At 40.0% G+C, this 144,179-nt stretch overlaps 2 protein-coding genes and 1 non-coding gene across 6 annotated transcripts; all 3 read right to left on the minus strand.

The window, feature by feature from the left end:
• Positions 1-16,176: 16,176 nt before the first annotated feature.
• MRPL17 (mitochondrial ribosomal protein L17) lies at positions 16,177-17,615 on the minus strand. The gene is made up of 3 exons (XM_017664624.3): positions 17,393-17,615; positions 17,016-17,084; positions 16,177-16,695 (listed from the first exon to the last, which is right to left on the minus strand). Exons 1-3 carry the CDS (start codon positions 17,564-17,566, stop codon positions 16,420-16,422), a joined length of 519 nt encoding a protein of 172 aa, XP_017520113.1. The 5' UTR covers positions 17,567-17,615; the 3' UTR covers positions 16,177-16,419.
• A 14,766-nt stretch (positions 17,616-32,381) lies between these two features.
• Positions 32,382-98,500, minus strand: LOC108399710 (interferon-induced very large GTPase 1-like). Of its 4 annotated transcripts, XR_012122593.1 has the most exons (6): positions 94,743-98,481; positions 89,868-90,012; positions 68,923-68,997; positions 65,170-65,344; positions 35,336-35,398; positions 32,382-34,939 (listed from the first exon to the last, which is right to left on the minus strand). XR_012122593.1 is itself a non-coding variant. In XM_017664628.3 (3 exons), the coding sequence occupies exon 3, from the start codon at positions 81,166-81,168 to the stop codon at positions 73,876-73,878; it is 7,293 nt and encodes a 2,430-aa protein (XP_017520117.3). In that variant the 5' UTR covers positions 81,169-81,170; positions 89,868-90,008; positions 94,743-98,500; the 3' UTR covers positions 73,726-73,875. The 4 variants fall into 4 exon arrangements, 2 of the variants coding, with proteins under 2 accessions (XP_017520117.3, XP_017520116.3); XR_012122592.1 differs by lacking the exon at positions 35,336-35,398 and having other exon boundaries at positions 32,388-34,939; positions 94,743-98,412; XM_017664628.3 differs by lacking the exons at positions 32,382-34,939; positions 35,336-35,398; positions 65,170-65,344; positions 68,923-68,997 and adding an exon at positions 73,726-81,170 and having other exon boundaries at positions 89,868-90,008; positions 94,743-98,500.
• Positions 98,501-109,052: 10,552 nt separating this feature from the next.
• LOC118968022 (U6 spliceosomal RNA) lies at positions 109,053-109,158 on the minus strand. Its single transcript, XR_005055391.1, has one exon. It is a non-coding gene; the product is annotated as a U6 spliceosomal RNA (small nuclear RNA).
• Between the last annotated feature and the right edge of the window lie 35,021 nt (positions 109,159-144,179).

Consider the following 144,179-nt stretch of genomic DNA (forward strand, 5'->3'; position numbering starts at 1 on the left):
CTCCAGGACAACCATTCACAAGACAGCTCCTAAACATATGTCTGCAACAAATTTCATCATAGCAATCTCAGATCTGTTTCTCTTCTGCTGTCCTCGTTATCTGTGATTGTAATTACCTAACTCCCCAAGTCAAAACTTGGTGGTATCCTTGACTCTTAACTTCTTCCTCTATCTCATGTAATCACACACAATGTCTAGTCTCTCTCTTCTATAGCTGTCCAATCTGTTAGCTTCTCTCCATCCCTCACCTCTGGCCTTAGTCTAGTTTTCTGTTAACTCATCTTGGATTCCTTACCTAGCCTCTTATTTGGTTTCCTTGCATCTAGTCTTGCCCTTCTAATGGATCTTCCTGTCTGATGCCAGAATGATCTTTCTAAAGTATAAATCTGATCCCTTTTTCTCCATTTAAAAATCCTATTTCTGGGAGAGGTTGAAACTTCAATTAGGTTAGGTGTTAAGATCCGGTTTGGTGACTTGGCCTTGCAGCAGTGACACCACACTGGGCCTATAGTGGCTTCCCCTGGTCTTCAGTATAAAAAACAAGCATTTTATCATGTCTTACAGGACCTTTTGTAACCTGACCTTGCCTGACTTTTCTGCTTCATTTCCTCCACTTCTTCCTCAAATACTAAATCCCAGCTGTACCAGATTACTTGAAATTTCTCAACCACTCTGTACTGTTTTGTAATTTAGTGCATTTATTCCTACAGGTCTTGCTGCCTGGACTGCCCACCTATCTCCCTCATGCTTGATGCATTTCTACTCATTCTTCAACATTCAGCCCTAGCATTGTTTCCTCTGAAAAGTTAGTTACACAGTGACCTCCTCCTTTCTTGCTGCTCCAGTATGCCTTGTGCAAACCACTTCCATAGTACTTGTCAACTGAAATCAACACAACTGTTATATTTAAGACAGAGTTCATTCAGTCTTACTGAGGACAATGGCCTGAGAGCAGTCCATCAGTCTGTTGATAAACTGCTGTAAATCCTCTTCATTTGCAGACACATTCAATACTTTCTCTGCAGGAGGTGATGGAATTTACCAGTACATCAAATAGTGTGACATGGAACATCTAGTTAGTGTTCTAAAGGATGCTGTATACAGCTGGATGCTATCTATGTGTGGAAGAGGAGGCAAGGATAAGGGTCTCATTAGGTATCTCATATTCGATTGGGGATGGAAAGGACATATGTGACATTATCTTATCAGTGTTGATCAGATATTTCCTGGACTGACTACATTTCTGGGAGAGGTTGAAACTTCAATTAGGTTAGGTGTTAAGATCCGGTTTGGTGACTTGGCCTTGCAGCAGTGACACCACACTGGGCCTGTATCTCTTTTTAACACTGTCTTGCTAAATTATACTTGTTTGGTATCTCTGTTCTCTCTTTTAGCACTGGAGAAGGAATATGTTTACTAGATTCACTTGATATGTATTTTTTGAGCACCTCTTGCTCAGGAGACACTGTACTAGGTACTGTGATGAATTTTGCAGGTTTTCTTTCTTTTCTTAAAGGCAATTTCTCAGCCTTCTTCATAGGTTCTGTATCCTGTCTGTCCCCTAATGTCTGACCTCACCTCCTTTTCCTCTACATAAATGCTCTTGAGTCACCCCATCCATTTCCTTATCTTTAATTGTCCACAACTCCCAAATCTTTTCTCCCAAGGAAGAACTCCTTTCCAAGCTCCAAATGCTCCCAGGCATTTCAAACTCAGCATATACAAAATTGAACTATTTTTCCTCCTGGGATAAAAGGAAAAGATAAATATAGGAAAGATTTGGATACTGTTTTAAGGAAAAGTAGTTTGAAATTAAATCAGGACAATGGCATTAAGTTTTCAGTGACATCCCTAGGAAAAGCTTTTGTATTTTCATCTTCTTGAAGTGAATAGCACCAAAACTCCTTTAATGCTTGGCTATACAGTGGTGTGTCAAGGTGTATGTGAAGCTACAATGTAAACAAGGCTCATCTTAAAGCATCAATTTTGATAGAAGTTTGTGTGTATAATGCACAATATTTAACTTGTAAGAACTAAAAACATTTTTATATTAAATAGATATATTGTGCAAATTTACATTCCCACCAGCAGTGTAGGAGGGTTCCCCTTTTTCCACAACCTTGCCAACATTTGTTGTTGTTTGTCTTTTGGATGGTAGCAATCCTTACTGGAGTGAGGTGATATCTCATTGTGTTTTTAATTTGCATTTCTCTGATGACAAGCAATGTGGAGCATCTTCTCGTGTCTGTTGGCCATCTGAATTTCTTTTTTGGAGAAGTGTCTGTTCAGCTCCTCTGCCTATTTTTTCATTAGATTATTTGCTTTTTGTTTGTTGAGGTGTGTGAGCTCTTTATATATTTTGGATGTCAACCCTTTATCAGATCTGTTATTTATGAATATATTCTCCCATGCTGTAGGGTACCTTTTTGTTCTATTGATGGTGTCCTTTGCTGTACAGAAGCTTTTCAGCTTGATATAGTCCTACTTGTTCATTTTTGCTTTTTTTTTTTTTTTTTTTGAGAGGGCATCTCTCGTATTTATTGATCAAATGGTTGTTAACAACAATAAAATTCAGTATAGGGGGGTCAACGCTCAATGTACAATCATTAATCCATCTCAAGCCTAATTCTCGTCAGTCTCCAATCTTCTGAAGCATAACGAACAAGTTCTTACATGGTGAACGAATTCTTACATAGTGAATAAATTCTTACATGGTGAACAGTACAAGGGCATTCATCACAGAAATTTTCGGTTTTGATCATGCAATATGACCTATAAACAATCAGGTCAAAGATGAATATTCGTTTGATTTTTGTACTTGATTTATATGTTGATCCCACATTTCTCCTATTGTTATTATTATTTTTATTTTTAATAAAATGCTGAAGTGGTAGGTAGATGCAAGATAAAGGTAGAAAACATAGTTTAGTGCTGTAAGAAGGCAAATGTAGATGATCAGATGATCAGGTGTGTGCCTATGGACTAAGTATTAATCCAGGCTAGACAAGGGCAGCAAGGCATCCACGGATGCAGAAGATTTCTCTCAAAGCAGGGGGGGTGAGGTTCTGAGCCTCACCTCTGTTGATCCCCAAATTCTCACCTGATGGCCCCCCTGCGACTGTGCCTGTCTTAGGTTGTTCCTCCCTTGAGGAATCTTACCCGTCTCTGGCTAACCAGTCATCTTCCGGGGCCATACAGGGAAATGTAAAGTTGGTAAGTGAGAGAGAAGCCATATTGTTTGCAAAGGTTAGCTTTTTTACTTCTTTGCAGATTTATGCCTTGTGGCTTCTATGCCCAGCACTTGTCTCGAGGTATCTTTACCACCTGGAGGAATTATGATACTCGGTAAATTCGATATGAGGCACGAATTCTATTTAAGGGTTGTAATTAGGAAGGAAGAAGAAAAGCTATAGATGTAGCATATGAAGGAAACATGGGAGGATTGATTATTTCTTTGACATATCTTCTTGTAGAGTACCTTAAGTATGTATAGGTTTTAAACTACTAACTAATTTGCACACACATATTAACATAATAGGAATACGGTGACATAAACAAAGCAAATCTATAATTACCAGCCATCTCCAGTGAAGCCAAGAAAACCATTTAGGCACCCTAGGCATTTGTGAAAATTTATCTATGATATGATGGATATTGTCCAACTGTACTTGAACCATCAGACAAATTAAAGCAGCCCATTTCTGGGATCTGTTCACATCCCATATGTTCTTTTAACCATAGATAGTCTATAGTCATGAGATTTTGGAGTGCTACAACTTGCACCCCTCCCAACTCCTGGTTGAGTTCCAACAGTACAGATCCGGTCAAATTCGTTGTCTCACTGTATGCACATGCCAGCCTAGACATCTCCCTCCTCATTCCTATGGCAAGTCCAGGAGACGGTGGGCTGGATGCAGCCACAACCGCAGCATCGTCCGGATCCCTGGGGAGGCTTTTTGATGATCATCCCCCGGCACAAGTCCTCCAGAGAGTGCTGATGCAGGAAGCTCCTCCTCATATCGTATCTTAGTTCATTTTCTGGGTATCTAAGCTAGGCCTTGATCTTCTGCATAGAAACAAACAGACCCTTTGCCCACACTTTGACATGCCCTCTATACCACTGTGCAGAACTCATTGGAGGTTAGCACACAGTAACTGCTTTTTTTTTTTTTTTTTTTTTAATTGAGAGAAAGGAATATTATCAGAAAAGAGTACCTCCATAGCTGATAATCTGACACCCTTTAAGTGATCAACATTAAGGATATTTAAAGCATGTGTTGATCTTTGATTTACCAATAGTTTTATCCTGTTAAGGAGTAATCCCCCTTTTCTTTCTTTCTTTCTTTCTTTTTTTTTTTTTTTAATTTTTAATCTACACTTACATGAAGAATACTATGTTTACCATGCTCTCCCCTATATCAGGTCCCCCCTAACAACCACATTACGGTTACTGTCCATCAGCTTAGCAAAATGTTGTAGAGTCACTACTTGTCCTCTCTGTGTTGTGCAGCCCACCCTCCCGTTTCTCCCTCCCCCCATGCATGCTAATATGAATACCCCCCTTCTTCTTCCCCCCCCTTATCCCTCCCTGCCCACCCATCCTCCCCAGTTCCTTTCCCTTTGGTACCTGTTAGTACATTTTTGGGTTCTGTAATTCTGCTGCTGTTTTGTTCCTTCAGTTTTTCCTTTGTTCCTATACTCCTCAGATGAGTGAAATCATTTGGTATTTCTCTTTCTCTGCTTGGCTTATTTCACTGAGCATAATACTCTCCAGCTCCATCCATGTTGCTGCAAATGGTTGGATTTTTCCACTTCTTATGGCTGAGTAGTATTCCATTGTGTATATGTACCACATTTTCTTTATCCATTCATCTACCAATGGACATTTAGGTTGCTTCCAGTTCTTGGCTATTGTAAATAGTGCTGCAATAAACATAGGAGTGCATCTGTCTTTCTCAAACTTGATTGCTGCGTTCTTAGGGTAAATTCCTAGGAGTGGAATTCCTGGGTCAAATGGTAGGTCTGTTTTGAGCATTTTGATGCACCTCCATACTGCTTTCCACAATGGTTGAACTAATTCACATTCCCACCAGCAGTGTAGGAGGGTTCCCCTTTCTCCACAGCCTCGCCAACATTTGTTGTTGTTTGTCTTTTGGATGGCAGCTATCCTTACTGGTGTGAGGTGATACCTCATTGTAGTTTTAATTTGCATTTCTCTGATAATTAGCGATGTGGAGCATCTTTTCATGTGTCTCTTGGCCATCTGTATTTCTTTTTTGGAGAACTGTCTGTTCAGTTCCTCTGCCCATTTTTTAATTGGGTTATTTGTTTTTTGTTTGTTGAGGCGTGTGAGCTCTTTATATATTCTTGACGTCAAGCCTTTATCGGATCTGTCATTTTCAAATATATTCTCCCATACTGTAGGGTTCCTTTTTGTTCTATTGATGGTGTCTTTTGCTGTACAGAAGCTTTTCAGCTTAATGTAGTCCCACTTGCTCATTTTTGCTGTTGTTTTCCTTGCCCGGGGAGATATGTTCAAGAAGAGATCACTCATGTTTATGTCTAAGAGGTTTTTGCCTATGTTTTTTTCCAAGAGTTTAATGGTTTCATGACTTACATTCAGGTCTTTGATCCATTTTGAGTTTACCTTTGTATATGGGGTTAGACAATGGTCCAGTTTCATTCTCCTACATGTAGCTGTCCAGTTTTGCCAGCACCATCTGTTGAAGAGACTGTCATTTTGCCATTGTATGTCCATGGCTCCTTTATCAAATATTAATTGACCATATATGTTTGGGTTAATTTCTGGGGTCTCTAATCTGTTCCACTGGTCTGTGGCTCTGTTCTTGTGCCAGTACCAAATTGTCTTGATTACTATGGCTTTGTAGTAGAGCTTGAAGTTGGGGAGTGAGATCCCCCCTACTTTCTTCTTCTTTTTCAGGATTGCTTTGGCTATTCGGGGTCTTTGGTGTTTCCATATGAATTTTTGAATTGTTTGTTCCAATTCATTGAAGAATGTTGCTGGTAATTTGAGAGGGATTGCATCAAATCTGTATATTGCTTTGGGCAGGATGGCCATTTTGACGATATTAATTCTTCCTAGCCATGAGCATGGGATGAGTTTCCATTTATTAGTGTCCCCTTTAATTTCTCTTAAGAGTGACTTGTAGTTTTCAGAGTATAAGTCTTTCACTTCTTTGGTTAGGTTTATTCCTAGGTATTTTATTCTTTTTGATGCAATGGTGAATGGAATTGTTTTCCTGATTTCTCTTTCTATTGATTCGTTGTTAGTGTATAGGAAAGCTACAGATTTCTGTGTGTTAATTTTGTATCCTGCAACTTTGCTGTATTCCGATATCAGTTCTAGTAGTTTTGGAGTGGAGTCTTTAGGGTTTTTTATGTACAGTATCATATCATCTGCAAATAGTGACAGTTTAACTTCTTCTTTACCAATCTGGATTCCTTGTATTTCTTTGTTTTGTCTGATTGCCGTGGCTAGGACCTCCAGTACTATGTTAAATAACAGTGGCGAGAGCGGGCATCCCTGTCTGGTTCCCGATCTCAGAGGAAATGCTTTCAGCTTCTCGCTGTTCAGTATAATGCTGGCTGTGCGTTTATCATATATGGCCTTTATTATGTTGAGGTACTTGCCCTCTATTCCCATTTTGCTGAGAGTTTTTATCATGAATGGATGTTGAATTTTGTCAAATGCTTTTTCAGCATCTATGGAGATGATCATGTGGTTTTTGTCTTTCTTTTTGTTGATGTGGTGGATGATGTTGATGGATTTTCGAATGTTGTACCATCCTTGCATCCCTGGGATGAACCCCACTTGGTCATGGTGTATGATCCTTTTGATATACTGTTGAATTCTGTTTGCTAATATTTTGTTGAGTATCTTTGCATCTACATTCATCAGGGATATTGGTCTGTAATTTTCTTTTTTGGTGGGGTCTTTGCCTGGTTTTGGTATTAGGGTGATGTTGGCCTCATAGAATGAGTTTGGGAGTATTCCCTCTTCTTCTATTTTGTGGAACACTTTAAGGAGAATGGGTATTATGTCTTCTCTGTGTGTCTGATAAAATTCCGAGGTAAATCCGTCCGGCCCCGGGGTTTTGTTCTTGGGTAGTTTTTTGATTACTGTTTCAATTTCTTTGCTTGTAATTGGTTTGTTTAACTTTTGTGTTTCTTCCTTGGTCAGTCTTGGGAGGTTGTATTTTTCTAGGAAGTTGTCCATTTCTTCTAGGTTTTCCAGCTTGTTGGCATATAGGTTTTCATAGTAGTCTTTAATAATTCTTTGTATTTCTGTGGAGTCTGTTGTGATTTTTCCATTCTCATTTCTGATTATGTTGATCGATTTGTGTTGATTCTCTTTTTCTCTTAATAAGTTTGGCTAGAGGCTTATCTATTTTGTTTATTTTCTCAAAGAACTAGCTCTTGGTTTCGTTGATTTTTGCTATTGTTTTATTCTCCTCAATTTTGTTTATTTCTTCTCTGATCTTTATTATGTCCCTCCTTCTGCTGACTTTAGGCCTCCTTTGTTCTTCTTTTTCCAGTTTTAATAATTGTGATGTTAGACTATTCATTTGGGATTGTTCTTCCTTCTTCAAGTGTGCCTGGATTGCTATATACTTTCCTCTTAAGACTGCTTTCGCTGCATCCCACAGAAGTTGGGGCTTAGTGTTGTTGTTGTCATTTGTTTCTATATATTCCTTGATCTCTATTTTGATTTGTTCATTGATCCATTGATTATTTAGTAGCATGTTGTTAAGCCTCCATGTGTTTGTGAGCCTTTTTGTTTTCTTTGTAGAATTTATTTCTACTTTCATACCTTTGTGGTCTGAAAAATTGGTTGGTAGAATTTCAATATTTTGGAATTTACTGAGGCTCTTTTTGTGAGCTAGTATGTGGTCTATTCTGGAGAATGTTCCATGTGCACTTGAGAAGAATGTATATCCTGTTGCTTTTGGATGTAGAGTTCTATAGATGTCTATTAGGTCCATCTGTTCTAGTGTGTTGTTCAGTGCCTGTGTGTCTTTACTTATTTTCTGCCCGGTGGATCTATCCTTTGGGGTGAGTGGTGTGTTGAAGTCTCCTACAATGAATGCATTGCAGTCTATTTCCCTCTTTAGTTCTGTTAGTATTTGCTTCACATATGCTGGTGCTCCTGTATTGGGTGCATATATATTTAGAATGGTTATATCCTCTTGTTGGACTGAGCCCTTTATCATTATGTAGTGTCCTTCTTTATCTCTTGTTACTTTCTTTGTTTTGAAGTCTATTTTGTCTGATATTAGTACTGCAACCCCTGCTTTCTTCTCACTGTTGTTTGCCTGAAATATGTTTTTCCATCCCTTGACTTTTAGTCTATGCTTATCTTTGGGTTTAAGGTGAGTTTCTTGTAAGCAGCATATAGATGGGTCTTGCTTTTTTATCCATTCTATTACTCTGTGTCTTTTGATTGGTGCATTAAGTCCATTTACATTTAGGGTGACTATTGAGAGATATGTACTTATTGCCATTGCAGGCTGTAGATTCGTGGTTACCAGAGGTTCAAGGTTAGCCTCTTTAGTATCTTACTGCCTAACTTAGCTCGCTTATTGAGCTGTTCTATACACTGTCTAGAGATTCTTTTCTTCTCTCCCTTCTTATTCCTTCTCCTCCACTCTTCATATGTTGGGTGTTTTGTTCTGTGCTCTTTTTAGGGGTGCTCCCATCTAGAGCAGTCCCTGTAGGATGCCCTGTAGAGGTGGTTTGTGGGAGGCAAATTCCCTCAGCTTTTGCTTGTCTGGGAATTGTTTAATCCCGCCATCATATTTAAATGATAGTCGTGCTGGATACAGTATCCTTGGTTCAAGGCCCTTCTGTTTCATTGCATTAAGTATATCATGCCATTCTCTTCTGGCCTGTAGGGTTTCTGTTGAGAAGTCTGATGTTAGCCTGATTGGTTTTCCTTTATAGGTGACCTTTTTCTCTCTAGCTGCCTTTAAAACTCTTTCCTTGTCCTTGATCCTTGCCATTTTAATTACTATGTGTCTTGGTGTTGTCCTCCTTGGATCCTTTCTGTTGGGGGTTCTGTATAATTCCATGGTCTGTTCCATTATTTCCTCCACCAGTTTGGGGAAGTTTTCAGCAATTATTTCTTCAAAGACACTTTCTATCCCTTTTCCTCTTTCTTCCTCTTCTGGTATCCCTATAATACGAATGTTATTCCTTTTGTATTGGTCACATGTTTCTCTTAGTGTTGTTTCATTACTGGAGATCCTTTTATCTCTCTCTATGTCAGCTTCTATACGTTCCTGTTCTCTGGCTTCTATTCCTTCAATGGCCTCTTGCATCTTATCCATTCGGCTTATAAATCCTTCCAGGGATTGTTTTACTTCTGTGATCTCTTTCCTGACATCTGTGATCTCCTTCCGGACTTCATCCCACTGCTCTTGCATTTTTTTCTGCATCTCATCCCACTGCTCTTGCATTTTTCTCTGCATCTCTGTCAGCATGTTCATGATTTTTATTTTGAATTCTTTTTCAGGAGGACTAGTTAGGTCTGTCTCCTTCTCAGGTGTTGTCTCTGTGATCTTTGTCTGCCTGTAGTTTTGCCTTTTCATGGTGATAGAGATAGTTTGCAGAGCTGGTACAAGTGACCGCTGGAAGAGCTTCCCTTCTTGTTGGTTTGTAGCCTTTTCCTGGGAGAATAGCGACCTCTAGTTGCTTGTGCTGGGCAGCTGTGCGCAGACAGGGCTTCTGCTTCCTGCCCAGTTGCTTTGGGGTTTATCTCCGCTGTTGCTGTGGGCTTGGCCTGGCTGGGGCTGTTCCTCCAAAATGGTGGAGCCCCGTTGGAGGGGGAGCGGCCAGGAGGCTATTTATCTCCGTAAGGGGTCTCTGTGCTCCCTGCTGCCCAGGGGGTTAGAGTGCCCAGAGATCCCCAGATTCCCTGCCTCTGGTCTAAGTGACCTGTCCTGCCCCTTTAAGACTTCCAAAAAGCACTCTCCAAACCAAAACAACAACAGCAACAATGAGAGAGGGAACAGAAAGAAAGAAAAAAAAAAAAAAGGAAAAAACAAGCGATTTTTTTTTCTTTTTTTTTGTCCTCAGGTGCCGGTCCCAGGCACCCGCTCACTGGTCCTGCTGCCCTGTCTCCCTAGCACCAGGGTCCCTGTCCTTTCAAGGCTTCCAAAGAGCACCCACCCACCGGTCCCGCAGGGAAGGAACGCTCGATATTCTTTGTCCTCAGGCACTAGTCCCAGGCACCCGCTCACCATTCCCGCCGCCCTGCCTCCCTAGCACCGGGGTCCCTGTCCCTTTTAGGCTTCCAAAAAGCACTCGCAGAAAAGAGAAAAAAAAAAGGGGAAAAACGCTCGATTTCCTCTGTCCTCAAGTGCCGGTCTCAGGCACCCGCCCACCGGTCACGCAGGGAAAAACGTGGGATATTCTTTGTCCTCAGGCACCGGTCCCAGGCACCCACTCACCAGTCCCGCCACCCTGCCTCCCTAGCACTGGGGTCCCTGTCCCTTTAAGGCTTCCAAAAAGCGCTCGCCAAAAAGAGAAAAAAAAAGGGGAAAAACGCGCTATTTCCTCTGTCCTCAGGCACCGGTCTCAGGCACCCGCCCGCCGGTCCCGCAGGGAGAAACGCGGGATATTCTTTGTCCTCAGGCGCCGGTCCCAGGCACCTGCTCACCGGTCCCGCCACCCTGCCTCCCTAGCAACGGGGGCCCGTCCCTTTAAGGCTTCCAAAAAGCGCTCGCCAAAAAAAAAAACCGCTCCGGTTTCTTTCCACCCGCCGGGAGCCGGGGGGAGGGGCGCTCGGGTCCCGCCGGGCCGGGGCTTGTATCTTACCCCCTTCGCAAGGCGCTGGGTTCTTGCAGGTGTGGATGTGGTCTGGATGTTGTCCTGTGTCCTGTGGTCTCTATTTTAGGAAGATTTTTCTTTGTTATATTTTCATAGCTCTATGTGTTTTTGGGAGGAGATTTCCACTGCTCTACTCATGCCGCCATCCTGGCTCCCCATTTTTGCTTTTGTTTCCCTTGCCTGGGGAGATATGTGCATGAAGAAGTCGCTCATGTTTATGTCCAAGAGATCTTTGCCTATGTTTTTTCTAAGAGTTTTATGGTTTCATGAATTACATTCAGGTCTTTAATCCATTTTGAATTTACTTTTGTTTATGGGGTTAGACAGTTCAACCATTGTGGAAAGCAGTATGGAGGTTCCTCAAAAAGCTCAAAATAGAAATACCATTTGACCCAGGAAATCCACTTTTAGGAATTTACCCTAAGAATGCAGCCGCTCAGTTTGAAAAAGACAGATGCACCCCTATGTTTATCGTAGCACTATTTACAATAGCCAAGAAATGGAAGCAACCTAAGTGTCCATCAGTAGATGAATGGATAAAGAAGATGTGGTACATATACACAATGGAATATTACTCAGCCATAAGAAGAAAACAAATCCTACCATTTGCAACAACATGGATGGAGCTAGAGGGTATTATGCTCAGTGAAGTAAGCCAGGTGGAGAAAAACAAGTACCAAATGATTTGAGTCATCTGTGGCGTTTAAGAACAAAGAAAAACTGAAGGAACAAAACAACAGCAGAATCACAGAACCCAAGAATGGACTAACAGTTACCAAAGGGAGAGGGACTGGGGAGGATGGGTGGGAAGGAAGGGATAAGGGTGGGGAAAAAGGGGGCATTATGATTAGCATGTACAATGTGTGTGGGGGCACAGGGAGGGCTGTGAAATACAGAGAAGAGAAGCAGTGATTCTATAGCATCTTACTATGCTGATGGACAGTGGCTGTAAAGGAGTTTGGGGGGTGACTTGGTGAAGGGGGGAGCCTAGAAAAATAATGTTCTTCATGTAATTGTAGATTAATGATAACAACAACAAAATAGATGTGTTGTGGAACAGATTGCAAAACTGTCAGAAAACTTTAAATTTCTTTCCTCAGAATACAAGCACACAGACCAGTTCTGTTTTTGGGAATCTCCACTTTACCAAATTCATGTCCTAGAATCAGAGAGCTAGAATATGCTCATTCATTTCAGGGCACAGAGAGGAAAGCCTTAAAGGTACAGACATTACCCAATAGTGAACAATGGGCAGTTAGCTATGCAGGAAGGTCTTTTTCTGATGAAGTAGGAGGAAACCCAGGAAGGGAGGAGTTAGTGAGCCCAAAATGCAGAACTAGGCAGAACTTAGTAGACCACATTGATTCAACCAATAGACACTTACAGATGCCCATTTTGTCCCATGTTCTCTACTGGGTGGCCCAAGATTGAATTAGGTATGTCCCCTACTCTAAAGAACTTCACTGTCTAGTAATGGGTGCTGAACAGTGTAACTGTGCCACAATGGATATACAGTGTGAAAATGACCACCAGAAAAGTGCCTAGCTTTGCTTGGGGAATTCAGTGAATACTTTGCAAAAGAGGCATCATTTCAGCTTTTGGCTGTCTTGAGAAATACATAGGTGTTTTGTGTCTGTAGACTGGTTAGAAATATTTCAGGAAATTGGAATATGAAATGTGTGGGACATGCATTAAACACACATTCTTGACAGTCACTTTGAGTATGTAAATCCCTGGAGAGGAAGGAGCCCATTTCTTTAGCCTTAGTATACTCAGCAGTGTAGCTCATCACTAAACCTGAACACAGTACCTTGTTTTGTAAAGCCCAGCTGGAGAGTTGAATTTCATGGAGAACATGTAGCTTACTCATTCTTTAATAAACATATGTTGAGCATCTGTCAGGTCCTATGGTAGGAAGTTATCCAGGAGAATGAGTTCTAGTGCTTGGCTTTGGGAGCTCTACTGAGTGAAGGAGTCAGTCAAGTAGACAAGTTATTGTATTAATAGTGTGATGAATGCTTTGATAGGTGTATGCCCAGAGGACTGTACTGCCCACCAGGAAGGGACATAGCTGTGTTTGGAGGGGGATGTGGAGTTTGCAGAGGGCCTAAAAAATGTGACCTCTGAGCAGATTTAAATGACAGGTAGGAGGTAACTTGAAACAGGGCAAAGCATTATAGTAGAGGCAACATCATACACAAAGGAATGATGTATTAGAGAAAAATAAGTAGTTTCCTATGAAGGGTGGCAGCAAATAATGGCAGGAAAAGAGGCTGAGAGGTGGCTGAGCCAGGCCATAAGCCTTTGTGTCATGATATAAGTCTGGATTTTATCCAGCAAAGGCAATGGTGAGTCACTGTAATGCTGGTTAAGATCAGTATGTTTCAAATAATAGGTTATCCCCATTAGTGAGTTTTAAAACCAGTATATTGAATTGGGACCAGCTTTTTAAAAAAAAGTGAACTAGAAGAGTAGACAATATTAGTGTGCATATTTCTAAAAGGTAAATAATCTTTTGTGATGTTTTTGTTTCAATTATATATAAATACTGTTTTCTGATGTAGATTTTTTTGAGCTGAGCCATAGTAAAAAAAATTTTGAGAAACTTATTCATTACAAATTAATATATCTGATTACTTTTAGTAGCAATTAACAAAAAACCAAACACCCAGCTCAAATAGGAATAATCACTTAAGAAAATTATTACTATACAGTTTTGGTTGTCTGGCCTGCCCCCTGTGCACCAAGACTAACATGCTACCTTACTTTTATCCAGCAGAGCAGACTAGATTCTTAATGCAAATTACAGTAGGCCTGTCCATCCCTGAACCCACTGGTAGCAAGGGGATGGAAATAGTATAACTGCCTTAGACAAATCTGGGGTGGATGTTTAGGAACCAGCCCAGTGCAGGGAATGGTAAAGCAAGGTGGTCATTCACTGCGTAATGGAAATACTGTTTTTCCTACCTAGGTTCACAAAGTAATGAACTTAGGTGTGGGGATGGTCAGAGGAGCCGCCCAGATGCCAAAAGTTTGTGTTCAAGTTAGGTACATAAAAGGGGGAGGGTTCTCTGGGTGGTAGAGACTGCATAAACAAAAGGTGGTGAAGGGAGTTGTGCATAGGGAATCATTCAAAATAAGGACTCTCATGCTTCTGGAGTGTGAAATGAGGGAAGGTAAGTAGCTAGAGTACTAAGCAGATGGCTAGTCACCAAGCAGTTGTAGTAAGGAACCTAGAATCTTTCCCCATAGGAAAGGAGGAACCACTGATTGTATCAGAGAATTAAAGTACAAGATTTCTATCACTGTCTGCAGTATGGAGGGAGGCAAACAAGGAGCCTGTTGCAGTAATCCAGGATACAGATGTCTTGGATCTCAGACTGAGGAGAGGTGACTGCAGATTTGAGAAACATGGAAATAAAATCATGACTTATTGACTACACGTAAAGACGTATGTAAGGGAACAGTTCCTGGCTTTTGTAGTTGTCTCTTCTGGATATCAGGCTTCTATGTCATTCATCTGCTGAGGCTAGAGTAGGTTCATTTTTGAAGCGAGTGGGCATAACTATCAACCTTGCAGTTAAGAACTGGAGCCTGAGACAGAGAACCTTTGAAAGACAGGGAATTCCAGTGTATCTGGGCCCATCCCTTGGGGGTTTGGAATTTATTAATCCTAATGCCTAGATGGACTTGAAGGCATATTCCACTGAGGAGAAAAGTTATCACTTATAGCCAGATTACAAAAACTAATACATTATTATTTCCCTTGTGTTATCCCTGAGCCTTTAGTTAAGTGTTCTAGGAGTCTTGTACTCTGTGGGCTAAAATATTAAACCAGATGCAGCATCCCTTGAGACCACTGTGGCAGGGGGAGTGGCCCATTAGATTGTGGGTTCCTTGATGGCGTAAGCTGTTTCTTCTCATCTCTATACCCCGAGTACCTAGCCTAGGGCCTGACATGGCAGACACTTGATAAGGATTGTATCCCTAGTACCCAGAATTATGCTGGGTACTAGCAGACGCTTAAGAGGCACTTACCAACTGCTGAAAGCCCCAAAGGAAGGTATATTTCTGGAGGCTAGGAGGAAAAGCTGTAGAGGTTCAGCCATAACCCACCTATTACCAATACTTAAAGACGTATTTTAAGGAAAGTGCTTTCTCTTGGGATGATTCCAAAATATCTAAAGTGAATGTTCATGCCAAGAGGATAGAAAAGGGTTGAATCTGGGGGGAGAAGCATGCATAATTGTACATTTACTCATAAATGCTTTGAATGTCTACTATGTTACTCAGAATGTATCAGAAAGAGCTTTCTGACAATAATGTTAAGGACAAGTTGGAATAAAGGTAAAGAGATGGAGAACCCTCTCAGGAGCAGGTTTCAGACTAGAGCAGCTGTAGTCAAATAGCATCAAAGTAGCTGTCACAGAGGCTAGTGTCTATCTGCTAGACCAGCGACCCCTCCACTTTCCCCATTACTCTCTCAGATAATGGATGGGTTAATTCAGTGGACCAAATACCCTCTGAAAGCCAGCCTAAGATAAAATCGCCTTTCCTCACTGTACTAGGGATATGGAAACTGTCAGGACCTGCTATCAAGTGTTCAGGCAGGACGACAGCTCCAAATCCTCCCTAGTCAAGCCTCTGAGGCTGAGGGATGGGCAGCCTGGCTAGGCCAAGTCTGGCTTCACAGTAAAGAGTGCATATAAAGGATCTCCTCCTTCTCATACGCCCTGGCCATTCTGAAGCCGGATTTCCCTTTTCTTAGTTCCCACAATGACCCAGATTTGACAATAAAAATTTCCAGGAAATTCCCAGCAGATTTAACTTCCTAATCCTCCTCCCACTTCAACCCTCTCCTTCACAACCACTCACCCCCACCCCAAGAGGAAGGAGCTTATCCTGGAGGCCAACATCCTCTGCTGAATTTCAGCCCCTTGGCCAGGATGGCGGCACATCTGTGTGTTCAGGTCCTCTCCTTGGAGGCCCCTTCAGGGCTTGAGGGGAGCACAGGAGAGTAATGTATGATCCTGTCTAGAAGCAGAGGAATGGCTGTAGTGTTCCTTGAAGGTTATTAGGGTACCAGATTATTACCAAAGGTTCATTTCTAGATGTTCACTCTCCCACCGTTCCAGGAAGTACTCCTTCTCTAAGAAATCCCAGTTCAGTCTCTATGCTAGATATCAAAACTCTGGGGTCAGTCTGGAATTATAGGATGCATTCCCCATATAAACTGGCATTAAAAGAAACAAAACAGTGCTAACCAAACAGCCCACATCTATAAACAGAAACATACACCATGAATTTACTATCCCAAGGAGACTGAGCACTTGGATAATTCTCATTGTTCAGAAATATCAGGCAGAGGGAAAAAAAACAATTTACATGTATTCATACAAGGAATTTTATCTATAGTGCAAAGAAATGGTTATCTGGCTCCCCAGAAAGTTCTGTACTCCAGGAAGATTGTCCATTTTACAACTCTAGCTCCAGTTCTTCCTAGAGATTAGAAGAGCTCCAAAGGCCTGGGATCATGGGCACTGATGAGGGCCATACACCCTTTGGCTCCAGTTAAATCCTTGGTGTCTGAGCTGTGTGGGAGCTGTGGATATTTGCTTCTTGGTCCTGCTGCAGCCCCTGAAGCAGCTGGTTTAGGAGTGTAAGGTTGCTGTCTCTGCGAGGCAGGGGCAGGGGTGGTAGGCAGTTCCCTTTATACTCGATCACTGCCATCTTGGCCCGATCCTGCTTATTCCGATTTGGTATCTGCAGCATTCTCGTGTAGCCCCCATTCTGACCTTGGTACCGAGGGGCCAGAACTTGAAACAGCTTTGGGATCAAGTCTTTCTCCTAGAAGGAGAGAGTTATCCAGGAGAGAGCAGAGTCAGGCACCACTGCAGAGACATTTAACTTTCTTTCAGCACTCCCAAAGGTAAAGTCCAAATACACACAGCCACTGATGTGGTAGAGCCAGAGTTACACAGGAGTCAGTTACAAGTGGTTGTGCAAATTCAAGTTCACACTGAATTCATCTAACTTAAGACACACGTTTCTTAGTTCATAACTTTTGTCCATAAGTGAGTATCTTGGCTTAATTCTGCCCAGGCCCCTTTCCTTTAAGGTCCTATTCCCCAGGTATGAGATTTGGGAGGCAGAAAGGATGCACTCACCGTGAGCCAGAAGTCAGCCATGCGCATGGCTCGTTCATTGGTGTCTCCCAGCTTCCCATAGTCGATGAGCTGTGAGAGCATAATATCACTGATAAATCCGAGCAAGAAAGGAGGCTTCAATCATATTTCTCCAATGCCGTACTGCAATCCATTCATTCCACTAGCAAAGCATCTTCCTCCTGGAAGGCCACCCCTAACCCCGCAGCCCTAACCAGTCTTAATTTGAGGAGACGGAATAATGAGCTCAGCTCAGGGTACTGGGAAGTTCAACTTTGGGCATTCCGAGTGACCAGGGAGGGCCCACTTCTTCCCCACGTCCGGCACCATCCCTCCCCCTCAGGCCAGGCCTGCGTGGTGGACCAGAGTCCCGCCCTCACCTTCTCGGCGTAGCCCCTCATCTCATCCACGCGTGCCCATGAGGCCTCGATGCGTTCGTGTCGCACTAGTCCCGTAAGCAAGTTCCGCAACAGGTGGATGCGAGACTCTGGACCGAGGCCCAGGCGGCGGAATATGCGGCCATGGGAGATGGCGACAGCGACGGAAACCCGCATTTTCACGCTTCTCCCCACCACTGTGGGGCCGGAAACGGAAGCTCTAGAGGAGACCCGGCGGAGAGGCGGGTTCTAGAGGACGCATGCGCCGTACCGAGGTGCGTGGTGGACGTGTTTGCGCATGAGCGTGGGAGCCTGCCTCGTTGGCACCCCGGGGGAGGGCGGAGAGGGGATGTTGACCTCCATCAGAGGAGTGCGAGCGCTTGCCCATCGGCCCAGGGAACTAGGCGCCCCCTAGTGTGCGACGAGCCGCCCTTCGGGTTTCTCTGGTGCTGCGTCAGTTGTCTTGTGTCCTGTAGGACGATGGGAATCTCCGCCGCGGAGACTGCTGGGCAAGTGAGTATCTGAGGGGAAAGGCGCCCGGAGGGGTCGCGTAATGCAGGCCCTGGGGTGCCCTGAGCGGTGGCGAGCCGGGGTATCTGCCAGCCTGGGCGCCTCACTTTTTACCAGTATCATTTATCGTAGTAACGGTGAAATGAACGAGTAACAGTGATGCTCAGAAAAGACCCTCAGATAAAGTGTTCTTTTGTTGAAGTATATATAATCATCCCAGTTGAAGAAAAATTACAGCACTCAATGGGTTAATACTTTGTAATTACGTAATGTATTTTTTAAGAAGGGAAAAAACATACCAGCGCATTTAAGTTAAAGTAATGTACAATAGCATTATAGTTTCTGTTTTGAGCCTTAATATCTGCAAATCTGCAATGACTTTTGTCAAAACTCTCCTTGTTCTGGGTTGAATTCCATCCTCCTGCCAAAATATATGTAGTCCTAACCCCTCCCAACCTCCTCCACTGTACCTTAAAATACGACCTTATTTGGAAATAGAGTCATTGTAGATGCAATTAATTAGGATGAGGTCATACTGGAATAGGGTGGGCATCCAATCCAAATGCCTGGTGTCCTTATAAAAATAACACAATGGAGAGAAAGACACTTGGAGTGGATAACCATGTGAAGACGAAAGATACGCAGAAGAACCCTGGTGACCAAGAAGAGGGACTGGAGTTATACATTTGCAAGCCAAGATTGCCAAGGATTTGTGAAATACCAGAAACTAAGAGAAAGGTGTGGACCAGATTCTTCTCTAGATCCTTCAAAGAATTAATGGCCCAGTAGACACATTGATTTTGGAACTGTGAGACAATAAACTTCTTTTTGTAAGTTGCTCAGTTTGTGACACTTTCTTGTGGAAGCCCCAGGAAACTAATACACTTGTCTTCACATACTGATATTTAATCAATAGCATACTTAGATTTGTCATTCTGTCTTCATTCTAAGTGGCCAGAGAACACTTCTTGTTAATTTTAATTTTGAAAAGTTGTATTAGGAGCAATAGATGTATAAATAGTTAGGAAAAGTCTTAAATATAAGGATATGTAAGGATACGTTGGCAGATTTATACAAATCACATTTCACATTAAATTCCTGAAATTATGATACTGTCTGTGTCTTGTTTCTTTGGGATCAATTTTTACAGCTTTTGTTATGGGTTGAGTTTGTTCTCCTGTTCTCATCCCCACCGAAACAAAGAATTGAAAGGCAGGGACACAACAGCAAAGGGACACACGGGCAAAGCAGAGAAAATGTTTTATTTGAATGCGCTCCAAGGGAGGACTGGGCCAGCTTCAAGGTAGACAAAGGTCCTGTTCTTTTAGGGAAGGGTGTATTTATCCTGTCCTAGCTGGGAGGGACTTCCTTTGATTGACAGGATTCCTTTGATTGAGATCATTGGATTGACAGCTCTAGTTATACACCCATTCCTCTTGGAGCGCTTGTCTTTCCAAAATGCTCACGGAAAAGCTGGGTGGAGGATGAAGGGGGTAGGGCAAAACCACAATTTTATTTTAATGAGATTAGGATGAAGTGTGGTTTGAGTGGCTCTTAGTTTGTTCCATTGTGCCTGTGTTGTGATAGGCAACGAAGTTATCTCCTTGCAAAGCCTGTGGTGTCTTCAAGTCGGATCCTCTAACTGGCTGTTTTTATCCCTTGAACTTGTCTTCCTCTTTCCTGGCTGCTCACATTTATCTTTCTACCAAAACTTTAAATGATCTCTACAATTGAAAATTCATTATAAATTTCTATTGGTAAAAACTTATGAGGATTTTCTTCTGCAAAGTCAGAGAAAATGAACGCTGATACTGACATTATTTGGTCCATTGCTTTAGAAGGAATGTGCACTTGGTGAAGATGTGCAGCGTCAAACATTGCCCTTCCCCTCCTTTTTTGGCCATGTAAGATCATCATATATTTTCTCTTCTGGCAGTATTCAAAATGTGATTTTTTTTTCTATGTCAGTTTCTTTACATTTTTTTTTTGTTGCATAATGACTTTCTCCATGATTTCTGTGTGCTGTTACCAGGGTAAAGAATACTTTCAACCTTGGTGTTTCACTGTTATGTTGTTAAAGGCATATTATGGCTGTTTGCAGATATTTTTGTGTCAGAGGAACTTTTTTTTTTTTTTACTGTCAGGTTAGGATCTTAACTCCTCTCCAGATCCAATCTTGTGGGGAGTTGTCTTGCCAATGGGTTTCAGCCCCGGGCAAATTCGCTATGGATTCAGTGAGACTGAGGAATGACAATGGAATATTCTTGGGGTGAAAGGGTTTTTATCCAACTTTATTCCCTAGGTGGCATGTCAGTCACTAGAATCCTGCCCACTCAGAGCAAGTCTGCATGCAGTTAGCCAGTCTCTCCACCCCTGCAGCCATCTCAGTCTCTGTGCTCACCACTGCCACCAGTCCAGTCTTGTCTCTGCTCTCCTACAGCCTTGCAGCCATGATACAGTGTCACCTAGAGCACTGGGCAGAGCTCTTTATATAGAGTCAATAATGATGTATTGCCCACACCTGTGTAGTGAGGCCGCCAACCAGGGCCAGGTGAGAATCCTGGCCATAGGAAACTTCACTTTATCCACACACAGGAGGATGGGCCAAAGAGCCTGTCTCTGGTATTATATGGAATTGTGATCATGTAAGGCTCAGTTAAAATGGGTTTGCCACAATTAAAATCATTAGAATACTGAAGGTAACAAGAAAGGCATCCCAAATGGAAACAAGAAACCTTATGTGGGGAAAATTGAAGTTCATTTGGTCAGGATCCTCACCTGAACCTAAACTACTTGATGTAACTGGCCTGCTGCGAGGCTACTGCTTCCACACCCTAGGCAATAAGCTATTATTGGCTGAGTCACTGTACAAAGAGCTCTGCCCAGTGCTCTGGGTGGAGGCAGAGATGGAGGAGGATTACAGTACTGCAGACTGCCGGCTGCAGACGTAATTCTAGTGCTCCACCGATTGCCAGGAGAACAAGTTGGGTAATAAACCCTTTTACCCCAAGAATGTTCCATTGTCATTCCCCCAGCTCACTGAATCCATAATGAACTTGCCCAGGGCTGAAACCCATTGTCAAGACACCTTATAAGCAGTTGAATTTAGGAAATAAGTTCCTGATACATTTACAATTAAAGTTAAAATGGTCCAGAGCTATAGAAGGACATGGAGTTTGCATAGAAATCAGCTAACCCTCTATGGTGATGTTTCCCTTTGGAAATGACTAGCTGTTTCCAATTTGGCTTACTCTTTTCATGTGGCATTCCTTCCCCTCCCTGCTTCATTTCCTTGTATTATTAGTGAGATAAACTGCCTGCTGTTGAGATTATTAGGTCCTTCAAGGTCAGAGAAGAACTCTGACTCATGCATCCCACCTCCTTTCTTTCTCTTCCACCTCCAACTTACTGCTGTTTTTTTCCCCCTAAAAGCTTGCAATTAAATCTGTAGAAAAGAGAACTTATTTTTTGTGTTCCTTGATGATTTCACTCTTTCTTAGAACAATTGTTTATCCTTCCTCTCCTCTTTCGTTTGATAGATACTTGAGAATTTACTATTCAGTAATTCATGAATTGGGCAGCATCTCACCTAGAAAAGATAGTTGCACCCAAGGAGTTGTACAAAATGGAAGGTTTGTATAGGCAGAAGAAGGTTGGACAAGAAAGTCAAAAAGAGTGGATTATTTCAGGTTTACCCTCCCTTAAGTGAAGGCAGGGGGTCTTTCAGGTAGATTACTTTACTAGTGCTGACCAGGAAATTTCCAGATTAATTCATTTAAAATGCTACTCCTGGGAGGGCTGACACTACAATTAGGTTAGGTATTATTAACTCTTGTTGGGGCTTGTGATATAATGAAATATATATGAGGGTAAAATTGTAATATTTCCAGAATATCTTGCCTGGCTTTAGGGCATCTGCATATCAACAGGCATTCCTCAGGGGTGGAGACAAGTTCATCTCCATATCAATGGGTAATTACCTGGGTGAGCTAGGGCTTATCTGAACCAGAGAGGTTAGGGGAGGTCTTGTTTGCTTCTGCTGGAGCAGGAAAGAGCTGGCCCCAAACTGCAGTTTGTAAGCAATAAATGGGTTTTAAACTTTATTTCTCCCTTTGACTGATTTTGGTTTTAGAGGTATTTTGCCCTGAAATTTCCTCTCCCTGGAGTTTTTATTTGTATGACCAAATATTTATTTCCCAGGTATATTTGGTCTTCATCCACAGTTCATGAAAACACTATAGAGTCTTAAAGGTGAAATGGGGATTTTGCCATGTTAATGAGAGACTTTTGGACCCCCCCACCCAAGGGCAGGGGCTGGAGGCTCTATCAGCCAATGACCAATAATTTAGTCAATCATGACTATCAGTGAAGCCTTCACAAAACCCCCTGAAAAGAGCTTAGTTCTCTCTCTTCTCTGTTTGGTTGGATTCTGTTTTTCTGTGGGAGAGAGTTTCTATTTTTGGCGAGCCAGAATGCCTCCACGTTCCACCAAGACAGGCTCCAAGCTCCACGAGGATAGAAGCTCCTTTATTTTGGACCTTGCCCTATCTCTTCCTCTGGCTGTTAACTTGTATCCTTTATTAAACTGATAACTGTAAGTGTTTTCCTGAGTTCTGCGAGCTGCTTTAGCAAATCAATTGAACCTAAGGGGAAAGTTGTGGGAACCTCCAATCTGTAGCCAGTAGGTCTGAAGCACAGGGAACTGCCTGGGGCTCACAACCAGCATCTAGAGTGGGGGGTGGAAGCCAGTCTTCTAGGATGGAGCCCTTAGTCTGGGGAATCTGATGCTATCCCTGGGCAGATCACATCAGAACTGAACTGAGTTCTTAGATACCCTGCTATTTGAGAATTGCTTGGTGGTAGTATGTGTGGGAAGACCCCCTCCCACATACTTACACACATTGAAATCGGGTCTGGGAACCTGAAAGGAGTTATATGACTATTACTGCTGTGTATAACATTATTATTATTATACGTAGGGAAAAAAAATAAACCATTGCATTTGGTGTTGGAGGAGAGGCAGTCACAGGGCTTTATTGCAAATGACTCCATTTTGGCCCTCTTGTTTCTTTTTAACACTTGTTAGCTATCTTTCATCACACCTCAACACCAAATATATCACTCATTGTACCTCTGCACAATATGTTCCTTTCTCTGTGATTTTTCACCACCAAGTCTAAATGACTAAAAAGATTTCTCCAGCTCACTTCTTGTGAACCCTAAGCTCAGATATGCCACTGACTACTATTTGCAGAGCATCTGACTTGCTTTTGTTTTGAGCCTTTTCTCCCACCCTAGTTGACATCTTTCTTTACTACTAGGAATTGGTTCTTCCTTTTATTTTCTACCTACCTATACTAGAAACCCTTGAACCAGATAAAAGTTGGACAATAGACACATCAGAGACAATAGCTGTAAACATGATCCATTTGAAAGGAACCTTGCTGATTATCAAGTACAAGGATTCTTAACCTTCTATGTGCTTTTTTGATCAAGACTGACAGATCCTATCCTTCTGAAATAATGTTTTTAAATGTGCAAAATAAATTATAAAGGATTACAAAAGAAACCAACTATACTGAAACACACAAAAATATTTTTTAAATGCTCCAAATTGGTGATATGGTAATCTGTGCTTTTTAACTAATATATTAAAGAACAAGATCTGGTGATAAGTTTAATAAGTACTGTAATTTTTCAAAGGAGCAATGAATATAAATGATATTTTGAGGTATGTACAATTGTAATGTGATACAAAAATATCTGTGATGTCTATTAATACTATGATGGTTTGCTGCCTACATACAAATTGAAGAAAATGGTACATTTAAGTAATAGGTCAGTGAAAATAAAAGCCTATTTTTTTCCAATCCAAGTTCATGGAACTCCTACATTTTATTCATTGACCTCCTTGGACGTCTGTGACTTCTATCTTAAGAACAGCTGATTATTGTACAAGTGAGAAAATGAGGAAGGCCCCTGTGAAAAAAGTGAAAGGAGCTCTATTTTTAATTTCAAGTGTTGCTTAGTAGTAAGTATCAAGTCAGCAGGGCTGTTAGGGGAGTTGAGTTTGTTCTCCTCAGTTCCTGTTGCTGCCACAACAAAGAATTGAAGGGCAAACACACAGTAGTGAAGTGGAGTAAGTTTTATTTGAATACACTCTATGGGAGGAATGAGCCGGAGTCAAGGCAGACAAAGGCAGGTTTACTTGAATAAAGCAGAGAGGAAGGGGAAACTCATTGACAGGGACCTGTAAGCTCAAATCAGAGCTCTCAGTAACCCTTACTTACTTATCAGGAGTAGAACAGAGAGAGTGAAGACTTGTGCTTAAAGTCTGGAAAATAGAATGGAAAGGCAAAGTGACAAAGACACCCCTGGAAGAGCACAGAGACAGAATGTAGTAAGTTGAGCAGTAAGAAGTCTTTTAAAAATACACACTCCAAAAAAGGGTAGTGCAGGCAACCTTAGAGGGGGCATGCTTAAGGGCTTTTAAGATTTTCAAGAATGGGGCAAAGGGCAGGGGTGAAGGTTGTTGGGTGTAGGCTTGACTTCTGCTCTCATGATGTCTCTCTTTGGTGAGAGACAATATGTCATCCATAGTCAGTCCTCCAGATAATTCCATAGGACAAACTTCTTGTTAGCCAAGATAGTGGCTACCCCCAAGCACTGGGAACATATCAGTTAAGACTGCTTGCCTTGCCTTAAGATAGATTGTTGGCTGATTACCAAAGAATAAGTTAGGAATCTAACTTCTCAACTCTGCTTTTAAAATGGAATCTTAGTCTTAAGATGGAACTCTTCTTACTATGCTATTCATATCTCAGTATTTTTCATCATAGGAAGGAAAAGTTAATCATGATGCTTGTCCCATGTCTCTACCCTATCTCATCTGTATTAGAGTAAATCTCAAAGTCAGCTCAGATAAAGAGCATGTGGAATGAACTCACATTGCAAAGGGCATTGACTCTGAGTGCTTTCTGGCTCTCTTGCTTTATCTGATTAACTCCAAGTTCTTGGTGGGCCCCTTCCTTTCACCCTGCTCATATTTGTCTTCCTAACAGGTCTGGAGGAGAGAAAGAGTACAGGTTTTGTAGTCATCAGATACAACAAAATTGGGGATGAGAACATGGATCAAGATAGCATGATTAGGGCTTATACTTAGTCCATCAGAGGCATTCATTTGTCAGGAAGGAGATTAGATTTTTTTTTTTTTTACAAAATAAATGTAGAAACAACAGTGAAATAATATTAGTTTTTGATATCCAAAATGGATTTTACCATGTATGAACTTTAGAACTCAGTGTAACTCCTGAGAGAAGAAATCCCGGGGCAAAATACCTCTAGAACTGAAATCAGTCAAAGGGAGAAATAAAATTTTAAACCCATTTATTACTTACAAACTGCAGTCCGGGGCTATCTCTTTCCTGCTTGGTTAGAAGCAAGCAAGACCTCCCTCTAACCTCTCAGGTTCAGATAAGCCTTGGTTGCTCAGGTAATTACCTATTGGTATGGAAATGAACTTGTCTCCACCCCTGAGGAATGCCTGTTGATATGCAGATGCACTAAAGCCAGGAGAGATATTCTGAAAATATTACAGTTTTACCCACAGACCACCCCTCCATAAATCTTGCCTTAAAATCTACTCATTCCCCCTCTTCTGCAATGGTCCCTGGGTGAGAAAACTGAAGCATTATGACCAGACTAATGACATACAATAGCAAGAGCAATAAAATGATGGTAATCCTCAAGTCAGAGGATTCAGCTAGGTTCAAAGTTCTATGCAGGTTAAGTCTGTAGCTTGCCCATTCCATAGGCAGGCAATAGCTTAAGAGCAATCATCATGTGGCATCTGCACCCAGGGGGTGCATCTAGACCACAAGGACCATAGAAGAAAATAACCTTAAGGGTGATAACATACATGTTTTAATGACACCAGCATAGGGAAATCTTGTCCATCAGGTAGGATACATGCAAGAGAGTGGTCCTGTGATAGGACAATGGCAGGAATGGGATCTCATCCTGGTCTAGTATATCAGACTTTCACCTCCCTCCTTGTGGGAGTTACAGATGGATCAATATATAGGGCTATGGGAGGTACATGCACTGGCCATAAAGATAAAGCAAAACTTCCCCGCAAGATGCTCTTACCTCCTTTTAGGTACACTACCATGATCTTTGGGGGCCACTCTGCTGTTACTCCAGGAATACACATGAGGCAAGCTTCCAGGCCTTTTCCCCAAGGTGCCAGAAGGGACAGCCATCGCTGGTCCATGTGTTGAAATGTCCAGAGCCACATCCATCGAACAGTGTCTCCAGGGTTTAATGTAGTAGGGGCTGGCAGCAGGATGTTGTACTGGCCATATCCTGGCTTCAATAACTCCTCTTTAGTTTGCACATACAATTGTATAAGACATGCAGCAAGGTATATGAGCATACCGACATGGCTCAAAGCTCCTTTATGTGGCTTCTAATTCAAACGCCATAGCACTGTCCATAAGTGAACTGACCAGCCCCATAGACTCTTGGTGTCCAACTTCAGGCCACATTTCAAAAACCATTGGACCTCTCTATCATGCCTGATCTGGTAGGATTATATGGTACGTGAAACTTCCACTTTATTCCTGATTGCAGCACCCATCCTTGTAACGCATGTCTAGTAAAGTGGGTTCCTTGATTGCTCTCAATCACCTGCGGCTGGCTATAGGCTGCAAAAAGATGCTCTAGGGCCCTCTTGGTGGTTTGCTGATCCACATGATGTGCAGGAAAAGCAACCAATAGTCCAGTAGCCATGTCCACACAGGTCATGGCATACCAACATTCTTCTGATATGGTCAGAGGCCCAAAATAGTCCATCTCCTACCTGACAAGGGGTATTGGCCCCTTTACTATTGTGCCATGTTGCTGCTGGACTTGGTTTAAGTCCCTCTTAGAGCACACGAGGGACTCCTTCCAGGCTTGGCTGACTTCTTCAAAAATCAATGGCAAGCCCCACTGATGGACTACAGCCCACACTGTCTTTTGCCCCATGTGCAATAAGTGCTGATGTAGCCATTGGGCCACATCAGAGGCAGGCTTTCCTTCTAGCCAGCACACCTGGGCCAATGTGTCTGTTTCATCATATTCTGGGGACACTAAAGGCAAATGACCAGTCACATGATATATGGTAACAGTCTTAATCTGACCAGAGGCCCATACATAGGTCTTGCTACAATTCTTGACCCCAAAGGGGTTGGTGACCAACCATCCAGTTGGCATGGTACCATGTCAGTAGCCACAGGGTCAAGCCCTGACAGCCCAGCTGTCAGTGCAGACAACTATAGGGGAAGGCTCCTGGGTGATCAAGAGCCATACTGCCTGCAACTCAGCCCATTGGCTGCTCTTCCCCTCTCCATCCACCATCCATATTGTTTCAGTCTGAGGATGGAAAGCTACAGCCCTCCACTTTGGGGGCTGCCCACAGCTGGAGCTATCTGTATACCAAGCATCTTCAGGTATAGGGGCTTTTCCCTCTTGATAAGGACTCTCGGCTACCAATGGCTCAAAAGCAAGTTCTTCCTGCTTTCCGCTGGTATAGGTCACTGGCTCCAATAAGCATTGGAGTTCTTCACTTAGGGGGCTTGTAGAGAGGGCACTGCGCTGCTGTAAACATGTACTCCATTTGGCTAGTGTAGGTGTTCGTGCCATGCCACTCCATGGCCTTTGGGTCCAGTCTCGCACCCACCTCACAATGGGATAGGTGGTTATTACCTTGGTCGGAGCTGTTTTGGCAATGGGCTCTGTAACCAGCAAGGCGTGGTACACAGCAGCCAGTTGCTTCTCTATCAAGGTGTACTGGACCTCTGCTCCTTTCCATAGTTTTGACCAGAATCCAATAGGTTGGCATGTCCGTTAAAGCTGCTGCCAAAGACAAAATATGTAACCATCTTCAGTTACATGAACATCAAGTTCACAGGGCCTTGATGAGTCCATTATATTCAAATAATGGATTCTTGGCAGCAGTAAAAGCAGCTGCACATGTCTCATCCCAGTCTCACCTGATGCCCTTTCATATCAACCAGTATAAGGGCTTCAGAATTTGTGCCAAGTGCAGGATAAACACTCTCTAGTAGCCCAAAAGACCCCAAAACTCTTGTAATACTGCCGCAGTGGTAGGGGTGGGGAAAGCCTGGACCTTGTCTATGACTGCGTCAGGAACAACTTTAGTTTTACTCAACCAGACAACCCCCAAGAGTTTCACAGACAAACCAGGTCCCTGAACCTTGATGCTGTTCACAGCCCATCCTTTTTCCCGTAGATGTTGCGACAGTCTAGGAACGGCTCCTTCTAAATCTGAAAGAGAATCAGATGTGAACATAATATCATCAATGTAGTGATACAACCACACCATTTGTGGTTTCTTCCATATGGCCAAGTCCTAGGCTACAAGCCCATGACAGATGGTGGGACGGTGGAGGTTTCCCTGTGGAAGGACAGCGAATGTCCACTGCCAGCCTTCCCACTGAAAGCAAACTGTTCCTGGCTTTCCTGTGCTATGTCAATAGAGAAGAAAGCATTAGCAAGGTCTACTACATAATGATAGGTTCCCAGCTCATAGCTGAGGGTGTCCAGAATGTCTGCTACAGAGGGGAAAACAGCATGCAAAGAGGGTGTGACTTTATTCAATTCCCTGTAGTTCATGGTCATATGCCAGGAACTGTTGGCTTTTTCACTGACTATATTGGGGAATTAAAAGGACTATGAGTGGGCTTTATGATGCCCACCTTCTCCAACTCCTGTAGTTTCTCCAATTTCCTTGTGCCCCCCGGGCAATTTATACTGGTTAGTATTTGTCACCTGCCAAGGTACAGGCAGAGCTACAGGTGGGTGCTTAGCATGTCCCCTCAGAACTGCCTTTACCACACGTACCCTCAGTCTGAATTCAACTGCAGTGGTCTGTAACCACAAGTCCTGCAGGATATCCACCCCCAAAATATATTCAGGGATGGGAGAAATGTACACGGTATTCTCCTTTTGGGGTAAATGCCCAATCCCCAGTGAGACTTGGGCCCTCTTCCCTCTAATTGCCTTACCCCATAGCCATCTATTACAGCAGGGGTCCTGGGAAACCACTCAGGGTTGCCATGAATCATAGAACACTCAGCTCCTGTGTCCATCAGTGCCAGGACACATTGTACATTCACAGGGGACCAATGAATTGCTAATTCTACATGTGGCCTCTGGTCCCCACCATGTCCTCCAAGGTGGGGACCTTGATCCTCCCTTCAGCCAACCACAATACTCAATTGTCCTCCTGTGGGGGTGAGGGCCCAGGTGAATCCTGAGTACTGTCTCCTAAGAAGTTCTGCAGGGACACAGGCCAGGCATGAGGCCTTGATTCTGGTTTCTGTGTCCTGGACCTCAGTGGCTGGAACTGCTGCTCTGGCTTTCATTGGTGCCACAGTTCTAACAAGATTCTATTGGGCTGCCCATCAAGTTTTCCTTTCACTACCCGGGCCTTTATCAAATCAACCCACATTTGGGTCCTCAGGACCTTCATGGGGCCTTTTGCACCTCTCCTGTCAGTCGTAGCCTGTGCTTCCTTCTGTGCCCTTATTGTTTCATCCTTCCCCAGATCTGCTAAAATATGAGTAGTCTTACTTATGGGTTGCCTTATGTGGGGGTCAAAAGTAGCCACTATGGACCCTATGAGAGATGTGGGAGCTGTATGCAGCATCAGTTTTCTCATTCCTACAGTGAACACCTCCTCTTCTGGGTCCTGGGGGTCCATATTATAGATGGCATTTTTCATACCTAATTCCTGCAGTACCTGTTGGAGCTCTGCATATATTTTCCAACTACTGGGTAAATATGGTTAATTACCCTGATTAGGCCAAACTACCCTAATGGCATCTGTCAGCCATTCTAGGAGTATCTGATTCCCTGAGGCGTGATGGGTATTTTGCAACCGCTGCCGGAGGGAAGGGTGAGTTGTCAGGGAAGCCATTCTACTCATCTCAGTACCTGACATAACAATGTTTTCCACCCCCATATCCCAGAGACATAAAAGCCATGTAGGCAGAGATTCCGATGGCTTCTGCCTATAACCAGATGCTCATGTCCACCAACTCATCCTGGGTATAGAGATGGAGCATGGAGTGCTCCACAACCTGGGGAGGGGGCGGCTTCTCCCCCTGAGGAGCCCACAGTTGTTTCATTTTTATTTTCTTAATTACAGCTGGGCAGGCCTTTAAAACAGGAAAGGATGGTACCTCCGGCGGTGGCCTGAATAGCAGATCTTCCCATGGCCCCATATCTTCCTCTTCTCTCCCGGGCTTCTCCACCATGTCCGGGGCTGAAGGCACCACTCTTCCCTTCCCCTTCCCTATAGCCTCCTGCAACGCGGCTTTTCCTGCTGCCTCCCTCCTTGCTGCTGCTAAGGAATCTTCCAGAAGCGTGACCTGTCTTTTCAATAACTGTCTTTCTTCTTTACCAGCATCCCATAGGTTATCGCCCAGCTCCTCCAGGCAATGCTGAACTGTATCTCTCTCCTGCCTAAGTCCCTCTCTCTCCTCACTAACCCTCTCGATAATCATCTCTTTCTCCTCAATAACATTTTCTACTATCTCGGTGAAAAGTGACCCTACAAGCCAGCCACTACATGGCCACCTAGGGTCTCCAAGCAGTCTTCCAACTCATGGAGGACTAAATCTGCAGGTTCTGGTGTTTCCACCCTTCCCCAGTTCTGCAGAATGCCCCAGCCCTCCAGGAGGTACTTTACCCTAGACCAGTTCCCCACTAGGGGTTCCCAAATTGGAAGCCCCACAGCTGGGAGGATAATAACAAGTGAAGCTGCACTCTCTGCTGCTGCATCCACTGGGGCTTCCCCACCATCCACAGAGGAGATTCCAGGCATCTCCCCATCATCTCTAGAGGCAGCCCTCCCAAAGGTCACATCTATTTTGACAGATTTTGGGGTCAGAGGTCCTGCCGGCTACCACCAGATGTAACTCCAGGGAGAGGAAAGCCCGGGGCAAAATACCTCTAGAAACAAAATCAGTCAGAGGGGGAAATAAAACCTATTTATTGCTGACAAACTGCAGTCTGGGGCTGTCTCTTTCCTATTTGGGCAGAAGCAAGCAAGACCTTCCCCTAACCTCCCAGATTCAAATAAACCCTTGGTTACCCCGTAATTACCCATTGATATGGAGATGAACCTGTCTCCACCCCTGAGAAATGCCTTTTGATATGCAGATGCACTAAAGCCAGGTGAGATATTCTGGAAATATTACAATTTTAGCCACACTCAGTCACAGAAATGTAGTATGGAGTTAATGCCAGGGTTCTTGTTTGAGGAGTCGAAGATTGAACTTAGCAAACACTCAAGGTAGGAAAGCCAAGGAGAGGCTTTTATTTAAAGGTAAACTGAAAAGACAGAGCTCCTGGCTCATGCCAGGAGGGGACAAGGAATCCTGGGGTGGTGCGTTGTCTAGGGGATGGTGGGTGTCTAGGGAAGGGCGCATTGTCTAGGGGATTTATAGGCAGTTGAAAATTTTTGGGGACATGATAAAGGGCTTAGGGGTGTAGATTTTTTTAAAAGTGGTCTTAGAGTTTGTTCTTGATGATACATTAAGTCCCTTTTAGCATGCTAAAGTGAATCTTACACATGATTATAAGTCATTAGCATAATGAAAACATTGGCTGTGCTGAGATACTTTCCTTTATCTGGGGAATATTAACTGATCCCACTGAAGAATGACTCTAGAGCTTAATGTTTAATATGGAGTTTTTTAATAGGGGGTTTCCTTGTGTGCACTGCTGACTGTAATTATCTTGCCTTGCTTTTTCCGGAGGCTCTCACCCCACTCTGACTACACTCACGGTCCCTGTCTTATGGTCACATGGTTGAATAGAGTGATGCCCTGGGGTTTAATTTTACAAAGATGCCCTGCGTTTTTATATGCTGTGGATGCTCATTTGAAACCCACTGGGCTGCCACAGTGTGTGGACTGCTGGGCCGACCTTCTCTGTGGAGGATGTAGAAATATACTGAAGGTTCTGCAGTTAGCAGAATCCTTGGTACTTCAGGAGCAGCTCAGGAACATGGTCCCTGCTGAAATTGTAGACTCCACATTAGCCAGCTCAGCAGCAGTACCCTGCGGTGTTTGGCAGGTAGATGCACAAAGGACAATGCTCCAGGGTCCAGCAGGTGGCAGCCACGACAACAGAAAAAACAGCTTGAAAGATCTCTTAAGGCCAGAGATTGTAGGAGCAAGCACACTCTTTCCATACTTTTTGGGGAGAGGTGCAGGAGGAGAGGCTCTGTAGCTCCAGAAGGAAAATCCCGGAGTAAAGTACCAATGAAAGTGAAATCAGTCAAAGGGAGAAATAAAGTGGGAGAAACCCATTTATTTCTTACAAGCAGTCATCCCACATCTCTCAACAGGGCTGCTGATAGAACCCCACCCAACCTCTCCTGTTTAGATTAGCCCTGCTCGCCCTATTGATATGGAGGTGGCTACTTATCTCCATCCCTTGGAAACACCTATTGATATGGAGATACACTAAGGTCTGGCGAGAGATTCTGGAAATATTACAGTTTTACCCACAGGCTCTCTGAGTTATCAAGCATTATTTTGTCTACAGGGACCAAACAGTTCCGAAAGTGTATTTAAATTGTCAGAGTGGATTAACTTTAAACTAGATTGAAATTTTACTTTTTTTGTCTCTTAACCACAGAATGGGGATTTGGGAGAGATTAGATTATAAACTAAAATAGGGAATAAAATATTTCTCTACCTCATTTGAGTTGTAATATAAGCCATAGGATTCATCCTAAATTGCCCTTCTGCAAGGTCATTCAGATTTCTTCTTGGATAAGCTTTTCAGAACAGGAAAGAGGACGATGGTGTACACATCAGCTTTATTATTCTCCCCTCTCTTTCCTATCCTGTTTTCTGATATGTCCCCTATTTGGGAAGTTGGGAGGGAATTTACACTTGTATCCACAGCCCACTTGCTCCTATGTAATGGCTTTTCTCTCTTGAGAATGCTCTCGAAGGCAGGAAAGTTTCCAAAAAATAACCCCATTCAGCAAACCTTTACTGAAGATTCAGTGAGTATAAGGTCCTGAGATGAATACAGGTTTTGTAAAGAAAAAAACCTAGCCCTGGCTTACACACAGGGAGCAGAGGAAATAGGGAAATAAGTATTTAAACAAATCTGAACAATCATTCGAAGAAAAAAGCTGACACTAACTTATACTGACTCTTTCTTGGCTCATGTCTGTGAATCTCCCTGACTCCCAATCACTTATATTCTCTTCATCGTTTTGAGACAGGGACCATAGGCTTAGACAGAATAGGGTGAGGGCCTCTGGAAAAAGCAAGGCAGGATATTTGCAGTCAGAGCAATGTAACTACATGCAAGGAAACCCCCTACCAAAACTCTGTGTTAAGCATTAAACTCTAGAGTCATTGTTCAGTGAGATCAGTTAATATTCCCCAGATAAAGAAGAGTAGCACATGTTTTTATTATGCTAATCATTTGTAATCATGTGTAAGATTCACTTCAGCATGCTAAAAGGCCCAGGCCTATATGCTGTCTTTCCTCCTTCAGATCTGATGAGGTGATTTTGCAAACTGGGCAACTAATTTAGCAGTGCAGACCCAGCTGTAAACAACATAGTGAAAGGCAGGAAGGATTCCACCTTAAAGATAAGATTGCATTTTAACACCCAGGAAGTTTAAGAAGTAAGATTCTTAACTTTTTAGCAAACAGACAATACCTCAGCCCACCTTGGGGGTGGGGCAGGTGACCTCTTGATATGCTCCTAGACCAAGACGCCAGTATCCCAGGGGGAAATCAGAGCAGTAAATTTCTTGTGTTAAGTTAATTTTTAATATTCAGGGACCACTTAACAAGTCCACACCCCTAAGCCTTTTATCTGGTTCCCAAAAATCCTCAACCGCCTATAAAACCCCTAGACAACGCATCACTATGGGCTCACTTGTGCCCTCCTGGCTCACACCAGGAGCTGTCTGTCCTCTACTGTATCTCTCAATAAAAGTCTCCCTGGTGTTCCTACCTTGACTGTTTGCTAAGTTCATTCTTTGACTCCGCAAACAAGAACCATGGCATCATTTTGCCAACATTTCACGTTTGCATTTCCATGTCACTTATCACATTTTATTTTATCCTGTGGTCATTTTTCCCTACCAATCTGTGTACTTCTTTGGAACAAGATCAACATCTAATTCACTTTGTAAAGCTCTGGAGCCTGGCAAAACTTTCGATACACAGAAAATTGAGTGTGAAACAGTGTTAGTCTCAGGCTGTGCTAAGATGTATGTTTGAAGATGTTAGTTGCAATGCTATTTATTATAGTGAAAATTTAGGGACAGGTTTCCTACCAAGGAGACCCCTGGTTATTGCATATGAAGGGATACTGTAAGATAAATTCTAGCTGAAATAAGCAGGCGATGAGAGGCAACAAAGGGCCAGGCAGTTTATTTGAGTGCAATTCCCGGGTGATGTTCCCCGGTCTGGGTATTACAGGCCTGGGAAGTCACACCCAGTCAGGGAAGTGGGGGCTTATAAAGGGTTAGGAGGGGGAGGAGTGGGCAAGCTATCCTAGGGGGTGTGGAGAGGTATGATTGGCTAGAGGTGACATAATAGACAACTAGAAACTTTTTTTTCCTTCTAAGAGGGAGGAGGCTGACATCCAGGTCTTAGGTGGCACATCAGGAGGATGGAATTCAGGAAGAGCTGTCCCCTTTCCTTATAAGGCACGGACCTTGCGGTCTGATCTGTTCTCCCCCTATGGCATCTCTCTGTTCTGTTTGCATGTCCTGGTTTTTCCTTCCTCCAGCCTAACATTCCAGCCTTTTGGTCATAATGGGTGATGACTCGATCTGGCTACTTCCGGCTGACAAGGGGTGTCGTGGGGGTTTGAGGCTGGTATTAGGCTGAAGGAGGGGGTTCAGTGGAAGAGGTGCGTAATGGTGAAGTAACATCTGGTTGGTGGTGACTTGGTTCATCTGGGTTAGCTGCTGTTGGAGGAACCTGAGGACACAAGAGGCAACTAAGAGTAAATTACAAACTGTTATTAAGGGGCCCAGTAGGGGCATAAGCCAGGCCATTATGGGGGACTGGAATTCTGGATCAAGTTTACATCTCAATGACTAGTATTGGGATTTAGTATAGATAAGACTGCATTATTGAAACAATACTTTTCTCTAAAATCACCCTAATTTTTATTAGAAGTAGCCAGATTAAGAAAATAATTAATACTTGGCTCTATTATTTGCAAAAGTGCAGCAAGAAGAGCAATTGATTACATAGGCTCTTTTAAATATGCTTTGCTGGAACTTTTTATAAGGAATTTCAGATTGGACTTTTAAAGGCTTCTTGAGGCCAGAAAGCTAAGCCAGACTTGCCATCAGGTTGTACCTGCAGTACCTGTACATTTGGGAGAATTCTTCTCTTCTTGAGGTTCCCAAGACATTCCTCAGGTTCCTGCACCTGCCAGAAAGTGACCTTCCTTACTCACCTGGTAAGGCTGCTGGGAACTGTAAGCAAGGTACCAGGCTAGTTCTTCTAAAGGGCTTTGTTGGCTTTATAAACTCAGTCTTAGTTCCTTAAAGCTGTCTGTTCATATCTGAGTTTACACACATGTCTCTCAGGTATGATGTTCCAGTCAAAGCCTTGGTAATATAACCAGTGTTTTTAATTGGTCCTCTTACAAGGAAAGCAGATTCTTATTTAACTTGTGCAAATAAACATACTGTCATGAAATATAAAAATAGTCACTGAGAGTTTTTAAATTCTGGAGGGATCAGGTAGAGAGAAAGATAAAGTTTCAATTCTGCTTATAAAGGCAGTTATTTACTAAACTGTCGTCAGCTTAAGAAAAAAAGCTTAAAACACTTTATCAACAACATTTGAAACAAAAAGCCACAAAATCTTCTTCCTTAGTTTACTTAATCCTATGTAACTAATACCTATTCTGCTGAAATCTAATTTCTTACTAGTTTATGAGTAATAAACAGTAAGTATAGATGACAAAAGATTTACAAGTGATAATGGTTAAAGATCTGATGAGAGCTTACTGTAAGACAGTTGTCATAAGGAAATTTGGATATTTCTGTAACACAAAACATTCAGTGACAAGGTTTAGCATCATTCTCTTTGACAGTGCTTTTTACGTAAATATATATCAGATAAATAAGCCAAATTAGCTAAATATTTTCTCCAATGAGAAAAAGTTCCTCTGACATGTTCTGTGGGTCCTTTGGAAAATATCAGAGTTAACTAGAGGTGAAAGTACCTTTTTGAATTTGATTTTGGGAAGTTGTCAGAAGAAAGTTTCTTTGGCACTTGCTTAAATAGGATTAAGCAATACTTATCTATTTAACTAGAATGACAACAAAGTACTTTAAAGGTAAATAAAGAAGGTCACACAGTTGTTAGCAAAGTTTAGCTTTTAGTCCTTTTAATATTAAGATCTCATTTTCTTAAATACTCCGACAACTCACTGAGACTTTAAGCATGAGAAACTGCTTTGATTAAACAATTAGAGAACCCATTGCAATCTTTCAATATTACGAGCAGACTAACAGTTAAGAAAACTTTGTCTTTTTTAACTGAAAATAAAATTCTAATTTTGCTGTGTGCTTGATACTGAGACTCATTTGCTTTAATTTTATATAGCATGACCATATTAAATTCTTCTACAAACTTTCTATACCTTTCTTTTTTCATTTAGAGTTCTCTCTGTAAAACCAGCTGTACTTTAGAACAAAGTTATTTTCTTTTATCAAAAGACATATTCTTTAGGATGCAGAAATGTTTTCCTTATTACTTTAAGTAGTTTTAATTAGAACTTAAAACCATTAGGTACCTTAATTTTTAGTGAACACTGAGAAGCAGGCTATTGTAAGCTGTTACATTAGCATTCTTTAGATTGACAAATCTATGAACATTTTATAATTTCTGTAACTATGAGCTTTACAGCACAATCTCTCACTAAACACAAAGTATATCTTCTTAACTTAGCAAAACTTTAAGGTTTTAGGTTACTACAAAGATTCTCAGGCTGTAGGTAGGTATACACACTGTAACACACAATTAAAAAGGTGTTCACTTTGCCATACTTATTTAGTTCACTCATTCATAACAACTATGCTAGATTACTTACAAGACCTTTACTGAATATTAGACAAAGCTAAGCTTTTAAGCATTTTATTCTTAAAAGATTTAGCAGATAACATCAACTTAAATGACCTTAGGTAAACTTAGGCAGCGGATAACCACAAGGACATGCCCGCCTTAGCTAAACCCAAATTAGCATTAATGCCTAACATTTTTTATCAGATTTTCTGAAAGTTTTAGAATGCCCAATTCTCACAAGTGCTTGTTTTTAAATCAATTTTTATTACTACCATCCAGAGGTAGGAAAATATTTTTCATCCACACACCTAGACACACAAACATACAAACTGAGACACAATGACTACACTCAGCAACACCTCCTACATAAAAACATATACACAGACAGACAAACTGATATAAAGACTTGAGACACTGATATCCAATTGCTTTCCCTCTCCTCAGCTTCCTGTCTGTGGCTTCTGGAACCAGAGGGTGGGAGGAGCGTGTTCTGGCCGGGGGAAGAGGGCGGTGAAGGTGGAAGGAGAGGGGGTGGTGGTGGTGCAGCCACTGGAAGAGGAGAGCAGGACGACGGCATGGTTGAGAATGTAGGACTTTAAGATGGCAGCGACATGTTTGAAGACAAAGGACTTAAAGATGGTGGCGGAGAGAGGGGGAGGGGATCATGAGCTGAGGGAGGTGGGCGACTGAGGTCTTCTGGAGGATATGAAAAGGAAGAAGGACTGGGCAGACTAAGAGGCTGACAATCTTTAACTGGAGATCGGGTCAGGAGAACCTGAGTCATTGAACACTTAACATAAAGGTCTGGGCAGGAGCGCAAAGTCCAAAAAGCCTGCACATATGGGATTTCACCCTACTCTCCACTCCAGTGGCAATAATTAATCAAGTTGGTGAGGAGGCCAAAATCAAAAGTTCCCTCAGGGGACCAGTGAGATTGATTGTCCGAGGGATACTGAGGCCTGGCCTCAGAGCAAATAAAGACTAGCTTCCATTTGCAAACTTCCTGGGACAAATATAGAGTAGCCAAATTAGAAATGAGATCATGCAACGAGGTCTGAACCTCCACTTTTGAGGGCTGGTTCCCCATGTCTGTGCTAGTCCCCAACTAATCCCGCTGAGAGGAGTGCCCAGCGTCCCAAGTGCACCAAGTCAGGGGAGATGTCCTGGGAGCCTGGCTGAGGGATGTCTCCCACACTGCAGGGCCAGGGGTGGGCTGGATGCCCACAGACATCCTGGGGCCTGGGTTAAGGACATCTCCTGCATGCACCACAGGGCCAGGGGTGGGCCAGATGCCCGCAGAGGGTGGGCCTGATACCCAGGGGGCCGGATGCCCCAACCTGGACATAGCTACAATTTCTAATGGACCAGGTGAAGTGGAGTTAGGAAGGGAAACAGACTGGGGGAAACTAAGGGACTCACTGGAAAATAGTTCATGTGGCAGAGAGCAGGCTGAGGTCCTGGGTTGGGGAAGGAGGGGCAGGGCTGCCAATGGCTGGTCAGGGCCCCGCGCTCACACTCCTTCCCTGGTACCAAGTGTAAGATAAATTCTAGCTGAAATAAGCAGGCGACGAGAGGCAACAAAGGGCCAAGCAGTTTATTTGAGCACAATTCCCAGGTGATGTTCCCTGGTCTGGCTATCACAGGCCGGGGAAGTCACACCCGGTCAGGGAGGTGGGGGTTTATAAGGGATTAGGAGGGGGAGGAGTGGGCAAGCTATCCTAGGGGGCATGGAGAGGTATGATTGGCTAAAGGTGACATAATGGACAACTAGAAACTTTTTTTCCTTCCAAGAGGGAGGAGGCTGACATCTGGGTTTAGTTTGGCACATCAAAAGGATGCAATTCAGGAAGAGCTGTCCCCTTTCCATATAAGGCATGGACCTTGGGGTCTGGTCTGTTCTCCTTTTATGGTATCTCTCTGTTCTGTTTGCATGTCCTTGTTTTTCCTTCCTCCAGCCTAACAGATACTATGCAGGCATTAAAATTATTTATTAAAATACACCATATTGTTGATCTTGAAAGATGTCCATAGCAGATTTTGAGTGGAAAAGGAGATTATAGGGCAGTATGTATGCTATACATACTCATGTTTGCAAAATTGTACATATTTAACTATGTTCATACAACTGGAAGGATTGTATTAAGATGTTCACAGAAGTTCATCTGAGTGGTGGGATTTAGTGGGTTTTTAATTTCCTTTTTTATGTTTCTCCATATTTTTGAAAAATTTACATTGAATAAATGTTATTTTTTAAAACAACCAACAGTGATATGTATACAAAATAGAATATTATTCAGCCATAAAAAGAAAATAAATCCTACCATTTGCAATAATGTGGATGGGCTAGAGGGTATTATGCTCAGTGAAATAAGCCAGTGGAGAAAGACAAATACCAAATGACTTCACTCATTTATGAGGTATAAAAACAAAGCAAAACTGAAGGAACAAAATAGCAGCAGACTCACAGACACCAAGAAGGGACTAGTGGTTACCAAAGAGGAGGGGTTGGTGAGGGTGGGGTGGGGGGAGAGAGAAGGGGATTAACTGGCACTGTAATTTGCAATCACAATATAGGTAGGTCATGGGGAAGGCAGTACAGCACGGAGAGGACAAGTAATGACTCTATAGCATGTCACTACGCTGATAGACAGTGACTGCAATGGAGGAGGGGATGAGGACTTGATCACATGGGTGAATGTTGAAACCACAATGTTGTTCATGTTCAACACTTACGGGCTTGAATGAATTGTGCCCACTTCTTTAAGTGACAACCATGTGCAACTTCTTGGTGCCTAGGTGTTTGAAAAAGGGGACACACAGACTCTGGATGAGGATAGTTTTGTGACAATAGTGACTTTCACCCTACCTCTGTCCTTCCTCTGAAAGGGCTTTTGGTGTTAACCTGGGCTCAAGGCACTGCCCAGTATTCTGGTTATCTTCTCTCAGTACGCTTGAGAGCTCTCTTGTTTGATGATCACTATCCTATCACTTAGGGATTTTCACATCCCTTCCAGAGTCACCTTTGCCTACCTTTTGTCTCCTTTCAGCCTCCTATGTCTCTATACTCACTTATCTGTGTCAATTCCATAATACAGTCCCTACTGAAATGGAGCCTACAATGCAGGAGGCAGGGCTCCTCAACTGTGCGGGTACATTAGAGTCACCTGGGAAGATTTAAGAAGTCCAGGTTCCCAGGTCCAGTCTCAGAGATTCTGATTCAGTGGGCCTATGGTAGGGCCCAGGAAACTGTTTTGTAAAGCTGGGTGGTTCTTGAAAGGGATAGAGGGAATAGATAAAACAAAAGAGGGAATAGATGAAAGAAAAAGAGGGGATGTGAACTCAACAGTCCAAGCAGGTTTATTGCTGAACCTGAGAGGGACCCCCTCTGTCCTGACAGCAGAACAAAGGAAAAAGGGTCTCGAACAGGTCAAGAGGCTTTTTATGGCCAAGGTTTTTGGCGGGCTCTTTGAAGGGAGGGCTGAGGGGAAAGGTGGGCTTGTGGCTTGCTGATGTGACCTCTGAAGAATGCTTGTAGCCTAGGGAAGATGACACCTAGGTCTCTCTGAGATGGTGGGTGGGGCTTATTCGAAAGTTGGTACCCAGGTCTGGATTCTATCAGTTCTAGTGTATATCTAGGGTTGAAACCCAACGCAAGTGGGCAAAGCCAAACAATGAAAAAGAAAACAAAAAATTACAAAATGTAATAAATAAAAAAAAAGAAAACCAACAAAACTTAAAAAAATCCCACCAGAATCTGATTCTCTTTCTCTCTCCTATTTAAAACCTACAGTGTCTCATTGCATAGTGAGTGACTCTCAATCTAAGTGTCTCAGGAATATTTGGCAATGTCTGAATGAATATTTGGTTATAATGATTTCAAGGAGTGCTACTAGCATCTATTGGGTAAAGGCTAGCAACTCTGTGGTAAACATCCTGTAATGCACAAGATTATAGCCACAGCAAATTGTCTTTCCACAGGAGTCAACAGTGCTCAAGTTGATAATCTATCAGAATTATTCTGGTAAGGCTCTTTACCACCATCTGGTGGTAAGAGAAGGGCCTGCAATTTCCATCTAGTTTAAGCAGGAATTTAGATGATTGAGCTAGGGCCTCAGAAACTAGGGCCGCCTTACGGATAGCTGCAGGTAGAATGGGAGGCAGGGCAAGAGCAGGGAACATTTGTGGTTGAGATGGTCTGTGATGCTCTTAATAAGACCAGTAGTTGCTTGTGAGACTACCATTCTGCATTTGTAAATCATACATTAAGACTCCCAGTTTCCAGTTTCACTGTGGCTCCAGAGGTCCAGAAAAACTAGGTACTGAGGCAAGAAAAGCTTTGAGTAAACTATAGGTTTAACTTGGCAAATAGGGGTGGGGGAATCTGTAGTTTCACCCATCCGAGCCTCCCCACTGCATAGGATTATAAAGCTGCGTGGCTAGGAATAATTATGGCCTAGAGCACATGGGCCAAGGCAGTGCTCCTAGTTTGGGCTCTCATTGATACCTCCATCTCACTCCTCCTAAGCAATCTACCTGCAAGGCCTAGGCTTCTTTATTTGACAACACCCTTCTCACCTTACCTGCAAGGCCATGTAGAAAAAAACATTTATTCTTGCTCTGCTTATCTGTTCTACCTCTCTTTTTTTCACCTTTCGGTTGTTAAATTACCACTCAGTAATGAACTGCCCATCTGGCAGCTATGTCTCATGTTCCTCTCTACTGCTTGCAGCAGAGCTATGGGCCATTACTCATTTTTTGGCCTACTGGTCATCTCTGGAAGGCTTGCATTCTTTCACCCCTTGATAGGCTGCTGCTTTCTTCTGACCAGTGCAGGAATGTTAGGCAGCTCTTATTTCCTTTTTGCACTCTTGTTTTATTCTCCGAGACCCCATTGTTCAAATTCATTTAGATGTAGCACTCTTTAGCAAGGCCTTGAAGGGTGTTGCAGATTGGTTTCTTCAGAAGCAGATGCTGAAACAGTGTGAGGTGCAAGATGTTTGTTAGGGATCAACCTCTGTGACAGGAAGAGGTTGGAAGCAGATTTGGCACAGGAAGAAGTTGAACTGTGATTCAGGTCCCACCAACTTTTGTCTGCCAGGTGGTATGTGATAGGCAAAGAAGTTCTAGACTCTTCTTTTATATTTTCTGCCCCAGACTTGGAATCAGATATTTTTTTAAAAAGCCCTGGTTTCTTTCAGTGGAAGCTGGTATTTTAAGACACCAAGACCACAATCTGGGAACTATGCAGTATGAACCCATACTATGATGCTGGCACTAGGAGAGTGAAAGAGAAATAAGATTTGAAATATTTGGAGCCAGAAGCTGCTGGAAAGTTCTTCCAATGTGTAAGAGTTATAAGCACAGGATTTGGTTCTCATTGATACTTAGTCAAAATGGAAGTTCTCTTATGTCAAGAATACACCTGATAAAGTAACATACATTATTTAAAATGCATCAGACTTGTTTTATACCTTTTTTTTGTTGAGAATCATGTGCAAGAGAATTCTTTGGAATTTCTCTGTATACAGGGCACACACATGTTGGTGCTACAAATAATACAGCTGTATGAAGCCACATGCTTGTATACATTCCAACTATCACTAATAACAAATTTAAATACCATGTTAGAAGAAATACTGTTTTTCTATCCTCACTATAGAAATAAATACAAAATCATTGATGTGTGAAAAGTATACAGCCAAAAATGAAGGCAAAAATTTCAGAGATCTACCAATCAGCTAATTAATAAAAATACACTATTTTTGGATTTTATGGCTTATAGTTGTCAACTTTTTAACATATGTTGTTATAATTCCTTTTCTTCTAAAAGTATTTTTTTCTAAAAAAATCCCCTTTGGAAGCTACTTTTGGATTTATAATTATGTTTTCTGTTTTGCAAAGAGAGTCTTCCAAATTGTATACCCTTCAGACCCCTAAAATCTGGATCTGCTGTTGTGTGTGCAGAGGCCTAAGTCTTGGTATGTCCATTGTTTTCCCAGTGACCTTTGCCTGTATCTGCAGCTTTATCTTTTCCTGTTGTTCCTTACTTTTCAAGTTCTGATGACACTGATTTCTTTGTCATTTCCAACCTGTAACTATCTGGCAGCTTCATTACCTTCCTTAGCTTCCCCTCTTGGCCTAGATATCATTTCACATCTACTTATCTTTCTGACTCCCTCATCTTTCAGGTCCTATCAGTCTCTTTTCCCTTTGGATCTCCAATGTCCCTGCTCATTTTTCAATCACAGCACTTATACATTAGACTTATCTATGGGTTGGTTATCACACTAGACTGTAAGAACCTTGAAGAAGGTGACAGCAACTGCTACTTTTCCTTCTAAAATATCTAATTTTACTCTCTTCTGTGTCACAGCCAGGAAGTATTCTATTTGATTTTACAGGAATTACCTAATTTAATTTTCCTAACAACTCCCTATTGTAATACCCATTTTATAGTTGAAGAAATTTAGAGTTAGAGATATACCTTGCCCATACCCCAAAAGTAGTAAGTGGAAAGGGCCAACATTCAACCCCAGACCACCTAACACTAGAATCTATGCCTTTAACCACTACCATGATGCTGCTTTTTCTTAATAAATGTTCACCTTTATTTCATTCTCTTGAAATCACCTTTAAATCGCAACATCTATATCATAAAATCTATAAATACTAACATCATGAGGAGACTTACCCATAATTTTATTTTGATAAGAAGGGACTAAGATGATTACTAGTTACTGTTACTAAGATCTGTTTCTGCCCACAGGACACTTATGACAAATGTATGGATTTTCCATACCAAGCAATTCTCTAATTCTCTGTGGATAACAAGTGGTGTCCTATAATTTAATTTAACTCTGACAATAAGTATCTGGATTTAAAGCAGACCCCACAGGTTAAGGGTTTAGTCCCACAAGACTGCCTTCCATTTTAGATGCCAATTGCAAGTACAGTTGACCCTTCAACAACAAGGGTTTGAACTATGCAGGTCCACTCATGTCGGGAAGAATTTGGTTTGGAGATGCAGGGAAGTTAGAGAGCAAGGTGAAGAAGGAATTCATTAAAGTGAGCATAGCAGGGAATGGCATCTGCCTTGCAGGCAACAGAGAACAAGGGAGAACAGAGTGAGGAAAGGGAAGCTCATCAAACTCTTTCTCGGCATAGGGCAATTCTCTTGCCAACTCCTAAAGCTAGGGTCACTTGGCATCCAGTGTCTACTTGAATCTACACAGTGTAGGAACTAAGTCTCTATGACCTCAGAATTTGGGGGTGCTGCAGAGCACTGGATGGAGTGAGATTATGTTCTGAGAACTTCTCAAAGGCAAAGAAAGGAGATTTTTAGGCAGGCTACTTAAGAGCATGATCATACAGCTGCAGTCCTGTCCAGGTCACCCAGGAGATGGGAATTTGTAAGCCCCAGTCAGAGTTCTCAGCACCTCTTCCCTACTTAATTGGTGTAGAACAGAGAGAGTGACACACTCAAAAGAAGGAGAATGCAGGGAACTTCAGAGAGGAGTTAGACTACTAAATTATATATGGATACTAGTCTATTTTATCATTTACTACCATTAAATCAACAGTAGGCTATTTGTAATTAAGTTTTGGGGGAGTCAAAAGTTAAACCCAGATTTTTGACTGCACAGAGGTCAGTACCCCTAATGCCTGCATTGTTTAAAGTCAACTATAGTAGGTCACTAGTTACCCACACTTCTGTCTGACTTGGCTTCAAATTGGGTTTTCCTAGGACCCCCTCCTCAGGTTCAAATATTTGCTATAATGGGTGACAGAACTCAGGGACTCTCCCTACCAGCTCATTATAAAGGATATTAGGCTACAAATGAACAACCAGATGAAGAGTTACATAGGGGGAGGTCTGGATGGGTCCCAAGCACAGGAGCTTCTGTCTCCATGGAGTTTGGGGTGTACCACTCTCCTGGTATGTGGATGTATTCACCAACCTGGAAGCTCTCCAGATCCCTTTAGTTAGGCTTTTTTTGTGGAGGTTCCATGACCTAGCAATGATCAATTAAATCATTGGCCATTAAATTATTGGCTGCTAATAGCCTCCTGTTGATTTTATGGTGGTAATAAATGATAAAATAGACTAGTGTAACTCCAGGGGAATACACCTTCCCAGCCCTGGGCAAAATATCTTTAAAACTGAAATCAGTCAAAGGGAGAAACCGTTTATTGCCTTCAAGCAGTTGTCCACTTCTGCTTGCCCGTGTGTCTCGTGACCCAGCTGCAAAAAAAAAAAAAAAAAAAAAGGGCCCCGTGCAACCTCTCTGGTCTAGATATGCCCTTGCTTTTCCTTGTAATTACCTACTGATATGGAAATGGACTACTCTCCACCCCTTGGAAACACCTATTGATATGAGGGAGATACACTAAGGCCAGGTGATTGATTCTGGAAATGTTGCAATTTTACCCACACTAATTTATACATGTAGTTTATGTATTCATAACATAGCTAACCTTTTCTTAAATTTTTTTTTTTTGGTATTTCTAGGCTATGTAGATCATCTGTGAGAGTTTTCAAATTGTTGCAAATCAGCATCCTGGAGGTTCTATGAATCCCTTTAAGTTAGGGTTATTTCAGAGGTTCCATGACCTAGGCATGATCAATTAAATCTTTGGCCATTGGTGATTACCTCAATCTCCAGTTCTTCTTCCCAGAGGTGGCGAGGAGGGAGCTGAAAGTTCTAACCCTCTAATCACAGGTTAGTTTCTCTGGCAGCGAGCCCTAGTCCTGAAGCTATCTAAAGGCCCATTCAGAGCCACTCATTAGCATCAACTCAGATATAGTTAAAAAGGGCTTATTATGAATAATAAAAGAATCTCTTCTCACCCAATCATTCATGAAATTCCAAGGGTTTTGGGAGCACTGTGCCAGAACCTGGGCAAAGACCAAAGATATATTTCTTTTTATATCACAACATCTCACTAGTTAATAGCCAGAAATAATTGGAAATTTCTCCTGGAAGCAGCCTATGATGCACCTCAAATACCCACTCCTATTTCCAGCGGTGATTTATCTGTGTTGTCTCCTCCACTTGACCCTCTTCCTCCTTCTCTTTCTTTATCTGTGTAGAACCTGTTCATGGAATGAGCTGGACCTTGTGTACATCATGCCTTATGCTGACCCTTACTCTGAAAAGCCCTATAAACCCCAAACCTTGCACCCTTAAGTGCACTTCCTCTCTGAGGTTGCCCACACTCGCCTTTCTTCGAGTGTGTCACTCTTTCTGTCCTACTTCAGATAAGTAGGGAGGGGCTACTGAGAGCTCTGATTTGGGCTTGCAAGTTCCTGTCACCTGGGTGACCTGGATAGGACTGCAGCTATAGATCTTATATAATCAGGATATTCTTTTGTTTATCTCCAGCCTCTGCCTGCCACCATGTTATCTCAGATCTCCCTTCCCCATTCCTGAAAATATTCTTGGAAAGTACCAATAACTTGTCTAGTCACTTTGTTAGGCAGAAAAACAGGTAAGTGGGAGTAGAAGGAGAATAAAGCCAGTAAGCCCACTAAAAGACACTGAAAGAGTTAACCAGATAAAACTAGAGAGCCAGAAAAGACTTACAGAGTTAATGAGTTAATCAGTTGAAGTTCTAAAGGCCAGGAGTAACTTAGATGTCCAGATACTCCCCAGATAAAAAGCATCTGAGCACAACCCATGTCTTCATTGTATCAATTAGATCATGCCATTGTAAAATTTACTTTAGCCTGTGAAAAGGCCCACCTTATTCTTTCACTTAACCTCTATGCTGTTTTTACCTCTTCTTCCAGCCCCTTAATCAAATAACTTTGTAACCAGGGCAGGAGACAGCCCTGCTAAGTGTAAATAAACCTATGTGGACAAAGAATGTTGAAGTCTCAAATGAACATAGTCACCTAAATAACCCTATTTTAAGGCAAAACTCCAAAAGAATTATAAATCACCTGTGCACATCATGCCTTATGCTGACCCTTACTCTAAAAAGCCCTATAAACCCCAAACCTTGCACCCTTAAGTGCACCTCCTCTCTGAGGTTGCCCACACTTGCCTTTCTTCCAGTGTGTCACTCTTTCTGTCCTACTTCAGATAAGTAGGGAGGGGCTACTGAGAGCTCTGATTTAGGCTTGCAAGTTCCTGTCAGCTGGGTAACCTGGACAGGACTGCAGCAATAGATCTTATAGATAAACGTAGTAGCCTGCCTGAAAATCTCTTTTCTTGGCTTTTGGGAAGTTCTCAGAACAGAATCTCACTCCATCCAGTGGTCTGCGGCTCCCCCAAATCCGGGGGTTGTAGGGACTTAGTTCCCATGCTGTGCAGATGCAAATGGACACTGGACATCAGGTTACATTGGCTTTAAGAGTTGTCAAGGGACTTGCCCTTATTCTGAGCAGCAATTCAATGAGCTTCCCTTTCCTCCCTCTATTTTCCTTTCTCTCTACTTTATTCAAATAAGCCTGCCTTTATCTACGTTGACTCTAGCCCACTCCTCCCTTGGAATGTATTCAAATAAAACTTTAACTCTTCTCCACTACTGTGTCTCTGCCCTTCAATTCTTTGTTGTGGTGGGGATGAGAACTGAGTAAAATAAACTCACCCACTGCCCCCAACAACTTGAGTGTTAGAATATCTAAAGTCTTAGGCATTAAAAAAAAAAGTACAGTCCAATCTAGTATCAAAACTTCTGTCCCTCCTCAAATCCTAAGCTGCGCTCTTTGGTCACCCCTAACCACCTCCATCAAGTTCAGGCTTGATTCACAATTTCGTAGGATGGCAGTGGGGAAGGATGTCATGGCTTGTTTTCTTGTTTCACTGCTGTATTTCCTTTCCTCTTCCCAGTTTCATTATTTGGTTTGGGAGGGGTGAGAGGTAAAGGGCAGCTGTAGTTTTTCTCTTAGCTGTTGAATAGTCCATGCCAAGGATACTCAAATCCTGCCTCTTGTGGTGTGCTTTTGTGCAGTCTGCAGAATGTCCCCATAGTCTTAATGACTGGACAGTACAGTTTGCTTGTGAGTTTCCCTTAACCCCTTCTGACAGTACATTTCCAGTTGTCTAATTCCACCTAAAAGAGGTGACTCTTTTAGGCAGGATTCTTCAAAAGGATCCCATCTGTATCCCACATACCTTGGAGAAACTCAATATCTTTGCTGAGCAAATTTCTGAAAGTGTGCTAACTTGTTCACCCTCCATGCTGGTGGCAACACTAAATGGACATGTGAATTTCTATAGCTCAATAAACCTGGGAGAAGGGAGAATGTCAATCGTTCCTCTGGCAAGAAAGCCCAGTCTGTGTATGTGGTTCTTTTGATCGTCCTTTCAATTAAATAGAATATGGAAGTAAGAGGAGGAACCCTGTAGCAAAACTTAAGAGTCCCATTTTAAAATTATGCAACATACAATCTTATATAAATATAAAATTGAGAGTTATATTCTCACTTTTGTTGTCTGCTAGTAAGTTTTATGGATGTGCCTAGCAGCTCTTGGGAATATTGGTATTTGTCCCATCTTCTCAGTAGATAGTGATGTTCTTCAGGACAGGAGTTAAATTTGTCTTTCTAATTTCACCATGCCTTGAATGGGGGAGTTTGTTTAAGAACAGCTAATTTCACTATACCTTGAGTGGAGAAGGTTTGTTTTCTTACCTATGTACCCTCTCTTCCAAAAAAAAAAAAGTTGCCAATGGGTAGCAACAGTTCAGTGCTGGCTCAGTACACTGAGCTCTGTCTCCCTTTCATTAACAAAATATATAGATATAGATGATTCCACTTACTTATGAGTAGAGAGTATACGTGGCATGATTTACATGAGTTAAGAATAGGGCTTTTCTTAAAAACAAATAAACAAATCTACAATTTCATGTTATAATAGTAAACTCTCATGTCTGTCAGTGTTCATAGTTTCAAACAATTGAAACTGAATGATTAAAGCAGATAAACCTATTGACTGGATCTTAAGAAACTCATAGAATCTTTAGGGTGTCTGGGAAAAGAGAATGGGCAGAAGAATGGGTGGCTGTGCAGCCAGAATCACAGCAAATATCTGCAAAAACAAAGCAAAACAAAAAACTGGTCTACTGGTGACAGTGCTTATGTTTACTACTAAATATGAGAGGCTGTACTTGCTCTGCGGATATTGACTGTGCCACTGCTGCAACTGGCCCCCAGAAAATCGAAAGTGGCACCACTGTTGATACTTTTTCAAGAAAAACATTTTCTACTACATCTGCCTCTTTGAGTCACTGGATTCTGATACAAAAATCCCAGGTGGGGGCATCTGATTGGCTAGTCCTACCTTATGTGCCAAGCCCTAGCTGGCAGGGGAGGTAGGAAAGTTAGTTTTTGACACTTTCTCTTCTAGGGGAAGGCAGGTTGGTCTTGCACCAAATATCTGAAGTAGAGAATTCCTGGAGCCTAGAAAAGAGACTCAGATTCAGATTCAGATGCTGATTAGGTAAAACAAAACAAAACAAATATTCGTTTTAAACTACTTTAATCTGAAGGAAATTTGACGCCAAAATAAGCATTTGGAATATATATTAAAGGATCATTTAAAATAAGTCTGAGTCTTTACTCAGAACAGGATTTGAAGAAATTATTAATAATAAAAGTTACCATTTACTGGAAAAGTTATTAAATAATTCTTAGATTGTCTTGTAGCACTACCATTACCATTACCAAGATAATTGTATAGGTTTTCTCTTTGAGTCTTTTAACATAGGAATTTATATGAAGGTACCCACTATTCTTGTTTTAAAATTCTGCTCTATTTTTCTTTCCAATTTTTTTAAAGCAAATTTTTCTGTATGTGGGAGAGGTGTGTGTGTGTTATTGTATGCTAGACATCCTTGTTCAATTGGGGTATCAGTTGAGGCTTATGGAATGAATTTGGAGGCTTCCATTCTTTTCTATTCTCCTATATAAAAAAACCAATAGAAAGAAATTGCTTTAAATTTTTGTGGGCCTGATAGAAATTGCTTCAAAAACTACCTAGGCCTACTACCTTTTTTGTGAAGTGATCTTTAACTTTCCATTGTTTTCTCTGTTATTGGTCTCATTAATCTTTTTAAACCAAATTTTAACACCTATTTTATAATTTATATTTTCCTTGAAATGTATATATTTCAGATTCTAACCTATAGTATTATATCCTATCTCTCATTCCTAATATTTATATGTATTTCCCTTTTATTTTGTTCAGATTTTCCAAAAGATTTAGTAAGTGTATATTTAGTTTTTTTAGTGATGCAGCTTTTATTTCTGACACAGCTTTTAATTATATTCATTTTATTACATTAAAAATTTTTTTTAAATAATAAATATATTTTATTATTTGAAAATCTTATCTTTATTTATTTATATAAATAAATCTTCTTTATATATCTAAAGGAACAAAATTTCCTGAGGTATCCTTCTATAACCCCTATATTTTGTGATATACTAAATGTGTAATACTCTAGTTGTCAATCATTTATAAATAGTCTGTGGTTTCAGTTTTGATTTCTACTTTATATAAAGAGATATTTTAAAGTTTCCAAGTTGTTAATTGTTTTGGGGGATTTATTCTTGATGTTAGATACTGTAGCATCTACAATTTCTACATTTTGGGGCATATTGATATTTTGATGGCTTATTAATCACTTTTTCTTTAAATAGTTTTATTATTATATATGAAATATAATTTATATACCATGAAGTTTACTTTTTTAAAGTGCACACTTCGTTCCTAAAATAGAGACCAGAGGATACAGGACAACATCCAGAACACATCCACACCTGTGAGAACCCAGCGCCTTGCGAAGGGGGAGAGGAAGGCCACAAACCAACAGGAAGGAAAGCTCTCCCAGCTGTCACTCGTACCAGCTCTGCAAACTATCCCTATCACCATGAAAAGGCAAAACTACAGGCAGACGAAGATCACAGAGACAACACCTGAGAAGGAGACAGACCTAACCAGTCTTCCTGAAAAAGAATTCAAAATAAAAATCATAAACATGCTGACAGAGATGCAGAGAAAAATGCAAGAGCAATGGGATGAACTCTGGGGGGAGATCACAGATGTCAGGAAGGAGATCACAGAAGTGAAACAATCCCTGGAAGGATTTATAAGCAGAATGGATAAGATGCAAGAGGCCATTGAAGGAATAGAAACCAGAGAACAGGAACGTATAGAAGCTGACATAGAGCGAGATAAAAGGATCTCCAGGAACGAAACAACACTAAGAGAACTATGTGACCAATCCAAAAGGAATAATATTTGTATTATAGGGGTACCAGAAGAAGAAGAAAGAGGAAAAGGGATAGAAAGTCTCTTTGAAGAAATAATTGCTGAAAACTTCCCCAAACTGGGGGAGGAAATAATCAAACAGACCACGGAAATACACAGAACCCCCAACAGAAAGGATACAAGGAGGACAACACCAAGACACATAATAATTAAAATGGCAAAGATCAAGGACAAGGAAAGAGTTTTAAAGGCAGCTAGAGAGAAAAAGGTCACTTATAAAGGAAAACCCATCAGGCTAACAGACTTCTCAACAGAAACCCTACAGGCCAGAAGAGAATGGCATGATATACTTAATGCAATGAAACAGAAGGGCCTTGAACCAAGGATACTGTATCCAGCACGACTATCATTTAAATATGATGGCGGGATTAAACAATTCCCAGACAAGCAAAAGCTGAGGGAATTTGCTTCCCACAAACCACCTCTACAGGGCATCTTACAGGGACTGCTCTAGATGGGAGCACTCCTAAAAAGAGCACAAAACAAAACACACAACATATGAAGAATGGAGGAGGAGGAATAAGAAGGGAGAGAAGAAAAGGATCTCCAGACAGTGTATATAACAGCTCAATAAGTGAGCTAAGTTAGGCAGTAAGATACTAAAGAAACTAACCTTGAACCTTTGGTAACCACGAATCTAAAGCCTGCAATGGCAATAAGTACATATCTCTCAATAGTCACCCTAAATGTAAATGGACTTAATGCACCAATCAAAAGACACAGAGTAACAGAATGGATAAAAAAGCAAGACCCATCTATATGCTGCTTACAAGAAACTCACCTCAAGCCCAAAGACAGGCACAGACTAAAAGTCACGGGATGGAAAAACATATTTCAGGCAAACAACAGTGAGAAGAAAGCAGGGGTGGCAGTACTAATATCAGACAAAATAGACTTCAAAACAAAGAAAGTAACAAGAGATAAAGAAGGCCACTACATAATGATAAAGGGCTCAGTCCAACAAGAGGATATAACCATTCTAAACATATATGCACCCAACACAGGAGCACCAGCATTTGTGAAACAAATACTAACAGAACTAAAGAGGGAAATAGACTGCAATGCATTCATTGTAGGAGACTTCAACACACCACTCACCCCAAAGGATAGATCCACTGGGCAGAAAATAAGTAAGGACACACAGGCACTGAACAACACATTAGAACAGATGGACCTAATAGACATCTATAAAACTCTATATCCAAAAGCAACAGGATATACATTCTTCTCAAGTGCACATGGAACATTCTCCAGAATAGACCACATACTAGCTCACAAAAAGAGCCTCAGTAAATTCCACAATATTGAAATTCTACCAACCAATTTTTCAGACCACAAAGGTATAAAACTAGAAATAAATTCTACAAAGAAAACTAAAAGTCTCACAAACACATGGAGGCTTAACAACATGCTTCTAAATAATCAATGGATCAATGAACAAATCAAAATAGAGATCAAGGAATATATAGAAACAAATGACAACAACAACACAAAGCCCCAACTTCTGTGGGATGCAGCGAAAGCAGTCTTAAGAGGAAAGTATGTTGCGATCCAGGCACATTTGAAGAAGGAAGAACAATCCCAAATGAATAGTCTAACATCACAATTATCGAAATTGGAAAAAGAAGAACAAATGAGGCCTAAAGTCAGCAGAAGGAGGGACATAATAAAGATCAGAGAAGAAATAAACAAAATTGAGGAGAATAAAACAATAGCAAAAATCAACGAAACCAAGAGCTGGTTCTTTGAGAAAATAAACAAAATAGATAAGCCTCTAGCCAAACTTATTAAGAGAAAAAGAGAATCAACACAAATCAACATAATCAGAAATGAGAATGGAAAAATCACAACAGACTCCACAGAAATACAAAGAATTATTAAAGACTACTATGAAAACCTATATGCCAACAAGCTGGAAAACCTAGAAGAAATGGACAACTTCCTAGAAAAATACAACCTCCCAAGAATGACCAAGGAAGAAACACAAAAGTTAAACAAACCAATTAGGAGCAAAGAAATTGAGACGGTAATCAAAAAACTACCCAAGAACAAATCCCCGGGGCCGGACAGATTTACCTCGGAATTTTATCAGACACACAGAGAAGACATAATACCCATTCTCCTTAAAGTGTTCCAAAAAATAGAAGAGGAGGGAATACTCCCAAACTCATTCTATGAAGCCAACATCACCCTAATACCAAAACCAGGCAAAGACCCCACCAAAAAAGAAAATTACAGACCAATATCCCTGATGAATGTAGATGCAAAAATACTCAATAAAATATTAGCAAACAGAATTCAACAATATATCAAAAGGATCATACACCATGACCAAGTGGGATTCATCCCAGGGATGCAAGGATGGTACAACATTTGAAAATCCATCAACATCATCCACCACATCAACAAAAAGAAAGACAAAAACCACATGATCATCTCCATAGATGCTGAAAAAAAGCATTTAACAAAATTCAACATCCATTCATGATAAAAACTCTCAGCAAAATGGGAATATAGGGCAAGTACCTCAACATAATAAAGGCCATATATGATAAACCCACAGCCAGCATTATACTGAACAGCGAGAAGCTGAAAGCATTTCCTCTGAGATCGGGAACCAGACAGGGATGCCCACTCTCTCCACTGTTATTTAACATAGTACTGGAGGTCCTAGCCACGGCAATCAGACAAAACAAAGAAATACAAGGAATCCAGATTGGTAAAGAAGAAGTTAAACTGTCATTATTTGCAGATGATATGATACTGTACATAAAAAACCCTAAAGACTCTACCCCAAAACTACTAGAACTGATATCAGAATACAGCAAAGTTGCAGGATACAAAATTAACACACAGAAATCTGTAGCTTTCCTATACACTAACAATGAACCAATAGAAAGAGAAATCAGGAAAACAATTCCATTCACAATTGCATCAAAAAGAATAAAATACCTAGGAATAAACCTAACCAAAGAAGTGAAAAGACCTATACTCTGAAAACTACAAGTCACTCTTAAGAGAAATTAAAGGGGACACTAACAAATGGAAACTCATCCCATGCTCGTGGCTAGGAACAATCAAAATCGTCAAAATGGCCATCCTGCCCAAAGCAGTATACAGATTTGATGCAATCCCTATCAAATTACCAACAACATTCTTCAATGAACTGGAACAAATAACTCAAAAATTCATATGGAAACACCAAAGACCCCGAATAGCCAAAACAATCCTGAAAAAGAAGAATAAAGTAGGGGGGATCTCACTCCCCAACTTCAAGCTCTACTACAAAGCCATAGTAATCAAGACAATTTGGTACTGGCACAAGAACAGAGCCACAGACCAGTGGAACAGATTAGAGACTCCAGAAATTAACCCAAACATATATGGTCAATTAATATTTGATAAAGGAGCCATGGACATACAATGGCAAAATGACAGTCTCTTCAACAGATGGTGCTGGCAAAACTAGACAGCTACATGTAGGAAAATGAAACTGGACCATTGTCTAACCCCATATACGAAGGTAAACTCAAAATGGATCAAAGACCTGAATGTAAGTCATGAAACCATTAAACTCTTGGAAAAAAACATAGGCAAAAACCTCCTAGACATAAACATGAGTGACCTCTTCTTGAACATATCTCCCCGGGCAAGGAAAACAACAGCAAAAATGAGCAAGTGGGACTACATTAAGCTGAAAAGCTTCTGTACAGTGAAAGACACCATCAATAGAACAAAAAGGAACCCTACAGTATGGGAGAATATATTTGAAAATGACAGATCCGACAAAGGCTTGACATCAAGAATATATAAAGAGCTCACATGCCTCAACAAACAAAAAACAAATAACCCAATTAAAAAATGGGCAGAGGAACTGAACAGACAGTTCTCTAAAAAAGAAATACAGATGGCCAACAGACATATGAAAAGATGCTCCACATCACTAATTATCAGAGAAATGCAAATTAAAACTACAATGAGGTATCACCTCACACCAGTAAGGATAGCTGCCATCCAAAAGACAAACAACAACAAATGTTGGCGAGGCTGTGGAGAAAGGGGAGTCCTCCTACACTGCTGGTGGGAATGTGAATTAGTTCAACCATTGTGGAAAGCAGTATGGAGGTTCATCAAAATACTCAAAACAGACCTACCATTTGACCCAGGAATACCACTCGTAAGAATTTACCCTAATAATGCAGCAATCAAGTTTGAGAAAGACAGATGCACCCCTATGTTTATTGCAGCACTATTTACAATAGCCAAGAATTGGAAGCAACCTAAATGTCCATCGGTAGATGAATGGATAAAGAAGATGTGGTACATATACACAATGGAATACTACTCAGCCATAAGAAGAGGGAAAATCCTACCATTTGCAGCAACATGGATGGAGCTGGAGAGTATTATGCTCAGTGAAATAAGCCAAGTGGAGAAAGAGAAATAGCAAATAATTTCACTCATCTGAGGAGTATAAGAACAAAGGAAAAACTGAAGGAACAAAACATCAGCGGAATTATAGAATCCAAAAATGGATGAACAGAAGATCAGGGCCTAGCTTGGCTACCCAGAAAATGAACTAAGATACGATATGAGGAGGAGCTTCCGGCATCAGCACTCTCTGGAGGACTCATGCCGGGGGATGATCATCAAAAAGCCTCCACAGGGATCCGGTCGATGCTGCGGTTGTGGCTGCGTCCATCCCACCGTTTCCTGGACTTGCCATTGGAATGAGGAGGGAGATGTCTAGGCTGGCATGTGCATACAGTGAGACAACGAATTTGACCGGATCTGTACTGTTGGAACTCAACCAGGAGTTGGGAGGGGTGCAAGTTGTAGCGCTCAAAAATCTTACGACTATAGACTATCTAGGGTTAAAAGAACATATGGGATGTGAACAGATCCCAGAAATGGGTTGCTTTAATTTGTCTGATTTCTCTCAGAGTGTTCAAGTACAGTTGGACAATATCCATCATATCATAGACAAATTTTCACAAATGCCTAGGGTGCCTAAATGGTTTTCTTGGCTTCACTGGAGATGGATGGTAATTATAGATTTGCTTTGTTTATGTCACCGTATTCCTATTATGTTAATATGTGAGCGCAAGTTAGTTGGTAGTTTAAAACCTATACATGTTTAAGGTACTCTACAAGAAGATATGTCAAAGAAATAATCAATCCTCCCATGTTTTCTTCCATATGCTACCTCTATAGCTTTTCTTCTTCCTTCCTAATTACAACCCTTAAATAGAATTCGTGCCTCATATCGAATTTACTGAGCATCATAATTCCTCCAGGTGGTAAAGATACCTCAAGACAAGTGCTGGGCATAGAAGCCACAGGGCATAAATCTGCAAAGAAGTGAAAAGCTAACCTTTTCAAACAATATGGCTTCTCTCTCACTTACCAACTTTACATTTCCCTGTATGGCCCCAGAAGATGACTGGTTAGCCAGAGACGGGTAAGATTCCTCAAGGGAGGAACAACCTAAGACAGGCACAGTCGCAGGGGGGCCATCAGGTGAGAAATCAGGGAAGAACAGTGGTGAAGCTTAGAACCTCACCCCCCCCCCTGTTTTGAGAGAAAGCTTCTGCACCCGTGGATGTTTTATTGCCCTTGTCTAGCTCTGATTAACACATAGTCTACAGGCACACACCTGATCATCTACAATTGCTCTCTTACAACACTAAACTATGTTTTCTAACTTTATCTTGCATCTACCTACCCCTTCAGCATTTTATTAAAAATAAAAATAATAACAGTAATAAAGGGAGAAATGTGGGATCCACATATAAATCAAGTATAAAAATCAAACGAATATTCATATTTGACCTGATTGTTTATAGTTCATAATGCGTGATCAAAACCAAAAGTTTCTGTGATGTACAGTATAAGGGCTGTTCACCATGTAAGAACTTATTCACTATGTAAGAATTCATTCACCATGTAAGAACTTGTTCGTTATGCTTCAGAAGATTGGAGACTGACGAGAATTAGGCTTGAGATGGATCAATGATTGTGCATTGAGCATTGACCCCCCTATACAGAATTTTATTGTTGTTAACAACCATTTGATCAATAAATATGAGAGATGCATTCTCAAAAAAAAAAGTGCACACTTTAGTGTTTGTTAGTATATTTAGTGTTATGTAACCATCGTCATAATTTAATTTTAGATAATTTTCATCACCTCCAAAACAAACATCTATGAATAAGTTTTTGTGCAGCCATGTTTCATTTCTCCTGGGTATCAATGGAGGAATGAAATTGCTGGATCATATGGTAGCTCTTTAACATTTGGAGAAACTGACAAACTGTTTTCCAAGTTACCAAAAATTCCCATTTCTCTGGGAAAACGACATTAATTTTACTTACTTTACAATCTTCTGCTTTAGTATTAACTGTGTACTTGGGTTAGGTCTGTGTTCAGCTTAGTTTCTTTCTTTCTGTTTGTTTTCTGCACCTATTTTGGTTACTTTCAGTTGGACTGACCTGTGTTGATAGATGGAATGATTATCCCCAGGGTATTCTCCCAATAGCAAATGCAGAGGCTAATTATGAGAAGGCAAGTGTACTCAGGTTGGCTGCTCTACTGTTGCCCAGGTACTTAGATTCTCTGTCATTGTGAAGGCTGGAGGTTAACCCTGATTCTGCCTCTGGAAGTTTTTCTTATAACTCTCTTTCTCTAATGAGAGAATTTTTCTTGTGGCTTTATCCCAGAATCAAATGCCACAGCTCTGATCACTGAGACTGGCTCAGAGCTTTTCTGCAGTTCTTTGATTTCCACCCTGAGCATACCAGAAGCACTCTTAACTCCGTGATCCAGCTATCTTTGATCTCAGGGTTTTTCAAGGTATTGTTGGGAAAGTTTACTTTAGACAAAATATCCTCTTCCATATATGTTAGTTCACATGTCTGTATCTGTCAACATATCTATATTGCATATATATGTGTATATGCTGTTGTCAATACTTTACATTGCATAGCTATTTCCTAGACTTTTTAGGCCACTGGAAATCTTGTTCTAAATGCAGTTTGTTTGAGCCATATATATTAAAGAGATAGAAAATCTAAATAAAATAGTTGCCATGAAATAAATAGAGAAAGTTGTCAAACATTGCCTTTGTCTTTCTCCTCCTCTTAAAAATGGAGTGGAATGATAAATTAATCAGGCGCAAGATTCAAGGAAAAATAGTGCCAATGATAGAAGGACAATTTCCAAGTTAAAAAGAGGAGGAAAACCTAATTATTTTTACAAATACTATAGGTTAAAGTTTAGGGGCATTGGAATTAGGCTGCCTGGATTCAAATCGTGGCCTCTTCATCTAGTAGCAGTATGATATTAAACAAGTTATTTAACCTCCCTGTGCTTCAGTTTCTTACTAGTAAAGAGGGGATAAAGCTGTTGTCAGGCATAAGTGAGTTAATACATCTAAAATCCTTTGGCACAGATTAAGTGCTTAAGAGATGTTTGATATTGTTACTGTGGTTGCTATTATTATTATTATTATAAGCTGACAAAGTCATTAAAAATATACATATTAATTTCACAAAAAATTAGGTCAACATTCTAATTACACTTAGCAAATAGAATCTGAAACATTAAAAAATAAAGTACACCAGAGCCAAATATGGCTTGTTCATTATTAGGAAATACTAATATTATTTTCTCCATGGGTACAGAAGATGAACTTCATAAAATTTATATACATTTATGATTAAAATTCTTAATAAAGTAGGACTACATAGATACTTTTGTAGTATGGTAAAAATACATTTTTCACATAAGAAACTCATGTTATCTTTAAGTGAAAAATCAAAAGCATTTCCGCTAAAGCTAAGAAGACAAAGATACTCCCTACTTTACTATGATACTATGATCATGTATTTAACATTGTTATATTTACAAATTAATAAGATTTTCTAAGAAAAAAATGAGTTACACAAATGGAAAGAGAATGGGTGCCATGTTTACAAATGCTAAACTTGTAAATCTGTGAAGCAATAAAATCGATTGAGAATTACTAGAATAAATAAAGCTATTCTGTTATTGCTTTCTAAAGTTAATATAAAAAACAATGAGTTTGTTATGTACAAACAATACCTGGTCAAAAAGCATAATAGAAAAGAAAATCTCATATGCAATGGCAACCACAGAGACAAGAAGCTGGAATAGACTTAATGATAAATGTAGAACTGATCTGAAGGAATCTCTAAAGCTTTTGTGTGGTATATAAATGAAGACTTGAATAAATGACATGTTTTTCTTAAGAGGCTTCATTGCTGTAAAGAAATATATTTTTCTTAAATTTAATGTACATTTAAGTCAATCTCAATAAATATATCAAGATTGTTTTTGGAATTAGGTAAGTCTATATATTCAGAAAAAAGCATGAGTAGTCAGAAAATTATGAAAAAGAAGATATGCAGGTGTATTAGCCTTGCCAGATAGTCACAAAGAAAAGAAAACTTCATATTTAAAAAGAATTTGGTGCAGGTTCATTAATAGGCAGAGTTGGAAGTTCATACAAGGATTCATATTTACTCAGTAATTAAACTGTTATTTAAAATCAGTGGCAAATAGATGGATTATTAAGAAAACACATGGCCACAATAAAATAAAATAATTTGCAGAAGGGTCAAATTTTAAACTCAAAAAGTTACTAAATGTTCTAGAAGAAAATAAGATCATTTATTATTATTCTTGTTGTTACTGTTATTATAACTGAGTGGAGAATTCCATTCTAAGCAATAAACAAAACCATATGCCACAAAGAAAAAGACCTATATATGTGATGATGTAAAATTTCTTTCTTTTTTCTTCCAGTTTTATTGAGAAATAATTGATATGCATCACTGTATAAGTTTAAGGCATACAGCATGATGGTTTGATTTACATATATTATGAAATGATTACCAAAATACGTTTGGTATTTTATCTCCATAAAATAAAGTAGGACTATTTTATCCATTATCTCATATACATATAATAAAAAGAAAAGAAAGAAGAAAAAGAAAAAAAATTCTCCTCGTGATGAGAACTTTTAGGATTTACTCTCTCAAGAACTTTCCTATATATCATAGAATTAATTTTGACTGATTATAGTTATCATGTACATTACATTTCTAGTTCTGATTTGTCTTATAACAAGAATTTTGTACCTTTTAATCACCTTCCTCCAACCCCCCTGCCCCCACTGTCTGCACATAACCACAAGTCTGATCTCTTTTGATATGAATTTTGTTTTGTTTTAGATTCCATCTGGAGCACTGTAACCGACTAATAACATACAATTACAACAGCAAAAAAATTATGATAATCCTCAATCTGGAGAATTCAGCTAAATTCAAAGTCCTATGCAGATTTAGTCCATAGCTCACCCATTCCACAGGCAGTCAGTAGCTGAATGGGTAGGGAGTTCAGAGCAGTCATCATGCAGCAGCTGCAGCCAGGGGCCACATTGGCAGGGGTTGGGAAAGCCTGGACCTTGTCTATGACTGCTTCTGAAATAACTTTAGTTTTACCCAACAAGACAACCCCAAGAACTTTACTGACAAACGAGGTCCCTGAACCTTGGTGCTATTCACAGCCCATCCTTTCTCTTATTGATGTTGCAGCAGTCTAGGAACTGCCCCTTCTAAATCTTCAAGAGAATAAGATGTGAGCATGACATCATCAGTGTAGTGATACAGCCACATCATTGTGGTTTCTTCCATGTGGCCAAGTTCTGGGCTACAAGTCTGTGACAAATGGTGGGACTGTGGAGGTATTCCTGTGGAAGGACAGTGAATATCTACTGCCAGCCTTCCCACATGAAGGCAAAATGTTCCTGACTTTCCTGTGCTATGTCAGTAGAGAGGAAAACATTAGAAAGGTCCACAACATAATAATATGTCCCTAGTTCATGACTGAGGGTGTCCATAAGGGCTGCTATAGAGGGGACAGCAGCATGCAAAGAGGGGACAGCAGCAAAGCATGCACTTATTCAGTTCCCTGTAGTGCATGGTCATACACCAGGAGCCAATTGAAAGGACTATGAGTGGGCCTTATGATGCCCACTTTCTTCAACTCCTGTAGAGTTTCTCCAATTTCCTTGTGTCCCCCAGGCAATTTATATTGCCTACTATCTGTCCCCTGCCCAGGTACAGGCAGAGATAGAGACAGGTGCTGAGCATGTCCCCTTAGAACTGCCTTTACCACACGTACCCACAGCCTGAACTCAACTGCAGTGGTCTGTAACCATAGACCCTGCAGGGTATCCACCCCCAAAATATATTCAGGGATGGGAGAAATATACACGGCATACTCCTTTGGGGTAAATGCCCTATCCCCAATGGGATTTGGGCTTTCTTCACTCTCATTGCCTTACCCCATAGCCATCTATCACAGCACAGGTCCTGGGAAAATGCTCAGGGTTGTCATAAATCAGAGAACACTCAGCTCCTGTGTCCACCAGTGCCAGGACACGTTGTACATTCACAGGAGACCAATGAATTGCTTATTCTACATGTGGCCTCCGGTCCCCACCACATCCCCCAAGGTGGGGCCTTGACCCTTCCTTAGTCAAACTGCAACATCCAATATCCTCCTGTGGGGGTGAGGGCACAGGTGGATCCTGAGCACTGTCCCCCGGGAAGTTCTTGCAGGGACACAGTCAGGACGTGGGACTTTGCCTCCGGCTTCTGTGTCCTGGACCTCAGTGGCTGGAACCGCTGCTCTGGCTTTAATTGGTGCCACAATTCTAACAAGATCCTACTGGGCTGCCCACCAAGTTTTTCTTTCACTACCCAGCCTTTATCAAATCAACCCACATCTGGGTCCTCAAGACCTTCACAGGGCCCTTTGCAACTCTCCTTTCAGTCATAGCCTGTACTTCCGTGTTCTTATTGTTTCAACCTCCCCTAGATCTGCCAAAGTACGAGTAGCCTCACTTATGGTTTGCCCTATGAGGGGGACAAGAGTAGTCACTAGGGACCCAGAGAGAGATGGGGGAGCTGTACGGAGCACCAGATTTCTTGTTCCTACTTTGAACGACTCCTCATTGGGGCCCTGGGGATCTATATTATAGGTATTTTTCACACCCAGCTCCCGTAACACCTGCTAGAGCTCTGCATAAATTTTTCAGCTAGTGAGTAAATATGGCAAATCACCCTGATTAGGCCCAACTGCCCTGATGGCTGCTGTTAGTCAAGCCAGAAGCACTTGATTCCTTGAGGTGTGATGGGCACTTTGCAACTGCTTGAAAGAAGGAAGGATGAGTCATCAGGGAAGCCAGTCTATGCATTTCAGAACCCAACATAACAATGTTTTCCACCCCCATATCCCATAGATGCAAAAGCCATGTAGGCAGAGGTTCCGACAGCTTCTGCTGAAACTGGACCCTCATGTCTACCAGCTCATCCTGGGTATAGGGGCAGAGCATGGAGTGCTCCACAGCCTGGGGAGGTGGTGGCTTCTCCCACTGAGGAGCCCATGGTTTTTGCATTTTTATTTTCTTAATTACAACCTGGCAGGCTGGTGTACCTGGCTGTGGCCTTGGCAACAGACAGCCCTCTGCCCCACCCCCTCATCCTCTTCCAACACCTCCTCTATCGTCTCTGGGGCTAAAGACACCGCTCTTTCCTCCCCCCCCAACCTCCTGCAACACGGATTCTCTGGCTGCCTCCTCCATCACTGCTAACTTATCTTCCAAGAGCACAACCGGTCATCTCAATAACTGTTTCTCTTTCTTAAGAGCATCCCATAGGTCATCACCCAGCTCCTCCAAGATGCTGAAGTGTGTCTCTGTCCTGCCGAAGTCTCTCTCTCTCGCCTCAGTAACCCTTTCCAATATCTCGAGAAACATATCCCACAATCCCAGCTGCTACATGGCCACTCAGGGCCACTAAGCAGTCTTCTGTCTCACAGAGGGCTAATTTCACAGCTTCCGGTGTCTCTATTCTTCCCCAGTTCTGGGGAAGGCCCCACCCCTCTAGGAGGTGCTTTACCCTAGACCAGTTCCCTACTAGAGGCTCCCCAATTGGAAGCTCCATAGATAGGGGGGTTCCTGGGTAAAACTGCACCCTCCACCGCAGCAGCCACTGGGGCCTCCCCACCATCCACGGGGGAGTTCTAGGTATCTCCTCCCCATCTCTAGAGGTAGCCCGCCCAAGGATTGCACCCATAAAGACAGATTTTGGGTTCAGAGGTCCTGCTGACTACTGCCAGATGTAACTCCTGGGGAAATATATTTTCCCAGCCCAGGGCAAAATGCCTTTGAAACCAAAATCAGTCAAAGGGAGAAATAAACTGGGGGAAGCTGTTTATTTCTTACAAGCAGTTGTCCACTTCTGCTCCCCCATGTCTCTCGTGACCTGGCTGCAAAAAGGGACCCCAGCCAACCTTTCCAGTACAGCTATGCCCTCTCTCTCCCTTGTAATCAGCTATCGATAGGGAGATGCACAAGGCCAAGTGAGAGATTCTGGAAATACTGCAATTTTACCCACACTCTCTTAACAACTTTCCTATATATCATAGAATTAATTTAAACTGATTATAGTTATCGTGTTGTACATTACATTTGTCATATAACAGTAATTTTGTACCTTTTGATCACCTTCCTCCAATCCCCCTGCCCCCACTGTCTACTACATAACCACAACTATGATCTCTTTTTATATGAGTTTTGTTTTGTTTTAGACTCCACATATAGATGAGATCATACAGTATTTGCCGTTCTCTAACTTACTTCCCTTATCATGCCTTCAAGGTCTATCTGTACTGTTTAAAATGGTAGAATTTCCTCATTTTTTATGGCTGAATAATATTACATTGCATATTATCTATATATGTCTCACAACTGAATAGATGGTTGGGACTGGGTACATATGCAGTAGTAGGGGCAGCGAGATGGGACCCAGGGATATATGGAGTGTTCACAGACTTGAATCAGGCAAGATTGCATACTGAATTCCCTGGTCAGGTGAGGTCACCAGTTCTGCTTTGCAGTTGGGGAAGCAAAACTCTGTATTCTCTGTTCAAGTGTATGTAAAGCTGTTGAATGGGTTATGCAGCTTCCCATGTGCTCTGGTTAGGTTCATGGTCAAACAGGCAGAAGGCTGTATTCAGCCATGAATGGGACTATGAATTAGAGTCCCTGCCTTTGCTCAGTGGGAGAAGCAGCTCTAAAGCCAGTACAGCTGTTTGTTGTCTTAGCTTAAGCTGATTGAATAGGACCATGCCCTCTGACCGAACAGGAGCACTAGCATTGCTCTGCAAACTATCAGCTCTGCCCAGCTGCCTCTCAACTTGAGTTCTGCTGGGCTACACAGCTTCCAGGAGTTGTTACCAGCCCTTCTAGTCAGATGGGACTAGACAACACTCTCCACAGGGGATGGGGCTGTGAGTCAGCTTCTTGCTGGACATGGGCAAACTAGGCTTTACAGCTGGCAAGACTCCTAGTTTGAGGATCAGAATCAGGTAGTTCTCCAGCCCCCTAGTTTCCTGCTCAGTGTGCCACTTGTTGGTTCTGCAGATGAGCAAAATCACTGGTTGGGATTACCACTTGGGCACTGCAGTTATGAGTCAGTCAGCCAACATCTATGTCTTGGTTGTCACAAGCCCCTTGCCTCTTTTCTGTCACAGATTCCTAGTGTTGAAGATTCTCCTGAAATCCCCATGGGGCAAGGTCAGAGTGGGGCTTTCCACAAAGTGACCCACAGTGCTAGGGGCCTAGGTTGTTGGCTGTCCCCCCTGGATTTTCTTTCCCCACTGGAGGAAGCAGAGGCTCAGGGGAGACCTCATCACATGGTGTGGCACTGGCCTGGGGGAGGGGCAATGTGGTCAACGTGTAGTATTTCTCTTACCTGTGTGATGCGGTCTGTCATGGTCTCTGTGCTGCGGTGGGGCGTGGGTGTGTCAGCTTCACCACTGTGTTCTAGGATTCTGTCAGGAGTGTCTTGTTCTTCTTGTGATGGGGAGTGAAGTCAGGAACACCCTGTGTCACCATCTTGATGATGTTACTTCCCACAAACTATATTTCTGAAAGTTAAGAAGTAGAATATGAAAGTCAAGGGAAAGTTATTAAATGGAAATTAATATTTGTAACCTCTATGTGAGATAAAGTACTAATTTCTTAACATAAAAAAGGTCTTATAAATAAATAAACAAAACCCACCACAATGCAATAGAAAAAGAAGCAAATTACAAGAATGGTCAGTAGAAAGGAAAAGAGAGTATAAATAGATTGTCAGTAAGTGAATGGATCCTAATACCACCAACAGATAACACATTTTAAAATGTGAGATTTTATTTTAATAAATTTGATAATGTAGTGGGGTTGGCAAGGGTGTGAAGAAACAGACAAAGGCAGAGTGTGGTAGATACTGCAATATCTAAGAAAAAAAATTACTTACCCTATGATTCAGCAGTTCCACTTAAATGAAAACTGTTCTTCAGATATATTAATCATTGCAGTACTCTTATTTTTGTAATAGTCAAATTAGGAAATAGCCCTAAATCTCCATCAGTATCTGGTTAAATAAAAGTTTGTATATCACTGAAGCAATGAATAGAATAAAACAGTTATGTGTGTGTTGATAATGAGAGATCTCCAACATATTTTAACTGAATAAAAATATAAGGGGTAATATCTGAATTCAGCAAAGTTTCAGGATACAAAATTAATATACAGAAATCTGTTGCATTCCTATACACTAATGATGAACTAGCAGAAAGAGAAATCAGGAAAACAATTCCATTCACAATTGCATCAAAAAGAATAAAATACCTAGGAATAAATCTAACCAAGGAAGTGAAAGACCTATACCCTGAAAACTACAAGACACTCTTTTAAGAGAAATTAAAGAGGACACTAATAAATGGAAATTCATCCCATGCTCTTCGCTAGGAAGAATTAATATTGTCAAAATGGCCATCCTACCTAAAGCAATCTACAGATTCAATGCAATCCCTATCAAAATATCAGCAGCATTCTTCAAGGAACTGGAACAAATAGTTCTAAAATTCATATGGAACCACAAAAGACCCTGAATAACTAAAACAATCCTGAGAAGGAAGAATTAAGTGGGGGGGGGATCTTGTTTCCCAATTTCAAGCTCGACTACAAAGCCACAGTAACCAAGACAATTTGGTACTGGTACAAGAACAGACCCATAGACCAGTGGAACAGAATAGAGAGTCCAGATATTAACCAAAGCATATATGGTCAATTAATATATGATAAAGGAGCCATGGATATACAATGGGGAAATGACAGTCTCTTCAACAGCTGGTGTTGACAAAACTGGACAGCTACTTGTAAGAGAGTGAAACTGGATCATTGTCTGACCCCATACACAAAAGTAAATTCAAAATGGATCAAAGACCCGAATGTAAGTCATGAAGCCATAAAACTCTTAGAAAAAAACATAGGCAAAAATCTCTTGGACATAAACATGAGTGACTTCTTCATGAACATATCTCCCCAGGCAAGGGAAACAAAAGCAAAAATGAACAAGTGGGACTATATCAAACTCAAAAGCTTCTGTACAGCAAAGGACACCATCAGTAGAACAAAAATGCATCCTACAATATGGGAGAATATATTCATAAATGACGTATCTGATAAGGGGTTGACATCCAAAATATATAAAGAGCTCATACACCTCAACAAACAAAAAGCAAATAATGCAATTAAAAAATGGGCAGAGGATCTGAAGAGACACTTCTCTAAAGAAGAAATTCAGATGGCCAACAGGCACATGAAAAGATGCTCCACATTGCTTGTCATCAGAGAAAAGCAAATTAAAACCACAATGAGATATCACCTCACACCAGTTAGGATGGTCACCATCCAAAAGACAAACAACAACAAATGTTGGCAAGGATATGGAGAAAGGGGAACCTTCCTTCACTGCTGGTGGGAATGTAAATTAGTTCAACCATTGTGGAAAGCAGTATGGAGGTTCCTCAAAAAACTAAAAATAGAAATACCATTTGACCCAGGAATTCCACTCCTAGGAATTTACCCTAAGAATGCAGGAATCCAGTTTGAAAAAGACATATACACCCCTATGTTTATTGCAGCACTATTTACAATATCCAATAAATGGAAGCAACCTAAGTGTCCATCAATAGATGAATGGATAAAGAAGATGAGGTACATATACACAATGGAATATTATGTAGCCATAAGAAGAAAACAAATCCTACCATTTGCGACAACATGGATGAAGCTAGAGGGTATTATGCTCAGTGAAATAAGCCAGGCAGAGAAAGACATGTACCAAATGATTTCACTCATCTGTGGAGTATAAGAACAAAGCAAAAACTGAAGGAACAAAACAGCAGCAGAATCACAGAACCCAAGAATGGACTAATAGTTACCAAAGGGAAAGGGACTGGGGAGGATGGGTGGGAAGGGAGGGATAAGGGGGAAAAAGGGACATTACTATTAGCACACAAAATGTAGGGTGGGGGGCATGGGGAAGGCAGTATAACACAGAGAAGACAAGTAGTAATTCCACAGCATCTTACTACACTGATGGACAGTGACTGTAATAGGGTATGTGGTGGGGACTTAATAATGGGGGGAGTCTAGTAACCATAATGTTGCTCATGTAATTGTACATTAATGATACCAAAAAAAAATGTAAGGGGTATGCATGAGTTTGTTTCTTCAAGAAGCAGGTATAAAGATGGGACTAGACATATGTAACTCCAGGGAGAAAATCCCAGGGCAAAATAACCTTTGAAACCAAAATCAGTCAAAGGGAGAAATAAAGTGGGTGAAACCTGTTTATTCCTTACTAGGAGTTGTCCACTTCTGCTCACCCGTGTCTCTCATGACCTGGCTGCAGAAAAAAGGGACCCCACCCAACCTCTCCAGTCCAGGTATACTCTTGCTCCCCCTTGTAATTACCTACTGATATGGAAATGTATACTTGTCTCCACCCCTTGGAAACACCTATTGATATGGAGATTCATTAAGTCCAGGCAAGGGAATCTGGAACTGTTGCAATTTTATCCACAACATGTTAAGAGATTTATTTGAGGAAATGCCTATGAAGGATACAGGGGGAGAGAGCAATAATAGGCAAAGAAGGCCTTCAAACAACATTGTAAGTCTGAGAAAGGAGAAAGGGAAGGAAGTACTGGGTAAAAAGAGTGTCAGGTCACAGTGAGTTTAGAGAAGGTCCTGGCCAGGACTTTAAAGAATCCTAAGCAAAGATTGCTTTGCAGGCTTGGGCCTTGTCATGCTCAGTCATTGAGTAGGAGCATCCTGGGAGAGGTGTGGCCTCAGTGGGAACACCATGGTAGATCCAAAAAGGTGGCAACTGGAGGCTGTGAGTCAGCTATGTTCCTCACAACTGGTTCTTTTGAATGAGGTCTAAGTGGTGTATCTCCATGCCACTTCTTATGCCACATAGATTTACTTTTACAAACATATTTGGCCAACAACCTCTCCTTGAAGTCTGTAGACCCCTTTTCTTGAGGAAAAACTTGAAAGGGGAGAGTTAGTGGTGAACTATAGCTTGCATCACTTCAGTTGGTCTTGGGAGTGTAAACAAAGATAACTTCTCTCATTTCCACTATCAATTCTAGATTTCTGAACTCACCTTCAGCTGTCGTGATCCAGACCTGTAGATCAGGTATTCTGTAAGCCTCTAGAGATGGTAGTTCTGATCAAGGCCCTGCAGGCAGGAAAAGCAAACCCACACTTGAAATAGGTATCTATCCCCATGAAGATGAAGTGTTGGCCCTTCCAGGATGGAAGGAGTACTATGAATTTGCCACCATGTGTCCATTTGACTTCTTTGAGGACTAATGGCATATTTGTGACTCAGCATAGGTCTCTGTTCCTGGAGGTTGGATATTCAAGGCAGTAGCTGGATTAACCTTGGTAAGTGGAAGTTCCTGTTATTGGGTTCATGCATAGCCTACCTACTGTCATAACAATTTCATTTGTGTTTCTGTCATGCCGATTCTTGGGAGTCTGATGAGGAAGAATAGGTAACATCAACTGATGAAGTCATTTTGCCAACCTGGTGCCTTTTTATTAGTGGTTGCTTTCTGGTGGGCATGTGTGATATAAAAATCTTCATACTTCGTGCTCACTGCCACATGTCCATCCACGTGCTGTACCCAAGACCCTCTTATTTCTGATCTCTCTGTACATTTCCTTTAGGACTTGGACTGGCCAGTCATCCTTTTGGCCACTGCATAGGAATATGAATATATTCTCACCTCATTCTGCTTCTATTTGCATAAGTCAATGACCAAAAGCAACATTTAAAATTTTTCCAGATGGGAAGATTTTTCTTCTGTACTGCTTTTCAAGGCTGTTTATGAATGTGGCTTTAAGGCAGCCACCATCCATTCACAGGATATACCCAATATCAAGTCGACCTGTTCATAAATCAAGCTTGAGCTTTTTCCTTTTCCTTCAGCTTTTTTAGGTGACCCCCATAAAATCATAGATTTGAGCTTGGGGAGGGGTCTTGGTGCAACCCATGGTAGGTGATATAGGGATCTGGGCTGGCTGTTCATATTAACTCATGCCTTATTCCTGCTCAAACTTGGTCTTGGATATACCATTTGCACCTTATGATAGACTGCTGCAGGGCCTTTCTGATTGTATACCTTGGTTAGTCCAACATAACCTAGCTCAAAATGAGCAATTTCAGTCACATGATCATGCTTCATGATCAAGCATTCCATAAACCACCAGGAATCAATAGCAGATCAGGAGCTGTTTCTCAAAAGGCATATAATTCTCTGTTACTGATGGCATGACCTTACTTCAGAATTCTGCATTATGATTTTCTCACTGGGGCTTACCATAAACCAAGCATAAGCAAACTTTTTTTTTTTTGTAATGGGCCAGATAGTAAAAGTTTAAGCCTTTTTTGGACATATGTTTTTTGTTACAGTTACTCAACTCTGCTTGTGTAGTATAAAAACATTTTATAGATAATATGCAAATGAATGAACATGTCTTTATTTGTATAAAACAATTTTTACTGACAAAAGTGGCATGCCATGGGTCAGAGTTTGCTGATCCCTGCCACAAACTCCATAGTGAATCTCTTACCAAAACTGACACCCCCAGCACCAAAGACTGGCTCATATGACCCAGCAGTTGGTCAGTTTGTACTATAGCCTGAATATACTTACATAGTCCTTTCCTCCTCTGTACCCCATTCACAGCTGGCATTCTTCCTTGTCATCTGGTTTATGGGCCAGATGAGTATTCCTTGGTGTGGAATATGTTGCTTCCAGAACTTAGAGATGCCTACTAGGTGCTTGCTTTGTTCTTTATGGTAGGAAATGCATGATGCAGTTATTCGTCTTTTACTATTTTGATCATTGGGCCCCTAACATCTTTCATTATGTGTCAGGCCCCTGATTCTTTGTAGGGTTTATCTCTCACCCTCTGAAGTGCATATCTTAATAAGACCACCAACTCACTAGCCACCTCTTGTTTCTCTTGCTTAATCAGCATGATGTCATCCATATACTGGATCAATGTAATGTTCTGTGGAATGTTCCCTATCTTTTTGGATTATGTTATGATAGAAAATAGGAGAATTAATAGAGCCCTGGGGCAAAACTATAAGTAAATATTTTAAATATTTTTGTCCATTCCACATGAATGTGAACTGTTTCTTTTGTTTTTTTTGTCACTGAAATAGAAAAGAATTCATTTGCCAAATTAATGGCACATACATGTACCTGAGCCTTTATTAATCTGCTCTAGCCATGTTACCATGTCCAGTGCAGAACCTGAAATGGGGGCTACCCCTTGATTGAGGCTGGCAGTTTACAAAAATTTTTCAGGATCCATCTGATATTGCAGGTACCAGACTGGCAAACTAAATGGAGATAGGATAAAAACCATCACCCCTTTAGATTTTTAGAGGGAGTGCTAATCTTGGCCATCTCTTTGGTTTTGATTTTTTAAAAGACTTACTATCTTGGCTAGGGTGGAGGGGAATTTTGAAGGTTTATGCTTAGCCTTTTTTATTATTATAGCTCTTACCTCATAGGACAAGGACCCAATGTGGGGATTAGTCCAAATGCCAAATTTGTCATTCCTCATTATATACTTGGGGGCTGGGGACAGATCCTGTGTGGGTCTGTGGACCCAGTGGACTGGCTGTAAGCTTGACTTTAGCTAGGACCTCACTTATTACCTGGCCCCTATTTATTAATAATGATGATTTGTTTCTCTAGATGTCAGTGTCAACTCAGACCTTGTGTTCAATAATCCTCTTTCCCCAGTTATCGTTATCTGAGTAAATTACTGTAGGTCCTTTTAGGAACCATTACAGTATATACCTGCCAGTGCTGCAGGGTCCTTAATCCTGGGGACTTAGTCATCCTTTTAGTCAGTGAGTTTTGAGCAAGGGTATGTCTGTTTGTCTGGGTGACCACCCTTACCTTCTGATCCTTTGTTCTTGCCTTTTTCTGCTTGTGTATGGTAAGCAGCCTTCTCACTGACTGTTATTTTGCCCTTGGTGGACACCATGTTCTATTAACCACCTTTACAGCTCCCTGTGGGTAATGGACTCTTGGCAGCTCCTCTAATCCTGTTGTTAGGGTGACTGCAACCTCCTGAGTTCTAGCAGGTAAGTGCTTGCATGTGATTTCTAGTACTTTAGAGCTCCATCAACCCCATAGATCTAATGAACCCTGTTCTAGATCATACTCCTACCATCACCCTTGACCTTTTGAGCATAGCCACCACTGAACTTTCTAGGAATTTTGCTGCCTCTTTCATTGGCAAATTCCTAATGTCTTGGTGTATGATGTGTTCTTTGGGCTTTCCCATGAAATGTTATCTCTGATAGGTGTCCTGCCTTTTATAATACAACCATTCTAACATGCTCATCTCCCTCTCACCTTCTAAGTTTTTCCTTTATCTTCCAAGAAACTCAGGCACTTCTACTTTGCTCAATTTGGGCTTTAGATTTCTCTAAGCTTCTAAGAGCCTCCCTACCAGTGAGTTTGTCTTATCCTGAGGTCCTTGCCTAAACATTAAATCTCATATCCTGGGAAAGTGCACCCTAGTCAATGAAATCTTGGCATATCCAGTCTTATGTTCTAGCTCCCTTGATGAAGTACCCTGAAAATCCAATCCTAGGAGTATTCCCTTGGCACCTGCTGATACATACAGCTAGGTCTTGTTGCTCTTTTGGGGTATAATCTCTTTTCATCTTTTTCCAGTCTAGCAGGTAATGAGTTGGGTTCTTCCAGGATTTAACTATAATTATAGGCCTGCAGCCTGGAGAGGCAGTAAGGTAGCTCTTGAGAGAGGCACTTACTATGCTGAGGAGGAGAGTCTTCTGCAGTGTCCTCCCAGGCATGAGGACTGCCAGCTCTTACTATGGAGGAATGGGCTTTCTTTGTAAGCTCTGAGGTTTCAGGGGGGCCTGCAGAGCTAAAATCCTTGGGGGTATCCACTGAGATGTCCCATCCCATTGTCTAGGTTCCAGGTTTTCCCAGTCAAGGCCCTGACCTTAGCAGAACAGACCTGCCTTGGCTGAGTGTCTCTGGATCTTTGACTCTAACTACTAAGTGTTCAGTCTGCTTCTTAAATGTGTTCATTCTTCCCTGCAGGAGATAAGGGCCTCTTTGTAAGCTACAAGAGTCATGTTAGGCCCTTACACACAGCCTTTAGTTATTTGTTAACTACTCTGTTTCTTGTTATTCTGTAGAGTGGCAATACAACTTTACAATAAACAGTAAACCTCACTGCCCTTGTAGGGAGTGTTTTCCTTGTGTTTTTCAGATGTCCACTGGTAAAAGCTTTAGTGGTTTGATTATCATCTTGTGTGGGGGACTGTCTGTGCCTCACATGCCATTCAGAATGGGTCTTCCTTGCCCACTGGGTGGTAAGTGAGCCAGTCCCCAAACTCCATTTTAACTCCTGCCTCTTGGACCAGTTTAGTACTGTCTATATAAGTTTGAGTTATTCAAGACACATACACTAAGATGGGATTTAGACATGTAGGAGATTTAATAGGAGACATGCCTGTGAGGGATAAAATGGTTGGACCAAAAGTAGGCAGGGAGTACCTTCAGATCACAATGCCAGTCTAACTTCAGTGAAGGAGAGAGGGAAGAAAGGATTAGGTAGGAAGTTTCAGATTGTAGAACAGTTCTGAAAAAGTTGCAGGTCCTGAGCAAAGATCACTTGCTGGAGGACCTCTGCAGTGGGTTGGAATAGGACAGCTTTAATCAGCCCACCATACTCAGTTTGGCTAGGGAAGCCCAGGGATGAGCAACATTTGTAGGTATTTTAAATGGATTTTGTTTGATTTTATTGTATAGCCATTCATTTTAGTAATTTGTTTCTAACCCAGAAGGAATTGAGACAAAGAAAAATAAAATAAGTTCTTACATAGGAAATTTTCAACTCTTGAAATATTAATTGATTTATTTTTAGGTGTTTCATTTGAAAGAAGGAAATGATGATGATTCTCACTGCAGGGAGGAGGTATTTTAGAATTATTCAGGTGTTGTGACTCTTCTGTCCAGATATTGGGGCTCTTTTGTGTCATTGAGTTTTATTGTTTTTTCAAGTCATCAAGCACATCCTGCTTTGTGATTTTGGTCCATGCATCAGGGATTTTACCTTTATTTATAAATTTTTTCTGATATTTCTCTTCTAGCTTTGATCTGAAGTGACAGACAAACCATTTCCAGTATGGCTGGGTGGATGAATCTGGGGTGATGCTCCATGTGGCATACTCCCCTCCTGCCTGTCGATAGTTCTTATATGGGATTTTACAGTTATCTCTCAAAACCAATACACAATCACTTGCTACCAGATTAGTACAGTAATCAATGACAAAGTTGTCTGTTTTATATAAATACCCTCCACTGACAGCCTGAGGACGGTGGAAGGGAACACTGTGGTCTCCTTCGTGTTTATGGATTGTGTTGGTACAAATTGCTTTACAACAGGGACACTGTTTCCAGCAGCCACAGAGATGTTCAGAGAGCATTTTCTCTATTTCAGGAACCATTTCATTGACAGACATACTCAAACAGTTCTGTTCTACTCTCTTCATTGCAGGATCCAAAGCTTCACTCATGGCTTCTTTGAGAAACTCAATATCTTTTATCTCCTGGTGTTCAATGCTTATCAAATCTTTCCGTGGAAAGATCAAGTTAGCCCCCAGGTGATCACAGAACAAATCCAACCATCCAGACACAGTGCTGCTCTTATCTTTAGCTACTGCTGTGGATTCATGAATAGCTGAAAGGATGGCATTCTTGATGTCATCTAAACTTATTTTTAAAAAAGTCTTTATTTTTTCACTTCCTTTGTCTGAACAGTATCTTTTAATATGTTTTTCAATGTAATTCCTAAAAAATGATTCTGAATTATGAAGGTACTGCCAGTAATTATCAAAACTTTCTTTTTCTGCCAGAGAGATAAGAATGTGCTTCTCCAGGTTAGCCCTGTTTCCATTGAATGCAGGGCAGGTAGCTCGCATGTCCCCAGCAATTTTAGGGGCCATTTTTTTCCATATGGTGGTAGAGACAGCAGGAGTGAGTTTGTGCCACAGAAAATCAACAAATGTTTTAATTGAGGTTGCTCCTTGACAAGAGATCTTAAAACTCATGAAGAAATCATCTTTTTTGCTTTCCAGGTAGTTTACAGGATCATTTGCTTTCTTGAATGCCTTGTGCATCTCCTTAAAATTCTCTGATGCTTTTTGGAACAAACACAATGATAAGTCAATTTCATATTTACTTGTAAATGTGTACCTTTCCTCATTGGGTGCAGATTTTGCCTCCTCATCTATTATTTTCAGGATTTCATGGAAATTACTTGGATTATAGTCACACTGTTGCATCCAAATGTTGTTAATAGTTTCATTAACTCTTGAAACAATGCGGCCAGTAGTCATATCTATGGATGCTTTGTCATGGTCCGTTAATTGCCTTGTAATTATGTAATATTTCATGTTCATTTTGACATGTTTGTCATATTTGATTTGAAACTTTTCTCCAGATTTTTTCTTCAATATGTTCACCATGTTTGTCTCCTTTTTGAAATATTCCAAAAGGATGTTTTCAGAATCTACATCAATGTCAGGCTCTGTGACTGGAGGGAGAGTTGAAGATACAGCATAGACCCATTTTTCCCAAAGTTGATTGAATTTCTCATATAGTTCTTCCTCACTCAATTTTGTGCCCTTTACAGTTAAAGCCAACGTTCGGCTTTTTTCCAGTAGCTCCTTTTCATAACCTGACTTTTTGTTATCCAGTTTTTCTTGACTTTTTTTAAAACTAATGAGTTCATTGGCTTTTCTTTGGCTATCTAAAACAAGTACTTCTTTAAGGATTATTAGCTTATTTTCAAAATTTGCTCTCCACTGAACTAGTATTTCGCTATCTGGATCTTCATTAAAATATCTTTCAAGTTCTTGCTTGATAGCTTCATATTTTTCTGTAACTGGAGCTTCAAGTGTGCTTTTTCTGAATGTTTGGATTTTTCCATTCTGAATCTGGTTGATCAACTGGTTCTGCAAGCCCAGCACATGACTCCTCAGCTCCCAGGTCCAGTAGTTATACATGGTTTCCAATTTGCTCATGGCCATAACCTCTCGAGTATTCCTGAAACTGAAAATGAAGTTCTCATTAACCAGGGCTCTCCACAAATCTTGAACTCGGAATTTTACTTCTGATATCTTCATGATACCTCCTCTAGATTCCTTTCTGGCAGTCAGAAGAATTCTACTTTTCAGTTCCTGGACATTGTGGCTGTAGCGAGGGTTGGGGGGTGCCATTGGGGGATTGCCATCCCAGAGGTGAGCAAAGTAGTAGATGTGAGTATTGACATCAAACTTAATGACATCACTAAAGCGGGTTACATCTGAGCACTGCTCTTGTTTAGCTGCTATTGCTGCCATTTCATCTAGTCTCTGCTCTAGTCGCCTTCGTCCTTCCATAGTTTGGTCTTTAGCTGTAACTTCCCCCACATTCTGATGGACAAAGAGGCAACTCGGAGAGATTTTTACTTGTTTCATCCTCAAAAAGGCTTGGACAACTATTTGTAGAATATCTTGCATTTCTGATGGATTTTCCCCAAAAATATTGATTAGAGTCAAGTTTCCAAGTCCAATGACAAAGGTTGCCAGCTCATTGTCATGATTCTGAGATTTGTTGCTCAGTTCTGGGGCCCGAAGTCCTTCTGTGTCCACAACAAGCACAAAGTCAAAGCCGAGTTCCTCTGTGAAAGTCTCCTCCACCTTCAGGAGCTGCATGTAGGCCCCCCGGGTACACCTCCCAGCACTGACAGTGAATTGCAGCCCAAAAAGGGCATTCAGCAGGGTGGACTTCCCTGAGCTCTGTAGGCCAAGGATAGAGAGAACAAACAGCCGTTTGTCTCCAAGTTTCTCAGAGACCTTGTCAAAAATAGCTGCCACCCACCTGAGAGGCACATATGAAGCATCCCCATCCATCAGCTCAATGGGAACACCAGATATCATTAGATCTGCAGCAATCTGGGGAAGGGAGAGAAAGAGGTTATCTTTTGTGGAGGAAACTTCTTCCAGAGCTTCATAGATCTGTCCAACTTCTCTGAGAAGTTGCTCAATTCCCAAGGTACAATCACTAATCTCTGTGGAAATAGCTTCTATCTCATTTTGCCATCTTTTAAGGTAATTGCTCTTTTGCGCCTTTTGCTTTTCTGTTTGTATCAGTGACCACAAAGACTTTTTCTTTTCATTCAGTTTTTCCAAGTGTCTTGCAGTCAGGTTATCCAAAAACATACTCAGCCATTGTAAGAAGTAGAGTTTGGTGTGAGTTTCTGAATGTTTTTGGATAATTTCAAGGACAGATTGCATTAATTCATTGAAAGGAAAGGCTCTGGCCAATTGTTGATGCCGTATTTTTTGTTTATCTGTCTCAATACTGCTCTTGTGTTGTTCAATGCTCCGATTTCCCTTTTCTCTCAGATGATAGAGTTCTTTGTCCTTTTTACACCAAAGGCGCCACAGTTGTCCCTGAAGGGGTAGTAATTTTTCCTTCATCTGAGATATCTTCATTTCTCCCAGTAGGATCATTAGAATTTCTGCCTTTTCTTTGGCTTCCTTGCAATCTCTGTGGTCTTCATCAATAAGGAATCCTTGCTTACGAGCAATCTGAGCACAATCCTCTAAACTGAGAGCAGTGTCAGAGAGCTTGAGCAAATGTCTGATTGTAGTTGTGAGCTCCTCTGTTAATTCTGCCTGATTTCTGTTCCTGATCCCAATTTTTACTTTTTGACCAGAATTATTAGCCATGGTGTTTTCTTTGTCATCAAGCAAACAGATCAAAGGTTTTGATGACTGACACAGGTCATGGACCATTTTTCGGTTTTCTTTATTGTCATCAGAAGTTGATATGAGGACCACAATGAGAGAAGAGACCTCCTGCAGGAAGTTGAGTTGCTTCTTATATTCCTGTGCATTTCCATGAAGATTGGTGAAGGCCAAGCAGTTGCCAAATCTGTCCTCATCCTCTCCGCCAGGGCAGAACCAGCAGATTTCCACCACGCCCCCCATCAAGAGATAGTCTTGGCTGCTCCCTCTGCAATGTCTATGAAAAAAGATATCATGTTTACGTTTACTGAGAAGACAGTTCATGATCTGAGATTTGGAAGCAGAGAAGCCATTTCCAACTCTAATAAAGGACACAATGGGGGTAGAGACACAACACATCTGCTGATTCTTATAATTGTTCTTCTCCTTTTTTGTTAATTTCCTTGCTTGCTGCCAGCTTCTCCTGATTTGCCTGAGAGACCAGAGAGAGAATTCGATTTGAGATTTGCAGGGATTAGGTACAAGAAGGGGGAGGGCAAACTGACAAATGGAAAGTTTGGTCAAAATATATTGTCTGGCAAAATCATCTGCACAGTGAAGAATTGCCATCTGAATATCCATAGGGTGAATTGGGGATCTGGCAGTAGTGGCTGAAGGATTAGTGGGACTAACTCTGTCTTCAAAAATGTCTTCATATGGATCAAAAGTCTCATTTTTCTGATTTGAGGCACTTAGATAAACTTGATTCTCTGTGTTTCCATCATCTTTGAGGATCAGGTATCTCAGTCCATAATCTAGCATCAGAAGCTTTTGCAGGAAGTAGAAGGGAAGTTCCCTTTCAGAGCTGGGCTGGGTGTTATACACAGAAATCTTGTAGATCAGATGGAAGTTGGCTCTGCTCATTTTTTTTGGGTAGTAATGTTCTAGGCCTAGACGCTGGAGTAATTCCAGGAAGGCTTCATTTTCTATGACTTCCCATTTGTTATTTTCATTATCATGTGGGCTGTGGCTCTGTTTCTTTTCATGGAAGATACTTTGCAAATGTTTTCTCACCTCATCCATTTGCAATGAAGAGATTGTGACTTCATAATTTCCACCAATGAGCAATCTCAAGTCTTCTTCTAGGTTTTCCCAGTCATGATCTGCTCCAAGTTTGGTGAGTACATATACAACTTCTTTGGACAAAGACTGTCCCATGTGATGTTTTATGAATGCCAAGCGTTGTGTTTTCTCCTCTGGAGAAACAGCTGTGACTCCAGCAGTCACTGTCAGACCTGTGAGCACCAGGAATGCCTGAGCCCTGCAGCTGCAAATATTTTTGAGTTCCTGGTACTTATCTTGGGCAGTTTGCATTTCATCCAGAAGAAAGTCTAACTCATCACATCCCAGGATATACTGAAAAGTATTGTTTGTCACATGATATCCTGCACCAGCTGCAATAGAAAGTATCAAGAGCTGTGTGTCTGGCTGCTCTGTTTCTTGAAGGTAATTCAAGAAGCAGCCAAGAGACAAGCTGACCTTATAAGTGGCCTTTCTTTGAGCTTCCTCCACTGTTTCTGGGGACTCAGATCTGGCCTTCACTTCCATGAGGTCATTCTGGGTTTCTTTTAAGATTTTAATTAATTCAGAAAATTGGGAGATATTGACATGCTCTTGCTCTGACTCTGACTGAAAGATCCACTGCATGATGGAATGAGCCTGAGAAAAATTTGTCACTTTGTAGACATGAGGATCCAAAAGGCTACACAACTGAGATTTAATAAATTTAGTTTTATAAATGGAAGACTTTTTGCAAAAGTTGACAGTGTTTACCAAAAAATTCTGCAGATCCCAATTTGTAAGGCATATGTTAATCCAAGTGTCATAACTCTTTACTTTTTGACTCAACATTTGCATGAAACTTAACAGTTTTTTAAGCTGCTGTTCAGGATCAGATACCTCCCAGGATTTCACATCCTCTAGGAAAACCCGAGCCTCCCTCCCAGCACTCAGTAATTCCTCCCCATTCTTGATCTGGGCAGGGAGGCCAGTCAGAGCAGTGTAGTTGTCTTTCAGGAAGTTAGCTATCTGAAAAGGATGCTTAAAATCAGTTTTGTGGCTGGAAAGGATGATGTCCCAAATGGGAACCAGCTGAAACCCCTGGTCAATGACACACCAGGTTTGATTACTGGCAACTAGGCCAGCTTTCCACTGGAAAAGGCCATTTGCTTCTGGTGGGCCACCTGTCTGGGCCACAGATAATTGGACTTTGGTGTGGAGATTTGAGAAGGTTGTGCTCTGAGAGACTGGTTTTGAATGAGAGTTAGACACATCCAAACCTGCAGCAACTTTCATTCCAAATCCACTGTAACAGCCTCTTACGTAAATACTGAGGGCCTCTGCCGACTGTTGTTTCACTTCTGCCAGCTGCTCACTTTGGAAACCCTGTGAAATGGCTTTCCACCAATAGATTCCTCCCAGGTGCAGAGGGCCCTGGTTAGCATGGGAGCCAAACCTGTGGAAGAAAGCTTCCGTCCTGTTCCTTAGCAAGGGGAGTCTGTCTGGGCTTGCTGGCTGGCCCATCAGGTCTTCAATGCATTTCAATTCTTGGAGAGCACCCTTGGAAAACTGGAGCTGATCAATGGGAAAATGGAAGGAGGCCAGAGGAATGTAGCTGAACTTGGTTGAGCAGAAATAAGAGTGCTCAGAATGTGATTGTTGGGTTTCCTTGGATTTTGAATGTTTGCTGTGATCCATACCAGCTTCTAAGCTAAATCCACAACCTCCACCCTTTGCTGAAGCAGTTGCACTGAAGCCCAGCTTCTCTATGGTCTGGATGAATATGGATTCTGCTTGAGAAGATGTAAACTCCTTTGTTTCCATCCGTGTGCCCTGCTCAGGGCCAGAGACTGAGAACTCTTTGGGGACACCAAGCAACTCCTCTCTCTTCTCCATAAGGTCCTTTTGGTAACTGGTTTTGTAAATTCCCTGCAGGGCTAGCCCTCCAGATGCCCATCTTACCAGATCACTATCTGAGAGGTTTTGTCTGTGAGACAGTGTCCTATCCATGAGGTTGAGTTGTGTCTGCATGTTTTCCATGACTTCTCTTAGGCACCTTTCGGGGGGTGGCCAGTACTCTTTGGGGATTTCCATTGCCTGCCTTAGTTGTGCCTCTTTTTCTCTTACTGTTTCTTCCTGTCGATGTCTCCCTTCTGACAACAAGTCTCTTAGCTCCTGTAATGCCTGCTGAGCATGCTTTTTCTTTTTCTTTATTATTTCCACCTGAGACTCCTGTAACTCTGAAAGTCTATTTGAATGTGATAGGTTAAGGAGCTTCCCCAGGGCTCTCTTCTCCCAGGGATATCGTGCCTGGGATTTCAGCTTCTGAAGGTCTTTTTCTTCTAGGTGTTGTAAGGCCTGGGCACAGGTCACACCCAGGTGTTCCTGCAGCTTGGGCAGCCAGTACTCAATTGCCAGCCCTGCTTCTCTCAGCATCTCTTGAAGATCTTGCATCCTTTCGTCTCTGGGCAGGGGCTCATCAGGGGTGGGCTCTGCTGTGGCCATGGCTGTGGGAAGAAGAGACACTCAGCCTGTGTCATGACCTTAAGAAGTGTCAGCCACGTGCCCAAAAGGGTGAATATACTTAAAATGCAAGGCTTTAAGGGTTTCTCATCCCCTCCTTTCATTGTTACAACAAATATATTTGGTTAACACTTTATAAATTTCTTTTTTTGTGTGTATCTTTGTGAGTTTTTGCAACATGGATTGCCTTTTTAGTTGCTAGGGTGAGTTGCAACTTAATAGCCTGTCTATGGTATTTCTGATTACACAGAATTGGTTTCATGTAACACATTAAACTGAGGGTGGAAGTTTGAAAATATGCGTGAATTTGATAGCTTAATGTTTATTTATTTTAATTAATTTATTAATTTTTTAAATTTGGTATCATTAATCTACAATTACACGAAGATCATTATGTTTACTAGGCTCCCCCCCTTACCTAATCCCCCCCACATACCCCTTCACAGTCACTGTCCATCAGCATAGTAAGATGCTGTAAAATCACTACTTGTCTTTTCTCTGTGTTGCAGAGCCCTCCCTGTGCCCCCCCACACTATACATGTTAATCGTAATGCCCCCTTTCTTTTTTCCCGCCCTTACTCCTCCCTTCCCACCAATCATCCCCAGTCCCTTTCCCTTTGGTAACTGTTAGTCCATTCTTGGGTTCTGTGATTCTGCTGCTGTTTTGTTCCTTCAGTTTTTCTTTGTTCTTATACTCCACATATGAGTGAAATCATTTGGTACTTGTGTTTCTCCGCCTGGCTTATTTCACTGAGCATAATACCCTCTAGCTCCATCCATGTTGTTGCAAATGGTAGGATCTGTTTTTTGGTTTTGGCTGAGTAATATTCCATTGTGTATATGTACCACTTCTTCTTTATCCATTCATCTCCTGATGAACACTTAGGTTGCTTCCATATCTTGGCTATTGTAAATAGTGCAGCGATAAACATAGAGGAGCATCTGTCTTTTTCAAACTGGAGTGCTGGATTCTTAGGGTAAATTCCTAGAAGTGGAATTCCTGGGTCAAATGGTATGTCTATTTTGAGCATTTTGAGGAACCTCCATACTGCTTTCCACAATGGTTGAACTAATTTACATTCCCACCAGTAGTGTAGGAGGGTTCCCCTTTCTCCACAACCTAGCCAACATTTGTTGTTGTTTGTCTTTTGGATGGTGGCCATCCTTACTGGTGTGAGATGATATCTCATTGTGGTTTTAATTTGCATTTCTCTGATGACAAGCGATGTGGAGCATCTTTTCATGTGTCTGTTGGCCATCTGACTTTCTTCTTTAGAGAACTGTCTATTCAGCTCCTCTGCCCATTTTTTAATTGGATTATTTGCTTTTTGTTTGTTGAGGTGTATGAGCTCTTTATATATTTTGGATGTCAACCCTTTATCGGATCTGTCATTTATGAATATATTCTCCCATACTGTAGGATACCTTTTTGTTCTATTGATGGTGTCCTTTGCTGTACAGAAGCTTTTCAGCTTGATATAGTCCCATTTGTTCATTTTTGCTTTTGTTTCCCTTGCCCGGGGAGATATGTTCAAGAAGCGGTCAGTCATGTTTATGTCCATGAGATTTTTGTCTATGTTTTTTTCTAAGAGTTTTATGGTTTCAAGACTTACATTCAAGTCTTTGATCCATTTTGAATTTACTTTTGTGTATGGGGTTAAACAGTGATCCAGTTTCATTCTCTTACATGTAGCTGTCCAGTTTTGCCAGCACCATCTGTTGAAGAGACTGTCATTTCCCCATTGTATGTCCATGGCCCCTTTATCGAATATTAGTTGACCATATAGGTTTCGGTTAATGTTTGGAGTCTCTATTCTGTTCCATTAGTCTGTGGCTCTGTTCTTGTGCCCGTACCAAATTGTCTTGATTACTGTGGCTTTGTAGTAGAGCTTGAAGTTGGGGAGTGAGATCCCCCCCACTTTATTCTTCCTTCTCAGGATTGCTTTAGCTATTCGGGGTTTTTGGTGGTTCCATATGAATTTTTGAACTATTTGTTACAGTTCATTGAAGAATGCTGTTGGTAGTTTGATAGGGATTGCATTGAATCTGTATATTGCTTTGGGCAGGATGGCCGTTTTGATTATATTAATTCTTCCTAGCCAGGAGCATGGGATGAGTTTCCATTTGTTAGTGACCTCTTTAATTTCTCTTAAGAGTGTCTTGTAGTTTTCAGGGTATAGGTTTTTCACTTCCTTGGTTAGGTTTATTCCTGGGTATTTTATTCTTTTTGATGCAATTGTGAATGGAACTGTCTTCCTGATTTCTCTTTCTATTTGTTTATTGTTAGTGTATAGGAAAGCCACAAATTTCTGTGTGTTAATTTTGTATCCTGCAACTTTGCTGAATTCCGATATTAGCTCTAGTAGTTTTGATATGGAGTCTTTAGGGTGTTTTATGTACAATATCATGTCATCTGCAAATAGTGACAGTGTAACTTCTTCTTTACCAATCTGGATTTCTTGTGTTTCTTTGTTTTGTCTAATTGCCGTGGCTAGGACCTCCACTACTATGTTGAATAACAGTGGGGAGAGTGGGCATCCCAGTCTTGTTCCTGATCTCAGAGGAAAAGCTTTCTGCCTCTTGCTGTTCAGTATGATGTTAGCTGTGGATTTATCATATATGGCCTTTATTATGTGGAGTTACTTGCCCTCTATGCCCATTTTATTGAGAGTTTTTATCATGAATGGATGTTGAATTTTGTTGAATGCTTTTTCAGCATCTATGGAGATGGTCATGTGGCTTTTGTCCTTCTTTTTATTGTTGTGGTGGATGATGTTGATGGATTTTTGGATGTTGTACCATCCTTGCATCCCTGGGATGAATCCCACTTGATCATGGTGTATGATCCTTTTGATGTATTTTTGAATTCGGTTTGCTAATATTTTGTTGAGTATTTTTGCATCTACATTCATCAGGCATATTGGTCTGTAGTTTTCTTTTTTGGTGGGGTCTTTGCCTGGTTTTGGTATTAGGGTGATGTTGGCTTCATAGAATGAGTTTGGGAGTATTCCCTCCTCTTCTATTTTTTGGAAAACTTTAAGGAGAATGGGTATTATGTCTTCTCTGTATGTCTGATAGAATTCTGAGGTAAATCCATCTGGCCGGGGGTTTTGGTCTTGGGTAGTTTTTTGATTACCAATTCAATTTCATTGCTGGTAATTGGTCTGTTTAGATTTTCTGTTCCTTTCTGGGTCAGTCTTGAAAGGTTGTATTTTTCTAGGAAGTTGTCCATTTCTCCTAGGTTTTCCAGCTTGTTGGCATATAGGTTTTCATAGCAGTCTCTAATAATTGTTTGTATTTCTATGGGGTCCATCTTGATTTTTCCTTTCTCGTTTTTGATTCTGTTGATGTGTGTTGTCTCTATTTTTCTCTGAATAAGTCTGGCCAGAGGCTTATCTATTTTGTTTATTTTCTCGAAGAACCAGCTCTTGGTTTCATTGATTTTTTTCTACTGTTTTATTCTTCTCAATTTTATTTATTTCTTCTCCGATATTTATTATGTTTCTCTGTCTGCTGCCGTTAGGCCTCATTTGTTCTTCTTTTTCCAATTTTGATAATTGAGACATTAGACTATTCACTTGGGATTGTTCTTCCTTCCTTAAATATGCCTGAATTGCTATATACTTTCCTCTTAAGACTGCTTTCACTGTGTTCCACAGAAGTTGGGGCTTTGTGTTGTTGTGATTTGTTTCCATATACTGCTGGATGTCCATTTTAATTTGGTCATTGATCCATTGATTATTTAGGAGAGTGTTGTGAAGCCTCCATGTGTTTGTGAGCCTTTTTGCTTTCTTTGTACAGTTTATTTCTAGTTTTATGCCTTTGTGGTCTGAAATGTTGGTTGGTAGGATTTCAATCTTTTGGAATTTACTGAGGCTCTTTTTGTTGCCTAGTATGTGGTCTATTCTGGAGAATGTTCCATGTGCACTTGAGAAGAATGTGTACCCTGTTGCTTTTGGATGTAGAGTTCTGTAGATGTCTATTAGGTCCATCTGTTCTAGTGTGTTGTTCAGTGCCTCTGTGTCCTTACTTATTTTCTGCCTCTTGGATCTGTCCTTTGGAGTGAGTGGTGTGTTAAAGTCTCCCAAAATGAATGCATTGCATTCTATTTCCTCCTTTAATTCTGTTAGTATTTGTTTCACATATATTGGTGCTCCTGTATTGGGTACATATATGTTTATAATGCTTATATCCTCTTGTTGGACTGAGCCCTTTATCATTATGTAATGTCCTTCTTTATCTCTTGTTACTTCCTTTATTTTGAAGTCTATTTTGTGTGATACTAGTATTGCAACACCTGCTTTTTTCTCCCTGTTGTTTGCATGAAATATCTTTTTCTATCCCTTGACTTTTAATCTGTGAATGTCTTTGGGTTTGAGGTGAGTCTCTTGTAAGCAACATATAGATGGGTCTTGATTTTTTATCCATTGTATTACTCTGCGTCTTTTGATTGGTGTATTCAGTCCATTTATATTTAGGGTGATTATTGAAATATATGTACTGATTGCCATTTCAGGCTTTAGATTCGTGGTTACGAAAGGTTCAAGGTTAGCTTCTTTGCTACCTTACTGTCTAACTTAACTCGCTTATTGAGCTATTATAAGCACAGTGTGATAATTATTTCTCTCCCTTCTTATTCCTCGTCCTCCATTCTTCATATGTTGGGTGTGTTTTTCTGTGTTCTTTTTAGGAGTGCTCCCATCTAGAGCAGTCCCTCTAAAATACCCTGTAGAGGTGGTTTGTGCGAGGCAAATTCCCTCAACTTTTGCTCGTCTGGGAATTGTTTAATCCCTCCTTCATATTTAAATGATAATCATGCTGGATACAGTATCCTTGGTTCAAGGCCCTTCTGTTTCATTGCATTAAATATATGATGCTGTTCTCTTCTGGCCTGTAAGGTTTCTGTTGAGAAGTCTGATGATAGCCTGATGGGTTTTCCTTTATAGGTGACCTTTTTCCTCTCTCTGGCTGCCTTTAATACTCTGTCCTTGTTCTTGATCTTTGCCATTTTAATTATTATGTGTCTTGGTGTTGTCCTCTTTGGGTCCCTTCTGTTGGGAGTTCTGTGGGCTTCTATAGTCTGAGCAACTATTTCCTCCCCCAGTTTGGGGAAGTTCTCAGCAATTATTTCTTTAAAGACACTTTCTTTCCCTTTTTCTCTCTCTTCTTCTTCTGGTACCCCTATAATGCGCATCTTGTTCCTTTTGGATTGGTCTCACAGTTCTCTTAATATTGTTTCATTCCTAGAGATCCTTTTATCTCTCTCTGCGTCAGCTTCTATGCGTTCCTGTTCTTTGGTTTCTCGTCCATCAATAGCCCCTTGCATCTTATCCATTCTGCTTATAAATCCTTCCAGAGATTGTTTCACTTCTGTAATCTCCCTCCGGACATCATCCCTTAGCTCTTGTATATTTCTCCATCAGCATGTTTATGACTTTTTTTTGAATTCTTTTTCAGGAAGACTGGTTAGGTCTATTTCCTTCTCAGGGGTTGTGATTTTGGTCTGTATCAAATTCTGCCTTTTCATGGCGATAGAGATAGTTTGCAGAGTTGGCGGTAGTGATGGCTGGGAGAACGTCCCTTCTTGTTGGTTTGTGGCCTTCCTCTCCTGGGAGGGCAGCAACCTCTAGCGGCTTGTACTAGGCAGCTGTGTGCAGTCAGGGCTTCTGATTCTTGCCCAGCCACTATGGAGTATAGCTCCATAGTTGCTGTGGGTGCAGCCTGCCTCAGGCTGCTTCTCCGATATGGCGGAGCCGTGTCAGAGGGGAAATGGCCGGGAGGCTGTTTATCTCCGTGAGCGGCCTCCGCATTGCACTGCTGCCCAAGGTGTTAGGGTGTCCAGAGTTCCCCAGGACTCCCTGCTGCTGGGCTAAGTGTCCTGGAACGCTTCCGTCCAGCAGTGGGGTCCCTGTCCCTTTCAGTCTTTCAAAAAGCACTTGCTTTTCTTTGTCTCAGGGGCACTGGCTGCAGGGACCCGCTCACAGGTCTTACTGTCCTGTTTCCCTAGTTTCCTGCACCCCACACATGCACTGTGTCTGTGCTCTGGTGCGGATGGCTAGGGCTGGGTATTCAGCATCCTGGGCTCCCTCTCCCTCCCCGCTCCAACTCCTCTCCTCCCGCGGGGAGCTGGGGTGAGGGGCTCTCGGGTCCTGCTGGGCCGTGGCTTGTATCTTACCCCCTTCGCGAGGCGCTGGGTTCTTGCAGGTGTGGATGTAGTCTGGCTGTTGTCCTGTGTCTTCTGGTCTCTCTTTTAGGAAGAGTTGTATTTATTGTATTTTCAAAAATATATGTGGTTTTGTGAGGAGATTTCCACTGCTCTACTCACACCGGCATCTTGGCTGGGACCTGGGACTTCTGATAGGAGCCCTCAGAAGGCTAAGAATTCTTACCAAGACAGTATCCCAGTTCTCTGCCTGCAGGGCCCAGTGGAAGCAGAGTTCTGAGTGTCCTTTTCTATATTCTAAATTTACCATGAAAAAATATTTGTATAAACTAGTGCTTTGGGTATAGCAACTCTAGCAAAGATTTACTTTAAGTACACTTGTTTTCTATTGATCCCTTTTCTCCCAGAGATGGCCATTGTTTTCTTTGGTCTCTCTTTTGTGTCCTTTGTTATAGGAGAAAAACCATAGGGTAGAGTACAGGCAAAGGTCCTATAAGCCTATTGTTCAAGCCAGCCTCACAGTCTGGTAAGTTCACGGTTCTCACCAGACTCATGTCTGTTTAGACAAACTTTGCTGTGGGTCCCATAAAATAAAAAAAACTGGATGAGGTTTCCCTTCATCTTGTGCTATGTCTTAAAAGCCTGGCTTTCTGGCCAGTGAGAATATTCTCTATGGTCTTCACTGTTAGAAGATGCATTTATAGGTATGTATCTGGTGACCAACCAGAGAGATCATGAATCTGAGAACAGAGTGACAAGAAGTATTTGCTTTGTCTCACTGTGCCAGCTCTCAGGGAAATCTGTTGTAAGAGGTCTCAGTCTGTAAGGGACCTCTGTTGTTGCAACATTCATTGTCTGGTTAGTGTCAGACAAGTCCCATTCCAGTAGCCCCTGCCCAGTGTCTCAGATTAGGGGGTCTTGGTGACTAGAGGCATCTCATATTCCTGTGGGAAATTGGAGACACCATTTTTGCTATACCATTCTTACTGCCTATGACAGTAAGAATGCCTATGACAAAGAAGGTCTTTGCTTTCTTAGGCTAACTCTGGGAGTGACCTTTCTCTTGGAGGTCTGCATATTTTCTACTTTCTTTTGGGATGCCTCTTGTGTCTATGGTTAAGCCATAAAAAGGCTAATTGGTTTAAGTCACTATTGAGATGACTATAAGGTCTTCCTTATCAGCGGCCAGACAGTGGATTCTTTGAATTGGAAAAACTTCTATATTTGAAAAACCAAATTTTACAGAATTTTCATCCAAAACAATTATCCTATTGGTACCTATGTAAAGACCAAATTAAAATAGAACACAAAAGAGTATAATGACTCTTCTTAGGGATTCCCTTAGCAAAATGAAAGAACAGAAATTAGAACAAAAATTAAAGTCCATATCCAATATAAATTCTCCTTCTTAAAATCTGGCTCTTTCTCCTCAGCAAATTCCCTTAGCTTCCAAAACTACTCCACCATCTCCAGAAAGATCTTCTAAATACCCACCTCACTATTTTAAGTTTTTTTTTCCCTACAAGATTTACAGAGAGCATTTCAATGTGACCACCACCCAGTTTGCACAGGTTACTCATATAAATGCTGAAAGACAGCAAATGAATTTAGCAGAAGCCCCAGAATAGGTGGTAGGGCTTGGCTCACTTTGGTATCCCTTACAACCCCTACTTTCAAGGGCTGCCAGCTTTGGGCCTTCTTATGCAATGTCCTTCATGGATGTATACTGGACCACCACTGCAAAGAATTCATGTTCCATGGACAGCAGCAGATCTTTTATAAACCCCTTTACTTCCATTTTCAGAAAATCCTATAGAGGATTTAGTGACAATTCACAACCCCACTCATGGGGAACTTGATTAACTGCTAAGGGATGTTCTTTCCACCCATGATTATATTGTAGTTAACAGATAATCCAGAGTGCTCCTGAGAACCCCCTACAGTCTGCTGCCCTCCCACTAGGGGAAATAGATGACCAGAATTTCTCCCAGCCCTCCTACAAATATTCAGGAAATGGATCAGCTGGAGGCCAATGTTCAGGGGCTTTTCTCCCTAAGGTGAATTGACCCAAGGTTAAATTGTACACTAAAAAATGTATGTATGGGGGCATTTGAAGGCCTTTTTAACACTTTATACAGACTTTGTAAAGGCATACTGCATGAAACTCTGCAGCTCCAGAACATAGAAATCTTTTGATTTCCATCTTTGTTGGAAATCTTCTCCCTGATATGAAGCAGCAGATTGAAGATAATGTAGTTGGATGAGCAGGTCAGCTCTTTGATATCACTTAAGCTGCTACCCAGTTCTTTGAGAGTTAAAACAACTGTCCTTATCTCACAAATACTTGTGAACCCATAAATGTAGCTCTATAAACAGTTCAAAGTCCACCTATTCTTACCATCCCCCAAACCTTCCCTATACATCTCAAAATGCCCACAGTTACTGTGAAAGATACGGAATTTGGAAACAAAATGCCCTGCTCTTAAAAGAATGAAGGAAAAATCTAAATAATAATTACCTGGATTTCTGATAGTAGACGTATATACCCTCAAACTCTTAGGAATAAACTTGCATTCTTTCTCTGTCTTGTGAAGATGTAAATATTGCCAGGTCTTTGAAGTATAAACACCCTGGGAGTGTTTATAATACACTGCTCACACTTGCTTGAGACCGAAAGGATAAAAAAAAAGGAGGGGAAAGAGGCTTTTAAAACACAAACTGCTATAGAAGCTCCCTAGCCTAAATCTAGTCTACAGCCTTCATAAGATTACTGATCAAGGACAAATACAAATCTTAAAAAAGTCTTCTCCATAGATATTAATAAAAAACTTTAGCCTTATTAATGGGTAACCTTAATTTGTTCTATCTGACAGACATAATTTGAATTCAATTGTTATTTATAAACTAGTAAGTTTTGTACTGGTGTACCTGATGCATGGCTAAAATTTTGGAATTGAAGCTATAGAGTCTCTTGTCTGTCTGTGTGTTTATGTATAACTATAGATGTATGTTATGTATATATGATATTTTTCTACCTCCAGATGGCATTGCCAAACTTAATTTGTAAAAAAAACTCTTTAATTACCTTACAGAAAAATAAGTTCTTATCAAATTAAATATTTCAAAACTCTCAGAAATATAATAGAAACTAACACAAATGCCTTTTAAGTTTATGTGACCTGGGATATTTTAAGTAAATAAAATCTAGTTTAAGTTTGTTGGTTTAGTTAAAACAGACATGTCTTCAGACTTATCAAGATTAAATATAATGCAGACAAACAACTTTTATTTTACCTGGTTTTATTAGTCAAGGAAGCTCATGTTATCCCAGTCACAAAATTTGTTGCCAATAAAATAACTTAAAATAATAGCTAGCTGCTGAATGTCTCATGAAATTTTCATGAGTTATCTAAATATAACTATTAAAACAATTGAATTAGATAGATATAAGTGGAATATAAGTTTGTAAATGAGCTTTTCAATAATAAACATGTTTTATGCTATGTTTACTTCGGTTTCCCCAAAACTTTTTTGTAACTTACACCCTTTAATTTTGCTAAGTTAAGTTAAATTATGGAAATTCATTGATTATCTAGATTATTTCTAAATAAGATAAAATACTGAAACATTAATTACTGAACATAGGTGTATCCACTTTTGGCTTCTTATTACAGAGAAACTAAAGATATTTGGACCTGTCAATGAACATGTCTTGTGCCATACTGAGGAAAAATTATGCTATTAGAAACTATATGTTTTTAGAAATTATGAAATGTATTAATAAATTTGCCAATATACAGAATGTTGGTGTAACAATTCACAATTTCTTACTTAGTTTTCACTAGAAAATATGGTTTCCAAGAGTTAGGAATCTAAGTAACATATACAATTAAAACTACTAGAATAAGGGAAACAACTCTGACAAGCTAAGTAGGATGTGGTTTTGGCTAAGAAAAGGTATAAGGTAGGGAAAAATGTTTTTGTTAAGGGAAAAAGTTGTACAATGGTTGGTTGTTTCAGAAAAAGAAAGAGGAAAATAAAGAATAAACTATATGGATATAGAAAGTGGTTTGTATAAAGTTACTAAAAATATGATATGTAATGTTATTAGTCCTAATTCCAGTTATCATCAATTTCCTTGTTAACTGCGTTATAATGAACTCTCATCAGATCTTTAACCACGGCCATTTTTAAGTCTTCTGCTATATGTAGACACATTATTTTACTCAAATGCTTTTGCAGAAGTGTTCCTGCAAAAGTGCTTCATCTTCAAGAATTCTTATGGAAAAGACTCTAACAAGTACAGGTCTCCGATAACTTTCATTTCATACCATTGAACTAGAATTAGAAACTAATGGTTTCATAAAACAATGATCAAGATCAACAAAATTAATTACTTGAGACTGAATGAACTGATGAGGATGCTTACAATTTTTATGATTCTTTTTGTTTTAACTGTTGGTTCTTTTATATTATGTTTTTCCAAATTTAAAGAAACTTTTTTCTTTTTTCTCCTAAGCTATTAGCAATTTAGTAAAGTATACCTTTGTCAATATAGATGAAATATTTATCTTTTTCTCTCTGCCTAATCCCTCAAGAATTCAGAAACTCTTAGTGAGTATTCCTATTTTCTTGGCAATAGAGTTATTTGCATAAGTTTAATAGGAATTTGTTCTTATAGGAGGGTACAATTGGACAGATTCATTTTATTACCAAGGCTTTGACTGGAATGTCAATTTCGAGAGAGATTTACATTGACTCAGATATGAACAGACAGTTTTAAGGAACTAAGGTTGACTTTATGGAGCCAATAAAGACTTTATGGAGCCAAAAAAAAATTGGCCTGATACTATGCTTACAGGATTCCTGGCAGCCTTATGAGGTAATTAAGGAAGGTCACTTCCTGGGAGGCCCAGGAACCTCTGAATATTTGGGGGACCTCAAAAATAGAGGAATTTGCCCAATCTAAAGGTATTGTAGGTGAAATATGATGGTGAGTCCTTAGCTTGCTTCCTTGAGAGTTTTTAAAATTCCAATCTGAGATTCCTTATGAAAAGTTCCAGAAAAGCAGACTTACAAGAACCTTTATGGTCATTAGCTATTCTTGCTGAATTTAGGTAAATAAACATGCAAATTTAATGAGTCTAGACTTATTAGCAAAACAAATTACTCTTTGATTATCTCCAGTAGACATGGGGTTGACTATAGAGAGAAAATTATGTTTCAATAGAAAACTATAGCACACCCTTGTAGATATCAGATTCTAGTCCTGTTTATTGTCTTTGAAGTTCTCTTTTCTACCTGTAAATTGAACTGGATCCTGAATTCTTCTAGGTTCCTTTAATACTTGGCTACAACTCTCCAAATGAACATTTCCAATTTTCTTCCACTTTAATGACTTAGAATTACTGAGAATTAAAACTTCTCTTTTCTGGAAGCCACACAGGCTAAAAATGGACAATGTGATATAAACTTCAGAGAAATCACTTTAATAGCTCATATTGAACAATCTTTGTACCTGTTGCTGTGTGGGCCACTCAGAAAGATCACCAGACATATTCAAACTGAAAACCAGGAAAACCTGCCATATCACCACTGCCTACTCTCACTTCTACTGAAGATGTTTAGAGTTCAACATCTCGAATCTTCTTCACTGGCCGCTTTCAAAACTCAGAAACTGGGATTATACTCTGCTCCAGTCATTAATCATTGTTTTTGTTTTCTTTCCATAGGAATGACTCATTAAATACCTGATTGCTTGTGCAATACAGGCCTAACTTTGGGAGCCTATTTGCATCATCACCTCTTAAAATACGTTTAATAGAACTAATCAATTGTCAGGAAAGAGACTGGTTCAGTGAGATGCAGCCATCTACCAACTCAACTTCTGGACTGAAATTTCTTAGGGAAGTTTCAAAGGCAGGACTTGGGGGAGTAGAATATGCCAACCCAAAATGTATCATTTTGGCATGTGAATTATTTTGAGCTGAAGGCAATTAAGACCAATTTCATCTCTTACTTAACTGCCCAAAATAATTTCGATAAGGGCCCTGTGCCAGGAAAAGAGCTATTACCAGAGATAATTTTTTGTATCAAAAAGACTTATCTGTATGGCATGGCAAGCATTTGTTTACCAAACATTTACTCTTCTCATCTTCCTGTTAATTGTTTTCATTTGCTTTAAAGCCCCCACCCCCTTCTCCTTAGCTCAGGAAGATAAATATAAGCCCCAATTGTTTGACTGCCTTTGAATCTTCATTTCTTTGTAGGGCTCCTATACACATATAAGTAAATTTGGTGTTCTGCTGTTAATCTGTCTTATGTCAATTTAATTACTAGACCAGCCAAAGAATTTAGAAGGGAAGAATATTGTAGTGCAATCCCCTACAATATTGTAGCACATGAGCCTCTCCCCATCTTCTTTGCTCCGGGCTCTGTACTATTAGCCCAGCTCAAATTTCTCCTTATTTATGAAGACTTCCACTAATCTTTCAGGTCGAGTTGGGTTAGTACCTTTCTTCTCTGTGCTTGCAATAACATCCATTACTTACATGAATCATAATAACTATGTTAAATTTTTCCTGAGCCCTTTGCCTCTGGAAACCAGTGACAGTTGAAGAAATCCTCTCTCCTTTTGTCTTCTGAAAAACAGCTTAGTGAAAATAACTACCCTTCCCCGTTTGACTTAAAATATAATTCACCAATCTCTCTCTTTTTATTTAAAAGGAGGCCAGATACAGACCCTTTAAATTCCCATTCTTTGCCTCATAAAAATTAGCTGCGTTGTTTGTCGACACTAATCAATTAAAACAAAGTGTAACTTGACTAAGTATTAGTCAAGCTTCTCTTCTTTCTCCAGGCCCCTGAACTTTGACCTACCTTCCTCCTGACCTAGCACACAACCCCTCCTTAATGAGCCCTCCTAAGGACTGGCAGACCTTAGGATAAAATATTTCCTGATTATCCCTCTCCTTCATATATTACTCTTTCTAGCTTAGTTGACTCTTCTCCATAAAAGAAAATCCCTTTCTGCCTGGCCTCTGAGGCTCTTGCAGTTCTGTGGTTGTTTCCCCTATTGCTATGGTCTCCTTCCCCTTATTGCAATAATATTTTCAAATAAGGTCTCTTTTTACCTAGGTCTGGAGTTATTTTTATTTAGTAACACAGATCACCAAATTGTTTAATTGTCTGTTTAGATAATGTATTCACTTTCCTTCAGATTTGTAGCTGTTTTTTTGGAACAATGACAATGCCAGATTCATATTTGTGTTCTTAGCATGTCTTAATCTGCCTCTGTCCTGAAGCTATTTCCATCAAGTTCTGTTTCCATTTTAGTCTCTGAGTCTGTAGTTCTCTCTCTCTGCCTGCCCCATTTCTCTCCTTCTTCACCTACCTGAGTCCTTGAGGCCAAGCTCCTGTCTTCAGTTTTCTTGAAAGAGACTGTAGAAGGTAGAGTATGTTCCTTCCCTGAGTCTGGTAGGATGGTGACTCATCTCCAGTACAGACTCTGGCTCTCTCCATGGGAGGGGGACCTGAATTTATACTTTAGACAGGAAGTGAAAAACTGGTTTCACTTCTGTTTTTATTGGTTGTTTTTCTTTAAAAAAATTCAGTAGGGTGAAGCAAAAGCAGTTCTGAGAGGGAAGTTTATAGTAATAAATGCATGTATTGTGAAACTAGAAAGATCTCAAATAAAGAATCTAACTTTATACTAGAAAAAGAGGAATGAATTAAGCCCAAAGTTAGCAAATTAAGCTCAAAGTTAGAAGGAAGGAAATAAAAAAAGAGAATAGAAATAAATGAAATGGAAACCAGAAAAACAATAGGAAGGATCAACAAGACTAAAAGCTGATTCTTTGAAAAGATAAACTGCAAAAAAGAGAGAAGATGCAAATAAATAAAATTAGAAATGAAAGCAGAGACATTACAACTGATACTACAGAAAAACAAGAGGGTTATGAGAGTACTATGAATAATTATGTGCCAACAGATACATAACCTGGAAGAAATGGATACATTTCTAGAAATACACAACCTACCAAGACTGAATCAGGAAGAAATGGAAACTCTGAACAGATTAATATTGAGTCAAGAGATTGAGTCAGTAATCAAAAAATTCTCAACACAGAAAACTCCATGACCAGACAGCTTCACTGATGAATTCTATCAAACATTTAAAGAAGAATTAATACCAATCCTCCTCAGACTCTTAGAAACCATCAAGGAAGAGGAATATGGCTGAACTCATTCTATGAAGCCAGAATAACCTTGCTGGCAAAATCAGATAAGGATACCACAAGAAAAGTAAACTACAGACCAATATCCCTAATGAATATAGATGCAAAAATTCTCAACATATGAGCAAACTGAATTTAAGAACACATTAAAAGGATTATACACCATGACCAAGTGGGATTTATCCCTGGGATGCAAGGATGGTTCAACATATGCAAGTCAATAAATGCAATTCATCATATCAATAAAATGAAAAATTAAAGATAAACTTGATCATATAAATAGATGCAGAAAAAGCCTTTGACAAAATATAATATCCTTTCATGATGACAACACTTAATACTGGGTGTAGAAGGAACATACCTCAGTGTAATAAAGGCCATATTCAACCAACCCACTGCTAACATTATATTAATGGAGGAAAATTGAAAGGGTTTCCTCTGAGATCAGAAACAAGACAAGGTTGTCCACTCTCATCACTACTATTCAATATAGTACTGGAAGTCCTAGCTAACACAATTGACAAGACAAATAAATAAAGGATATCCAAATTGGGAGGGAAGAAGTAAAATTGTCATTATTTGCTGATAGCATGATCTTATATATAGAAAATCTCAAAAATCATTAAAAAAACTGTTGGAATTAATCAAGTTTCAGTAAAGTGGCAGGTTACAAAATCAACTTACAGAAACCAGTGGCATTCCTTTACACTAATGAAGAAGCATTGGAAAAAGAAACAAAGAAAAGTATCCCAATCACAATAGCATCAAAAGTGATAAAATATTTAGGAATAAATCTGACCAAGGAAGTGAAAGAGTGTACAATGAAAACTCTAAGACTTTTCTGAATGGAACCAAAGAAGACACAAATGGAAAAATATTCAAAGATCAGAAAAATAAGTCTTCTTGTTTAAATGGCCACACTAGTCAAAGCTATCTACATACTACACACAATCCCTATCAAAATACCAAAGGCACTCTTCATGAAGTTAGAAGAAACAGTCCTAAAATTTGTGCGGAACCACAAAGACCTCAAATAGTCAAAGTAATCTTGAGAAAGAAGAATAAAGCCAGAGACATCTGGTTTCAAACTATACTACAAAGCCATAGTAAGAAAAACAGTCTGGCACTAGCACAAAAATAGACCCACAAAGCAATGAAACAGAATAGAAAGCTTAGAATTCTATCTTGGCATATATGGTCAACTAATATTTGACAAGGGAGAGACAGCACCCAATGGGGGAAGGATAGTCTCCTCAATATGTGTTGCTGAGAGAAACTGAAGAAACACATGTAGAACAATGAAATTGGACTCCGATTTCACACCTTCACAAAAATTGACTTGAAATAGATCACACTTAACCACAACATCTGATACCATAAAACGTCTAGAAGAAAATGGAGAAGAAGATCATTGATACTGGTTTTAGCAATGATTTTTGGACATGATGCCAAAAGCAAAATAAATGCGAATAAAAAGCAAAAATCAATAAATGGGACTACTTCAACCTCAGAAGCTTTTGTATAGCAAAAGAAACAATTAACAAAATGAAACAGAAGCCTACGGAATGGCAGAAAATTTTTGCAAACCTTATATAGGATAAGGGGTTAATATCCTAAATATATAAAGAACTAATACAACTTAAAAACAACAACAATAACAAAAATGGGTAGAAAGACTAAAAAGACATTTTTCCAAAGAGGGCATCAAAATGGCCAACAGGTGCATGAAAAGATGCTCAACATCACTAATCATCAGGGAGATGCAAGTAAAAAACCACAATGAGCTATCACCTCATACATGTTAAAATGGGTATTGTCAAGAAGACGAGAGAACAAGTTCTGGCAAGAACGGGGTGAAAAGGGAACCCGTGGTGAATGTAAAATTAGTCCAACCACTATGGAAAACAATGTGGACTTTCCTCAGAAAATTTAAAATATATCTACCATACAATTCAGCAATTCAATTTTGTGGGTCTGCTCAAGGGAAATGAAAACAGCATTTCAACAAGATATATGCACATCCGTGTTTATAGCATTAATCACAGTAACCAAGATATGTAAAAAACCTAAAGGCCCACCAACACATGAATGGGTAAAAAAGATGTAGTATATTTACACAATGGGAATATTATTCAGCCTTGAGAAAGGAGGATATCCTGCTATTTGCAACAACATGGATGGAACATGAGCACATTATGCTAAGCAAGATAAGTCAAAGGCATCACTATGATATCACTAATATGTGTAATCTAAAAAAGTCAAGCCTGTTTAAAAAAGAAATCAAAGAGTGAAATGGTGGGGATTAAGGGATGAAAATGGGAGATAAGATTGATGGTGTATAAGGATACAAATGTGTAACTAGTAGTAAATAAGCCATGGAGAGCTAATGAGTATAGACAATAATATTGTGCTATAATGATATAATGTGATAAATATTGATTCAATGGCAATTATATTACAATATATAGACGTACCAAAGTAATGTGCCATACACCTTAAATTTAGTGCTATACACCTTAATTTTACAAAATGTAATGTATCAAATTTATCAATGAAAAAATTCAGCTGATTAAAAAATATCCTGTTCGTTTATTTATTTGTTTATTTATATTACTTATTTTAAACCTGGGTTTAAAAATAACCTCAAAAAGAAGACTAAAGTTGATCTGTGTGCCTGTGTTGTGTGTGTTTATGCCAATGGTGGTGGTTGAGTGAGCACAAGACAATGAACAGAGCAGAAAAAGCATGGGGAAAGAATTTGGGAGAAGAGACATGGGCACAATGGAGGTTATTCCTCAGGGAAAGTGCTTTGATTGCTTTGCTGTTGTAGTTCTTAAGTCACCAAAGAACAAAGAGAGAAGCATGCTCCCAGTGCTAAAGTAACATAGTTTTATTTCCTATAAAGGACATACTTTTGCTAGAATTACCTGTTTTTCTAAAGTGACTGATATGAAAATTAATGAAGTTTACAACATCAGATTAGCTGGTTTGGATGATGCAACACTAATGTGAGCTAAACTCTTAAAAGTATATTGTGTGCTTATGGTGAGAAAAAGAATTTCACTGTATCTTTTACAGTAATGCTTTTCAGTAATGCTGAATATTCAGTAATGTTGTAGTACAGCTTTTCAGTAATGGTATTGCTGAGTTTTCCTTCAAACCTAAATCCCACGTAAAGGATTTTGTCTGTTCATTGTTATTTTTCTCCGTGATCTAATTAATTATAATATTGCTTGTAGATCAGTATCTTCTGCCCAGTGTTCTTCTATTTCAAACTTTATGTCTGATACACATGTTCTTCCAGGTGAACCTCAGACTCACTTTTTTTTCAGTTCCTCCAGAAATCCCACTCACACCATCCCTTATTTCCCCTCCCATTCCCAGTACACATACCTACTTCCACCTTCCTGGATCTATACTGAGTGATCTGTGCTGTGCTTTCTTAGCACCTATTCCATACTCTTATAATGCTCCTATCACATTGTGCTGCATTGTAACTGTTTGCTTGTTTATATATCTTCCATCCCTCCAAACCTCAAATTTCCACCTTCCTATGCTCCTCCCACTTGTGGGGGATTCTGTCTTATTCATCTTTATATTCCTAGTCTCAGACACAGTACATGAAATATATAGGTGAGAAATATATGATGCTTATATAAGGAAATCAGCATATCTGTCTGAGCTTGTTTCATCAGATATATGTGAGAATATTAATAGTTATTTCAGTGAGTTACAGGAGGAACAAAGAGGATGTAAGTGGGCCTGGTAGAGTGTCTTACCAATAAGACTTATCTTTTCTTGTTACAGATATGTTGTTATATGTGAGCCTCATGGTTACCACAAGCTAAAACCTATACTAAATACACAAAAAGAAAGAAAGGAATCTAAGTATACCATTAAAGGAAGTATTAAAGGAAGTCATCAAACCACAAAGGAAGAGAGTAAGAGTAGAGAAAAGGAACCTAGAGGAACTAGAAAAATAGCCAGTAAACAATTAACAAAAATGACAACAAGTACATATCTATCAATAACTACTTAAATACAAGTGGACTAAATTCTCCAATCAAAAAACATAGAAAGGCCAGATGGATAAAAAAACATGATCCATCTATATTGCCTACCAGGGATTCACTTTAGATCTAAGGACACACAGAGAATGAAAGTGAAGAGATGGAAAAAAGAATATCCAAAGTATTTCTGCAAAAGAAAACTGGAGTAGCTATACTTATATAAGACAAAATAGACTTTAAAACAAATACTACCATATAAACTCAGACCCAAATCGATTTTTATTAGTTATTCTAACAATGTCCTTTATAGTGAAAGAATCCAGTTCAGAATCACCTGTTGCATTTAGTTGTCACATCTTTATCACTATAGAATATGCCCTCAATCTTTCTTTGGCTTCCATGACATTATAGTCCAGTTATTTTCTACAGCGTCCCTCAATTTGGGCTCACTTGATATTTTCTCTTGAATGGATTCAGGTCGTGCTTCTGGCAGGAATACCATGAACATCACTGCTGTAGTATTCTCTTTCTATCCTATTAGGTGGCACACAATTTTGGTTCATCCCACTTTGACCACTTGTTTGGGTAAAGTGGTGACTTTCAGGCCATTCCAGTGCTCTTTTCACCTTTGTAATTATTAAAAATTTTATGATAAAGTAAAAAAACAACAAACGCTGTAATAACAGACAAAGATGGGCACTACATAATGAAAAAGGGGTCAATCCACCTAGAGGATATAACATTTGTAAGGACTTATGCATCCAGACATAGGAGGACCTAAGTATATAAACAAATATTAACAGACCTAAAGGGAAAAATAGACAGCAATGTAATAATAGTAGGGGATTTTAATACCACAGTTACATGAATGGATAGATCATCCAGACAAAATCAGTAAGGAAAGATCAGCTTTAAAAGACACATTAGATGGGGTGAACATATATATGCAGAACATTCCATCCAAGAGCAACAGAATACACATTTTTCTCAAGTGTACATGGAATACATTCCATGATAGATCATATGATAGGCCATAAAACAAGTCTTAGTTTTTTTTTCTGGCAGCCTTTTACAAGTTTTAAATGTGCACCTGGAGATGGTCACAAAGAGCCACAACCCACACATGAAAAGTGTTTGGAGGCCAGGCTACTGTTGTCCCTTCCTTAAGGCTTTGGGCTTATTAGGGAGGAAAACCTTTCTAAAGGGGAAGAAAATTCTAAAAATTGAGGCTGAAATGTGAAATTATAGACCCAATGGCTTCCTTTTCCATGCCTGGTGTTTTCTCAATTTTCTCTTACTTGCTAAACAGAGGAAGGCTACCTTTCCTTTGACAAGAAAAAAAAAAGTAAATAATTTCCTCAAGAAATATATGAATTTTATTATTGTTACTTTATAGTTCAATGTAAAACCCATTGATCAACTGAAATATTGAACCAAAACTATTACACGTTCGAATTTTTAGGTCCAGCAACATGTATGAGTTTTATTTTTATATTACATTTTAAAATAATTTACTGTTTATATCCAAGGTTTCCGTAAACATCTTGCTTCTATCTTCTGCCTACAAGCATATCTTCTGATAGTGAAGTCTAACAGTATGGAAATTATACCATTTTGATAAAATGCATATTGGCTACAGTTTTGTTTTGCCATAGCAATCAGAATAAATAAAATTTAAATTTTATCCTGAAACTCTTTAGTCACCTACAAAATAGAGTCTGGAGCAATTTATTTTGCATTTATTGTAGAATTTAAGAAACACAAAAAATGTGAAATAATGTTGAATAGCCAAACACAGATTTCACTTTGTTCATCTGTTTCAGCATTTAACTGTTCCTTTACATTTTTCAGTTTCAAATCTTTTGTATCTACGACAGTTTCTTATGAGTAATGAATTACTTAAAACTTGAATTGTTGGAATAATATGTAATGTAAAATTGTGTCCTACTACCAGCCACATGCAAATCCACTATCCCAGTAGTCTTATGGGATAGTAATGCTTTAGGTTAAATAATTTTCCTATCCTTCTGTGGTAAAAATAATAGGTAAATGGGAAAAGAATTTTAAACTTGCACCCCTGGGTGTTTGAGTGCTAATTAGCTTATAAGGTGATTTACAGTATAGCTAACACTTCTTACATTGTAGAATTGGTGATTCTACTATGGGAAGGAAACCAAGGCCAACAGAAAAATAACTTGGCCAGAGAATTGGCTATAAAGGGGTCTGGAGGTATATTTTCTTATTTTTTTGTCTAGGTATTTTTAAGACAACCTGCTTAAGCATTAAGACAATGCTGCTTCTAGGATTCAAATATATCATAGAACTCAAACATAACTTTATATGTAAAGGATATATTCACCTTTTCCCCAAAATATGTTAATTATGTTTGTTTAGTTTTTAAAATATTTTTTACTGAGGTATAGTTTTGTACAATATAATCTTGGTTTCAAGTATATAATATAGCAATGCAACAGTTACCTATGTTAGTAAATGTTCACCCCAATTACTGTAGTTATACTGTCAACATAGTAAGATATTATAGAACTATTTACTGTATTCTCTATGCTGTATTTTCATCCCCATGACTAATTTATATTATGATTAATATTTTGTGCTTCTTATCTCCTTCACCTATTTCACCCACCCACCGCAACTCCTTCCCCATGGTAACTTCCAGTAACTTCTCAGTGTCTATGAGTTTATTGCTGTTTTGTTTTGTTTTTAGATTCCACATACACAGGGCGAGGTCTGTCTGGGTGGGTCCTGAGTACAGGACCTGCTTTCCCCTTGGAGTTGGGGTGTGTCACACTTCCAGCATGTGTTCACCAACCTGGACACTCTCCAAATCCCTTCTCTACCTATCTTATTTCATTAAGCATAATATCGTCTAGGTCCATCCATGTTGTCACAAATGGCAGGATTTCTTCTTTTTTTTAATGGCTGAATAATATTCCATTGTGTATTTGTACCACATCTTCTTTTTCCATCTACTGATGGACACTTAGGTTGCTTCTGTAACTTGGCTATTGTAAATAGTGCTGTGATAAAATAGGGATGCATGTATCCTTTTGAATCAGAGATTTTGTTTTCTTCAGGTAAATTCCTAGAAGTGGAATTACTGGGTAAAGTCTTAATAAATTTAAGAGGATTAAAATCATATCAAGCATCTTTTCCAACAATGATGGTATGAAAGTAGAAATTAATTAATGAAGAAAACTGGAAAATTCACAAATATGTGGAGAGTAAACAATGTGCTACTGCACAATCAATGGGTGAAAGAAGAAATAATACTATGAGACAAACAAAAATGGAAATAAACTATATTTATGGGATGCAGCACAAGTAGTTCTGAGAGGGAAGTTCATAGTGATAAATGCTTACCTCAAGAAACAAGAAAAATCTCAAATAAACAATCTAAGTTTACAACTAAAGAAACTAGTAGATAAAGGAGAACAAATGATGCCCAAAGTTGGTAGAAGGAAGGAAATAACCAAGATTAGAGCTGAAATAAATGAAATAGAAACTAAAGAGAAAATAGAGAAGATCAGTGAAAATAAGAGCTGGTTCTTTGAAAAGATAAACAAAATTGCCAGAAATGTTTATTTTTAACATGAATGTTTGTTCAGAGATTAATGAATGTTCTTTGTAAACTGTTTTCTCTAGGCTCCCATGTTTCTTTTAAGTTCTATTTGAAAAATTCTAGCCTTATTCTGAATAAACTGAGGGAAAAGGAATTTACAGAGACCTCTCCAGGGCAATAGAGAGAGCCAGGGACAAAGGGGCTCCTGCAGGGGTAGGACTCAGGTGAGGCGAGAGAGGTGCCCAGGGTGCAAGGGAACTTGAGAGTGAGAGAGTGCGTAAATTTTGCACTCTGTCTATGCCCTTCACTTGCCTCATCCTCGTTCCAGCCCTACTCTCAGCTTTCATTAAATGTTCTGTGGAGTAGGCCAATCCACCTCTAATGCATTGATTCGAGGGAGAAAGGCAGCTAAGACCCCTGGGTCTCTCCTGCCTGGCATTTCCCAATGATCCTTTCCTTCCAGCTGGCTCATCTTTAGCTAAGAGACTCTATCTGTTAGGGTACTCTGTTACCCCCTTCTGAAATCTGGTGGGAGATACTTGCCAACAAAGAAAGACAGGGAGGAAAAGGGGAAAGGTCAGATAACCCAGGCGTATTAGGAAAAACTCAGTCTTCTTTTGTTTCAACACCAGATGTGGGGCTTTTTCCCCACACCAAGCAATTCTGTGACACCAGCCTATATCCTACAATTGTACTCAATTCTAACACTACTTACTCTGATATATCCCAATATATCCCAAGGTTAAGGGCTCAGTCCCTTGAGACTGCCCTCTGCTTCAGATGCCAATCAAAAGTAGTAGGTCCCCAGGTAACTCACAACATCCTTGTGACTTGGCTACAAATTGGAAATTCACACAACCCCCTCCTAAGGTTTGATTAATTTGTTAGAGCAACTCATAGTACTCAAGGAAACACTTTCCAGTTTATTAAAGGATATAATAAATAATATAATGAAAAGCCTAGTGAAGATAAACACAGGGCAAGGTCTGTCTGGGTGGGTCCTGAGTCCAGGACATGCTTTCCCCTTGGAGTTGGGGTGCATTTCCAGTATGTGTTCACCAACCTAGACACTCTCCAAACCCCATATTACTGGGATTTTTATGGAGGCTTTCTCACACACAGTCATGATCTATTATTAGCTGAATTTCCAGCTCTTCTCCCCTCTCTGGAGAATGGGGTGCATAGCACTGAAAATCCCAAGCTTTAATCATGGCTCTGTTTTTCTGGTAACAAGCCCCCATTGAGGAGCCATCCAGGAGCCCATCTGAAGTTGCCTCATTAGAACAAAGGATGCTCCTGGTGCTCCTAACACTTAGGAATTTCTGAAAGTTTCAGGAGCCCTGTGTCAGGAACCAGGATAAAGACCAAATATGTACTTCTTATTATAAATCACAGTATCATACGAGAGAAAGACGCAGAGGTGTCAGCTTGTGCCTTAAGTGGGCTTCTCTCCCTGCCTCTTGAGGCAGTGCGCCCGGCAGCCAGCAGGGCTTTGCTTGCCAGAGGAGGAAAAAAGGAAGGGCATTCTCCTTTTCTCCTGTGAACTCTGAGTTTTTCCTGCTTCTGCTGTTTGATCATACTTCCATCCTACTCACTTCAGAAAACATGAGTTTCTGAGCAAAGTGTCAGGTGACATGATCCTTGTAGATGACAGGGATATGAGAATTTGGGCTGATTTGTCCAGGTAAGAGATAACTATTGTCATTAGTCCCCCTAAAGTTATGTATTATATTGAAAGTGGATTTAGACTCCTTTTTCATGCCTTTCTGTATGATCTTGGGTCTGTATAATCTCTCTTTTTCATTTTACCACTTTTCATTGTATTGATGAAATGAGATAATTCCAGTGCCTAACCTGAAGTAGGGGCTTAAAAAATTAATTCTTTCCATCTCTTCCTCCCATTCAAGTCCTGCTTAAAGGATCCTCTACTGTAAACCAGGAAAATTTACTTTTCCTCTTATGAGGGTTGGTATTGAGAAGAAATGATGATAAAATGATCTCCTCCCTCGTTTCTCCTTAGCAGACTTTGTGCTGTCTAGGTTTAGCTAAGCCTCCACATTTGTTCACTATTATGCCATGTTATCTTGTGGCATCCTAACAGCTGGTCAATAAATTACGTATGGGGTGAAAGTCTCTTTTCCCCAGTCCATGTATAAGAACACCTGGCTGCAAGATTTTTCTCTCTCTTACAGGAAAACTCCCTTGAGTCACACAGTTGAAAAAAAATCACAAGAGTTATGAAGAATAACATTGCACAGATATGTGGCCAATAAAGATGTTCAGCTTCACAGTGACGGGGGAGATGCAGAACCAGACCACACTGATATTTCATATTATACTTATTTGATTGGCAAAATTAAGGAGTATAAGAATATCAAGTGTTGCAGAGAATGAGGGTCAACTGGATCTTTTATATATTTTGCTGGTGGAAATGTAAATTGGCAAAACCTCTTTGGAAGAACAGTTTGTCTTTATTTTGTAAAAGAAAATGCTCTACAGTTCTACTCCTAGATCTATGTCCAAGAGAAACCCTGGCATATTTGCACCAGGAGATATGGCCAAAGATGTTTGTAGCAGCATTGTTCATAGAAGCAAAAAGTTGGGGAAACAAAACAAAGGTCTGGGGGAGATATATTCTAGCATATTTACATAATGCAGTATTATTATACAATAGTAAAAAAAATTACCTGCATCTACACAGGAAGGTATGGGTGAATCTTAGTAATAATGTCCTATGTGAAAAATATAAATCCAAGATTATAGGTCACTTAAAAACTCTTACTAGAATGTTAAAACTAAACAGTATGTATTTTAGAAATAAATGTATGTGCTAAAACTATATTTTTAAAAAGCAAGGGAAAACACAAGTTTTAGGGTAGTTTTTATGTCGGGGTTGAGAGACAGGAGAAAACCTAAGGAGGAAGGATGGAGGTCATTGTTAGTGGTCTAGTTAATGAGTGCCGTTCTTTCAGGCCAGCCATCCAACCAACAAACCTGTGAGTTCCTGAGGCAGTCTGTCTACCTTGAGTCTCCTTTGTCTCTGCATTGTTTCATACATATTCCTTATTTCTCCTTTTTTTATGTTTTCTAAATTTTCCAGATTATATTACTTTAATAATATAAATATACAAAAGCTTTTCTTATTAAAAATATCTAGGAGTTTCTGTAAGTGTCTCTAACTACCTTGTTCAGTAATGAGTATGGATCCCACACTGATTCAGCCTTCATAGGGACTCTGCATCTATGTGTGTACTTTGCGTGTGTGAGAGATGTGAAGAAATAACCAGTGGTATTGACATCTGTTGCTTCTCCTGTTATAAAGCTCTTGTCATCTGTCAAACAAAGTCATTCTGATTTTTCTCTATCTTCTGCTACTGCTCTTTCTCTACCTTTTTGTGCCTTTGCACCTCCTCATCTGCCTCAAGTTTCTGCCTCACTACACTGCATCTTCTGGGTGATGTACCTCCAGCCTTCCTTTCTCCGTCTTTTACCTATTAACTCAGCAAATATTTATGGAACATCTTGGAACCTCTCCCATATGCCAGGCATAATGGACTTGTGCAATGACCATTAGGAAGTTGGACTTAAGTCTCAGCCCTCCTGGAGTTCCCAAATTCGATGTGGAGAAAGACATTAAATGAGCAATTGAAACACAAAACTTTAAGTGCTCTGAAAGAGGCAATAGAAGGTCTTTTTGTGAAAACCTTAGAGGAGGCATAACTCTGACACGAGATCTTAGGGAGGACTTCCTGGAAGATGGAATGAGACCTGAAAAATGGAAGGAAATCTAATGAAGGGAAAGAATGAGGGGAAAAAGCTCAACAGAGGCCACTGCATTTATGAAAATAATATGCCTCATTTGAGGACTGAATGAAACACAGTGTAGCTAGACCATGTTGGTTGATGAGGAAAGTAGATAGAATAGAGTGGGAAATGGGGTAGGTAATGCATTGCCTTATAGCTGTGTTACATAGAACTTGGACTTTATTCTAAGGATAACTAGAATCCATTGGAATGTTTTCAGCAGCAGAATGACATCTTTAGATTTGTATTTAGTGGAATATTGGAGCGTGCCTGCCCAGCTCTTCTTTTAATTTACCCCCGACTCTGGTGAAGTAATGAGCCAGGTGGCCACATTTCTAGCAGGTGACTGCTATTCCAGAAGCCACCACAGATGTATCAAAGGTTTATATCTGACTTGAGATAACTAGTTCATGCTGGAATGAGACAGAGCCTCTCTCTTGAGAATTTAAACAGAGATATAAAATAATCAAACAAGGTTGCACTTAGGAACTAGAAGTAGAGTTAGATCCCTGTGAAAGCTGAAGTTATGCAAGAACTTTGCCGAGTCAGTTCTTTATGCTGATGGAGCAAAGAGGCCGGGATGAAAGTCCTTGAGGTCCTATAAAGGAAGAGTGAGGTCCAGCTGTATTTTCTAAGAGTGTCATAAAATTATTCTGTATCATTTAAATACATACCTTTAATTCTTGAGATGGTTTGAGTGCATTCTTTTTTTTTCTCTTTCACAAAAATATCCTTTCCTAAGGGGTTTCCTAAGAGGTTTTAGAAAGAGCAAAGAATAGAGAATATGTTGGGTGGAATGCATAAGTGGAAATAGAGGAACCAGGTACATGGCTGTTGGGTTAAATCTAGGCACAAAGTGATGGTGCTTTGGAATAGGACATGAGCAATGGAAATTGGGGGAGAAATGGTTTATTAAAGAGAAATTTAGGAGGAAGAATAATCAGGACTTGATAACTGCTTGGATATTCAGGAGGAGATGAAAAAGAGGAAGGAGTTCAGGACTGCACCAGGTTTCTATCCTAAGTGACTAGGTGCCATTCACCGAGGTACCCAGGATTTCTTCTGTACCTCCAAGCCCATAGCTACTAAAATAGCTACACTTGGAAGCTTTTTGTTGTTTGAGTTAATGGCATGATTTAAAAATTACATTTTGTATGGTTTCTTACAGGCAAACAATTTTGTAAATATAGCTTATATACAGATAAGAAAGAATAAATTAGGGGACATTTATTTATTGACATGCACATTTACTCATATCGTGAACACAATTATCAGACTGTTGTCAATGAACAAATGCAAAAGCAAATTTATTAAAGTCTGGGATCATTTAGGTCTTGTTTTTCTCTTCATTGATAAGTAAATTAGCTTTTAGCCAGCAAAGAGGCAAATCTAGGCAGCCTGCCCTTGATCAGGTTGCTGCCAATCATCAAAATTATTTATTGATTATCTGAAAACCTCTGTGAATTTAATTATGGAGTATTTGTGACAAGTGGTCTGTCAATGTCATTCTATTAGCACCAACTTCTTAGGCAAGATTTATACTTTTTGCATCAGAATTTTTTTATAACAAACTTGAACTTTTTGTTAATTATAATAATTTGGTTGTAGATGTTATTGTCTTTTCTAGGTAGGGAACCATACTATCTGAAAGTAATAGATATTTTGTTTCTTTTAATTCTTAGTGCTGTAATTTTTTATCTTTTTCTTACTATGATCACTAGGGTTGTAATTCAGTGTGAAATAGGAATAGTGATACAGGGCATATTTTGATGCTCTTGACTTTAAAGAGAATATTTTTAACATTTCACCGTTAAACATAATGTTTGCTCTATATTTGTGGTAGACGTTCCTTATTTAACACCTTTCATTGTATTCTCAGTATATCATTTTATGAATCTGTGTTGAATTTTTTTTCAAATTAAGTGATGATTTTTATTGCTTGGAGCACATAGACAAGTTTATGTAACCAGGGCAGAAGCTGTGGATGACTTATATTTCCAGTTGGGGAGGAAGTCTTGTTTGGTTCTTTAATATCAAGCAAGCTGGTGAATATGGCTCTCTTTCAGAATCAGAAAAATATGAAATTCTTCACAAATTTGCATGTCATTTTTGCAGGAGGGCCATGCTAATCTTCTCTGTGTCCTTCCTGTTTTGGTAGTCTGCTACCAAAGCAAAGCAAGTACTGTGCTGAATTTTTATCAGATATTTTTCCGCACTTCACTTTATGTCTTGGCTTTGACTGGAAGGATCGAATTTTGCTTATATCTCTTTTAATCTCATTTTCAGCTGTGGTTACTTGATTTTGTAGGTTTCAATTGCGATATTTCTGATAACTGCCCTGATGGGTTGGTTTTATGGTTTGCATCTGCCTGAGTCCCAGAGGGTTCAATGTACAGGGACATTTTCTATTTTAATATATCAGTTTTGAGCTAAACCAAGAAGACCACACATCTACATGTCACACAGGCTTGAAGTTTCAGCTCCTAATGGGTGATCTAATTATACATCCATGGTCCTAGGAAGGCAGAAAGTATCTTCACTTTGACTTCACAGGGTATAGTACTTCCTAATCTCCTTTAATGTGGGATGAGGGGAATGTTCTTGAAAGCACTGGTCTTCATATAGGGAATCAAATCTAACCTTCCCAATTTGTAGTGGTCTGAAGACTCGCCTGCACTCTTACATTAAATTACATTAGCATTGGCTCCAGACTTCAAATACATGTGTCTGGGCCACAAATCCTCATGGCCTATGGAAATAATAACTCATATTTGACACTCGCTATCTGGTTTTCTAACTCTGTTTCTGGGATTGGAAGTCTCACATTTTTTCCCTTGCTGCTCAATTCCATAGTTTCTAATATTTTGTGCATAATTTCCATTCATTTGAATTGAGAGGTTGAATAGTTTGGTCTATTTGAATTTAGACCAAAAACACCATCACAGTTCAAACCTGTGAACTCACAACCTAATTTAGGAAAAAAATATTACCAATATACTTGGCCAACCATATACCCTTCCACAATCACCTGCCTCTTTCTCCCTCATCCCCAGAGGACTATTTAGTCTCTCTTCTGTTATTTTAATCTAATTTAGCATTATCCTTGCCTTCTACCCACTAGAAGTGAGTAGTAATGTCCCTGGCTCCACTAGTTGTTACACTCAAAAATGTCTACGGACATTGCCAAATATCCCCTGGGGGTGTGGGGGTGGTAAATTGCCCCAGTTGAGAACCACTGTTCTCAGCTATTAAGTCTCTTAGTTTTTTGCAATTAAACATAAAAAAAAAGTCTTACTTCTCATTACAGGGCTTTATTCCAGTGTCCCTTTTCCTTTCCAGCCTGGAGTTAGTGCAGTGTAGTATAAAGAGCACAGGCTTTCATGTTTGAAACTTTGGAGGCCATGTCTGAAGAAATAACTCTGCAAGGGGTGGCAGAAATGAAGCTCACAGTCAGTTCTACTCACAGGATTTATGAAACATTCAAAAGGATAAGAGACTTGCAGAGACAAAAGACATATTTGAGTTAGTTTGGCTGCTTGGCATCCCCCTTACTTTTATTATGGGAAATGTGTACAAGTTGGTCAGTGCCAAGTGGGAAATTCACCAGGTATAAAATGCACCCAAGAAAGGTACACCAGATTATTTATGGTGCTCAGCAACCCTTGGCCCCACTCCCTGAAACAACTTCCTTATAGAGGAAAAATAGTGATTCTGTCACTCAGTAAGCCACATTATCCAGATTCAAATATCTGAAATTTTTGCTACACCATATTTTGCCATCTTTTCCTGGCATCTACACCATAGATAATTCAACATCACCTCATTGGCATTTGCACTGTAGGTCCTAGAAATTTTTTATGTCTAATATCTATTTTTATGGACAAGATTTGCTATATTTACCTCAGCCCCAAACAATTAACTTTGGATTTTTGCTGTGAAATTTATTAGGGGATAGGATGATGGTGCATTTATTTGGGTTGGATTTGAGAAATGGGAACCACCTGAGTATTAGAGTTCAGTGACTGAATTACCCTTTCTCAGGACATTTCTTCCACATTTACCTCCCATATCTTCCTTCCAGGCTCTCAGACTAGTCATCTGGAAGATAGAGAAAGGAGAAGGGATGACTTTGCCATGCACTCTCTAGAGGGATGAATGAAGGTCAGGCTTGTGCAAACTCTCATTTCCCTTAAAGTCATTCCCTCTGTTTTTCTTACCCTTAAGTGAACATTCAGTTTGTCCCAGTACCTTGTTTGTCTCTGGACCTTCAAGCCTAGACTAAGGAAATAACAGGTGTATTTCAGTCCTTGCTCCATGGTCCTCCCGCTTCTTTCTCGTTTTCTCTCCCAGGAACTCTTCCATACACAGATGGGGGATAATAAGAGTAAATAATTATCTTTTCTAAACATTTCAGTAAATCTTAACTGATCACTTAAGTGTGAGGCCCTGTGCTAATAAAACAGAAATATGTGTGAAAAAACTGGCCATTGCCCACACAAATGGTATTTTTTAAAAATTATTTTTATTTTGGTATCATTAATGTACAATTACATGAGCAACATTATGGTTATGAGACCCCCCCCATTATCAAGTCCCCATCACATATCCCATTCTAGTCACTGTCCATCAGCATATTAAGATGCTATAGAATCACTACTTGTCTTCTCTGTGTTATACTGCCTTCCCCATGCACACCCCTATATTATGTGTGCTAATTGTAAGGCCCCTTTTTACCCCTTATCCCTCCCTTCCCACCCATCCTCCCCAGTCCCTTTCCCTTTGGCAACTGTTAGTCCATTCTTGGGTACTGTGAGTCTGTGTTCCTTCAGTTTTTTCTTTGTTCTTTTACTCCACAGATAAGTGAAATTATTTGGTACTTGTCTTTCTCCACCTGGCTTGTTTCACTGTTGTTGCAAATGGTAGGATTTGTTTTCTTCTTATGGCTGAATAATATTCCATTGTGTATATGTACCACATCTTCTTTATCCATTCATCTACTGATGGACACTTAGGCTGCTTCCATTTCTTGCATATTGTAAATAGTGCTGTGATAAACATAGGGGTGTCTATGTCTTTCTCAAACTGGGCTGCTGCATTCTTAGGATAAATTCCTAGGAGTGGAATTCCTGGGTCAAATGGTATTTCTATTTTTAGATTTTTGAGGAATCTTCATATTGCTTTCCACAATGGTTGAACTATTTACATTCCCACCAGCAGTGTAGGAGGGTTCCCCTTTTCTCCACATCCTCACCAACATTTGTTGTTTGTCATTTGGATGGTAGCCGTCCTAACTGGTGTGAGGTGCTATCTCATTGTGGTTTTAATTTGCATTTCTCTGATGATTAGCGATGTGGAGCATCTTTTCATGTGCCTGTTGGCCATCTGAATTTCTTCTTTGGAGAAGTGTCTGTTCAGCTTCTCTGCCCATTTTTTCATTGGATTATTTGTTTTTTGTTTGTTGAGGTGTGTGAGCTCTTTATATATTTTGGATGTCAACCCCTTATCGGATATGTCATTCTCCCATATTGAAGGATGCATTTTTGTTCTACTGATGGTATTCCTTGCTGTACAGAAGCATTTTAGTTTTATATAGTCCCAGTTCTTCAATTTTTCTTTTGTTTCCCTTACCCGGGGAGGTATATTCATGAAGAAGTTGCTCATATTTATGTCCAAGAGACTTTTGCCTATGTATTTTTCTAAGAGTTTTATGGTTTCATGATTTACATTCAGGTGTTTGATCCATTTTGAGTTTACTTTTGTGTATGGGTTTAGACAATAATCAAGTTTCAATCTCTTACGTGTAGCTAACCAGTTTTGTCAACACCAGCTGTTGAAGAGGCTGTCATTTCCCCATTGTATATCCAGGCCTCCTTTATCGTATGTTAATTGACCATATATGCTTGGGTTAATATCTGGACTCTCTATTCTGTTCCACTGGTCTGTGGCTCTGTTCTTGTGCCAGTACCAAATTGTCTTGATTACTGTGGCTTTGTAGTAGAGCTTGAAGTTGGGAAGTGAGGTCCCCCTGCTATATTCTTCCTTCTCAGGATTGTTTTAGCTATTCAGGATCTTTTGTGGTTCCATATGAATTTTAGAACTATTTGTTCCAGTTCATTAAAGAATGCTGTTGCTATTTTGATAGGGATTGCATTGAATCTGCAGATTGCTTTAGGCAGGATGGCCATTTTGACAATATTAATTCTTCCTAGCCAAGAGCATGGGATGAATTTCCATTTATTAGTGTCCTCTTTAATTTCTCTTAAGAGTGTCTTGTCATTTTCAGGGTATAGATCTTCTGCATTAGAATTATTATCCATGTGTGGGACTACACAATCTGTATTTTATTGGCAGTGGTAAGGAAACAGATATGCAAGTAATAATGAAGTTACAAGATATTAAGTACAAGAGTTGAGGAATGTACCCCATATAGGATAGTGAAGAAAGATCATCTAATTTTCCTATCCTGTCTTTCCAATGCCCGTTCAAAGGCTACCTCCTGGTAAAGAATTCTTTAATGACCAACCAGTTATATTCTTTCACTACTTGACCAGTTAACGAGATTTTCCACTTCATACCTTCCATGTCACTTACCACATTGTATTTTATATATAATACCCACTGTATTGTGAGGCAATTGAGAACAAGATCCCTGTCTATTCCATTTTATGCATGGTTACACTCAATTTGCAAACATATCATTTAGAAAGCCTGTCGTAACTCTAAGCTTTGTTCATATTCAGCTTGTTTGCTGGTAATGTTGTGAATAGGAAGAAGCTAATAAAATCTCCAGATGATTTCTCCAGAAATGAACTGATCAGTTTTGCATTTCTTATTTTGATTTTGGAGCTGAAAAACACAATCATTTATTTCTGGTTGTCTGGAAGATGTCTTCAGTCATCCTGGTCCAAACTGATGCATGAGAACCTCACCATATACTCTTGGCCCTGCACTTCAGTCGGCATGACCAGCCACTCTCTGTTGGTCATAAGGTTAATAAGCATTGGAAATTCAATGTTAGTTTGGTCTTCAGATTAAGATATTGACATTATATTATCAATATAATGTAATGAATAACAGTACTTTTAGTTGAATCAAATCCAAGTCTTTTCTCATCATGCTGTGGCAGCAAACAGGAGAATTTAAATGACATTGTTTGGAGCACAGTATATGCCTCCTGGAGGCCACCTTGCATGGCTGGAACTTGGTTTTGTTTTTCTCTCAAAATAGAAATAGAAAAGAATTATTAGCCAAACTGGCCATAGAATATCAATCTCCTTTAGCTTGTTGCGTGACTTAAATTGTTAATGCCATATGGGGCATGGCTGATGTTTGATTTGTGGGGTACTACTTTATTAAGTTCCCAGGATCCATGATCTTCTCTCATAGGCCACACTGAAATCCAAAGAAGGAAATCTTGGATACTTACGCACCTGCATCTGACATTCTTTTTTTATTGGAATGTAGTTGATATACAATATTATATTGGTTTCAGATACACAGCATAGTGATTTGATAGTTATATACATTACTAAATGCTCAGTAAGTGTAGTCACCCAATTATCATACTAAGGTATTAGGCAATATTATTGGATATATTCTCTATGTTCTACTTTCATTCTTGTGGCTAATTTATTTTATAATTTGAAGTTTAAACCTCTTAAGCCCCTTTACCTATTTCACCTTTCCCCCCACACCCCTCCCCTTTGGTAACCAACAGTCTGTTGTCAAAATTTTTGGGTCTATTTCTTTTTTGATTGGAGAAAAGAGAACCCTTGTGCCCCACTGGAGGGAATGTAAGTCGGTGCAGCCACTATGGAAAGCAATGTGGAGGTTCCTCAAAAACCAAAAATAGAAATACCACACAACCCAGCAATTCCACTGGGAGTTCTACCTGAAGAAAGCAAAATCACTAATTTGAAAAGATATATGCACACCTATGTTTATTTCAGCATTGTTTACAATAGCCGAGATATGGAAGCAACCCTAGTACCCATCAACAGATGAATGGATAAAGAAGATGTGGTATATAGACACAATGGAATATAACTCAGCCATATAAAAAAGGTAATCTTGACATTTGCAAAAACATAGATGGACCTAGAGGGTATCATGGTAAGTGAAATAAGTCAGACAAAGACAAATACCATATGGTTTCATGTATATGTGGTATCTAAGATGCATCTAACCCTAAGCTGAAAAAGACAATCCTAAGGATATGTTAGATGCCAGTGAGTAAGTATACAAGATTTCCTCATTTAATAGTTTTTTCCATGAATTGACTTTTGTAAATGATGCTGCAATGAACATGTGGGTGCAGCTACCTTTTCAAGTTAGTGTTTTTGTTCCCATTAGATAAATACTCTGAATTGCTGGATTATATGGTAGTTATATTTTTAATTTTTTTGAGGAACCTCCATGCTGCTTTCCATAGTGGCTGCACCAACTTACACTCCCACCAGCAATGCACAAGGGTTCCCTTTCCTCCACATCCGTGCCAATACTTGTTATTTCTTTTTTTTTTTTTTTGATAATAGCCTTTCTAACAAGTATAAGGTGAAATTTCTCTGTGGTTTTAATTTGCACTTCCTTTATGATGAGTGATGTTGAGCACCTTTTCATGTACCTGTTGGTCATCTGTATGTCTTCTTTGGAAAAATATCTGTTCAGATCCTCTGCCCATTTTTTAATCAGATCACATTTTCTTCTGTTGAGTTTGAGTACTTTATATTTAGGATATTAAGCCCTTATCAGGCATATGATTAGCAACTATTTTCTCCCATTTGGTAGGTTGCCTTTTCATTTCCTTGGTGGTTTCCCTTGCTGTGCAGGAGCATTTTAGTTGATATAGTCCCGCTTGTTTATTTTTGCTTTTGGTGTCACATCCAAAATCATCATCAAGACTAATGTCAAGGAACTTAGTGCCTATGTTTTCTTCTAGGAGTTTTATGACTCCAGGTCTTACATTCAAGTCTTTATTTTGAGTTGATATTTGTGTATGATATAAGACAGTGATCCAGTTTCATTCTTTTGCATGTAACTGTCCAGTTTTCCCAACACCACTTATTGAAGGGACTGTCCTTTCTCCACTGTGTTCCTGGCTCCATTGTTGTAAATTAATTAGTTGTAAATTATTTCTGGGCTTTTTATTCTATTCCATTAGAGTTCAAATTTCTTGATGTTCCCCCTCCAGTGTGCATATTTTTTTATTTTTTACAAGTTACTGTATTTATTTTAAAAGTGTACAATTTATACTATAAAATTGGGTGGGGCACAAAAACAAATTACGTTTTTCTCAGTATATTCTATACATACATAAATGCCTAGAATGAAGTCTCAGACCTTTAAAAAATAAATACATGTAATTAAAAAGGGGACAGGGAGCATGAAATGATTGCTACATGTTTAGTTTGCCTGTGGCAAGACATTCTAGAATAGTTTCGAGCCATAAGGGCAGTTTTTCCAAGTGTCATTGGGTTCTTACACTCATCTCTCCAGGGTTGTCCCTGGAAAAACTCCTTTGGCTAGAGCCTGCACTTCCCAGAGCTGTCCAGCAGGGGGCAGAAGCGCCATGAGCTGGCCGCCCTGGCAAAATGTTTGGTGACCTGGAATTTAGGGCTGGGTGGGCCTGTTTGAGCAGCAGACATTTGGATGCTTCTCAACCATTAAAGGACGATTATTTTTAAGTTTTCCTGCAGAGTAGCACATTCAAATATATATATACTCTTGGCTGCATATTTAAAAAATTCTGAACACGCATTTGAGTTCAGGGTAACGTCATTGATTTTCCTTTTAAAAATTGAAACAGCCCAATTAATTTTCTTATTAAAGAAGTAAAATATACTCATTACACTTTTTTTTAAAGTATAAAGTGTAAACTAATAGTTTTATTATCTGGAGAAAATTTAATGTATTTCTTTTCTAGACTTTTTAAAACATAAAAAACTACTTTACCAAAAAGGCCACCATATTATACATATCATTTTATAGCTGTTTTTTTCAGCTAGATCAGTAAGATCTCACTCATAGGCATCTTTTAAGGGCTTAATAGTTTTTTCTTTTCTTTTCTTCTTTCTTTTATTAAGGTATCATTGATATACAATCTTATGAAGGTTTCACCTGAGAAACACTGTGGTACTACATTCACTCATATTATCAAGTCCACACCCCATTGCAGTCACTGTCCATCAGAGTAGTAAGATGCTATAGAGTCACTATTTGTCTGCTCTGTGCTATACTGCCTTCCTTGTGCCCCACTATATTATGTGTGCTAATCATAATACACCTTAATCCCCTTCTCCCTCCCTCCCCACTTGCCCTCCCCACCTCCTTTCCCTTTGGTAACTGCTAGTCTCTTCTTGGAGTCTGTGAGTCTGCTGCTGTTTTGTTCCTTTAGTTTTGCTTTGTGGTTATACTCTACAAATGAGTGAAATCATTTGGTACTTGTCTTTCTCCACCTGGATTATTTCAATGAGCAAAATACCCTCTAGCTCCATCCATATTGTTGAAATGGTAGGATTTGTTTTCTTCTTTATGGCTGAATAATATTCCATTGTGTGTATGTATGACATCTTCTTTATCCACTCATCTACTGATGGACACTTAGGTTGTTTCCATGTCTTGGCTATTGTAAATAGTGCTGTGATAAACATAGGGGTGCTTATGTCTTCATGATTCTGGGATCTTATTTCTTCAGGTAAATTCCAAGGAGTGGAATTCCTGGGTCAAATGGTACTTCTAATTTTAGTTTTTTGAGGAATCTCCATACTGCTTTCCACAATGGTTGAACTAATTTACATTCCCACCAACACTGTAGGAGGGTTCTCCTTTCTGTGCATCCTCACTAGCATTTGTTGTTCCTTGTCTTTTGGATGTTGGCCATCCTAACTGGTGTGAGGTGATATCTCATTGTGGTTTTAATTTGCATTTCCCTAATGATTAGTGATATGGAGCATCTTTTCATGTGCCTGTTGGCTATCTGAATTTCTTCTTTGGAGAAGTGTCTGCTCAGATCCTCTGCCTATTTTTTAATTGGATTATTTGCTTTTTGGGTATTGAGACATGTGAATTCTTTATATATTTTAGATATTAACCTCTTATCAGATATGTCTTTTTAAAAAAAATCATTATTATTATTTTTATTATTTTTTTATTTTGGTATCATTAATCTACAATTACATGAAGAACGTTATGTTTACTAGGCTCCCCCCTTCACCAAGTCCCCCCCGCATGCCCCTTTACAGTCACTGTCCATCAGCATAGTAAGATGCTGTAAAATCACTACTTGTTTTCACTGTGTTCCACAGCCCTCCCCATGTCCTCCCCCACATTATACATGCTAATCATAATGCTGCCTTTCTTTTTCCCCACCCTTATCCCTCCCTTCCCACCCATCCTCCCCAGTCCCTTTCCCTTTGATAACTGTTAGTCCATTCTTGGGTTCTGTGATTCTGCTGCTGTTTTGTTCCTTCAGTTTTTGTTCTTATACTCCACATATGAGTGAAATCACTTGGTACTTGTCTTTCTCCACCTGGCTTATTTCACTGAGCATAATACCCTCTAGCTCCATCCATGTTGTTGCGAATGGTAGGATCTGTTTTTTTCTTATGGCTGAGTAATATTCCATTGTGTATATGTACACATCTTCTTTATCCATTCATCTACTGATGGACATTTGGGTTGTTTCCATATCTTGGCTATTGTAAATAATGCAGTGATAAACATAGGGGTGCATCTGTCTTTTTCAAACTGGAGTGCTGCATTCTTAGGGTAATTTCCTAGAAGTGGAATTCTTGGGTCAAATGGTATTTCTATTTTGAGCATTTTGAGGAACCTCCATACTGCTTTCCACAATGGTTGAACTAATTTACATTCCCACCAGCAGTGTAGGAGGGTTCCCCTTTCTCCACAACCTAGCCAACATTTGTTGTTGTTTGTCTTTTCAATGATGGTGATCCTTACTGGTGTGAGGTGATATCTCCTTGTGGTTTTAATTTGCATTTCTCTGATGTCAAGCGATGTGGAGCATCTTTTCATGTGTCTGTTGGCCATCTGAATTTCTTCTTTACAGAACTGTCTGTTCAGCTCCTCTGCCCATTTTTTAATTGGATTATTTGCTTTTTGTTTATTGAGGTGCATGAGCTCTTTATATATTTTGGATGTCAATCCTTTATTGGATCTGTCATTTATGAATATATTCTCCCATACTGTAGGATACCTTTTTGTTCTATTGATGGTGTCCTTTGCTGTACAGAAGCTTTTCAGCTTGATATAGTCCCATTTGTTCATTTTTGCTTTTGTTTCCCTTGCCCGGGAAGATATGTTCAAGAAGTGGTCACTCATGTTTATGTCCATGAGATTTTTGCCTATGTTTTTTTCTAAGAGTTTTATGGTTTCATGACTTACATTCAAGTCTTTGATCCATTTTGAATTTACTTTTGTGTATGGGGTTAAACAGTGATCCAGTTTCATTCTCTTACATGTAGCTGTCCAGTTTTGCCAGCACCATCTGTTGAAGAGACTGTCATTTCCCCATTGTATGTCCATGGCTCCTTTATCATATATTAATTGACCATATATGTTTGGGTTAATGTTTGGAGTTTCTATTCTGTTCCACTGGTCTGTGGCTCTGTTCTTGTGCCAGTACCAAACTGTCTTGATTAATGTGGCTTTGTAGTAGTGCTTGAAATTGGGGAGTGAGTTCCCTCCCACTTTATTCTTCCTTCTCAGGATTGCTTTGGTTATTTGGGGTCTTTGGTGGTTCCATATGAATTTTTGAACTATTTGTTCCAGTTCATTGAAGAATGCTGCTGGTAATTTGATAGGGATTGCATTGAATCTGTATATTGCTTTGGGCAGGATGGCCATTTTGACGATATTAATTCTTCCTAGCCAGGAGCATGGGATGAGTTTTCATTTGTTAGTGTCCTCTTTAATTTCTCTTAAGACCATGTAGTTTTCAGGGTATAGGTCTTTCACTTCCTTGGTTAGGTTTATTCCTAGGTATTTTATTCTTTTTGATGGTATTGTGAATGGAGTTGTTTTCCTGATTTCTCTTTCTATTAGTTCATTGTTAGTGTATAGGAAAGCCACAGATTTCTGTGTGTTAATTTTGTTTCCTGCAACTTTGCTGAATTCCAATATTAGTTCTAGTAGTTTTGGAGTGGAGTCTTTAGGGTTTTTCATGTACAATATCATGTCATCTGCAAATAGGGACAGTTTGTCTTCTTCTTTACCAATTGGATTCCTTGTATTTCTTTGTTTTGTCTAATTGCCATGGCTAGGACCTCCAGTACTATGTTGAAAAACAGTGGGAAGAGTGGGCATCCCTGTCTTGTTCCTGATGTCAGAGGGAAAGCTTTCACCCTCTCTCTGTTCAGTATGATGTTAGCTGTGGGTTTATCATATGTGGCCTTTATTATGTTGAGGTACTTGCTCTCTATGCCCATTTTGTTGAGAGTTTTTATCATGAATGGATGTTGAATTTTGTCGAATGCTTTTTCAGCATCTATGGAGATGATCATGTGGTTTTTGTCCTTCTTTCTGTTTATGTGGTGGATGACGTTGATGGATTTTCGGATGATGTACCACCCTTGCATCCCTGGGATGAATCCCAGTTGGTCATGGTGTACGATCCTTTTGATGTATTTTTGAATGCGGTTTGCTAATATTTTGTTGAGTATTTTGCATCAACGTTCATCAGGGATATTGGTCTCTACTTTTCTTTTTTGGTGGGATCTTTGCCTGGTTTTGGTATTAGGGTGATGTTGGCTTCAATGAATGAGTTTGGGAGTATTCCCTCCTCTTCTATTTTTTGGAAAACTTTAAGGAGAATGGGTGTTATGTTTTCTCTGTATGTCTGAGAAAATTCTGAGGAAAATCCATCTGGCCCAGAGGTTTTGTTCTTGGATAGTTTTTTGATTACTGATTCAATTTTGTTGCTGGTATTTGGTCTGTTTAGATTTTCTGTTTCTTTCTGGGTCAGTCTTGAAAGGTTGTATTTTTCTAGGAAGTTGTCCATTTCTCCTAGGTTTCCCAGCTTGTTAGCATATAGGTTTTCATAGGATTCTCTAATAATTCTTTGTATTTCTGTGGGGTCAGTCGTGATTTTTCCTTTCTCGTTTCTGATTCTGTTGATGTGTGTTGACTCTCTTTTTCTCTTAATAAGTCTGGCTAGAGGCTTATCTATTTTGTTTATTTTCTCAAAGAACCAGCTCTTGGTTTCATTGATTTTTTGCTATTGTTTTATTCTTCTCAATTTTATTTATTTCTTCTCTTATCTTTATTATGTCCCTCTTTCTGCTGACCTTAGGCCTCATTTGTTCTTCTTTTTCCAATGTCGATAATTGTGACATTAGGCTATTCTTTTGGGATTGTTCTTCCTTCCTTAAATATGCCTGGATTGCTGTATACTTTCCTCTTAATGCTGCTTTTGGTGCATCCCACAGAAGTTGGGGCTTTGTGTTGTTGTTGTCATTTGTTTCCATATATTGCTGGATCTCCATTTTAATTTGGTCATTGATCCATTGATTATTTAGGAGAATGTTGTTAAGCCTCCATGTGTTTGTGAGCCTTTTTGCTTTCTTTGTACAATTTATTTCTACTTTTATACCTTTGTGGTCTGAATAGTTGGTTGGTAGGATTTCAGTGTTTTGGAATTTACTGAGGCTCTTTGTTTTTCTATTTTTTTTCTTTTATTTATTTTATTTTGTTATCATTAATCTATAATTACATGAAGAGCATTATGTTTACTAGGATCTCCCCTACCCCAAGTCCCTCCCACAAACCCCATTATAGTCACACAGTCACTGTCAATCAGCATAGTAAGATATTGTAGAATCACTACTTGTCTTCTCTGTGTTGCAAAGTGCTCCCCTTTCCCTCACCCGCCACATTATACATGCTAATCATAATACCCCCTTTCTTCTTCCCTGTCCTTATCCTTCCCTACCCTCCCATTCTCCCCAATCTCTTTCCCTTTGGTAACTGTTAGTCCATTCTTGGGTTCTGTGATTCTGCTGCTGTTTTGTTCCTTCAGTTTTTCTTTGTTCTTATACTCCACATATGAGTGAAATCATTTGGTACTTGTGTTTCTCCGCCTGGCTTATTTCACTGAGCATAATACCCTCTAGCTCCATCCATGTTGTTGCAAATGGTAGGAGCTGTTTTTTTGTTTTGGCTGAGTAATATTCCATTGTGTATATGTACCACTTCTTCTTTATCCATTCATCTACTGATGGACACTTAGGTTGCTTCCATATCTTGGCTATTGTAAACAGTGCAGCGGTAAACATAGAGGTGCATCTGTCTTTTTCAAACTGGGCTGCTGCATTCTTAGGGTAAATTCCTAGAAGTGGAATTCCTGGGTCAAATGGTATGTCTATTTTGAGCATTTTGAGGAACCTCCATACTGCTTTCCACAATGGTTGAACTAATTTACATTCCCACCAGCAGTGTAGGAGGGTTCCCCTTTCTCCACAACCTCGCCAACATTTGTTGTTGTTTGTCTTTTGGATGGTAGCCATCCTTACTGGTGTGAGGTGATATCTCATTGTGGTTTTAATTTGCATTTCTCTGATGTCAAGTGATGTGGAGCATCTTTTCATGTGTCTGTTGGCCATCTGAATTTCTTCTTGGAGAACTGTCTGTTCAGCTCCTCTGCCCATTTTTTAATTGGATTATTTGCTTTTTGTTTGTTGAGGTGTATGAGCTCTTTATATATTTTGGATGTCAAGCCTTTATTGGATCTGTCATTTATGAATGTATTCTCACTACTGAGACTCTTTTTGTAGCCTAGTATGTGGTTTATTCTGGAGAATGTTCCATGTGCACTTGAGAAGAAAGTGTATCCTGTTGCTTTTGGATGTAGAGTTCTATAGATGTCAAATAGGTCCATCTTTTCTAGTGTGTTGTTCAGTGCCTCTGTGTCCTTACTTATTTTTTATCTGGTGGATCTGTCGTTTGGAATGAGTGGTGTGTTGATGTCTCCCAAAATGAATGCATTGCATTCTATTTCCTCCTTCAATTCTGTTAGTATTTGTTTCACGTACATTGGTGCTCCTGTATTGGGTGCATATATGTTTATAATGGTTATATCCTCTTGTTGGACTGAGCCCTTTATCATTATATAATGTCCTTCTTTATCTCTTGTTACTTTCTTTGTTTTGAAGTCTGTTTTATCTGATACTAGTACTGCAACACCTGCTTTTTTCTCCCTGTTGTTTGCATGAAATATCTTTCTCCATCCCTTGACTTTTAGTCTGTGAATGTCTTTGGGTTTGAGGTGAGTCTCTTGTAAGCAGCAAATAGATGGGTCTTGCTTTTTTATACATTCTATTACTCTGTGTCTTTTGATTGGTGCATTCAGTCCAATTACATTTAGGGTGATTATGGAAAGATATGTACTTATTGCCATTGCAGGCTTTAAGTTTGTGGTTACCAAAAGTTCAAGGTTAGCTTCTTTATTACCTTATTGTCTAAGTTAACTCACTTATTGAGCTATTATAAACACAGTCTAATAATTCTTTATTTCTCTCCCTTCTTATTTCTTCTCTTCTATTCTTCATATGTTGGGTGTTTTGTTCTGTGCTCTTTTTAGAAGTGCTCCGATCTAGAGCAGTCCCTCTAAAATATCCTGTAGAGGTGGTTTGTGGGAGGCAAATTCCCTCAACTTTTGCTTGTCTGGGAATTGTTTAATCCCTCCTTCATATTTAAATGATAATCGTGCTGGATACAGTATCCTTGGTTCAAGGCCCTTCTGTTTCATTGCATCAAATATATCATGCCTTTCTCTTCTGGCCTGTAAGGGTTCTGTTGAGAAGTCTGATGATAGCCTGATGGGTTTTCCTTTATAGGTGACCTTTTTTTCTCTCTGGCTGCCTTTAATACTCTGTCCTTGTCCTTGACCTTTGCCATTTTAATTATTATGTGTCTTGTTGTTGTCCTCTTTGGATCCCTTCTGTTGGGAGTTCTGTGCGCTTCTATAGTCTGAGCAACTATTTCCTGCCCCAGTCTGTGGAAGTTCTCAGCAATTATTTATTCAAAGATACTTTCTATCCCTTTTTTTCTCTCTTCTTCTGGTACCACTATAAAGTGGATATTGTTCCTTTTGGATTGGTCACACGGTTCTTTTAATATTGTTTCATATCTGGAGTTCCTTTTATCTCTCTCTCTGCATCAGCTTCTATGTATTCCTGTTCTCTGGTTTCTAGTCCATTAATGGCCTCTTGCATCCAGTCTATTCTGCTTATAAGCCCTTCCAGAGATTGTTTTATTTCTGTTGTCTCCCTCTGTACTTGCTCCTTTAGCTCTTATATATTTCTCCACAGCTCCATCAGCATGTTTATAATTTTTATTTTGAATTATTTTTCAGGGAGACTGGTTAGGTCTGTCTCTGCAGATCCTCTCTCAGGGGTTGTCTGGACTATTTTGGACTGGACTAAATTTTTTTGCCTTTTCATGGTGATAGCGGTGGCTGTAGGCAGGTTGTGGGTGTGTCAGCTGGGAGAAGAAAGCCCTTTCCTGCTTGCAGGATGCCTTGCCCTTCTCTGTTGCCTGTGTCAGTTACCCACACTCCTAGAGCAGCGAGTGGGTTAGTCCCCTCAGCTACTGTGGGTGGGGTCTCTGTCAGAGCTGTGCAGAGCCCTGTGGGGAGTGGCAGGCATGCCAGGTGCACTCCTCTGTGATAGCAGCGCCCCTGCCTGGCAGTTACCCTGGCAGTGCTGCCAGTGGCCTTTGGTTCTGGTCTGGGTGGCTATGCGTTGGGCTGGGATTCTGGCTGGCTGCTGGGAGAGTGGCTGCTCCCTCTGGCACTGCTGCAATTGCGTGTGGGCCTTTCCTCTGGTGCCGCCACTGCTGGTATGTATGGGTCGCTCCCAGGCCCTTCTGGCCCTGTGGTCATCAGTGCATGCAGGCTGCTCCTGGGCCGCTTGGTTGCTGCTGCTGTGGGCTTGCACAGACCTCTCCCGAGCCCCTGTGGCCCCATGGCTGCCCGTGCATGCAGGCCTCACCCCGGCCACTTGATCGCTGCTGCCGCAGGCTCGTGTGGACCTCTCACAGGCCCCTCTGGTGCCGTTGCCGCTGGCGTGCACGTACCGCTTCTGGGCTGCTCAGTCGCTGCCGTGGCGGGCTCACACAGGCTGCTCCCGGTGTCCTCTGGTGCCACTGTCCCTGGAGCGCACTGCCCCTCTCCCACCACTGGGCTGGTATGTCAGGGTCCGTGCCAGTTGGGGGAACTACTGGCAGGCTGCGTAGTGCCATGAGGCCATGAGGGGCTTCAGAGCTGTGCTGCTGCCCAGGGGGTTAGGGCACACAATTTCCCCAGGATTCCCAGCTACTGGCTAAGTGTGCTGGGATGAGTTCATCTAGCTGTGGGGTCCCTGTATCTTTAAGACTTGCAAAAAGCACTCGCTTTTCTTTTGTCTCAGGGGCGTTGGTTGCTGGGACCTGCCTGCAGGTTGTACTTTTCCATTTCTCTAATATCCAGCACCCTGTGCACCTTGTGTCTGTGCTCTGGGTGTGGATTTCTAGAGCTGGTTGTTTAGCATTCCTGGGGTTTCACTCCCTCCCTGTTCTGACTCCTTTCTTCCCGCTGGGTTCTGGGGTAGGGGGGGCATTTGGGTCCCACCTGGCTGTAGCTTGTATCTTATCCCCTTTGTGTGATGGTGAGTTCTCACAGATGTAGATGTATCCTGACTGTTGTACTGTATCCACTGGTGTTTCTTTTAGGAATAGTTGTATTTATTGTATTTTCATAAATATATATGTTTTTGGGAGGAGATTTCCACTGAACTACTCATGCCACCATCTTGGCTCCGACCCCCATTTTTAAATTAGATTGTTCACTTTTTGTCTGTTGAGGTGCGTGATCTCTTTATATATTTTGAATGTCAACCCTTTATTGGATCTGTCATTTATGAATATATTCTCCCATACTGTAGGATGCCTTTTTGTTCTATTGATGGCGTCCTTTGCTGTTGTTTTTCTTATTTTTAACAAATATTCCACTTAAACTTTGGCAAAGCACTAATTTGAAGATTTATTTATAGAATCATATACTAATCCTAAAACTCCCAGAGAACATGCAAACTATACTGTTTAATTTGTTAGGTTTAATTATCCACATTCAGAAATGCATATTCCAGAAAGCAATGCAACAGAAGAAGAGAAAAGATAGATGTGCTTATCCCAATTCATAAGATAGCAGAAATTCTTTGCACCAAAGAAATCAGTTGGTGTTTTGGTAGGTTTTGTAGGATAACTTAAAATTAGTAAAATATTCCTCTTTTGCCTTCTATGTATAAGGCAGAGTTATTTGCTCTCTTGAAGGCAATGCGCATCTTTTTAAAACTGTTGCTTCTTGGAATAGCTTTAGGGAAGGTTTTAATTCATTATCAGTTTATGAGCATGAATCTGGGTACTTGAGATGCAGCCTCAGCCTCATTATGGATAATTGCCAGAATTTCATGAAGTAACAAGAACTGTACTCTCCTGTTGTTCTCTTATGTGAATGATTTAATCAGTTTCATAATTTGAACTGTTGTCTTCTTTCTGATGTTTTTCACATGCTTCTGAAGAGGGTCCATAAACTTTTGAGAGGTCATAACATGTTTAGAATAATTGATGGAAAATGTTTTCTTTGTATCATGATACCTAATTATGTTCACAATATTAGGATGCTGTTTAAAATGCTCCAGAAAAATCTTCTCTAGTTTGATATCAATATCAGGACCATCAATAGTGGGGAGTGTGGGCGGCAGTACACTGGAGATGTTCTCTGACCAGATCTTGTTGAACAAATCTCTCAGCTCCTTATTACGTAATGCTTTCCCAGTGGGGGACACAGCCATTCCTCTGAATTTTTTCTAATAACTTATGTACAAATTTTACTTTTTGCTCCTTTAAAAGGTCTTGTATTTCTTCCCACTAAATAGATCCTCACATTTTCTCATAGTTTCTACTATAAGCTCCTCTTTAAGATTATTCAAATCATCTTCAAATTTTTCTTTTCACTGAGCAAATATATCTCTCTCTGTCTTCTCAAAAATACCTTTCAAGTTCCTGCTTAATGGCTTAATGGTTTTCCACAACTCAGTTCTCAGTTGAGCATCTCTTGATCTCTTCAACCTCCATACTGAATGTGGTTGGTCAGGTGACTCTGCAAGTCCAACACATGACTTCTCAGCTCCCAGGTCTAGCTTTTGTTAATGTTCTCCAGTTTATTCATAACCATGAATTCCCAAGTGTTCTTGAATCTGCATATGAGGTTCTTGTTCACTAAGGCCTCCTATAAATCCCATATCTTGACTTTAAGTTCTGATATTTTCAAAATACTTCTCTGGATGCTTCTTTGGCATGCATAAGAATCCTGCTTTTCAGGTCCTGAATATTGTGGCTATAGTAGGGAGTAGGAGGGGAGAAACTTCCCAGAGGTGAGCAAAGTAATAGATGTGAGCTGTGACATCGTACTTAGTGACATCACTGTTTGTGTTAGGCTGTAGTGACATTTCATCAACCTCCCTTGTAGTCACCTTCGCCTTTCTGTACTTTGATTTGTATATACAATTTCTTCTATGTTTTGATAGACAAACAGGAATCTTGGGGAAATATTCAGTTGTCCCATCCTGAGAAAGGCATGGATTGCTATTTGCAGAATATCTTACATTTCTGATAGAGTCTTCCCAAAAATATTAATTACAGTTAAGTTTCCAAGTCCAGTGACAGGTTGCCAAGTCATTTTCTCATTTGGTGCTTTGTTACTGAGCTCTGAGACTCACAGTCCTTCTGTGTCCATAAGAAGCACAAAATCAAAGCCCATCTCTTTCTTCCACTTTCAGGAGCCATATGTAGGCACCCTGAATACACCTCCCAGCACAGAGACTGAACTGCAGCCCAAATATTGCATTCAGAAGACTGAACTTTGCTGAGTTCTACAGGTCAAGGGCAGAGAGAATAAATACTCATTTGTCTCCAACTTTTTCAGAAACCCTGTCAAAAATAGCTATCGCCCACTTCACAGGCACGTAAGATTCATCTGCATCCATCACCTCAGTGGGAGACCCATTTACCATTAGGTCAGTAGCTGTTTGGGGAAGGGAGGGAAACAGTGTATTTGTTTGGGAGGAAGTTTCTTCCAGAGCTTTGCAGCTCTGGCCCACCTCTCTAAGGATGGAGTTCCCGGGGCAGAGTCACTGATCTCTTTGGAAACACCTTCTAGCTCAGTCTCCCAGTGCTTGGGGGAGTCTCTCTTTAACTGCTTCTATTTTCTGTTTGTACCTGAACTAGCAGGGAATTGTGCCTCTGGTGGAACTTTCCTTCCTTTCCCGTAGCTAGCTGCTGCATTAATGTACTCAGCCCCTGCAGAAAGTAGACTCCTTGTGGGTCTCTGGGTGAGACTGAAGACTTTCAAGCAGGGACTTCATCAGGTCATTAATGTTAATAAATTTGTGATACTGTTCAAAGGGCATTTTCTGCTTTTCCCTCTCATCTCATTCTTGTGTCACTCAACACTCCTGTTTCCTTTTGCTCTCAGGCAATGGAGTTCCTTATTCTTCACACCAATCATGCCACAGACCTCCCTCACGAGGTAGTAACTTCTCCTTTATCTCAGATAATTTTATTTTTCTCAAGATGTCCAAAGGGTGCCTGCTTTTTTTCCTGTATCTTGGCAGTCTCTTTGGTCCTCATCAATAATAAATTCATACTTCCTAGCAATGTTGGCCAAGTTACTCAAAATGTAAGGAGATCAGACTTCTTCAGCAACTGTGTTAATGGAGCTGTAATTTTATCATCGAATTCTATCTTATTTAGATCCTTGATACCAAGTCTCACTTTGTGAGCAGAATTCTCATCCATAATATTTTCTACATCTTTGGGGGCTTTGGGTGAATTTCAAAATCCAAGTAGAAGGAATCTATTCATTTCATCAAAATCAGAAGCTGACAGGAAGATGATAGTGACTGAGGAGACCTGCAGGAAACTAACCTCCCTCTTAGGTAATCCAGCATTTCCATGGAGATGCGAAGGTGAAGGCAATACAGTTTCCAAATCTATCCTCAGAACCACAGCTAGGCAGAACCAGCAGATTTCCACCATACTTTCTATCAACAGACATCTATTATATGTCTTCCCCAGAATGATGGTGGATTTGTTATAGATGTGAAGGAAAGTGAAAACCCAAGGGTGCTGTAGTAGGCAGAATTCAAAGATGCCCTCATGGTGTACATGCCCTGTTTAATTCCTTTCCCTTCAGTGTGGGTAAGCCTATAAACATGATGGGATATCACTTTGTGATTATTTTTACTTTATATGGCAAAAAGGAGGTTATCCTGGATAGGCCTGACTTAATCAGGTAAGCTCTGAAGGAGACAAGAAGCAGCAACAGTGTGCTCCTGCAGATCCGGAAGAGAGCATGTGGCGAATTGTCAGTGTGGGCCATGTGCCTAGGGGCTGAGAGTGATCCTAGGTGATAGCCAGCAAGAAATTGGGGACTTCAGTACTACCTCTGCAAGAAAGCTTAATTCTTCTAACAAACTAAACAACCTTGGAAGAGAAACCTCAGCTCCAGTGAAAACTGTAGCATGGCTGACATTTTGATTGCAGCCTTTTGAGATCTTGAGCAAAGGACCTAGCTAAATGATACCCAGGCTACTGACCCCAGGAAACTGTGAAATAATAAATTGGTGGTGTTTTAAACTGCTGGGTGTTTTTTTATAAATTGTGTCAGCAAGAAAGGTGTGGTCAACCATATTAAATTGTGCAGAGATTGAAAATTAATACAAATGATTTCTAGGATTTTGACCAGAGCGATTAGGTTGCTGATTTGATGTTGAGGAGACAAGTGGGTTTATATTCTCTCTGCCCTTGGCGTGCAGAACTCTGGAAAGTCCAGTCTTCTGAAAGCAATGTTTGCGCTTCTGTTCAGTCTCTGTGCTGGGAGGTGTACCAGGGGTGCCTACATGCAGCTTCTGAAAGTGGAATCATGCTCTGAGATGTCAAAGTTCATTACATGAGTAGAATGGGGATCATACTTAATTTTCATTACCAGTTACATAGGCAAGTGAAGATTGTAAGTAAGTAGGGCATATCTTTTAAGGGATGGGTTCAATTTGGAGATATAAATTAGAGAGTCATCCATATCTTGTATTAAAATAATGGGACTGGTAAGCTTGGTTAGGGAGAAAGTATAGATAGGAGAAGGGGGGAAAATGAGATACTTTGGGGTCCCTGAAGCCTGGAGAAGGAATTGTGTCAACAAGAAAGGTGTGGTCAACCCTATTAAATGCTTCTGAGAGATTAGGAGAATAAGGATAGGGAGCTGATCATTGCATCTTCTAAGATGAGAGTCATTGATGACCTCAATAAAAGCCATCTCCATGGAAGGGGAAAAAGCCTGGTAGAAGAGTGTAACAAGAAAACTTGAGATGGAAAATAGGAGTCAGAAATACTTTTTGCTCTTAATACAAACAGAGGAAAGGGCAGGGATGGACTGTGTACTTACGGAAGTTTTATTTATGTGTTTGTTTTAGATATTGGTAATATCAAGGCATTTGATAGGAATGATCATGTAGAGAGAAATTTTTTGAATGTATTAGTTTCCCATTACTGCTATAAAAAATTGCCATAAACTTAGTAGCTTAAAACAGTAGAAATTCATTGTCTTATATTTCAGGAAGCCATAAGTCTGATATTAGACTTAAGGGGCTACAATGAAGGTTCTGGGAAGGCTGGCTTCTTCCAGAATGAGCTCCAGGGAATAAACCATTCCTTACTTCTATCTTTTGCCAGTATTCCCTGAGTCGTGACCTTATCATTCTAATTTCTGTTTCTGTGCATTGCTTTCTCCTATTCTGTAGTAAAAATTCCATCTGCCTCCCTTTTACATGATTACATTAAGGGTTCTTCTTGGATAATTCAGGATAATATCCCCATCCCAAGATCCTTAACTTAATTACCTCTGCAAAGTCCCTTTTGCCATGTAAGGTGAAGTTTACAGGTTCCAGGGATTAAGATATGGATATCTTTTGGGGAGAGTCATTATTCAACCTACTGAGAAAATAGTTGCAAGAGAGAAGAGAAGGAAATTCAAGTAGGAAATTATGAGAGTTAGAGGTAGGACTGTGTTAAGAGGGATAGAGACAAAGTTACAGAATTAAAACCTATTGAGTGGTTTTTAAATAGAAGGACTTTAAAAAAATTTCTTGTGGAAATGGAAGTATAGAAAGTCTTGAAGGTGATTCCTAGGTTTATACTTTAATGGGTAATTTACTGCAGAGACTACAAGGTATAGGGCAGATCTGAGGATGGTGGAAGATGCTTAATTCAGTTTGATATCCTGAATTTGAGATTAATAAAATGGTTAACATGGGTGCTTTGGGTTTTCCACATACTCTTCTATACCTTAAATCTATTGTCTAATACTTAGGACAACCCTAGGAAGTAAGAATGATTAAATTTTATGTATTATATTTTATTATATTTTATGGATGAATCAGAGACATAACTTGTTCAAGGATCTATGACACCCTGATTCTAGAACAAATGCTCTTAACTATGACATCAGCATCCTAGTGGAGATGCCTATCAAGCTGTTTATACAGTCCTGAGTTCCAGAAATCTGTGTGGGCTTAAGATTTAGATTAAGGAATCATCAGCATATGGATAACAGTCAAAACCATAAAAATTGATGTAGTCACTTAGGGAAAATATGTTAAGAGAGAGAATTAGTAGGCCGAAGGCTTTATATAAAGAGCTGATATTCAGCTGTTAAGCTGTAGGAAGATTATCAATTATTAAATATTGAACTATAGTGCTTTTTTACTGGTGACAAGTAGACTCTTCTCTGACTCCATGTGTCCTGTTATCACTCTAGTTTCTCAGGCTCCAAGGTACCTTGGGCAGACTGTTCCAAGGAGGAATATCCACTATTTTATTTTATTGAAGTACCATTGATATATAATCTTGTATTGGTTTCAAGTTTACAACACAGTGGGTCAGCAGTTACCCATATTATTAAATCCTCAGCCCCACAGTGCAGTCATTATCTGCCAACATAGGAAGATGTTACAGAATCATTGCCTATATTCTCCATGTTGTACTACCATCCCTGTGACCAACTTATGTTATGATTGAGAATTTTTGTGCCCTTTTATCCCCCTCACCCTCCTCACCCACCCACCCCAACCCCTCCTATATGGTATAATCACCTGTCACTTCTCAGTGTCTATGAGTCTATTGCTGTTTTGTTCATTGTGTTTTGTTTTGTTTTTATATTTTAAAGATAGGTGAAATCATATGGTATTTTTGTTTCTTCACCTGGCTTATTTCACTTAGCATAATACCCTCTAGGTTCATCAATGTTGTTGCAAATGGCAGGATTTCTTTATTTTATGGCTGAATAATATTCCATTGTGTATATGTACCACTTATTCTTTATCCATTCATCTATTGATGGACACTTTGGTTGCTTCCATATCTTAGCTGTTATAAAGAATGCAGCAATAAACATAGGGGTGCATGTATCTTTTGAAATCGGGATTTTGTTTCCTTCAGGTAAATTCCTAGAAGTGGAATTACTGGGTCAAATGGTATTCCTATTTTTAGTTTTTCTGAGGGCTGTTTTTTCTCCATTGTATATTTATGGCTCCTTTATTGTATATTAATTGACCATATATGTGTGGTTTTATATCTGGGCCTCTATTCTGTTCCACTGACTATGAGTATATTCTTGTGCCAGTACCATACTGTTCTGATTACTGTAACTTTGTACTATAGCTTGAAGTCAGGGAGTATGGTCCTCTCAGCTTTGTTCTTCTTTCTCAGGATTGCTTTGGCTATGCAGGGTATTTTGTGGTTCCATATGAATTTTAGAAGTATTTGCCTTGGTTCATTGAAAAATGTTGGTTTTTTGATAGGGATTGTATTGACTATATGAATTGCTTTGGGCAAGATGGCCATTTTAGTAATTGTTCCTATTCTTGAGCATGGGATAGATTTCCATTTATTTGTGTCTTCTTTAATTTCTCTCATCAGTGTCTTACAGTTTTCAGAGTACAGGTCTTTCACCTCCTTGGTTAGGTTTATTCCAAGGTATTTTATTCTTTTTGATGCAATTGCAAATGGAGTTGTTTCTGATTTATGTTTCTGGTAGTTTGTTGTTAGTATGTAGGAACACAACATATTTCTGAATGTTATTTTTGTATCCTGCAACTTTGCTGAATCCAGTTATTAGTTCTAATAGTTTTTTTGGTGGAGTCTTTAGGGTTTTTTATATATAATATGTATCTACAAATAGTGACAGTTTAACTTCTTCCTTACCAATTTGGATGCCTTTTATCTCTTTGTGTTGTCTAATTGCCATGGCTAGGACCTCCAGTACCATGTTGGATAAAAATTCATTGATTATTTAGAAGCATGTTGTTTTGCCTGCACATGTTTGTGGGAATTTTTTCTTCATGTAATTTATTTCTAGTTTCATACCATTGTGGTCTGAGGAGTTGCTTGATAAAATTTCAATCTTTTTGAATTTATTGAGGCTCTTTTTGTGACCTAACATGTAATCTATTCTGGAGAACATTCCATGTACACTTGAGAAAATTATGCATCCTGCTTCTTTGGGTATAATGTTGTGTAGATATCTTAAGTCCATCACATCTAATGTGCTGTTCAGTGCCTCTGCTTCCTTATTTATTTTCTCTCTTGGTTCATCTGTCTATTGATGTAAATGGTGTGTTAAAGTCTCCTCATATGAATGAGTCTGTTTCCCCCTTTAATTTTGTTAGTATTTATTTTACATATTTAGGTGTTCCTATGTTGGATGCATAGATATTTATAATATATACTCTCGTTGAAGTGATCTCTTATCATTATGTATTGTCCTTCTTTATCTCTTGTTACTTTCTTTGTTTTGTCTGATATAAGTACTGTTTTGTATCTGTTTTGTCTGATATAAGTACTGTTACTCCTGCTTTTTTCTCTCTATTATTTGCATGAAATATCTTTTTCCATCCCTTCACTTTTAGTCTATATATATCTTTATGTCTGAAGTGAGTCTCTTTAGGCAACATATAGATGGGTCTTCTATATGTCTTTTGATTGGTGCATTCAGTCCATTTACATTTAAGGTAATTATTGATAGGTATGTACTTATTGCCATTTCATTAATTGGTTTCTGATTGTTTTTATAGTTCTCTGTTCCCTTCTTCCTCTAATACTCCCTTTTGTTATTTGGTGGTTTTCTTTAGTGTTATGCTTGGATTTCTTTTCTTTAAAATTTTTTGTGTATCTGTTATAGGCTTTAGGTTTGTGGTTACCATAAGGTTCATGGATACCTTACCTAATGATATGGCAGTCTATATTAAGTTAATGATCACTGTATTTCAAACACAACCTAAGAGTATTTCTTTCTTATTCTTCTTCCTCCTCCACACTTTAAGTATTAGATGATACAATACACATTTTTTGTGTGTAGTTGTACTACTATTGTTTTGTTTTAATTTTGTACTTGCTTGGTACATAATTGGTCTACTACCTTTACTGTGGTTTTATTTTCACTATTAAAAACTATTTAGGTTTAAGAACATTTCCATCTACAGAAGTCCCTTGAACACATCCTGTAATGCTGGTTTAGTGGTTGTAAATTCCTTCAGCCTTTGTTTATCTGGGAAATTTTTAATTTCTGATTCAAATTTGAATGATAATCTTGCTGGGTAGAGGATTTTGGTTGAAGGTCCTTCTGTTTCAATACATCAAATATTTCATGCCACTCCCTTCTGGCCTGTAAAGTTTCTTCTGAGAAGTCTGCTGATAGCCTGATGGGGTTTCCTTTATAAGTAACTTTCTTCTCTCTCTGGCTGCTTTCCATACTCTCTCCTTATCCTTAATCATTGCCATTTTAATTATTTTATGTCTTGGTGTTTCTGGGGTTCCTTTTTCTAGGGCTCTATGTACTTCAAGGACTTGACTGTCTGTTTCCTTCCCCAGACTGGGGAAGTATTCAGCAATTATTTCTTCAAAGAGACTTTCTATTCCTTTGCCTCTCGCTTCTCCTTCCGGTACCCCTATTATGCTAATGTGGGTCCATTTGGAATTGTCACATGGCTCTCTTAGCATCCTCTCATTTCCAGAGATTCTTTTATCTCTCTGTTCCTCAGGTTAGTTGTTTTCCTATTCTCTAATTTCCATGTAATTGATCATCTCTATTTGCAGCAATCTATTATTCACCTACTTTAGTTACTGTATTCTTCCATTCTGAGTGGCTCTTTTTCAACTCTTCTCTTTGGTGAGTCCTCCCTGAGATCATTGGTACTTTTCTGTAGATCAGTGAGCATATTTATGACTATTACTTTGAAATCTTTATCAAAAAGATTGGTGATCTCTGTTTCATTTAGCTCTCTTTCTGGTCTTATCCTATAATTTTGTTTGGAACATATTCCTCTGGTCTTCATTGTGTCAGGGTTTCTGTGTTTCTTCCTTCATATTAGATATATCTACTATGCTTCCTGGTCTAGAGAATAATGGCTTTATGAAGAAGGCATCCTGTGATGCCCAGAAGCTCAAGACTCTACTCTCCAGTGCCTGGTTCTCCTTTGTGGTGGAGCCCCAGTTGCTGTTGGTAGGCAATCGGAGGGGCTGCTTTCCTCTCAGCCAGCAGTGGTTTCAGTTCACCATGGGTGGCATTTTGACTCAGCCAGCCCTTTGTGAGCTGAGCAGTGGTGCAGTGTTAGGGTGCATGGTGTGGCATTGGGGTGCATGTTGTGGCATTGGGGTGCATGATGCAGGGGTGCACAGGCATGAAGTTGTGTGGTGGCAGGGTGTTCATGTGTGTGGCACTGAATCTAGTGGTGCACAGTTGTGCAGTGGTAGGGTGAGCAGTGACTGGGGACATGGGCATGCAGCAGTGAGGCTCACAGATGGGTAGCACCAGGCTGAGCTGTTAGCAAAAAGGAGGAGTACTTGGAGCTGGCTCCCATAAGCACCTCCCCATTTGGACTGAGACAGAGCCAAGAAAACTGTAAAAGCTTTCCTCTACCTGCCAGGCATCATGTTCAGATGCTGCTGGGCCAGGAGACTTGGGGAGGCAGGAAGGTGGCATGCAGGGAATCACCTTGGTGCTGAGCTAGAGTGAAGGGGATGGAGTGTTTGGGCCTCCTGTGTGTGCTGAAACTGTCGGGTTAAGGGAGGGCTGGGAAAGTGTTGTTCACCTGTTCTTTCTCCTGTGGAGAGGGCTCTGTCCAGCCCTTGCTCCTCTGGCACCTTTCCTGCTGCTGGTAAATCTTTCAAACTGCTAGTTCTGCTTTGGGTCTCAGCGGGACTGATGGAGCATGCCTGCTTCACAAGTAGCAGGCGTCTCAGCCTCTCAGAGTGCTCCAATTCTCCCTGGTGTCCATACTAACATACTAAAGCCCAATTCAGTATGGGCTTATTTTTCCAGAGTAGATCTCCAGGGCCAGGTGTGCAGTGTTCCTGAGTACTTATCCCCTCCCCACTCCATTTCCCTTCCTTCCTCTGTGAGCAGAGATGTGAGAAGGGCTGGGGTCCTGATTGATTGTAGCTCTGCCATTTTATCCTTCTCTGTGTGGTATTCTCTTCTTCACCAGGTGTAGCTGGTCTGTTCTGCAGTCTTCAGGTCATGTGGGGCTTGGTTGTATTTTCTGTGGTTGCTTCCTTGCTTTGTGTGTGGAATGATGTTACTGCATTGACTTCCTACTCCACGGTCTTTTTTTCCTATTCCAAGTTCTTAATCATTAATTTTTCTAGGAGTTAAAAAAAATGAGAAAGGCTTACAGTTCTACAATTTAGTTGCCCTTGAAATTTGTAAAACAGCTCAGGAGAGTCACAATTATTATAGACCTAGAACCAGTCAGTTACTGTGTAGCAAACAATGACAATCTCATGGTTGACACAGGGATGAGTTCTCAGGTGATGGCTTATATCATCTGTGAATGTAAGCTGATATATTTCACATTATTGGGAAGAGCGAATGGAGTTCATTTCCTTTCCAAAAACATTGTTTCTTTGATGAATTTGAATGGCCATGATCTTGACATTTAGTCCCTGGGATACAGCACCAGTCTTGCTGGTTTAATGCAGACCTCTCTGTCTGAACAGACTAATGGTCTTGGGGGCACTGTTTATTATGTTCAGATCAAATATCCCATCTCTGTGTCCTCAACCATTGGTAATTCTGAAAAAGCATAAAGGAGAGTCTCTCTTACTTCCATAGCTTCTCCCCCTGAATAAAGTTTCTTTCTGTGAGGCAATAGGGATTATTATAAATGAACAAAGACAATGTAAGATGTGGTTCTAGATGAATGTTCTGTGTGCCTGCAGGCTTCCCTGCATCTCCTCCAACCCAAGACCACTTCCATCATCCCTTTCCCAACAACTGGTGTATGCTTATGTGCATGTGCTGTGTGTGTGTTTGAGATGACTTGTCAAGTTGCAGCTGCTTCTTGGCACTGGAGATGTCCAGAGAAAGCTTCTTTAAGTCTTGCCAAAACTTATTGGGAAATCAAATCTTGGAGGTATGCTCAGTGATCATTTGAATTCAGAACCTTCTGGCCCCTTAAGAATTCAGGGAGGGCTTGTTGTTTCTCATTTATAATCACCTTTTTTCTTCTTTGCAACCCTCATCCAAGTTCCAAGAGAAGTAATAGCCAAAGATCCTGCTAGTTCTTAGCCTGAGTTTAGTCTGGTTGCAGTGGACCCAATTCTTAACTGATTTATTTCCTAATTCTTCATTGCAGAATTCTGCATTCTCAGAACTTAATGCATTAACATTGTTCCTGCAAGGCTCAATTTTGAGATCAAGGCTTTTGAGGTTCCAGCAAACCTAACAGACAGAATTGGATTGTTTGTGGACTGAAGTGAGCCTGTGGGAGTTTTGCTATCTTGCCCATAATAATGTTTTATTTTATAGAGAAAATCATTAACTTTTTTCCTGAGGAATTTTTAAATCAGAGAAACACCATTCCTTCTTCCCCTTACCTCCTCCTTATTTTCCTAAACTCATTTTTCTATCCTACTTCTCTTTTCCTTGCATTTAAAGCTCCTTTTATTACTTTCCCTCCTCTTTTTAATTTCAACATTAAAGAAAAGGGCAACCCAACTTGGATAAAGCCTAGATGCTGAAACCAGAGCCCATTAGAGGATTTATGACAACATCAGGACAAAAATGCTTGAGGAATGCAAGACCTCACTCTACTCAGTCTAAATATAAACTGGTAATTAGTTTTTTTAAACTTTGGTGTCATTAATCTACAATTACATGACCAACATTATGGTTACTAGACTCCCCCTATTATCAGGTCTCCATCACATACCCCATTACAGTCACTATCCACAAGAGTAGTAAGATGCTATAGAATCACTACTTGTTTTCTTTGTATATACTGCCTTCCTCATAACCCACCCCCCCGCTACATTATGTGTGCTAATCATAATGCCCCTTTTCCCCCTTATCCCTCCCTTCCCACCCATCCTCCCCAGTCCCTTTCCCTTTGGTAACTGTTAGTCCATTCTTGGGTTCTGTGAGTCTGCTGCTGTTTTGTTCCTTCAGTTTTTGCTTTGTTCTTATACTCCACAGATGAGTGAAATCATTTGATACTTGTCTTTCTCTGCCTGGTTTATTTCACTGAGAATAATACCATCTAGCTCCATCCATGTTGTTGCAAATGGTAGGATTTGTTTTCACCTTATGGCTGAATAATATTCCATTGTGTATATGTGCCACATCTTCTTTATCCCTTCATCTACTGACGGACACTTAGGTTGCTTCCATTTCTTGGCTATTGTAAGTAGTGGTGAGATAAACACTGGGGTGCATATGTCTTTTTCAAATTGGGCTTCTGCATTCTTAGAGTAAATTCCTAGGAGTGGAATTCCTGGGTCAAATTGTATTTCTGTTTTGAGTTTTTTGAGGAACCTCCATACTGCTTTCCACAATGGTTAAACTATTTTACATTCCCACAAGCACTGTAGGAGGGTTCCCCTTTCTCCACATCCTTGCCAACATTTGTTGTTGTTTGTCTTTTGGATGTTGGCCGTCCTAACTGGTGTGAGGTGATATCTCATTGTAGTTTTAATTTGCATTTCTCTGATGTCAAGCGATGTGGAGCATCTTTTCATGTCCCTGTTGGCTATCTGAATTTCTTCTTTGGAAAAGTGTCTGTTCAGATCCTCTGCTCATTTTTTAATTGGGTTATTTGCTTTTTGTTTGTTGAGTTGCATGAGCTCTTTATATATTTTGGATGTGAACCCCTTATCATATATGTCATTTATGAATATATTCTCCCATACTCTAGGATGCCTTTTTGTTCTACTGATGGTGTTCTTTGCTGTACAGAAGGTTTTTAGTTTGAAATAATCCCATTCATTCATTTTTGCTTTTTCTTCCCTTGTAGTTTTATTGATATATAATTGACATATTATGCAAGTTTAAGGTATACAATGTGTTGATTTGATACATTTACACATTACAAACTGACTACCACCATAACATTAGTTAAATCCTCCATTCAACTTGATCTTTAAACTTTAATACTACTAACCAAGTTTCCAGAAAAGACAAGTAATATATTAGTGCACTGGTCAGAATAAAGCTCAGGTGCTGTTGTCAATGCTGAGAGCAGCACTATTTATCATTGATGAATTCTTCAGGGGCCAGTTTGTTCAGACTTTGGGGTGGGTTCAGATACATGTGATCATCAAGGCATTTTCCTTTCCTGGTAAGTAAGATGTATGTTTTGGTAGCACTGGATGGGACAGGGAAGTGTAGAGGCATTAAAATTGGGAATGAGGAGACTAGGTTAGCAAAGTTCCCTGAAAAGGAGATGGGAAAGGGTTTTCAGGGTTAACCTTGTAAGCTTCTGAGAGTGGAAAGGATTGATTCGTGGCTAGGAAATGCTACCTTCAGTAGTTCCAGAATAAAAGAAGGAAATAGGAGAAACCAAGAAGGCGGCGTGAGTAGTGGAGTGGAAATCTCCCAAAACCATATATATTTTTGGAAATGAAACAAATACAACTATTCCTAAAAGAGAGACCAGAGGATACAGTACAACAGCCAGGCTACATCTACATCTGCAAGAACTCAGCATCTAATGAAGGGGGTAAGATACAAAGCTGCAACCCGGTGGGACCCAAGCACTTCCCCCATCCCAGCTCACTGGCGGGAGGAAAGGAGTCAGAGTGGGGAGGGAGTGGGAGCCCATGACTGCTAATTATCCATCCCTAGTAATATGCACCGGGAGCGCAGACACACATTGTATGTTGTGCTGGATATTAGAGAGATGGAAAAGTAAAATCTGAGAGGGGGTCCCCACAGATGGCTCCCCTGGGACAAAAGAAAAGCGAGTGCTTTTTGAAAGTCTTAAAGGGACAGGGAGGGACTTCATAGCTGGATGAAATCATCCCAGTACACTCAGTCCAGCAGGCTGGTAATCCTGAGGAATTTAAGGCACCCTAACCCCCTTGTTGGCAATGCAGCTCTGAAGCGCCTCATGGCAATAAGCACCCTGCTATTTGTTTCCCCCAGCCGGTGTGGCCCTGCCACAGCGGTGAAGCAGCCAGAGAGTGGCCCTACCCACAGCACTTGCCCAGATTCTCCTCCCAGCATGCAGCTACCCAGGCAAGACCCAGAGGCTGCTGCCGGCATGCAACTGCTGGGCACAGACAAAGGAGGGCAGGGCAAGATGCAAAGTGGTGCCATTCTTGCAGGAGAGCACACCTGGCACATCTGCCACTCCCTGCAGGGCTCTGGGCTACCCTGAGGGCTCTCCCACCCACCGCAGCTGAGGGGATCAACCCAGAGGCCACTCCTGGTGTGAAGGCAACTGACACAGGCCGTGGAGAAGGGCAAGGTGACCAGAAATCAGGAAGGGACTTTGTTCTCCCAGCTGACACATGCACCACCTGCCTATGACTACCTCTATCACCATGAAAAGGGAGAAGAATCTGGTCCAGTCTAGAATTACCCAGACAACCCCTGAGAGAGGGCCTGGGGATATAGATATAGCCAATCTTCCTGAAAAAGAATTCAAAATACAGGTCATAACCATGCTGATGGACCTGCAGAGAAATATGCAAGAGCTAAAGGAGGAAGTCAGGAGGGAGATTACAGAAATGAAACAAACTCTGGAAGGACATAGCAGACTGGATGAGGTGCAAGAGACTGTTAATGGAATACAAATAAGAGAAAAGGAATACAGTGAAGCTGAGGCAGGGAGAGATAATACAATTTCCAGGAATTAAAGAATATTAAGAGAACTGTATGACCAATCAAAATGGAACAATATTCACATTATAGGGGTACCAGAAGAAGAAGAAGAGAGAAAAAGGAATAGAATGTGTCTTTGAAATAATTGCTGAAAACTTCCCCAAACTGGGGGAGGAAATAGTCTCTAAGACCATGGAAGCCCACAGATCTCCCAACACAAGGGAACCAAGGAGGACAAAACCAAGACATATAATAATTAAAATGGCAAAGATCAAACATAAGGACAGAGTATTAAAGGCAGCCAAGAGAGAAAAAAGGTCACCTACAAAGGAAAACCCATCAGGCTATCATCAGACTTCTCAACAGAAACCTTAGAGGCCAGAAGAGAATGGCATGATATATTTAATACAATGAAACAGAAGGGCCTTGAACCAAGAATATGTATCCAGCGTGATTATCATTTAAATATGAAGGAGGGATTAAACAATTCCCAGATAAGCAAAAGTTGAGGGAATTTGCCTCCCACAAACCACCTCTACAGGATATTTTAAAGGGACTGCTCTAGATGGAAGCACTCCTAAGGTTAAATAGATGTCACCAGAGAAAATAAAATCAGAGCAAAGAAAGCAGACTAACCAAATACTAACTAAAGGCAAAAAATAAAATCAACTACTCACAAAAGCAGTCAAAGGAGACACAAAAGAGTACAGAATAAAACACCTAACATATAAAGAATGGAGTAGGAGGAATAAGAAGGGAGAGAAATAAAGCATCATCAGACTGTGTTTATAATAGCCTAATAAGTGAGTTAAATCAGACAGTTAGATAGTAAAGAAGCCACTGTTGAACCTTTGGTAACCGCAAATCTAAATCCTGCAATGGCAGTAAGTACATATCTATCAATAATCACTCTACATGTAAATGGACTGAATGCACCAATCAAAAGACACAGAGTAATAGTATGGATAAAAAAGCAAGACCCATCTATATGCTGCTTACAAGAGACTCACCTCAAACCCAAAGACATACACAGACTAAAAGTCAAGGGATGTAAAAAGATATTTCATGCAAATAATAGGGAGAAAAAGCAGGTGTTGCAATACTAGTATCAGAAAAAATAGACTTCAAAACAAAGAAAGTAACAAGAGATAAAGAAGAACATTACATAATGATAAAGGGGTCAGTCCAACAAGAGGATATAACCATTATAAATATATATGCACCCAATACAGGAGCACCAACATATGTGAAACAAATACTAACAGAATTAAAGGAGGAAATAGAATGCAATGCATTCATTCTAGGAGTCTTCAACACACCACTCACTCCAAAGGACAGACCCACCAGACAGAAAATAAGTGAGGACACAGAGGCACTGAACAACACACTAGAACAGATGGACCAAATAGACATCTACAGAACTCTACATCCGAAAGCAACAGGATGCACATTCTTCTCAAATGCACATGGAACATTCTCCAGAATGGACCACATACTAGGCCACAAAAAGAGCCTCAGTAAATTAAAAAAGATTGAAATTCTACCAACCAACTTCTCAGACCACAAAGGTATATGACCAGAAATAAATTTTACAAAGAAAACTAAAAGGCTCACAAACACATGGAGGCTTAACAACATCCTCCTAAATAATCAAAGGATCAATGACCCAATTAAAATAAAGATCAAGCAATATATGGAGACAAATGACAACAATAGCACAAAACGCCAACTTCTGTGGGACACAGTGAAGGCAGTTCTAAGAGGAATGTATATAGCAATCCAGGCATATTTAAAGAAGAAAGATCAATTCCAAATGAATAGCCTAAAGTCACAATTATCAAAACTGGAAAAAGAAGAACAAATGAGGCCCAAAGTCAGCAGAAGGAGGGACATAATAAAGACCAGAGGAGAAATAATTAGAATTGAGAAGAATAGAACAATAGAAAAAAATCAATGAAACCAAGAGCTGGTTCTTTGAGAAAATAAACAAAAGAAATAAGCCCCTAGCCAGACTTATTAAGAGAAAAAGAGAATCTACACTCATAAACAGAATCAGAAATGAGAAAGGAAAACTCATTATGGACCCCACAGAAACACAAAGAATTATTAGAGAATACTATGAAAAGATATATGCTAACATGCTTATATATATAGGATAACCTATAAGAAATAGACAACTGCCTAGAAATATATCACCTTCCAAGACTGACCAAGGAAGAAATAGAAAATCTAAACAGACCAATTACCAGCCACAAAATTGAAGCAGTAATCAAAAAACTACCCAAGAACAAAATTCCCGGGCCAGATGGATTCACCACTGAATTTTATCAGACATATAGAGAAGTCATAATACCAATTCTCCTTAAAGTTTTCCAAAAAATAGAAAAGGAGGGAATAGATCCAAATTCATTCTATGAAACCAGCATCACTCTAATATCAAAAGAAGGCAAAGACTCCACCAAAAAAGAAAATTACAGACCAATATCCCTAATGAACATAGATGCAAAAATACTCAACAAAATATTAGCAAACCAAATTCAAAAATACATCAAGAGAGAAGGGGATGGAGCCAACATGGCAGCGTGAGTAGGACAGTGGGAATCTCCTCCCAAAAACATATATATTTTTGAAAATACAACAAATACAACTAATCATAAAAGAGAAACCAGAAGACACAGGACAACAGCCAGACTACATCCACATGTGCGAGAGCCCAGTGCCTGGTGAAAGGGGTAAGATACAAGCCCCAGCCCAGCGGTACCTGAGCGCCCCTCACCACAGCTCACGGCGGGAGGAGAGGAGTCAGAGTAGGGAGGGAGAGGGAGCCCAGGACTTCTAAAGACCCAGCCCTAGCCATCCGCACCAGAGCACAGACACAGTGCATGCATGGAGGGCTGGAAACTAGGGAAACAGGGCAGCATAACCTCTGAGCGGGTTCCAAAGCTGATGCACCTGTGACAAAGAAAAGCGAGTGCTTTTTGAAAGTCTTAAA

Source organism: Manis javanica, chromosome 11 (assembly GCF_040802235.1).
Source record: "Manis javanica isolate MJ-LG chromosome 11, MJ_LKY, whole genome shotgun sequence".
In the NCBI taxonomy this organism is placed as follows: Eukaryota; Metazoa; Chordata; class Mammalia; order Pholidota; family Manidae; genus Manis; species Manis javanica.

Excerpts from the sequence above, each read along its gene's own strand:
- MRPL17 (XM_017664624.3), bottom strand. The coding sequence starts at position 17,566 with ATGCGGGTTTCCGTCGCTGTCGCCATCTCCCATGGCCGCATATTCCGC. Across the intron at positions 17,085-17,392 it reads TGAGGGGCTACGCCGAGAAG|CTCATCGACTATGGGAAGCT; the intron begins GTGAGGGCGGGA and ends ATGCTCTCACAG. Across the intron at positions 16,696-17,015 it reads TGGCTGACTTCTGGCTCACG|GAGAAAGACTTGATCCCAAA; the intron begins GTGAGTGCATCC and ends CTCTCCTTCTAG.
- LOC108399710 (XM_017664628.3), bottom strand. The coding sequence starts at position 81,168 with ATGGCCACAGCAGAGCCCACCCCTGATGAGCCCCTGCCCAGAGACGAA.